Consider the following 110,681-nt stretch of genomic DNA (forward strand, 5'->3'; position numbering starts at 1 on the left):
AGAAAATAGCGCAGGAGTAAAACTGGGGTCGTGTTGTCGAAACCTGGCAACATTAGTTGACATCTGGCTAAAATGGGACCTGATAGGAACTGATCTGTTCTGTTTAAGTGTAAAGTCTTAGGGTTTTGAAGAAAAATGTGAAAACACACACCACAGTGGCTATTATCATGACTTTCCATTTACAATCTGCAGTGTGGAAGGCCTCTGTATTCCAGTCTCTTGTGGATCTTTCCCATTTCAGGATGAAGAGCGTCTTTGTTTGTCTTGCAGCTGATTTTCCACAGGAAAAAGGAAAAGCAGAAAATGGAAATGACTCTTGCGGTGATGAACTGACTCTTGGACGGAGCTGGCTTTGGATGCACTTTTCCAAGCACTAGGTCAAATTCATTGTTGTGTTCAGTTCATAACTAACTTTAATTGTAATTCTTAATCTGCAATGCTGCTTTACTGCTGCATCTCCTGTTTCTCTGTTGCAGAAACTTAAATTTTGGCATCTTCCCGACCTCATCCACCACCATATAAATAACTAACTCTACGTTAGTATTTTGAATTCTTTTGGCAGGAGCGATATAATCAGAGAGCAAAGGCAAAAGAAAAGCTCTAAAAAGTTAGCCAAGGCCCCGAATGGCTGCGTTCACACACCTGAGGCATAGCGGTATGTCTAAGGAAGCAATGGTGAACAATCAATGAAGTAAAATAATACGATGGTGGATTAGGAAACTAATTCAAAACTCAAGAATATTGACGGTCGCCTAATCATATTGAGAAGCTATGACGGATGTCAGAAGTGTTGGACGGTAGTGGAGTTTGATTGTTTTCCAGAGTTGCCTTTGTCACCATAGCCATGAGTTTCACTTGGTCTAATTTGTCAGTGGACGGATCACACCCAGTATTTACAAAATTTGGATGTAGCTAGATTAGAATCCAAACACATCTTCTCCCTCCTGACATGATTGTTGGTTTGATCAAATCGTGGACTTTGCCTGAATGCGACAAGTTATGCCACTGTGTCATAAGCAGGGTGTCAGTCCTTATGATTGATTTATTGATCCTTACGATTGCAGAAATAGTAAACCGCAAACAAAATGGAGAAAAATCGCTAATATTTTCAGCAATGCTACTAAAAAATTACAATGATGAGTTCATAAAACTAGAGTTAGAAAAAACATGTTTCGTATTGAAAGTAGAAGAATTTGTATCACATGCTTAAGTTGAAAGTAGATGCATTTTTAGTGACAATATAATTGTGCAAATTGGATTTACAAAAGTAAATTTGCTTCCCAAAAACATGGCAATTTAAAAAACAAACAAACCCCCACCCCCAGGTTTTTCAATAAAAAGATTTTGCACTAAGATGCGACATTTTGTTGGCCAGATCAAAATTGGTTTATTTCGCAAAACTGCAATGGAAACACTTTTTTCACATCACACCAGTCACATGATCTACTGGACGAAAAAGACGACAGGAAGTGCTGGGAGGACGATGGCGCAGAAGGTTTTGTAACAACTTAGTCATGTGTGACTAAGTTGCATTTCTTATTTAATGGAAAAATCACAATTCCTAAATTGTGTTTTGGAATAATGACAAAGGAAACACAGCTTCTGATAGTTGGTTTGATCCTTGAGGTTGGTTCTGAAGTGGCTGAAGTCACAACAAAGTAGTGATGCCTGCTCCTCTGAGACAGAAATTCGGCACCCTCCGGCCCAGGCACAGCGACACCCCACTGCCACAACAAGCAGGCTGCACAATGGGCCGCTTTCTTCCAACCTGTCAGGACCGGAGGGTTAGGCGTGGGTTTTAAGGGTTACGGCTGAGAGTGAGACAAGGGGATGACAGTGCTGCTCTCAGTGTGTCGCTGTTTGGAGTGGAGCAGAAGGGCACCGCTGTGGGACAGAGCAGACCTCTGTATGTCCCATACTTTGAATCCAGATTATGTTCCACTGTACATGACTCCCCGGGAGTTCAGAGAGAGCGTCTTGTTTATTTAGGAAGAAATTATGAATGATGTGTTTGTGTCTGGGGGTCGTACAGAAGCGGATGTTTTTGCTTATATCTCCTAAAGCGGCCGAGGGACAGAGCATTATTTTTGCTTGTGTGGAGAACACAGGATCTATCGGATGACAGAGCGGGGGATTAGACGTTCTGTGTGAAAGACAGATTGACGTTCTTGAAGTGCTGAGAAAAAAAACGTAAAAAAAAAACGTTAAAAGTTTCAGATTATCAAAGAAATGTTGATATTAGTCAATGATAAGCTGAGTGAAAACAAGAAGCTTTCAACTTATGTAATTTATTAAAAGATAAAGGCCTGGCTTTATGTGAAAATGCCTCTGCCCAGGTAGTTAAAAAATGATTTTCAATTTCACTATACCCAAGTACTACTTATTAATGCATGATTTACAGTATATAATCAAAAGATAACTTAAACAGAATGTGAAAAAATGGAGTACCTCTGTTCCCATCTAGCCCCAGTGCTAAATGGGAACAACCAATCAGAGCCAAGAGGAGGGATACCGATGACGGTGGATAAACAGTTTTCCTGGAACTTCTCACACGAGGGTGATTGACAGCACTAAGACCCTCCTCCTGGCTCTTCTGTACTAAAAAAAACCCAAACAAACAAAAAAAAAACAAGTTATATACTGCAGCTTTAGGACAACATTCTAGTAGTAACGGTCATATATGCCAGTGGTATTATAAAGCTTTGCATAAAAGCATATTTTAAAAGACATCTTTGAAGAATGCTTGCTGTAAAATAATTTTAAAAAATTAGCAATGATAAACTAATACTATGAATTTTTTTTTTTTAACCCTGAATACTGAAAAAGTCACAATGGGCTTATCTCAAGTGAGATGTGTTGCATGTAATTAATTACCAGAACAGAAATTCAAATTAATCCCTTAAATACACAACTTTGTACGTTATAAATGGTACCCAGGTTCTCACCATTCTGTGCTCCCAACTCTATCGCTGTGAGTGCTGTCTTGTCAGCCATGACAGTCCTGATCATCAGAATCTGAATCGTTATCCCTCAATTCTGGACATTCTGCTGTCTATTCAGGTTCATACTGGTTTGTTTGTTTGTATATCATTGACTCCCATAAAGTCTTCCGGCATTTCTTCACACACAAAAACTTTGTCTGGATGAAGACTGGACCGTAGCGTCGCTTCAGTGGCTGCCTGAGGCGCACTGCACATCATGAACCAAGGACTGTAGCGGACGGTGACTCCGCCCCCCAAAATCACCATACTTTGACATTTTTTGTCAAAACCGCTAAAAACGAATTATTTACGTCATAAGTTAGAGAAGTTGGTCCATATTGTGTAGAAGTGAATATTGACATTGCACTTATGCAATGTCAATATTTTGAGATTGGATTCCAGTTCTTCTTTAAGCCCAAGCACACTAGAATTATGTAGCAGCACAATGATCCAAACCATACCAGTAAGTAAACCTTTGATTGCCTCAAAGAAAAAATGTTTTGTAGTGGCCTAGCTAAAGTCTAGACTTAAACTTGCCCAAGATATTGTAGTTTGACCTTGAATTTTCCAGTTCAGCTGGATTAGAACAATTTTGCACATCAGAGTGAGTCAGTTTCTCTTGTAGACTGTACTGTTAACCCAACCAGTTAACCCAAACTGGGACTAGATGGCAAAATCAGTTTAACTGTTAGATTCTTTTCTGTTTTTCCTTTAGTAAATAAATCATCATCATTTGAAAACCAAGTTTTGGATTCACTCGGATCACGTTTGCCAGATTATTAAATTAGCTTAACTTGGAACATGAGGACAAAAAGAAGAAGAAATGTTTCTCATAGCAAAGCTTAACCCAGCATCAACTAGTCTTTGTGCACAGTCACATCATGATGGAAATTACTGAAGGGTTAAATACTTTTTATCTCTGCTGGCAAAGAGGACCAGCAGGTCAGCAGTAATAACCCAAAGCAGACTTTCCCCGATGAGAGGAGAAGATAAAGCCTCACATGGAAAAAGTAAGACCTGGGCCAGCACAACGGCAACATTATTGGCCCCTTTCTTCCTCCCTCTAACCCCCCAAACCAGCTTAACAATGTCTGTATTCATTTTCGGGGTTTTTTAAAGCAATATCGCTCACATATGAGTGAAGCAAACACTGAGAGAAGGGGGAATTTCTGCTCAAAAGGCGTCACCAGAAAAAAAAAAATCAAAAGTGGGGATTTATCATGCAGATATGGTCACATTCCACACGTCTGAGTGTGTTGTTTTAAAGCGCCGCCAGTGAGGGAGGCGGAGAGGCAACTTGTTGCTCTTTGTGCCTTTGCTGTATATTGAATATTTTTAGAGTGGGTGAAAGAATTTAAGGGGGGCCCCCCGACCGCGTTTTAGCGCGGCGGCTATTTGAACATAAACGCAGCCTTCTTGTGGAAATGCTGAAGTTGCAAAAACGGTTAATGGAGCAGCAATATTATATCCATCCTAGGCACAAAATGCCATTTTATAGCACAATCAAGTAACTACGTCAACTTCAGTTGTTAAAAAATGCTGTGTATCAAATTTTACCTTGTATTTTAACACTTTGAAATTGGGCCTCTGTCTCTTTAAGAAACTCCTGCTCTATCTGAAACTCTGCCTTCAGGAAGTCATCACAACATGGTTCCTCGTTGCAGTGTTTTTATCAAGGGGGAACTAGATCCACCCACAGCTGAATGGGAAATTAAAGGATTTCTCAAACATGCATAAAAGAATCAAGGAAACATTCCAGGTCTGTTTCTGATGAGGGAAGAACATTAAAACATGATGTGAAGCCCAAGATTTTACATAACACTACCCCTTTAATAATAGCAATCCGTTTGGGTGTGAGTGTTTCTGTGAGAAAGTCGCATCCCTAAAAAAGGCACACTTTGTTTTTAGCCCTAATTCATAACATTTGCTTATGCTGCCATTTTTTATTATAATTATAATCCTATTTTCCAGCCCAGCGTGACTTCCTCTCTCTTCTTAATTAAACCGCTCCTGAGTTGGAGGAATTAGAAACATATCACTTTTTAAAAGCCATCGACAGAATGAATGGCTGCAGTTAACCTGTTCTCTCCGCCTCAGCAAGTTCCCTCTTGCTCCTCGGGTCGCCGTTTTCACTTTTCAGCGCGCTAATAACCCCGACGGCTCGCGGCCCTGACGACTGTTTCTGCTGTTTAATCACAGGTAGGAATTTGAAAAGGTCACCGTTCCCCCCGTGAACGTGATGGATGTGTTACGACTAATAAAGCAGTGCAGGTTCAGAAAGCGCCCCCGGAGGTCCCGTACGGGCCAGAGGGAGCCGCGTCTGGGTTTGCGTGTAAAGACAAGCGGCGGCGCAGTGGAGGTTGTGCTTTAGTTTCAGGTCACTTCCAGCTCGTATGATTCATCACAGGTAGACTTCATGAGCTTAAGAGCTGAACTGTCCAAATACTCTTAGCACTTTGTATTGTTTTTGATCCTCGTCTCCACTAAGGGGCCCCTGCTGCCCCGTCTCTTTTTGACACCTAGAGACAGAACTTATTAAAGAGCCAGGAGGGCTGACAGAGAAGAAGGGGAACCGCTCTCCACCCCCCATACCACGCCACCCCAGCAGTCAGCCTGGGAAGGTGTTTTTTCCTCGTGAGACCAGACCAGCTGACCCCATCACTCAGAAGCGTGACTTTGTGAAGGAGCTGTACATGTTTGTGTGTGTGAGGGGGAAACTGGCAGAGATGGAGTGTAAGCTGTCCACAATGAGACTGAGAGCACTTTTTGGAGGGACTAGATGGTTAGTAATCATCTGGACCTCCAAGCTGTGGCGTCCAGCAAACAAAACAAAATAAATAAAAAAATTGTTTAGATTAGACTCCAGAAATAATTACATAACCATCAACTAAATCAGTAATTAATAGTGCTGTCAATTGATTAAAAAATGTAATGTAAATGTAAATGTAATCACACTCTGGCCCTGTGATCAATCACAAATAATCACTAATCACGAATAATCGTGATGCCTACCTTTGCGAGATTGAAAAATAAATGCACATGCAGTTGTGGTTGTTGCCGTGGGAAAGCCCCTCCTTCTGCCGCACTTCAATCAATCAAAATGCAAGCAATTTTTTTTCTCTCTCCTAACACCAACTAAGGGAAACTTACCCCACAACACATTCACACAAGTAGTGGCAAATTTGTGAGCGACTGATAAAATATGTTATTTTCTAGTTCTTGAGTGCCCCACCACTGTCTGATGGCGCTCTGGGCTACTGCCGATTTCAGAAACCCCCACTATATGCACGTGTTTTAAAAAAGTGTTTAATTATTTCAAACCAGCCATGTCGGAATATTTGCAGTTTTTCAGGTTTTTATATTCAGGAAGGGTTAAAGGAAGTCATTTTGTTTTACGTGTTAATTTAGAAACGTCCCTCTCCATTTATTTCCTATGGAAGTCGTGCAATAAGGCGACAGTTGCTCCTCCTCATCCAGCCGAGTTTGTCACTGATGCCACAAAAAATAATAAATAAAGCTAATAAAAATACAGTAGTTAAAATGTCACCATGCACTCAAATGATAATGAAAAAGAAATCAATTTCCACAATCCTGTCATGGCAGTGATTCAGCCGCAAGTTTCTTTTCAATCATTAGCATTTGTTTGAAATAAGGAGTACGTAATCTAACTCCACCCATAGGATTTGATATTGTAAGAACAGGTTTAGAGTGTCTGCAGACTGTGCAGCAGCTGAGGACAGAGGGTAAGTCCCTAAGCAGACCCACATGACCCTCAACAAGCGGAAAATCGGCTCTGATCTGCGTTCACCGGTGAGACACTGATTCTTATTGTGCTTCTCACCGTAACCGAGAGGTTTCACTGGTCCAGCCCGCATAAATCTTCCCTTTGCCAGTGTTTTATGTGCAAACAGGTCAATCAATTATGGGAGCAGAGATTTATCAGCTGTCACTCGACAACAACTGGAGGTGTCAAAACTCCAGGACTGTTGATGTGTTTTATTGCTCGTCATCAAAGGGAAGCTTACCTGTGTTAAAGCGGCACTCGTGATTCAGATTCGACAGCTTTGCCCAACAAACAACTCAAAGAGAACAACTCAAAACCACTCGTATCCTTCATTTGTTTTCGCTCTCTGTGTTGGCAACTCATTGCCGTAGCAACTGACTGACGACAGCTCCTCTAATGTATTAGGATTCACCGAAAAACATGCAAACATTTCCCAAAGAGCAGGACAGTTTTATGTTTTTCAGGCTTGATGTTTATATTGCAATTATTAATAAGTGATAGTCTGAGCACAGTGGTGGTGGATTGGCTAACTTAAACCCCTGTTCTACTGACAATCTGACAGAGTTGACATGTGGGTCGACTCTTTTTTTAATGAACCGACACACCAAATTCTGCAGCACATCTACATGTTAATTTTGTCAAGGTCAAGCTAGCATAACTGACCTAACTTCTCTCTCCTTTTGCCATTTTGTTTAATTAAAACGTTTTCCTGACATTATCTAGATGTCATAGTGTTGACAATTACAAGCAAAACACCAAGTCCCTTTTTCTTTTATATTTCACACAAACATTTAAGATTTAGTGTGCTACATTGACAACTTGACTAGGGCTGAAACGATTTCTCAAACAATTTGAGTACCTCGATTATTACAATTCCATGAGGAAAATTTAAATGCCTCGAAGCTTCGCTAATTTACGTTTTATTATTTAGCGCACCGTGTTCCAGCCAGAACATTATTTGCGTTGCGCGTAGCTCTGACTTCCGCCTCTGAGTTGTTGACGAAAGCTAAGTGTTGGCGGCATAACGTCCAATTTTCAAGTTTGGCCCATGGGGATTTTATTGATTGATGATAATGCCTAGGTTTACATGGCTTACATGGCTGGTCACCGGACTTAGGTTTGTCTGTCCCCTGGTCTATTGCCTCCCCTCCACCCCATCTTACGTTCGTTCGTTCGCCTGCCCCCCACCACCACCACTCCAGGCGACATTTCCCGTATTCTCAAACCCAAAGCTTGAGAGGTATGGGGCAAGGTGAGAATTCATCTATTGAACTCACTGAAGATGAATACATAAACTTAAAGCTGGATTATAGACATTTTTTATAAGCGTATTTGTGAGCCTGCCTCTTTATTATTAAATTGAATATAATTTCAGATTTTTGTATAACTTTTCTTCTGGTTAAATTAGAACATGAGCTATTATTGTTACAGGTTAGATTTCTAAACTACAAAAAACTAACTATTAGGGATGCTATAAAATGAAAAATTGAACTGATATTGATATCCGATAGTAACACCGGTGTTACTATCGGTTTATTTATAATTTATTTATTCAAATACTTGATTAATCGTAAGAATAATCAATAGATTACTCAATTACTAAAATATTCATTTACAACAGCCCTAAGCTTGACAGCTAAAACCAATGGTAATCATCGTTGCTAAGCAGTTTTTTTGTCCTACAGCTGAGAGCTTAGTGGTGGGGTTATTGCAAGTGTTATGTCTGTCATCTTGGCATTTACACTACGAACCCACATGCAGAACACAACTCGGGACGCGAAAGATCAGTTAAAGTGATTTATTTACAAAAGATTTCCAGGGTAGGCTCTCAATCATCGAAGGGACGGCGACAGACAGGTAAGCCAGGACTTCTGGGAACAACAACAGATCGGGAGGTGAGTTCAGGGACCGTTGGGATTTTCCAGAGCTCTAAAGTTGTATGCTTCCTCGGAGAGGAGAAAAAACAACGGCGTGGCCAGGTGTGGGGGCGCTGGAGGTGGAGGTTGTGCTGCAGTGGAGGGCGGACAGGTAATAGGATCCTGACGTCGTCAAGGAGAGCGAGCGGACTGCCTGCTTGGATTCCCAGACACTTCTTCTTGTTTCACGGAGGAAAAGGTGAGTGGTGGCCTTGGGCACCAATGGGTAACGTGCCCATGGCGTCGCAAGGGAAACTCGGGACTACAGCCAGACTTGAAGTTGCAGGAACAACTGAAAAAATCCAAACAACAGATGGCGTTAGATCAGAATCAACAGGAAGCTCGACTAGGTCGCTGGAGAGGGCTCTGGGTTACCATTACTGGCTAACACTCAAGCGTTGGTATGCTGGCAGTCGCCGTCTCTTGAAGTCCCACTGACGAGTGGATTGGGAACCGGTGTGACGGTGACATCAGCCCTTCAGTCCTCCTATCCTAGCCTCCACGGTGCCATCTGGTGGTGATGGCAAGCCATAGGAACGGAAAAAACAAAAAAGGCAAAACAAAAACCCCAACTCCTGACAATGTCATGATGCAACATGTAACCAAATCCTCTGAATTAAATGGAGGCAAAATATGGTAGTGTTACATTACATTTAATGATACTAACAAAAAAAACGTTGGTTAGCATCATTAACCAATTCGGTGATGACTAAATGTTGGTCTTAATTTGATGACAACATTTACTGCTGTTTTATAACCTTCACCAACTCAGTTATTGTGCAACAGCCTCACTTCGGGACTTTAAGCATCTTTGCTTCCACATTTCTAAATAAGCAGTGTTTATGATGGCTTCCAGAGAAAGAGATTTTATCTTGGAATACTGATGCAGCCCACTCTTTTGGATTTAAGCAGGTTTCCCCAGAGCCCTAAGTCGTTTCCTTCCTAGCGTTAATAAAGTCCGATACTTTGCCAAAGTTCCTCCACAAATCACAAACCCACGCCCAAATCACACACAGACCTGGGCTTCAATACCCTTTGGTTGAGACAAAACAGGAAGGAAGGGGATGCAGGGAAGGGATGGGACAGCTCCCTTGTCTGTTGACTGTGTTTTGATTGGATCCTTGTTAAGACCTGGCCTCTCTAAAATGGAGTTACACTCACTTTCCTAAACAGATTAACTGGAGCCCGATTCTTCAAATGATTACCAGAATGAAGAAATTACAAAAACACAATGCAGTGATTCAGCCGTTGGGATAGGAGTGAGTGAGTTAGTGTGGAGCCATTCTGCCGTCCGGATGTAATCTTACTCCCTCTTTTACGACTCACGATGAAAGGCTCGACCTGATTGTATGCATCCCCAAGGCTTTCTGAACTGGGCTTGTCAAAAATAATATTAACACATTCAATTTATAACGCTCTTTAAAATTTACAAAATTCTCAAAGTTCTACAGCCAAATAGCAACAACCAAATCTACAATCTGCATGCCTTTATTTCACAGGAGTTGGCTGAAATATTCAATGTGATAAAAAAAAAAAAAAAAACGTTAAAAACAAGGCCTTCTTGTACTGCAGATATCTGTGAATTTTCTACATAAGGCAGCCATATTGGACTTTGAGGAGAGGCTTGATGAGAATGTTCCAAGACGTTCAGGAATTTTCATTTCAGCTCAACTGTTATTCTAAGTTCTCAGACTTTGAATTTCTGCATAAAACTGAAACGCCTGATGAAGCTGCATGTTTCTTTTAATCATAGAGATTTTTCCCAAATTCTGTTGTACTAAAGTCAACACATTGGTGCTTGGAAAACCTGTCTGCGCTGTAAACAACCATCCTCCACTGCGTAGAGCAGGGGTGGGCAACTCCAGGCCTCGAGGGCCGGTCTCCTGCAAATTTTAGATGTGTCTCTACTTCAACACACCTGAGTCAAATAATGAGGTCATTAGCAGGACTCTGGAGAACTTGACTGCACTTAGGAGGTGATTCAGCTATTGGATTCAAGTGTGTTGGATCAGGGAGACATCTAAGAGTTGCAGGACACCGGCCCTCGAGGACCAGGAATGCCCACCCCTGGCGTAGAGGGAACATCTGATCTGAACGAGGCGGCTTAAGTCACGATCGTGGCCAACGCAGACTGAACGGCTTTGTTGATTAAACTACAGGCAGATTGCTATTCTAAAGAAGCGCAGAAAATTAACATCATCCTTCACGACTTCTTCTTCTGTTCGCTGATTGTCCGAGATGAAAATCTGCCGAAGGGAATCCATGTGAGTTGGAGAAAATCCAGACAGAGTTGGAAGTGAGATATGAATTGAGCGAAATTGCGTAGGATGGCAACAGCCAGGCTAATGTTTTACACAACAGAATAAAAACAAGTGATGCTTCTGTTTTTTGTTGGGAAAACACGCACTATAAATCCGATGTGACTGCGATAAAGAAGGATGAGCCTCCCCACAGAGAACCCAGTTGTTTGCAGGTTAAAACGAGACAAATGGCTCTGTGTGTGTTTTGACGTGCGTGTGTGCACACTGTGTCTCCAAAGAGCCTGAATGGAAGACGGCCGTCCCTGTCGGAGCATCATCGCCCTCCTCGCGCCCAAAGAAAAGGCAGAGCGCCGCATTGTTGGGAAAGGTCAGGACCCCGGTGAGGAGAAAAAGCAGAGAACTGAAAGCGCCTCACTGTGAGCTAAAGCCTGAGTGTGTAAAGACCCTGGAAGAAAAGGAGAGGGTGTAGGGGACGCTGACGAAGAGAGGGAGAATGGAGGAAACGGAGGACCAGGGAATATCTGTGGTCTCATTGAGCCGCATGCCAAGCCTTACTCCGGATACCAACCCGCTCTGGGATGCTGTGTTTCGCCTCCTTTTTTTTCCTCCCCCAGAGTAAATGACCTATAGAGAACAACATGAATTAATTAAAAACGTCTACAAGCAGGTGGGCGAGAGGTCAGCCAAAGTTTCCCCCGATTTGAAAAGAGCTGGATTAGAAGCCAGCTCCTTAATGAACTCTGGCTTTCATGTTGTGTGGTTTTTGGGCTGCAGCAGAAGGAAAACAAAGATGGATTAAAAAGAAACAGAGGAGAGTTAGAAGAATAATTGTACTTAATATTTTGCTTTCAGTTCTTTCAGTCAAACTGAGAATGACAGCTCCGGTCCACAGATGTGAACTTAAAAAGCAGTGTGTCTGATTTACGCCGAATTCGTCATACAGGGCGATTGTTGCATGTGTTTGTCATTTCCTTCTGAAATGTCATTATTCCCCAGCGATGACAAAGGTTGGAAACACAGTCCAGTTTCTCCCTCTGTCTGCTGAAGTTATTGTTTCTGTTTTCAAGAGCCGCCGGGTCGTTTTCTGTCGCAGTTAAACAGACTCGCCCATCCCCGAGCGAGACGCAGGCAAAGCTCTGTGAAGGTTCAGTTTACCAAAGGGAATCGTTCTGTGTCAGGTCTAAGGTTTTGCAAGTGAGGCAACTTTTACTGGGGTAAAATTTACAACGTCTCCTTCAACCTTAAAAGATAAATTACTTTATAAAAATTGGATAGTTTAACGAAAGAGCACCTATAATGCATTCCAGGAGGCCATTTGTGGCCCCTGAACTGATTTTCTATAATAGACTAAAACAATTTTGGCTTAGATGGTAATTATTTTTTCTAGGAAAAAATTATAAGAGACAAAAAAAAGTTAGACACAACACATTTTTATTACCAAGGCTTTTACAACTTTTTGATTGCATGGTAAACCTGACTATATTTATCTGGTGGCTTTTACTATCAGGCAGACTTGAATGCACCCAAAACCGAGTTTAATTACGTTATTAAATTGACCAAATACAGCAGGTGTTTTTAGAGAAAGAGTAACCCAAATCCAGTTCTTGTGCTCAGAATGAATACAACAGGATACCTTCCTTTTAAAGGGGCAGTAGTATTTTCCAGGCACATAATACCATTTTATAGCACTATCAAGTAACTATGTTTGTTACCTTCAATTAATATAGATAACAAATATACAGTATATTAAGTATGACTTACAAAGAATTTGACTTTGTAATTTAATCCTTTGAAATTGGGCCTCTGTCACTTTAAAAACTTCTTCTCTTTCTGAAACTCCGCCTTCAGGAAGTCATCACAACATGGCTCCTCTATTAACCCTTTAACAAAGTTTTTACCAACGTTTCCCTGAGAAGTAGCTCGCATAATGAAATCAAGCAGATGCACAGTTGCATCAGGCATTTTGCACAGCTGAATGGTTGCCATGGAGATTAAAGGATTTCTCAAGAATGCATGAGAGAATCAAGGCAACATGATAGTTGTTTTTGATGAGGGAATGACATTATAGTATGATGTAAAGAGCAAATTTTACGAAAAGCTAAAATCTGACGACTGTCTTTCGTAAAATATCATCAGTCATTTCTCCAGCTATCGCTAGACTTGAGCACTTGTTTAAGTTGGATTTACCCAGAATGCCCTGTGCTATAGTCCACTTCCTGCTTTCGGAGCACTCTTCCATCCACTTGCCTTTCACATCAGCATTTGAGCCACACCAAAGTTCACTTCAATCCAACAAAGTCCTGCAGCCAGACCAGAATTCGAATACACATTCACACCTCTGCAAATAAACCAGACTGTCTAGAGAGACAAACTAGTTGGATTAAGACAGACTAAACAGAGCTAGTGTGAATAGACCCTTAGATGCACATTTTTATTTTACTTAGGCCTTGTGATATTTATATCATGTACAGCCCTTCTGACTATGTGGAAAGCACTTTATAAATAAATCCATCTTCTAATCATGCATTACTTTTCCATTACACCATCAAGTCTGAGGAAGATTTGTAAATAACGTGCTAAATTTTGGTGGAAAAATAAGAGAGGGTGAAGCTTCATCAATGGTAACATCATTGGTCACCCGGTGAAAACTCTGCATCTGTGATTTAGAACATACTTTCCTCAGCACAACTGAGTAAATTACACATTTCTTGTGTACTTAAAGTAAGGCCCAATCCTTCAAAAAGATGTATTAATTTCTAGCAGCAGGGTTGTGGAAAAGCATCAGCCGTGTTTATACGTTTCAGCTAAAGGAATAACATAAATCCTTAAGTAAACCCAATCTGTCAGCGATGGTAAACAGTCTGTCACAGTAATGGCCTCTGGAACAAATGAGGACCTCATGGCGGGGGGCTTCAAGAAGAAGCCCTCACACAGCGAGCTTTTCTCTGTCTTCTATCTTCCCCCCTGCCCCCTTTCCCATTAAAACCCTTCATACGTCCCCAGTGGGGTCTCGAGACAGGAAGGAGCTGGTAGGAACTTCCTGCCTTGCTCTAAACTCTCAGGGAGCTGAAAATGAAAAAAGAGAACGGGGGCAATGCCAAACACTCCTCCCCACCAACCCGCTCTTAACTATCTCCACAGAGGGGGAGCAGGCTGAGGCCCGACACCAAAGCAGGTCAAGTCGGGATCTGTGGGCGAGATAAGACAGGCAACAGGATGGAGACTACCCAGAAGCCCCTAACTCCCCAACGTGACAGAGCCACTATTCATTTTGCAGGAAGAAAGAAAGAAAGAAAAACATCAACAATATCAGATGCAGCATGGAAGATGGAGAAGGGGGTACCAAAAGGAGAGCAGGCAGTGGAGCAACTTGACTTCATTACAGGATAGTGCCTGTCCTTTTCTAATAGTTAGCTAAAAACTGCAAAAAATAACTAATTTGCTTAAAGGGGCAGTATTATGTGTTTTCCAGGCATATAGTGCCATTTTATAGAACAATCAAGTAACTATGTTTCCTTCAGTTGTTACAACAACATTGTATATGTCAAATATGACTTAAAAGAAATTTGATTTTCTAATTTAATGCTTTGAAATTGGGCTCCTGTCCCAATTTCAAGGCTCCTCTTCTTTCTGAAACTCCGCATTCAGAAAGTCATCATAACATCACTTCTCTATTAACCCTTTAATAATGTCTTTACCATTGTTGCAATGAGAAGTAGCTGCTGTAATGAGCTCTGCGTATGCCCAGTTCCACCAGTTGTTTGCTAATTGCTGCTGGCTAGTCTGAAGGAGCTGAGCGGTGGAGTCAATGGGGGTTGAGGGGTACTTTGAAACTGCAGCTTCAAGGAGGAGTTTCATCCCAGGTGTTTTTCACAGCTGAATGGTTGCCATGGGAGAATAAAGGATTTCTCAAACACGCATGAAAGAATCAAGGCAACACTCCAGGTATGTTGTTGATGAGGGAATGACATCACAACATGATGTAAAGCTCAAAAAAAGTCGATTTTACATAACACTTCCCCTTTAAAGCGCCCCTTGTTTGTGATTGTAGTTAAATAATCCTACAACTAGTCTTGCGGAAAGTGTGTCTTAGATTTTCACTCAGCCATTTCTGGTAAGAGTTTCCACAAAGTAACAGACCCTCTGGGTTTCAGACGATTCCACGGGACAAAGAAGAGCATCGGCGCCACCGCAGCCAAAACACTTGTCGTTGTCACTGCACACATAAATCACTCCTTTCTCTTCATCTCCACGCCAAAGCTGAAGAACAATGGCAGGTAAACAGAGGTGACCCTGGAAGAAGAGCCAGTTGGCCCAGCGCTGTCCACTCCCACACGTTCCCGGCAGCCCGTGTGTCTGGTGAGAGCGCAGATAAACGGCGGTGGCACCATGTGTCAGGGCCAAAGCAAACACACCAGATAGACGAGAGCAGGGGAGGCGATTACAATCACTCGCATGCAAGTGCATTGTTATGAGCAAACTCACTGGAAAAAAACCCCAAAAAACAAGGATTTCCCAGCAGCTTCATTTCAATATTGAGTCAGGCTTAAAAAAAAAATAAACAGAAGAGAAAGTATCACATTATAATGTGTTTGACAGGGAACCGTTTTCCGAACATTTATAAGACTTAGAATATTTGATCCATCAGAGCGCTGAGCAGAATCATAGAGCAAATCAATGTGTGGGTGTGCCATGACTTTCTTCATCTGAACAGAAACTAAACTGAAGAAATTAATTTTAAAGAGAAATGATCAAGAGTCAACGCACATCTTCAGCTGAAGTTTGAAACTACAGTTACAGTTTCAAACGCCATGAGAAATCAGACCTGAACCTAAACAACACATAAAGACAGTTAGCAAGTCGGCCTTCTGTCACCTGAAGAACAATTCCAGGATTAAAGCACGAGAGTCCCAGAAAGCTCTAGAGAATTAGGCTTTAAAATACTGTTGTTAGTTCTTATACTCTTCTAATCTGGAACAAATTTCCAGAAATTAAGATGGAAAACCCAGAGCTGTCTTTGATTAATTACAACAGCAGCATCGTAAACCGTAGTCTGTTTTTCAACCCATCGTAGCTTCTCTTTACTTCAGCCCTCTCATGTTTTTGCCTGTTTGTTGTTTTATTTTCCTTCTAATCATGTAAAGCATTTTGAATTGGCCTGTTGCTGAAAATTTGTTATTCGAATAAAATTGCCTTAACTTGCCTAAACCAACTTAGTCATATGTTAAAAATCAGTTGTTCTTGGAGCTTTTAGCAGCAGCAGCTGTCATCAGTCATTTGCAATAACTGGTAATGAGTCTTTGACATCACTGTGAACACACACAGGGGCGGTTTAAATCTTGACTGGTCAACTCCAAAACTTTTATTGTTTTGTCGTTTTTGGAACCATTCAGGGGCAAACTGGATGGTGTTCTTCAGATCATTTTCCAGTCTCAGATTAAGACCACAAACTGGTTGAACAGTCATTTAAAGGATTTTTAATGGAGTGCAAAATTCATAATTCCATCAGTTACAGCAATTTCTTCAAGTCCTGAATCAACAAAGCTGCTCCGGACCATCAAACAATCACTGTTACTTTGATTTTAGATGCAACACTTGTTGTAGATCATGCTGTGAAGTTGGACACGAGATGTAACAGAACACACAATTTACTTTTGTCTCAACAGTTCACAGAATATTTTCCCCCAAACTCTCAAGAAAATGTCTTTGGCAAATGTTGAACAACTCTCTATATTCTGTGCTGTCTGTGGTCAGCTGATGGGTTTTTACATCAGAAGTCTCTAATGAGTGCACTTGTTGCCCAGTCTCAGTGGCATTCGCTGTGGTCTACTGGAGTCCCAAAGCCCTAAAAAAGGCATTGTACCCACTTGCAGACAGGTGGATGTCAATTCATTTGTTTCTTACCTGTTCTTCAGTTTCTTTAGTTTAGGGCATGGTGTGTTGCTTTTGGAGCTCTTTAAGAATCTATAAGGAAAGTACTCAAAGTAGCAGAGGCCTGCTAGCCATGTGAGTCTTGCCAACCATGTGTTCATCAGCGTGTACCACCTACCTAAGAATTGTTGGGAGCCATGTAAACACTTTCACATCGAGTAGTATTCACTGACTGCTGTGGCCTCTTCCAGGAGGATCGTACCAAAGAAAGGTTCAAGAATGGTTTGAGGTTGTGGTCATCTGAATTCTCTAGATCTCATTCAAACTGAAGGTTTGTGAAATGTCCTGGACAAATAAGTTTAAGCATTGGAGGCACCACTATGTAATTTGCATGATTTGTTGATACAAACTTAGGGCCATAGAGACCCAAATTCAGGGTCTAGTGGAGTCCAAGCCTCAAAGGTCAGGGGCCTTTTTGGCAGTAAATAGTACATCTAAGTGCTATTAGGCAGGTAGTGTGTCAGTGTTTATTTTATGTAAGCAGCGCTTCTGACAAAAGCAATTCTAACTCTATGATACATTAGAATATATCAGATAAGATGGCAATTTTGTTGTTGGGGAAAGATATTTTAGCAGAGAAAGGTTATTTTATATCATATTTTGGAAAAATTTACAAAACATAATGTTTGCTGTAATTGGTTACCTTAACAATGTACAGTAGATGACTGTAATATGTAATGCATCAAAGGTTTTGGATCAAAATGTGGCATTGTGAAAGCTATCCCTGATATAAAAGCAAGGATTCAAGGATTTAAAGTCATTGTATTCCTAAAATGAAAATTTGTTGGCACTCAAAATAATAAAACACCAAACTCAGCATTGTTTGAATGATTTATTGATTGTTGGCACGATGCCCAAGAGAAGCACGGCAGATGTCAAAGTCAGACAGTAGGAACACGGGGGGAGTATCCCATCAGACTGTCAGTTTCCGAAACCACACACACACACACACAAAAATCTTGTAAGCACGCAGGCTCAATGCGACCCCACCGGACCGCACACAGGATAAAAAGCTTGGAGGGTCCAATTCACTCTGTCTCTTAAGACCATGGAAAGGTTAAAGCCACAACTTTTATTTCCTTTAGTCTTTCATTTATAGTTGGTTTGATTAGTCACAGGGTTAGAATCAAAGACAAACATCCCCAAAAAAAAGTGTTCCATGAGACCAGGCAATTACATTGCATTCCTAACGCACTACAGTTTATCACTTCATTTACTTGACAGAAGGATGTCCTTTCATATTGAATTTTTTGAAGTCCACCACCGTCACCATCACCTCAGCCTGAACATATTTTACTACTCAGTTTTTGAGGCATAAATAAATGAAAACCAAATTTTTGTTGACCCAAAAAACACACCCAGGGAAATGGTCCCAAACTAGCGACTTTTGAAGTCATGCTTAGCCGGCGTGTACTATCCGGGTGGTGGCCCCTGGAGGAGAACGCCTCTGGCTTATACAGCCCTCAAACAGGGAACAGAGGATGGCAGGAAGGCACGCAGCAAGACAGAGAGCCACAGTTTGAACCAAGTCTGAGGAGGAGGAGGAAGTTTGAATGGGAGTGGCAGCAGCAGGGTGCCCACAGAACAATGAGGGCTCCATAATGTGCCGGTTCTCTTGAGTCAGTGGAGAATGGAAAGAAACATCCTTGCGGGGAGGTCAGAGGTCAGTGTTGGCCTGAGTGCTCGTATATCTCAAATAAGGAAGTGGCAAAGGTGAAAAACCCTTCTGTCATAGAAATGTAATACAAAAGTTGACGGGTGGTAACCAGATGAAAATGAGAACAAAAGTAACTGGATGTGTGAGTAATTTTACTCCCAACGTAGCAGCATCATTCTTCATAGCAATCCAAGTTGATCACAAAATATTTACCTAATTTATATACCCAAAAATTTAAGTAACATATTTAAAAAAATTTTTGGCCCATGTGTACAATTAATTTTACTTATTCCTTCAGTTATCTCAACACTTATCCTTGCACCAGTTATGGTAGGTAAGTAAGAAAAGTCTGAAAAGTGATTTCAGACTGGAATGTTAGCTGAATCACCAAACAGGAACTTACCATGACTTTTGATTTAGGCATCAGCCAACAATTTATTTAAAAACACTATTATTTATATAGATATTTTAGAAAAACAGCACCTAAAGTGCAATGGTATTAAATAAACTCACACCAAGACGTCTTTTTATAATTCTGTCGCCTGTACTGGCCCACTAGGGACCTCTAAGTCTCTCCACATGCACCACAGATTTGTGACAGTAAACTCATCATACTTGCCGAGACAGATGCAAAAACTGTTACTCACATGGCGGCACCGTTCCTACATCAGATGAAGAAAACACTCGAGTCAAACCACAAGTAAAAGAAGAAGAACAAAATAACAACAATGTTGTGGTTCTCTTAAATGCACTGTGGAGTGGTTTACTGTTGTCTTCCGGATATGTTAAATGTCAGGGACAACATTAGACACCAAATAATTTGGTTTTATGGTGAGAAATCAACAGCAGGTTTCCATACTGTTTTTATAGCTTTGACCTTTCACAATGACTTGTCGTTAACATCCTACATGAGCCAACAGTGCAGTTAGCTTTGCTAAGTGTAAGCTAGATCTTTGCAAATTTAAAGTTCAAGAGGATAAAACAGAGGAACTTTGCAGTACCCGGTCCAGCCATCCGATAGTCTTGCTCTCTCTCTTGCTCTTTCACAGTTTGGTTAAACAGCAGAAAAGACTCAATATGTAGAAACTACAGTTTCCTTGTAAATAGCTTCTTCCATCTTGGAGCTTCTTCTCACTTCCATTTGACACCATCATTTTGCACATCACACACTGTGACGAACAACAGCAGGCGGGTTTCTACCGCCTAGGGTGAAATCCAACACACAGTATCTTGCTATCTTGGACTTGAGAGAAACGGAAGCAACAAAAGTTTAATATTTTTCAACTTTGTTGTCACAAGTACCAAGCTTGATTGTCACCTAATTGTGTAAGTTCTACCAAAAGTTTTTTTTTTTGTATTTATTGACAATATTTATGCAATTAAGTCATTTTAACCTTCTTTGTAGAGCCTTTGTTTAGTTTTAGCAAGACAAATTTGTCTGGGACAACAGAAAAAGAAAAATAGTCTTTAGGCTAATTCTGGCACATTTACAGAAATGTGAATGTGTGTTGTCTCTACCAAATCCATTAAATTACAAACTTAAATAAGTAGGGAGTGACGTTTCCTCCTGCGTATCCAGAACTTTATGCTGTAAATGGCTAACCAATTTTTTTTGTGCACTTCTAGAAGAATCAGTTCCATCCATCCATTTTCTAACACCCTTGTCCCTAGTGGGGTCAGGACGGGTGCTGGTGCCTAACTCCAGCAAACTTTTCAGGCAAGAGGCGGGGTACACCCTGGACAGGTCAATAGTCTGTCGCAGGGCAACACAGAGACAGACAGGATTTGAAAAACGGGAATCAAACCCTGGACCTTCTTGCTGCAAGGCAACAGTGCTACCAACTGTGCCACTGTGCAGCCTGAAGAATCAGTTCATTTGTCTTAAATGTCCTTTCTTCTTCTCTTCTGTGAAAGGAGTTGTTAAAGCAGCACATTAATACCCCATGAGGGTGGAGCGAAAATTGCTTTTACGAGGTGCAGCCAGAATGCGTTTGTGAACACGAAGAGGTAAGCTTTAAAAGATAAATCATATGATTTTATATGTGTGAATTCCATGCTCAAGTGTGTTAAAATAGAAATCTCCTATAATCGGTCTCTCCTGATTACCCCAAGGAAGATCCTCCTGTCCTTCCATGACTCTAACTGAGATTTAGTGCTTAAATTAAAATCAATTGTGCAATGTTTGACAGCAAATATGTGCCAAGTTATCTTGAGTCAGGATTAGAGTGAATGAGATGGTAAAATAGCTACAGTATGACCTGTTGAGTCCAAACTACACCCCTGAGTCCCTGGGGCAATATCACTTATTTCTCCTGTATTTACACAGACAAGCTTCACACACTGTTTCAAATAGTAGAGAATAAATACTGAGCTGGCTTCTTGAGTAGATTTTCATGGGAGAGGAAAAGTAGGAGGAGGGTGTGGAGGTTTTTATTTCAGAGAAGGACACAGAGGAAGTCATAAACTTAACTCGCTTCAATTCGAGACGGTGGAGGATTAAAGCTAAATGAACTGTGTTTTAAAAAGTTACAGGAGAAGAGCGGTTGGATGTTTGACCAAAGTGAAACAGCTGTCTGTTTACGCACGCATTAACATTTTTATCAAGCCACCTAAGGAAAGCATAGAGTCATCTTTTAGTTTCACTTGAGCCATAACAGCTGAATTTAAAGAGGTCAAAAAGCATCATCTTCTGTCCAACTTTGGAGATTTTTCTTGAACATACTCCATTGATCTCGTCTTCAACGGGAGATCTCAGATGGCTTTAATTAACAAGGCAGTCGCCTTCCTACGCAATTCTGCTAGATTCTCATCTCCCGTCTGGGGTTTCTCCCACAGAGCTCGATTTCCCTGGATGAATTTCAACAGGGCAATTCAACGAACAGAACAGAAGTTGGCAATGATGATAATTTGATCATTTTATTTGCATTGTTTTAGAACTGCAGTTTGCCTATGGTTGGTAATGGCAGCGAAGGAAGTGAACAAAGCCGTCCGGCCCTGTTAGCCACGCTTCCAAATATTGAGCAATAAAAGTCAGAGCAAGAACAACGTTAAGATGGCCATGACATCTTTACTACTGGCAAAGATGTCATGGCCATACTTACCATGGAGTTCAGCATAAGTCCTATTTTCCAGTTGGCTCTGTTAATAGCAAAGGATGTGGATGGGCTAAATAATAGAAGCTAAAAACTAGAAGCTAAACACGAAAGGCTAGGGGCTAACTATTAGATATTAAACACTAGAGAATCAACACTAATAGCTAAATGCTAGAAGCTAATCGCTAGAAGCTAAGTGCTAGAGGCTAAATGTTAAGGGCTCATCGCCAGAGCCTAAATACTAGAGGCTAAATGCTAGATCCTAAACGCTAGAGGCTAAATGTTAAGAGATGCAAGCAAATAATCAAGCAGATGCATCACATACATCATGGCCAAACTTTAGCAATTGGGTGAAATCAGATCCAATCGTTTAAAACTTCAAAAATTCATGCCTCCAGCTAGCAATCGGTTCTCGAAAGTTGACTCTTTTGAAGAAGCAAAGCATATAACAAGGGACTGTTTTTTCTCTAGTTTAAAAGAAAAGGGTACAAACTACTTTATCAATATCAAACCCTGTGGTCTTCAAGGAACATATGTATTTCAAGATTCTGGAACAGTTTACAATGAATGGATCATGGATGGATTAATGTTTAGCGGCAAATTGATGAAACTTTAAGATTAAATAGAGAATAAATTCTGTAAATACAAGAAGTTAGCAAACTGGACACAGTTGCTAAGTTGCACAGTTTTCCTCTGGACACAGCAAATAGTCATAGCAAATCAAACACAATAATGTATAACCTACAGCATCATCTGGAGTAGGGCTGAAACGATTCCTCGAGTGATTATTAAATTTCCTCAAGGAAAATTTATCTGCCTCGAAGCTTTGTTAAATTATATTTTATTATTTAGCGCACCGTTTTCCGGCCAGGTTATTTGCGTTGCGCGGAGCTCTCACTTTCGGCTGAGTTGTTGATGGAATCTAAGTGTTAGCAGCATAACGTCCAGTTTTCAAGCTCTGGCTGGGAAGATTTTATTGATTGATGACAATGTCTGGGTCTTTGTCATTTTTCGGGGGACCAATAAGCATCTTTAAAATGACTGGCGCGATGCCTGGAGTACGGCAGCTTTTCTCCTCCCGGAGCTGCTGCCTGGTGGCGGTTCAGAGCGAACAGCGGGGAAGAGCGCTGCAGGTGTATTTATACAGGTGAGCGGATAGACTGTATACTGCGGGCGGCTGCGCATCAGATAATTAACGTAAGTGTAGCTTTACGGACGAAATGGAAAATTTATTTCATATCATCCCGGTCTCAACAAATGGGTGGCAGAGCTCATCGTGGCGCCACGTAGCTGGTAGATGAGTTTTTGTGTGTGACGAACGAAGGTGTTAAATCCTGTCGCTAACATAAACACAAAAGCTATAAATGTCTGAGCAAGGTGAGAATTCATCTATTAAATTGACTGAAGGTGAATGCATAAAGTAAAAGCTGGAGTACAGACATTTTTATAAGCGTATTTGTGAGTCTGCCTTTTTATTATTGAATTGAATATAATTTCTGATTTTTGTATAACTTTTATTCAGGTTAACTTGTAATGTGAGCTATTATTGTTACGAGTTAATTTTCGGAACTACAGAAAAGTTATTGTTAGAGAAGCTCAACTGTGAAAAATTGGACTGATGTTGACATGCGATAGTAATACTGCTGTTATGTTAGATTTACCAATGTTTTACTTCATCTTTTTTTTAAATCCGATTACTTGATTAATCGTAAGAATAATCGATAGATTACTTGATTACTAAAATATTTGTTTACAACAGCCCTAATCTGGAGAAGCTGGGCATTTGCCAATATCAAACATAAATGTGGTATTTGTATGGTATGTAAATGTTTACTGGACTCGCTTAGTGTCAGGAACCCCAATCATTTAGCTCTTTTCAAACTCACAGAGGAACCTCTGTCAGCCTCATGTCAGGATTTCTGCTACTGGGGCCCTACAGAAGCCAGCTGTGATAGTTCTCCTGCTTTGTGTCTGCAGCTAATGTCAAGTGTTATCCATCTTAGAGGGGGTTCCACTGGGATCAGCAGAAGGGCTGGGGATGTTCATGTTTACAGCTCTGACATCTATAGGAAAAGGAAGGTGCCTAGATTACAGAGCAGAGAGGGGCAAACTGTGTGAATGATGCTAATGTTGCTAAAATCTAGATAGCAAGAAAACAGATGTTAATTCTGAGATATTTGTCAACTGAATTGTGTTGTTTTTAAGAAAGGCTTCAAGGTGGTCAGTGTGACAAAGTGATTAAGTTTGTGTTTATTTACCACTAATCTCTTAAATGTATTTCTGATTTGTTTCATCTTTGCTTAACTCGCTATCCCAGGTTTGTTTGTGGTAACATTATGTTGCAGTTTCCATCCATGCATATGGATAACACTACCACACCATTAGATAAATATGAATGTTTCCTTTGTTAAATTACTTTTTTGTTTCTTTTATGCTCACCATTGTTTGTCGCTTTAGCTCCTACTGACGCTGCTTTATTGACCCTCTGAAAACATTCTGGTTGAAGTGTTTGAAAAAGGGTGTCTTTGAGTAGGTGCAGTAGGTATGAGTTACAATGTCACAGTTTCAAGATGTAAGGATGTTCACACAAAAATTTATCTACTTCCAAACAGCCAAATTTAACTTTCTTTTGCACACCAGGAAATCATATTAGTAGCCGTTCACCAGCTGGCTGACCAGCAGTAACCAGCAACGAATTGGGAAGGGATGGGTAAGTACTGTGTGCCACATGAGGCCTTCCAGCTCATCCAGTTTGCATGGAAAGGAGTTTGAATTGTACAAACGACAAAATAAGACTATTTTAAAGGGGCGGTATTATGTATTTTCAGGCATATCATGCCATTTTACAGCACAATCAAGTGACTATATTACCCTCAGTTGTTTTACTCAGGAATTACCACCTTGAAATTGGGCCTCTGTCTCTTTAAAACCTCCTGCTCTTTCTGGATCTCCACTTCCAGGAAGTCATCACAACATGGCTCCTCTATTAACCCTTTAACGTTTTTACCAGCGTTTCATTGAGAAGTAGCTCATATAATAAACTTAGCAGATATGCAGTTCAACCAGGTGTTTGCAAATAACCCTCTGGCTAGTCTGAAAGGCAGGGCTCGGTTCATCCAAGCATTTTTCACACCTGAATGGTTGCCAAGGGAGATTAAAGGATTTCTTAAACATGCATGAAAGAATCAAAACAACACTCCGGGTATGTTTTTGATGAGGGAATAACATTATAACACAAAATAAAGCTCAAAAAGCAGATTTTGCACAACACTGACTCTTTGACATCCTGATACCACTGACTGGACCATGTCGGTATCTGGAGAAATGCAACGCAGCAAAAACCACCTAAGGAGTGTAATCTGGGTAATAAATACATCTTGAAACCCAAAAAGAATTCATTTTCTGATGTTTATTGACAATGAAAAGAATCCAGTTTATTGGTTTGTAAATGTAGTAGTTACCCCTGGCGTGACTAGATCATACTGCCAGTGACAACATACAAGCTTCCACACTGCGGCCTTCAGAGCTGGGAAAGTCCTCAGAAATGTTTAGCATCAGAGCTGTTTGTGTGACAGAAAAATGGTGGTGAAGTTAGTTTTTCTTTCATTTAAAAGTTGGTCCTGTGCCTCTAGTGAGTTTCTCAATGCGAAAGGGCAGACAGAGAGTGCGGGGAGGCTCGGGGGGTGGGGGGGTTTGAAGTTCCCCTGGGTGAGCAGCCGCACCAGCGTTGCCTCACATGAAAACAAGCAGCATTTCTGCGGTAAGGGCATGAAATCAGGGTTGTTTCAATTTTCCTGCATGTTGTCCATCGCCTTCTCCTTAAAGGGCCAGTATTACATGATATCTGCTTTTTTGAGCTTTACATCATGTTATAATATTATTTCCTCATCAAAAACATAAATGGAGTGTTGCCTCCAAAATCCTTTACTCTCCCGTGGCAACCATTAAGCTGTGCAAAACGCTTGGAGAGAACTAGCCCCGCCTTCGAGGCACAGCTCCTCCTCTGAGCTACAGTTTCTAGACTCGACTCCTTCAGACTAGCCAATAGCAATTAGCAAACACCTGGTGGAACTGCGCATCTGCTGAGCTCATTATACCGAATACTACTCAGTGTAACACTGGTAAAAACTTTGTAAAAGAGTTAATAAAGGAAAAATGTTGTGATGACTACCTGAAGGTGGGGTTTAGCAAGAGCAGAAGTTTTTAAAGAGAGAGAGGCCCAACTTCAAGGCTATAGATTAGAAAGTCAATTTTCTTTTATGTCATATTTCATTTATATCACATTTTTATATATAAATAAAAAAATGAAGGTAACAGTTACCTGATTGTACTATAAAATTGCACTATGTGACTGGAAAATACATAATACCACCCCTTTAAATCTCAAATGATTAAGAGATAACTGCTAAGAAAGGCCTGAAAGACAATTATAAATGTTTGTGTTGTATGAATTTGGGTGAAAGATTCAGACTTGACTTAGACTTGAAAAAAATGACTTGTAAAAAGAAGGTAATATCTTTGGTACAGAAGTTGGTAGTACCCCAAAAGATTTTATGGTTTTAAGAATTGTCAACAATTTTTAAACCATGTACCATTTTCCTTCTACTTCACAAATATGCGCTCCTTTATGTCGGTCAAACTCATAAAAGTCATAACGTAGTTTGTTGCTCTGACACGACAACATTTGAACGAGTTCAATAGGTACAAATATGTTTGCAGGGCATTTGACGGGGAAGAGTGAACCTCGTTCATTAGGAGCACTGCTGCAGATCTCCATTCAGCTGCCTGAACTCCCTGCCAGGCTTCCAATCCTGCCCCCGACGCCAAGACGCATCGGGGTAAGTCACCTCAGAGAATATGTGTCACATCCGCCTGAGTCACTCCTGCTGCGCCGCAGCGTCGGAGACGGAGGGTAACACAAACAGGCGAGCTGCAGCCAAGTCAAACAAAACTTGCAGCATTCATGCACGCTGGTCCTGCGCACGCAGACGAATGCGAAAGGCCGGTGCTGCCTGCACACACCTCGGTCCAAAGCACACAGCTTTCAGTGTACACAAGCAATTATCCGTCAAACACCTTTCTTAGTTAAAGCAAACAGCGCAAATAAACAAGCCTATGCGGGCAGGTTTGCCTGTGGAACCGCTGATAAAACCCCACTGATTCCTTGATGGGTCTTTTTAAAGGAGGCCACAGGCAGGAAAATGAGCCACTTAAAGGAGCACCAGATCCCCCGCGGCCATCGGGTCCGCTGTAAGCACAGGCAGCTGTTCGCTTCATTGATGGAAAAGTGTCTTTATGGCGGCTGTTGAAATGTCGGTGGCTGAATGTGGTGCTCTCATGCCAAGGCTGTCGTGTTTCACAGGCGCAGCTTTGTACGGCAGCAGAGGAGACCTGGCCCCGCTCCTGGATTTGGACGTGATGACGGACGGTCCGAGAAATGCCCCGAAACAACGTGGCATCTCTCTGTGGGTTAGGTTTATTTCAGTTCATTTAAATTTTTTAATTATCACCATTTCGCTCTGATCCATTTCCAAGTATTTCAAGGGATAGTATTATGTAGTACCAACTTTTTGAGTTTCAATTTAAAAACGTAACTGGAGCATTGCTTTGATTCTTTCGTGCATGTTTGAGAAATTCTTTAATCTCCCATGGCAACCATTCAGCCGTGGACCTACCTCCGCCTACGGGGCACAGCTCTTCCTCAGAACTGCAGATTCCAAACTTCCAACCTCACAGAGCAGCCCTTCCCCACAGTATCCCCAGTCAGCTCCTTCAGACTAGTCAGCAGCAATTAGCAAACACCAGGTAGAACTGCAAATCTGTGGTGGCACAGGGGTTAAGAACAATCCACATAAGAATGCCGACATCGCAGGTTCAATTCCTGGCCTGGTGACCTTTGCCACACATCTTCCCCCTCTCTCTCCGTCTACTTTCCTGTCTTAATACTTTCAAATAAAGGCCACTAGAGCCAAAAAAACCTTTATAAACCTTTAAACAAGCTACTTCCCAGTGAAACGCTGGTAAAAACATAGTTAAAGGGTTAATAGAGGAGCGATGTTGTGATGACTTCCTGAAGGTGGAGTTTCAGAAAAGGCAGGAATTATTTAGAGAGACAAAGGCAAAATTTGAAGGTGTTGAATCAGGAAGTAAATTTTACTTTACGTCATATATGATACATGTATAGCATTTTTATAGCTGAAGCTAACATAGTTAGTTGGGGTTGTTCTATCAAATCCCTTTTAATGATGCGTGTGCTGAAACACACTACTACTTGTCTGCTTAAAGAATGGTTGGTTAGTAATAAGCAGAGTGATCATTGAATCTTGAGGTATTTTATGTCTTAGTTAATATTTTTGAGACTTGGTTTTGTAAACATTTTTTAAAAATAAAAATGGGTTTACTCTAACATTATATATATATAGTTCTTATTTGTAGTTATTGTATTTCTTATTTATATGAATGAAATTGAATGAATGTTTCTATCTTGTGTTGGTTTCACGGAACTATGGATGGGAAATAGCATTTTGCTAAATCCGGTATATATACGACAGCATACGTTCATTAATACGCACTGTCCCATCAAACTGATTGATTTTATAAAATCTATCAATGAATGAATCGATCCGACAAGAAGAAAACGTGTTATTTCTCTCAAGCCGAAGCAGCTGCGCTTCACTTCAGGCGCAGCGATCCAAGACGAGTTTAAAGATCTATTAATCCTATAAAATCCAAACATCGCTAAGCTTTGCTTTGCGTGCGCTCTCCTGTGCAAATAAGCTCAACGCGTCGTCAGATGCACAGCCACTGGAGCGTGTAGCGCTCCGTGTCGAGTTTGGACATAAATCTGTGCAGATAAGCCAATGGTTTGCACACTGCTCCACCTTTACATCACATTCTTTCTCTGAGGTCTGAGGCTGAGCCTTCACCTGCCGGCTGTAGCTCCACACAAAGCCCTCATTGTGACCAGCTGGATTCCACTGGCTGAGATTAATACTCACACAGGCACAATGTCACAGATATATATACAAACACTCCGCTTTGACTAACAGGCTGTCACACCAATAGCGTTGGTTTAAGCTGCTTAACCTGCTGCTATATTGTTGTTTTAAGTTATTCATTTATTGGTTATTAGTTAATTAAATGGCTGAAAGACTGTGAATATCTGTAGTAAAAAAGTACAGAAGTAAAAATTGAAATAATAGCCACCTTATTAAAATATAAATTAAAGAAGGCACGTTTTAAAATTCGACTGTCTACAAAGTATGGGCAAATGCCGCCATCTGCTGGACAAAGGTAACATCAGCAATACTGACAGGCGCTTGTGTTGAAAGTTGTTTGGTCATTTGAACGCTTCATAAAATATTATATCCACGAAATGAAATATAGTGAAAAAATCCCCTCATGTAATAACTTTAAAGGAACTGATGTCGCCTCTCTGATGAAAAACTTAATTTAACTAGTCAGAAACTCGTAAAAACAATTCTTAACAAGTTTAACTTTATCTCATAAGCAGGCACGCTAATTAAATATATTCTTGAATGTACTTTTGCACATCTGTTTAGAAATAATAACAATATTATCTGTATACAATAAAATGTATACATGACTGTATTGTACCTATTTATGTATACATTTATTTCATTTGTTTTTGCTTTATTTTACATAGTAGATTTCAGGATGTTTGAATAATACCAATAATAACGATGTTTGTGGTTATTTCATATTACTTAGATATCATTAGTCCTGTTTATTACTTTTTGTTTCATGTAATCTGTTATTACTTATTATGTTGAAGATATTTCTTTACGATGTTATTTGTTCAAAATAAAGTACGTTTTGGAAAAACAAAAACTGAACGCTTCATGGTAGCAAACCAGTTCATCTCCAAAAAATGTGAATATTGAGCTGAAGTGTAAGATTTATTGTAGATCATCTCAGAAAGCGAATGGTTTGTTTTATACAACGTCATTACATACAGAGTAAAATATTTCAAGCGTTTAGTTTTTTGCAATTTTAATGATTGTGGTTCACTGGTAAAGAGAACACGAAATTCACTGTTTAAGAAAATTTCAATATCATAATAGACCAAACAAAAACAGATGTTTTAAGTACAAATGTGAGGCTTCTGAAATGTGTGCACATTCAATATTTGGTTGGGCTCCTTTTACATGGATTACATTATCAATCCTCCACGCTATCGCAGCATGTGACCGTCAGGCGGTTTGGCTTAATTAGTTGATTAGGGTGTGGCACAATGAGTTTTCAATAATGACCTTTTTCACAGTATTCAAATTTTCTGACACTCCATTTTGGGTTTTCATAATAATCATCAAAATTTTAAAAATCAAAGACTTGTATAATATCACTTTGCATAATTATTATATATATATAATATGAGCTTCACATTTTGAGATGACTGGCAAGAAATATTGCACTTTTACACAATCTAAGTGACACACTACCTGGTATATAAGACGAGACTGATGACGTCACTGACATCTTGTGTTGTGGCGCACCCGCTGCCGACTGGCCGTCAATCCAGTTCCTAACAAATTTCTAACATTCCTAACAAATTCCTAACAGTCCTAACAAAGTCCTAACAAGTTCCTAACAAAGTCCTAACAATTCCTAACAAAGTCCTAACCAATCCGAACAAACTCCTAGGATTTTGCGTGTTACGTCATCACGTATGACATGCGCAGTGACCTGCGCGGAAAGAAACGAATGTTGTTGCTCCTCCGTCTCCTACTTTTTGACTGTTTAATCGAGGTAAAATGAGTATTTATGGTTAATAGTTTATTTATATGGTGGATAGTTACTGTCCACCATAAAAGGAAACTGTTGCTTGGAATATTATTCTAACATCTGCTGTGATTTGTACAGTTTTAAAGATGACGAAGACAGGAAAACCGGACTCTTACTGGGCTGGTGTTATGCAGCTGTATGCTCAGGGCAAGTTCCGATTTACCACCGGGAAGAGACCTGGAGCCAGAAGATGGAAATCTGTCATCCAGCGGATAGACACATGCCCACTGACTCCTGCCTTCAACCAAAAAGTCAGGACAATCGACATATTTGGGAAAAAAATTCCCTGCAACTGTGGTTATCATACGGTAAGTTAATTTCTTTTATTGTATACAATAGATTAAAAAAGGCTATGTTGCATATCAGTGACTGTTGACATTTTTAAGTGTTTCACTTAAGTTTTTGTTATTATTTTGTTACCTATCTTAATATGTAAGACAAAAACAGACAATAATTCGAAATGGCTATAGAACACTGGAAAGAATTTAATGATTTATTACACAAGTTTATTCAATGTTGTTTTTCCACAGTCAGCTGAGCAGGCAAATACAACAGGGATTGAAGCAGAAAGCATGCCAGGTGCAGGGAGCAGCACAGATGTACCTAGGGCTGCGGCAGATTCAAGCCCACAAATCAGTTCAGCTTTAAAAACAGTTAATCCTGCTATGCACAGGAGCTCAAGCATAGTTGAAGCTGCAGCAGATCCAGCCACACAAAACATTTCAGGTGTAGGCACAGTTCCAGCTGACCAGACAGCGCAGAGGAGCTCAAGTTCAGGGAGCTGCCAACTTCCCACTATGTCAGTCAGTCAAACTCCAAATCAGATAAAGTGTGCATTATGTAGTGAAGATGTCAATGTGGAACTTTTCTCTGAACATTTGTCTGACTTTCATGCAGAGCAATGTTGTGAACATTGTGGGAAAAAGGTCATGGGTGCAGTTGGTTTGCTTCATCATATTGAAGAAGGTCATGAGCCACCAGGCAAAACATCACCATCTATGCCAGACCAACATCAAGCATTTAAACTACATGGGATACCAGCAACTTCACCCCATAAACCAGCAGCATCTCCCCAGAAACCAGCAATACTTCCCCATAAACCAGCAGCATCTTCCCAGAAACCAGCAATACTTCCCCAGAAACCAGCAGCATCTTCCCAGAAACCAGCAATACTTCCCCAGAAACCAGCAGCATCTTCCCAGAAACCAGCAATACTTCCCCAGAAACCAGCAGCATCTCCCCAGAAACCAGCACTTCAGCCACAACAGTGCCTTGCAACAGTGCAACACCCCCAGCCAACTCCTTCAGTTGCTTCATCTATTCCCCACCTTAGGCCTCCGGAGGTGAATTGGGTCAGCTTTCTTCCCAAGCAGTTTTTGCGGGTCATCAAGCCAGCAGACCAGCAATGGATTGCACAGTGCCTTTATAATTCTACTGGACAGTTTAAACAACACTTCTCACAAAACTGGTTTCATCCACCCTCTCTACCAAAGATAATGAATGCACCTCCAGATCCCCTGGTCTACTTCAGGCAGAGGATGTTTTTATGGGCACCTATGCGGATGTGGGGTATTTCTCTTAAGTGTCATCAATGTAACACCAAGATGCATCACTCTGGGATCTACACAAAGGTCAGAGAAGTTATAGATCTTGATTCAAGATATTATTTGATTGGGGGAGATTATCCACGGTGCAGTAAATGCATGATTCCTGTTTGTCCATGGAGCACAGAGGTGCTAAATCAGTTAGATCCTGCCCATAGAAACAGGTTTCCAGCCATTCTCACCACACAACTGGCTCTGGACAAAAGGTGTGTGACTTTGCTGAAACCACGCACTGTTGGAAATAGCTCCAGTTACGTGCAGCAAGCATTAGAAGAACTGCACAGTGAGGAGTGGGCAAAACGCACCATCGATTATCTGACTGACTGTGAGCTTCACAAGAAGAAGACCGCGTTAAGTAGGATCCATGAAGTGGTCTATCAGAATCCACCAGAGTTTAGCCCCCTTCCTCTTGCACAGTGGTTTGAGACTGTGCATGCCAATGAAATACTCTGTCACTTGTCCGAGATGAAGGGTGTCATCACGTCAACATATGGAAGGATTTTAAAGCTTGATTCAACCAAAAAGGTACAGTAAAACACCTCTAAAATATGTTGTTATTCTGATTATAATTTGCATTCCAAATTCTAATCAGATTATAATTACCTTTTTTTTTTTTTTTTACCAAACAGATCACCAAGAAACTTGCTGGTGGAATTTCTGAGACCGCTACATGGATGACAAACATCACCAATGAATATGGCCAGGTTCTGAACTGTGTGCTGACCACAGGTGAAGGAGCAGGGTTAGAGGAACTGTGCCAAGGAATTGTCATGCGCTTCCGGAATGCTGGGGAACCAGAGCCACAAATCCTTTATGTTGACAGAGACTGCTGTAGTGAATCAGGTTTGTGATTTTTAGACCTCGTTGCACTTCACTGTAACATTTGTTTACAGTTCAAAGTTTAAAATATTTTAGGGTCACTTTAATTATTTTATTAAGAAATGTATTTTGAACAAGGTATTGTGATCTATGTAGCAGTTATGTTTTATGTAGCAACATTAATACAATCAGCTGTGAGTCATAAGGTAAATTAACTGCTGTAGAATTGATTAATTTGTGTTTTATTTATATATTTATTTTTGCTTAAACAGGTGTGCCTCCAGTGCTTGAGTGGTTTCGACCATGGAAAACTAAAGTGAGGCTTGACATCTTTCATTACATGAGACGATTCACAACCGGTCTCACCACAGAACATCATCCTCTTTATGGAACTTTCTGCTCCAAGCTGTCCTGCTGCATTTTTGAATGGGATCAAGATGATGTCAGCTGCCTTAAAGAAGCAAAGAGGTCAGAGCTGAAGAAAAAATATACTGGTCATCCTCCCACTGACGCCCAAGTTTTGGCCAACATTAATTCGAGTGAGCTTGCTAAACATTGCAGAAGAAGGACAAGAGGGGTAGAAGAAACCCGGAACCTCATTCAGGAATTATTAAACTCCATGTGGGAACTGACTGACACCTCAGGTCTCCGCCTGATCAACCCTGAGAGCATGACTCATGTGTGGCAAGTGCAGCAGAAGCACCTGCCATGCATCCAAGATCCACCTGGTGTTGAACTGTACACCAAGCTTCGCTCAACACAAAAGGGAGACAAAGAAGTTCAAACCTTCAGATGTAGCAGGGGCTCGTCTTCAGTTGAAAGCTTTCATCGACACCAGTGCTCCTTCATACCAGGTAAACTGTGAATTGGTATATTTGATGTCATTCATTTTTGTAACACCAGAATTGTAACCTTACATCTAAAAATGAGAGTAAGCATAATTTCTGAAAAAAATTCCATAGAAGTTATCATTTCATAAATGCTGCCAATCTTTGCAACTCTGTTTTTTAAGGATGGAGAAGCAATGCCATGCACACTCAAATGTATATGCTTGAGGGTGGATCCAGATGGAACATGAAAAGAACCCAAGAAGCTTTAGATATGAGTCGCAGATCGCACAGTAAACTCTATGATGTTCGTCTGATGTCCAACCTCAACACTCTGAGCAACAAAGTGCTGGGTCATGCCCTCTTGCCAGAGTTTGTTCCCCCAGGCTGTCCGACAGGTATTGGACATTTACCTAACAAATTCCACAAAAATGCTGATTTTTGTACAGCAAATTTGCCACTTTCAAATACAATTGTCAAATGTCCTTTATGTTCCTTGAAGGTGAGCGGATTGCTGTGGAGTATCTTCTTGCACAGTCAGACAGAGGAGACCTCTTAGGTCCCCAGCAGGACAGCGAACTGGGAGTTATTTTGCCAGAGATGCCAGCTAACGCTCAGGAGGACAGTCCTGATGTCACCATCAGTGACGTCACTGACATTCTCTCAGAGAGCCCCCACGACATGCTACAGTGTGAAAGCCAGTTGGAAATGCCATCCCCTAACATTCTTTTTCTCCAGGAAGAATCTTCTCCCATGTCATCTCAGGTAATGTTTTAATTACATTACACTTGTATTTAGTGAGTAATTTGTCTTATTAACAGAGCAAATTACCCTCATGTGTTCCATGCTTCTACATTGGCATTTACAATCTATTGTTATAATTTATGAGATTATCATCAGTAACTGAAGATGGTTGTTATTGAATAGTTTGGTGATGATCATGTAAATGAGATGAACAAAAGCAAAAAAAAAAACATTTCAAACTTTTATGTTATAAATACTGTAAGAGCCAAAAATGTCAGTTTGTAACATTGTTTATTATTGTGTACGCCATTTTCATATTTAGATATTTTCTTAAAAATAAGATTCCATTGTCACGTTAATATAGTGGTTTACACTGAAACAAATAAGCAGCCACTATAAATACCTTGCCATCATGAGTGCAGAGAAAAAGGTTTTTTTTTTTGGGCGATATAAGGAACATTTGCTGTCGCTTCTGTGTGTTTACAGGAAACCAGTATCGACTCAACCCCTGCCTCTCCCACTCATGCTGCTGCTTCAGTCGGAGGTCAGCTTACTGATGACCACTCCTTTAGTGGACCAAGTAGCTGTTCCCAGGTGGACCAAGTATCCCAGGTAGAGTGAGACCTATGTGGGTTCATTTTGTTTCATTACAGCATGCAACACTTTGTTTGGTTGCTGGATTATGTTCAATAGACAATTTTGGGATGTAGTTGTTGTTATAAAATCATATTTCCAGATTAGGCTTTGGCTTAGCTTGATTTACTTTCCCTTTTCCATCTTTCTCAGCATCTAAACATTTTTTCTTAATAAATCTGAAACAGTACTTGATTTTATGCTTTAATCTACTTTATTTAAACCAGTAGTTCCCTTACCTGGTCCTCATGTACCCCTTCCCTGCATGTTTTTGGTGTCTTGCTTGCAAACAGCTTACTTAAATGATTAAAAGGCTTCTGCAGCACTTGTTTGGAACCACTGTTTTAGACTAAATTATTTCTCTCTTTTTCTTTTGTGGCATGTTGGCCTTTTTCTTTGGTAGAAATACGGATTATCCAGTCCGGTCAACCATCAGTTCCAGGAAATTGTTTCAGATAACATAAAGAAATGACTGTGTGCATATCTGTATCTATGTATTTTTCTTTTAAGGAGACCCGGTGTGACTACAGAGGTTTTCCTGGATGGGAGGCAGTTGACAGCTTGGCAGAGTACCTTTTGAGCCTCAACAGAACAATAACTGCATTGTCAACAACAGAGGTAGAAAATGTCTTGCAGCTGTATTCTAACCTGCATGCTATGGACAAGCAGCCTGCCAAATACACCTTAAAAACCAAGAAGAGCACGTTACCAGGACCTTGGAGGGCTTCCCGGAAACGAAGTGGCTCTGCACCTGGTCAGCAAGCAGCTGAAAGGTAACCTGTCTAATATTTGACACAATGGATAACTTGATTGCATATTCACTGATGGAAGCCAAGTCATGAATTGCAAATACAATATTTTTTTCTCTTAGCATTAAGCTTAGGAGATTAATATGGGTTTGCTGAACTCATCAAAATGAGAAGAACTTTTCTACTGCATTTCATTACTGCTCCAATCAAATCAGTGTTAATGAGCTTGTGTTTTTCTGCTATTTGAATGACCTGTTTGTTACACAGACTCTTCATGACCCATGGCCAGGCTGCCCAGAGACCTGACGCAAACAGAGTGTCTGAGTGCGTTTGCCTCAAGCTGTTGAAAGAATATCAGCAAGCAAGAAACCGACCAAAAGACAGCAAGGGGAAGGTTTTACCCATCCCACAATCTATTGTTCAAACGTACTGCCACTTTAAACAACTACTTGAGGACTCCAGGCCCATACAGGACCAGACCAACTTGTTGTTGGTCACCATCAACAATACCACTGTGTGTGCTTGGTAAGATGTCCTTTATTTTCAACAGATATTGCACTTTAAAGATGGCTTGATTTTGAAAGGAAACAATTTATGTTGTATTATCTTTCAGGCTACATGAGCGGCAGAAGAGAACAGACAGGGACACTCTTCTCCAAGGTGTGAATCTTCCTCCGAAGGTGTCCGTGGCTGACGCCTCCTTTCCACAAGCGAGACAGCTCCCCTCCCTTCCTGTGGAACATGGACATAAAAGCATGGAGTTTAAGGAACCTGAAAACAGAGAAGGCGAGGCACTGATCCGTCAACGGGTTGGTGGTAAAGCTGGCTCCGCCCAGCAATGTCCTCCTTCATACCAGCCAGGACTCTTTTCACAGGCCCCAGTTCCTGCCAGCTTCCTGTGTCCACAGACTAACCAGCCACCATCATCTGCTTGGTCCTACTGTGAGCAGAATCAGATGCCACAAGCGCCATCCACTTCTTTGGGTTTCTGCTACGGTCCACCAGCTCCAGTTTTGACCTCATTTGGACAAGGACAGTTCCCACCCCTGCCATCTCCTCTGGGTCCATTATATCAGTACTATAGACCACCACTTCACTCATCAATCCCAGCAGCTGCTGCTGGTTCAGCATCATCATCACCATCAGATCAGGCTCCAGCCAACATGAATCGCTACAGGAAGTGGAGACAGAATAGGGCAGAATTAGAAGACCAGGAACGCCTGGCAAGAGGGGAGCCTCCCAAAAAGCGCCAATGGAAGCAGGACTACCACTATCAGTGTTCAGTTTGTGGCCAGGCGAAAAACAAAAGCACTGGCCATACACAGATTAAGGGAAAATGGTACTGTCCAGCCTCTGGACAGACCATTTTGGAATGGAAAGAGTCTCTTGGGAAGCAGTGACTGTTTGAAAGATTTTCTTTTTAGTTTTCATCTTTTAATATCTCATCATTTTTGTTCTAGGTGTTGCTATCTGTATGTTTTTAGTGAGCCTTTAGGTGCTGCTTTATACATGTTGAGGTATATTGTTAGTCCTCTGTGAATGTAGTTGTGTAAGAGTGAATAAATGTCACTGATCATTTATTTGTGTTCTATAATTTTGTTGGCCCTCTCAAAAGTGATACTATCAACAGTATAGTAATTCAGTAATTCAGAATTAACAGTAATGTGGATGTTATGCTATATTGAACTTGAAATTAGTGTAAAAAATGCTTTGTGGAGCATAAAACAGGTATTATTACTACAATAATACAATAATATCTGAAGCATGAACTTAAGAAGAAGCTTCAGATATTTCCTCTCTCTTTTTTCTTTTCCCCCCCCTTTCTTTCCCCTCTCCTTTCTTTTTCCCCCACCTCTAGCAGTCCCTTTTGCCCCATTTTGTGGCGAGTGGTTAAGGCGATGGACTAGAAATCCATTGGGGTCTCCCCGCGCAGGTTCAAATCCTGCCGACAACGAAATGAATTTTTTTTTTTTTTTTTACCAATCGTGTTGAACCTACACACCCGTATGACACCATCTTATCCATTTTCTATTTTTAATCAATCAACAAATGTAATTTTCATGACATCACTGACAAACAATGTTAATATTTCAAAAGCTAAAAACCATGTATGTCTAAGGTAAATGCACCACCCTCTCTTCAGTCAACATGAGGGAAAATATGGCAACCCGATGACGCGAATGAATAAAATACCTCCTAGTACTTAAGGTTATGGGTATCTTAGAGCTTAACTAGCATATTTATAAAAATTAAAAATGAATGGCTTTGTCTCTACCTTACCACTTGTTGCATGGCAGCACTTTTCTCTTCTGACAAAACAAATTACGGTAGGTGTGTTTTTCTGGCTTTCCTTAAGAAACAAAGAAAATCAGATATTAGAATGTGATCACTTTTATACATCATTTTACCCACCAGCCGTCATTAAGAGACGTTTACAGTCAGGCTCCACTAGATGGAGCTGTAGCAGCAGTATTTATTGCCAACTTTTCCAAGTATTTTGGGAGCAATGTGTCATATGGCAAAATGAAGCGAACCGAAAACACACTAATTAAACAACATACGGCTTTTTATTAAAAACTGAAAACTTTATATACATTTTTAGCTTTGTCTTGTTTTTATTTTTTTATGGGGCACCAAAGGTGTTCTAGTGGTCTAAACCTGCCTTTAAGTGAACAGGAGCCAGCCCATACACAGGTTTGTGAACATTCAGTAAAATCCTACAAATCCAAAGGCCAATTGTGTTTAAGAAACTCGTGTTCCTGTTTTCACACTCCTGTTATCAGGTGGCCATGATTAGTGTTTCATACCAACTTCAATAGCAAAGACCCAAAATGAATCTGTGTCGTTTTTCAGCCTTTAGTCTTGACTAAAATTCTTTTAAGCTAAGTTACAAGTTCCATCTTAATCCATAATAGCTGCAATGAAGTGTTTAACAAAAGTATCAAATTTTTAATGAAAAATACTCTTGATATCGTCTAAATAGCAATGAAAACTAAATCTTGGACAGAACATGCAAAGAATTCCAAAAAGAAATGATAAAATAATGTTTTTTGTAGTGTCACAAACTGGGCTGCTGTTGATAATGCCGTGCCGAGACCTTAAACTAGCAGTTTGTGCTTGGAAACCTTCCAATTTATCCAAAATAAAACGTTTCAGAAGAGGCTCTACTACTTCTTAGTGTGCTTCGTGTTCTGGATTATGAGGACAAGGCAGGAATCCGGCTCAAGTGTTTAGTAAAAATGTGTTGCATGTGGCTTTGGAGCTATCACACCATTTATGCCTCTTGTCATCTCCAAAAATCTCCATCTTTCTACTCTAGTTTACAAAACAAAATATTAATACCACGGCTTCCATTAGTGAGAAACACAAACATCGACTTTCCAGAAAGCCACCATGTGGGATTATCCTAAAAACCACAATTTGATGGATTAGGAATTAGTAGAAGTATTTCATACTGAGATTACAGTATGAAATACATTACTGATAACCTTCATTCTCTCTGTTATATAATGTAAAATGTCACTATGCCAAATGCCTAAATATTATTCTACCATAGAAATTTGATTGCACTTAAATTTATATAAATATTATATATTATTGCGCACCATTTAGGTGTGGGCGATACTGCCAAAAAATGACATCACCATGTATATTTTTAAATACCACGATAACGATATCACAGAAGATACTCCAGAAAAAACAATTACATTTGGTCAAAAAATATGTAACATCGAAACCGTTTTTGTTGTTGTTGGGTTTTTTTTTTTTTAATTTTCCTTTGCAAACAGTCCCCAGAATTAAAAAATATATATTTATATGAAGCAGCAGGGACCAATACAGCGCGCAGCAGCAACTTAAAATAAGAAAGGGGTTCTTTATTATCCAAAAGAACTATTTTCTTTTGCAAAAATAAAAAAAAATAAATTTCAAGAGCAAAAATACACTCTCTTGTTACGTAAAGAGTCCGTAAGATATTAATTTAAAGCTCCTAACCAACAACAGCTTCAACAAAATGGCGCATTAAGAGCGTTGCTACAATACAGCTTCACGGAAAACTGAAATAAGACCGTGTAAAAACGGCTGCGGCACCTCGACAGAACAGAGTCACATTATGTCAGCAGCGTTATTACTTTAGCTTTTAAATGGAAAGTAAAACATTAATTACCGAAAATCCTTCATCTTACCTTTAATGGCCGTAAACGTCGTCTTTCCCAACCAGTCCCGGTACAAACCCGTCCTTCTCTTCCGTTTTCCCAGGCCAGAGTTCGCTAAACAAGAGCTTTTTTTCAACTGTCCGTATTTTCAGACCTCTCTCTGTTTAGACCTCAGTTTAGACGCCCCTGTTTTTAGACAGATGATTTTTATTGTTTTCCTTTAAGAAAAAATATTTAAAAAATACTTATTTAGCAAAAAAGATACAGTACGTCTGGACAGCTGTACAGAACTGCTCAGTAATTTGGAGACAGAAACATTTTACTTTAAAACGTTTCAATTTTTGCCACAAATTGAAACTTTCTTGTTACAAATGAACTATCGGAGTTCCTCCAGACATTCCGTCTCATTCTGCACCCTCCCTCTTTTCTCCCTCGACCGAAAAAAATGGGCTATTCCATCTTATTGTCGAGGATTACAGTTTCTTTCATGCGATGGTGGTATAGTGGTGAGCATAGCTGCCTTCCAAGCAGTTGACCCGGGTTCGATTCCCGGCCATCGCAGCTTGTATTTTGTCCATTTCTTCTTTTTAATGTAATTACTAGTGCGTCATATCCGTTTTTACATTAGTCAGACTTTGATGCGGGTTTTGTCCTGGCATTAGAAAACGTTATTTTTCAATCGATGAGCTCTTCTAAACAAAGTTGAAATACTCGTTGTCTCCAGCAGATGGCGCAACCCAACAGAAAATATCAGCAGTAATCTTCAAATAAACTGCAATGACTTGACAGAGTGCTTGGCGTTATCTAGCCTGAGGCAATCTAGTGTGTGAGCAATAAAACACACGTTTAATTTGAGACAATAGCACATTTTTTAAAATATTTGTTTAAAAACATACCTATTTTAAAGCTTACAGAGTGATTAATCTTGATTAATCACAGCGCCAGAACGTGATTAATCTGGTAATTAAAAAAGAAAATCAAATGACAGCACTAATTTAAGAAAATATGGATACTGCTAAGTGAGTGCGCATACTTCTCTTATTCTGTAAGGGAAACACCTTTTTTTTTTTTATTACAGGAGTCACGTGATCGACAACCGGCTTTTACTTCTGGCGGAAAAGACGGAGAAGACGACAGGAAGTGGTAGAAAGAGGGGTTTTTTAACGACTTGTCACGTGAACAAACTTATCCACGTGTGGCTTTAACTCATATTTAATAAAAACATGGCAATTGTGAAATTGTGTATTTTCAATATTAGCGGAATATAGACAAAGTTTTGCGCACAATTGTTATGGAAACGGAGCTAATGCGGCCAAGTTTGAAAGGGAGAGGAAGGAGACTTTCAATAAATACATTTGGAAGGACTCCTATAATATTTAATAGTGAATATTGGATCACACTCCTGCTTGATCTACTGTGCTTCATATTACCATGGAAGATTGAATCCCTCAGGTATGATGCAGAATGCCGTATGATTGGCAGCGGAGTCATGTTGAAACATTTCTCTGTTGCTTCAATCATGTGAAATAAAAGGCAATAAAGTTTTAACCTCCAAATAAAAGAATAAAACTAGACTACACTGCAATATTTAGATATACTGGGGGAAAAACACAAAAAGCTGAAAAGCCAAAAGTCATTTTTCAAAGCTGCTGTATTCAGTTTACTTGCCTCATGCATAAAAGCGCATAAAAGATGTCGCATTTAAAGACCGTCCTTCCACATTAACAGCTTCATCAGAAATAATAAATCATGTGGCATATAGGCTGCAACGCTTTGATGTGAACGGAGAGGAATCAAAGCTCCACCTACATGTTTTCTGAAAGTGTTCAAAGCAGCGATTCAGCTTTTTGATGCTCTTTTAAATACGGGGCTGCAGCCAGTGGGGGAGGAGCGGCGCTGTCAGCCGTATTCTTAATTGGAATTTTATCATGTTTACGCTTCTTTTATCCCGTTTTTGATTGAAACCAAACACACTCCAGGCTTCTGTGACGTGCAGCATTCAAAGCTCGCTCTTTTTGTAATGCTCATATTTAGACAGAGATGCTGTCAGTCCAGGTTCGTCTTATCTAACAGGCTTTTAGACTGTATTTGTTAAGAAAACACCTCACACTGTTGCAGTCTGCGCTTCTCTGCACGGACGCAAGTGCATTTATTGGACATCAAAAAGAATGTCATGTTTTGCTATTTTTCAGACTTCATCTCTGCAAAATGTCATTAAGCCAACGCTGCATTCCAATTCCCTTGGGAGTCAGAACTCCGATCTTGGTTTGACGTCAAAAATGTGGTCGGAGACGTCAGGTTTCTAACATGGCGACCCCCATAGACATTGTTCTCAATACTCCTTACAAGCATTATTTTAAGCTTTACTTCTCATAAACAAACGCCACTTTGAATCACTCTGATTTGACAGTTCCAGTCAAGAATATGCATGACAGTAAGGCCATTTACAATAATCATTTTAAACTGTCATGCATATTCTTAGAATATCAAAGTTGCATATAAAAAACTGTCAGGCATAGATAACTATGACAGTGAGAAAGTGAAAACACGTCTACGTGAACTTAAAAACTATAATTATCTCTTCTAACTTTGGGCAGTTCGAGTCAATTTTAAAAGACAGACATCAACTCATTTGGCTCCTTTAACTGCCATAATGTTTAACACTGTGTCTCTCGTTTGCGTGATCGTGTGCGGCTGGTCTTATGCTGCTGTTTGGCCATGTCACTTTTGGAAAATAGGTCTTAATCTCCATTGTGTTTTTTTAAAGGATACAAAAATACATTTGTGAGCAGAGCAGCAAAGTTGAGTCAAATACTTACCGATACCAATGAGCATATTCTGCCATTGACTCTTGTTTGGTGACACTCATTGGATCGGAAGATGAATTAGTGATTTTTAACTCCATTCATGTAACAAGCAGTGAGGTCACCGGCTTGGTCACATGCTACAGTGAGATGGAGTCCCTTTCTTCAAACAGCACATTTCTTGCAAGTGAGACTGGCACAACCGGTGCGCCCAAGCTGATGCTACGAGTCTTCAAAGAGGTCGAAGTCAGGAGTGCAGACAGCCAATTCCAGCATCTTCCCCCAAATGCAGAAGCAATCGCTGATCAACTTCGCTCGGTGGGGGAAGAGAACAGAGAAGAGAGTTTTCTCCCTAAGAGTGGAGATATTGCTCCTGACTTTAGAATCTCATCTGGACGTCTCCGAGACTGCACTGATGTCACTTTTAATGACAGCAAGCCTTGCTCTTCCAATTAGAGGTTGAGACCTTCACACTGCTTCCACCCAAGTTGTTTAAGGATTTGGCAACCCGCATCCAACTCTGCTGCTCAACTAATAAATTCATTTCCCTTACAAATATAAATAGACCTTTCAACGGTGAAAGACTTATTGCAAAGAGGCAACAAAGAAATAACCAACTGAACCCATCTGTCCTTACCTTGTCTACTATTTATAGATATATTTTTGGTCGGGTTGCAACATTCTTTCAAAAGTCATTACACTAAACTAAGTTCTTAAGTGTGTCATTGTTAAAAAGTGTTTTTGAGAGTTCAAACTCTTTGTAAAAGACATGAAACTGACACACTGACAAAACATTTCATGCAAAGACTTTTATTTATGAACAGTCTGTAGCACGGGTACAACAGCACAGATTTGTCTCGATTTCTGATCAGCCTCAATAATCATACCAAGTACGGACAAATACTGTGCCTCCGAAAACACCTCCGCCTTCACAATAATCTAAAAATACCTTGTTCTGTTTTAAATATGTAGCTTAACATTTTGTAAAATAAAATATACATTGTATGAAATATAACAGTTGTTTATTGGATAGACTATATTGTACCAAATGCAATTATTATATTCAAATACACCTCCTCTGTGGCTTGTTGCGTTGTTACATGCACCGAAATAAAGAGGGGAGGGAAGGAGAAATGCGGCACTTACAAAAAAAAGCTGTACATACTTCTGTATGAAAATAGAAAATATCAAAGCAGGATGTGCACCAGTTGTCTAGATTATGTTACAAAGACGTCGCGGTACAAAAAGACCTAACGGGGATGAACCGGATAACGCCTCACCTGGAGCACGGAGGTGCAGGAATACTGAGCTGGAGCCCGGACCGACCGGCACGGAACCTGGTTGTGAACCACCGACAGAGCTGCTTCCAAGCAAGCCTCACGCCGGTCCAAACAGGCTTTTACCACACAGTTTAATACAGCTGGATCACAGAGTGATATGGTTGCACAAGCAAAGTGGATAATAGCATTTTAGCCTTGAACTTTGCTAGTTTAAAAAAAATAAAAATAAAAAAAATAAAATTCAATGCATAGCATAAAGTTCGGTTTGGCATGTTTGTCAATTTTTTTTTCTATTGCTAACCAACTGCCAGGTCTACCCGCAACTTTTACAATACTGATATGTCAGCATCAACTTATGATACCGTGACTAGTATTCCAACAGCAAGATTCTGTACAGCATCGTTACTAAGCGTCTTTAGCTTAATACTATTATTGCCTAAACAACTTCACGTGTCTTATCTGTTGAGATGAAATGGAGTTGCTGCTGCCCAAACTGGACAGGGGACACACAGACGAACATCTCCACTGAGACAGTGTGTACAAGGCACACTGCGATCTGCAGCGCTACATCTCTGTCTTTCTGCAAAAAACAACACAAACGCAACAAACTGGCGAGGAAATCTCAACGGTTCCAGTCGGACGTTTGCATAAACCCATCCCGGGCTTTGCATATCAGAGCACTTTTTTGGGCGTTTAATGATTTATTGTAGTCACTCTGTGGAATATTTATGCAACATACAGGTTCAATAATTTTTTTAAAAGTAAGAAAATAAGGTGCATAAGTTCTATGCTGTCTTCGTTTGGCAGCACTCAACGGAAAACCAATACTAAGAACAATGGAAACGTCCAAGGGAACAACCAAGAATTTCAAAGTTTTCGGAGTCATTTCTACACAACTAGGGCTGCTGTGGTGGTGCAGGGGTTTAGCACAACCCACATATGGAGGTCTTAGTCTTTGTTGTGGCCGTTGCAGGTTCGATGCAGGTTGCAGGCCTGATGACCTTTACCGCTTTGTCTTCCCCCTTCTCTTGTTACCCACTTTCCTGTCAGTTCACTATCAAATAAAGGCCTGTAGAGCCAATGCAACCTTTAAAAAAAGAAATTCACAACTGGACATTCTAAGACTATTTGTTCCAACAAATATATTTAATTTGTGTGTAAGTTATTCAGATACGACTCCAAATCAGTTTGCCGGGTCACTGTACCCCTCGGATCAACGAAAACTGGTCAGGAACAACCCAGACACCAACAAAACTCAAACCCACCATAAACTGGATATTGCTCTATTACCAGTGTAACTGTTCATAATTGAAAGATTTTTACATTACCACTGATTAACAGGTTACCAACCAAGAATTATACCAGTCTGCATATTCAACACCTTCAAAACATGGCTGTTTTTTCCCTTCTAGTTTCTCACATGAACAAACCAAATAAATTCTGGAGAATTTTAGGGTCAGACGAAACAAAAACTGAGCTGCGCTTCTATTGCAAACGTGGGCAAAACTTTGTCAATATCGCTAAATATTGACAAATATTGTGAAATTGTGTTGAAAAGACACAACTTTTGAAATTGAAATGTTTTCATTGACTAAAAAACACAAAATCACACGTGAATATGTTTATTCACACAATATTCATAAAACATGTTACCCCATCATCCTCCTACCACTTCCTGCCGTTTTCTTCTTCATGGTTTGTGCCAGCGGCTACATCTGCTTGTTGATCATGTGATGCGAGAAAAGTCTTTCCATTGCAGTTTCGCTACTGCCAAATAAAAACACCTCATCCTAGCACCAAAACCTTTCATCAAAAATTAGTTGTTTTTTTTAACTTGCCGCGTTTCCATTAAGTGAAAATGTCAAATTGCGCAATTATATGATACTGAACATAGAAGGGGCAGCAACACGATGCGGTCGCTCTGCTGCCAGTGGTTCTGGTGTGTGAAGAAAGAGAGGTAGTTCCAAATTCTACAAATGTATCTCAAATAACAACTAGACAACTGAAACTTGCTGACAGTAGCTTGATGCGCCAACACTGATTTTGAAATGGAAGAAAGATGGCTACCAATAAACGCCTTTAATGTCCTAACATCAATTAGAAAACAACCATTGCTGGTAAGAGGCCAAAGTTATGCCAAAAACGTGGTGTTGGCCATGACAAGTTTCTGCTTGAGGTAAATTTAACCAAAGATTAGTCAAAGTATGTGGATACATATGAGCCTGCAAACATATAATTTGACCCTTTTACTCAAACCCAGGCACCTAAATCCCTTTCTAAAGTTATTTGCTCTGGTGGAAAACCTGGTTGAAATAAATCATTAAAAGCCCAAAGTTAAGATGTAAACTTCTCGGCGGAACTGCATGTACAGATCTCTTAATGCCACACATTACGCATGGAATGACTTTTTTATTTTTATTTTGGAACAGTATGCGGTTTAACTAAAGACATTTCTAACACAGTGAGGCTGCTGATACTGAGAGCGAACAAAGGGGGATCGCTCTGAGCGTAATCTCCGAGTACGTGAGGAGATTACCAGGTGTTTGGGAATAACACGGAGCCAATAATCTCCGCAGTGCAAATCTAACACTTGTACCTAAAGGTAGAGCTTCAAAGCAAATGAGATTAGCTCCTTGAAATAGACTTTACTACTGGTATTATGCCCTGTATATGACGACTATATTGCTCTTGAGTGAAACTATTCAAGGACCACAGTGTTTCTCTTTGCAACCCAAACTCTTTTAGTACATTCTCGATCACACACGTATAGGAGGGGGGAACAAAAACGGTTAGGAGTTTCATTACTGCTCATACACGTAAGGATTACACTTTGAAAAACAAATCTAATCTCTCAACATACATAAGAAAATATACATTTCAATTTATTGTCTTAGATTGATTTTTTTTCTTTATAATCTTAATAAAATCTTATAACTCTTTTATTTACATTTGGTGTAGGTTAATACTGATTGTAATGCAATACTGTCACCTTGTGGGCGTGTGTGTTTTTTTTTTCTGTTACATTTCTTTTGCTCGCTCGATAAACAGAAGCACTCTTACATTCAGGTTTCAACAAGGAAGCTCCCAAGAAGTGCGGACGGGAATCAACGACACACATTCTTCTGAAACGGAAAGACAACTTCTGAGAGGAGGAAGTCCACTTGCTTGAGTTCTTGCCTCTTGTTTTAGAGGCGAAGACGACGGGGTGACATGTCTGATACGACCTAAAGAAGCAGCACCCAGCTGTAGCTTTTATTGGCTGTAAAAATGCTCTTTCAGCACCAGGACAGTCGGTTCTTGGAGACGTTGGAAGGAGGTGGGAGGGAGAGCCGACTGAGCTACGAGGCGAGATGGAAGTCTTTGTCGGTGGTTAAAATGCTGCTAATGGGAGAAAAAACAGATTTCCACAGTGGTGAAGGCAGTGGTTGGAGGTCACACCCTTTCTACTCGACTGGGGTCGTATGAGTCTGATGAGAAAAGGAGAGGAAAGAAGAGATGAGAGGGCATTCCTGAAAACGAGGGCAGACTTTCAGCAAATGGGACCTGAAAGGACGAGTTCAACAGTGTTTGCTTTGTTACAAAAAGAAAGAAAGAGAGAGAGAGAGCTGGAGTCACAGCCTGGTCAGATTGGGTCCAATAGTCATCTAAAAAGATCAGATTTGTTTTTATTTCATTTCATCTACAGAAAAGTGTGTTTCCATTTCATGCCGAGGCTAACTCAGTAAAACGTCGGAGAAAAAATAAAACAGACACTGTCAACTATGATTCTCTTTTCATGGTAGCAAATATTAGCAGGATTCAGGGCCTGTCCACACTGACCTGGATATTAATACTCCACTAGCTTCTGGGTTTAGGTATACACAGATCATCAGGCTTTCCAAAGTAAACGTTTGCTATGATGACCTCAATGATGCAATGTCACAGGGGCCAACATAGAACATGCCCACTAGTTTTTCTGTTTACCTTTTCACATTTTCCTACTTTAGCCAAGCAGTGGTTTAGCTAGGCTCAGCATCTTTGTTTGAATTTTAACATATGGTGAACCTCTGGTACTCGCAATGACTAAGGACTAGTCATTGAACTCCCAAAATACTCGAGATTACCTCTAGACACACTCTGAACTGCCTATTTTACAGTCTTCCTCATCTTTGCTCTTGGGGATACAACCAATCCGCATTAAGGAGAGTGAATGGCGCTTTCAGATTGGCTGCTTTGCAAATGCCGGCCAACAGAATGCTAATCTTTTAGTTACAGGTTCCCGTAACTAAAAGATTAGTGTAGTGCAAAATGAACCAGGTGCAAAATTAACCCAATTTTCAGACAAAAAACATCACACAAACAGTCAAACATGGTGGTGTTGTGTGATGCTCCGGATGTTTTGCTGCTTTGAGACCTGGACGACTTGCTGTAACGAATGGAACAATGAATTGTGCTCCCTTGCAAAAACCCCTTATAGGAGCCAAATATGTGTATTTTTGGGTGTGGTCACTAGATGGGGCTGTGGTCTCCAGTATATAAGCCAAGGGGTGACAGGAAGTAGACAGGTGTTGAAACCGGAAGGGCATACAAGTTTTTGACAGCTGTGGTGGAGTCATTTTTAATGCTGTTGCCATGCGGAGTAACTGGATTTGTGCACAACTGGTTTCATCTGAACAGAATAAATTCTGAATTTGCTCTTTGAAAAAAGACCCCTGGGATTGACTTTACACACCCGGAACAACGTACGGTACGCACGCTCAGCATGTCATAACAAATCAGCAACGGATCAACACTTAACTAGTACAGCATTAAACTGGCTAGTATACCCCTAATTGTCGAGCCACCATGCAGCAGGACAATATTCTGAAGTACAGAAGCAAAACCACCTCTAAATAGCTTACCACAATGCAATGGGAAGACTTTGGACTGGCCTAGTCAAAGGTTGGACTTGAATATGACTTAGAAGCTATGGGATAACCTCAATCAAATAAGTTCATGCTTTTTATTGAATAAAACAATTCTGCAAAAAGGAGTGGGCCAATAATCCTCCACAGTGATATAAAAGGTTCCCTGTCAACTGTCTACTTTTTCACAAAGGGCCAGGTTGGGTTGGGATAGCATGTTTCTCTTAACATTTTTGCAGCACTGGATAACAGTGACTGCATGCAAAAAACAAGCACATTTCCACAGCCACTAATAATACAAGACTTCATGTCAGACAACGGAGTAGGACAGATGGCAGTCATTACTTCTGCAGGAAGGGCATTGAACCTTTGGACACTTTACTAAGTCAATTAATCTAAAGTAGGTCTGGTGATGATGAAGCTATTTTTCAAGATGACAATGCATCCACCCAAGCTGCTGGAGCACCGACGTTATTCTTCAGATATAACTTAAAGAGAATGGGTAATATCATATACATGTAAAAAGTAACAAACATGACATATTTATGTTTTTATAATGGATGACTCACTATGATGGGGACATGTATGTATGAAAAGTCATAATCCTCTAATGATTTTCACACCCACCTGAGACAGAGAGCATTTCTTCATCCTCCACATCGGAGGTGCCACAGGTTCCGGTACTGAAGCTCAGTGGCAGAGTGATTTCTCTCTTGGGAACGCTGCGAGGTTTAGGAAGCAGAGGAGGCTTCTGGAGCTTGGTGCGCTGCTTTGGTATTGGTAACTTTCCTTCCTCTGCATGTTTGGTAGTCTCAGCTGTACAGACCAATGCTTCTGGCACGTTCTCCGAGGTGTTTTCAACATCTTCTACAATTCTCAATTCCATCATTCTTTCCTCAGCTTCATGTTTAAAATGCTCTTCATTTATCTTGATGCTTGCCTTTTGTCCAGTTTCATCTGTCATGTCATGTACCACCTCTAAATGTCTTTGCTCTTCCCTACAGATTTCATCAGCCACTTCTTTTGGTTCTTCAAACTTCTTTAAGCTGACACATTCATCCTGGCTTTCCTCTTCTTGACTTATTTTTCGATTCTCTTCCTGCTCCTCCTTGTCAATGCCTTGCTGCACAACATTCTCCCTTGTCTCGTTACAAACTTTCATTGTTAGATCTTCTACTACTTTAGATTCTGGTTCCTGTACAGGCTCTGGGGTTTTCAGGCTAAGGCGTCTTATTCTAGACACCGAGTCCAGTTCTTTAAGACGGGCCATTCTGTCTGTAGTCAACCCAGTCGAAGCAGCAGCAGATGAAGCTGCAGAACAGTTCAGCTTATCTTGCAGCGATTCAATAAGTTTGCATGTTCCGCCTCTCCCTTTCTTCTCCCCACTACATATGCTCAGTGATAAGGTCTTGTCTGGTGTGACGGGTAGGGACAGAGGGAGCTTACTTGGTGGGAACTCGGGGATGTCTAGAACTGATGGAGTTTCTGTATCCTGATTCTGCTGGCCATCATTGTGGTCATTTGTGTGCTTTAGTCTGTCTTCTTCCTCTTGCACCACTCTAGACCCTGTCTCCTTGATCTCCTCCATATCTGGTCCCTGGACTATCAGGGATCCCTCTTGGACTTGCACAATCGCTCTTGTTACTTGCTGTGTTTCTTCATTGGAACTTAGCTGTTTGTCAACCAAAGCAGTGTCTATTTCAGGCTCGTCGTCATCAGACTGTTTGTCTTCAACACATAAAGCCTCAACTGGAACAGTAATACCCAAGATCCTTGCAGCCCTCTCCTCTATAGACTCATTTTCAGGGATTCCTTTTGCAAATTTCACCTCATACAGGTTGCTGAGGTCTTCCGTAGGCAAAGTGTTAGCTTTTTCCTGAATAAGTAGGCTTTCTAAGTGCTTATCTGCTATTGTTGAGTCATTTTTATATGTTAGAGGTTCAGAGAGCGCATATCTTTCATCATTATCATCATCTCTAAACGCATAAGACACCTCCATTGTCCGTCTTGTAGTATGTAGCAAGTTGCCTTTTTCAGGCGATATGCAACTTTCCCTGTCTATTCCGCAGACCTTTGACTCACCACCGTATGGTGAGAGGTCTGATTTAGAGTGTCCTTTCAAGTTACGATCAAGTTCTTCTCTTGAATTGTGCTCAAAGCTGCCACTACTTCTCACAAGAGCTGTCATGGACTGACTATGATCTTTATGATTGAGTGGAGATGGGACTGAAAGTGAGCGCTGCATTGGCTCTCCAGGACCACCAGGAGTTTCTGTATAGACAGTAAGCCCCACATCCCTCAACAAGGACTCTTGAGGAACTGGGATGTCCTGCCTGTAGAGATGGTTTGAATCACTGCAAGGGGGGACAAAAGACAAGAGAAAATTGTTGCTTCGGGTTGGTTTGGGAAGAGGGGACTGCTTCCTTGTTAGTGGGATGTTATTGACTTGTTGCTTGGAGAAAGTTTCACGCATTTCCATCGATTCTAGATCAGCACTAGAGGCAAAGGACTTTGATCGCTTTTTTATATTATTGGGTCTTTCGATGTGCATTGGTGGGAGACTAATTGCTTCCCGGCCTGGTTCTGGTCCACCAGTGAAATGTTCTCCTGATTTAAAACAAGCCAGTCTTTCATCCACACTTTCATTTTTAAATCGACTCACATTTGGTCTTTTGCTAATCGTATCTTCCATCTCTTTGTTAATAGTCTCCAATTCACCAATTGCGTCACAGGGTCGTCGGTTCACTGGCTTCAAGAGAAATTGCCCAAAGACCAGTTGTTCTTCACTTTCAGGTGGACTGCTCTTCTTAGGAGAAGATAACTGATGTTCTCCCTGATTATGTGTCTTGGTAGGAGATGATGAGTCCTGTTGTGTGTGCTGAAGTGATTCTGTTTGTGTTGGGCTTAGGCTAAGACGGGAGAAGGCGCTGTTACTGGAAAGATGAAGGTTCTTTTGACCCGTCATTGGGTATCCATAAGAGGAGGCACTATCCATAGTTGTATCTGAGGCTGAATGAAGAGCCTCCTGTCTCTTGGTAGGGCTTTGGGTTTCTGGACTTTTAAAACCTGTCACAGGTGAGCCTGTTTGGGTTTCCTGGTTACGGTATTGATTTCCAGGCCAAGATCCACCATAGCCTAACTCTTTGTCCTCATTTGCTTGAAGTACCCAGGCGTCTATGACCTCCTTTCTTAAAGGAGCTCTTTTGTAATTCCTCATTGAGGACGTGCTGGTAGTGCGGTAGTGAGAGTAGTGTGACTTGATAGGTATCTCATTCACAGACTTGCTACGGATGTTGGGGCTTTCTTTGAGACCTACAGCAAAAGTGTCAGTGTTCGTAACGGTCAGGTTTGGCATTGCCTCATTATTGTTCTGATCAGCTGCTAAGCCTTTATTAATGTTTGTCGGTGTGTGAACGGGGACGGACACGAGGCAGAAAATGGTTTCACTCACTCTTCTTTTGGTGTTCCTTTGGATTTCTTGTCCTGACTCTGGAACAATTGTCTTTACTTGTGTGATGGTTTCTGCAAAGACCTGGTCCGAACTGGACCCCTGACGAGAAAAGGTCCTTGTTAATGGGAGCTGAAAAGCTGAAGAGGGGGACGACGGCGATGGTAGAGTGTTGAGATGTCTGTTGTTGCAGTTTTGGTCAGGTGCTCGGAAGTTACTTATAGAGTCTTTGTGCAAATCACTTCGCCACCTTTTATTTTCATTGTCCACATTGCTAGAAGACGTCTGGTTATTTTCACCTGCCAGTTTGGCAGAGACGAAAGGCCCCAGTGGCGGGGGCAAAAAGGCACTGTCGTCGGGTGCAGGCTCTGATACGGTGACGCTGGGAAGCTCATTACGGATGTGGCGGATTTTGTCAGCGTCCGTCAGAGAGTTACCACCCAGAGCTGAGGAAATGTGACGAATGCGAGGATCATCAAAGGAGATATACTGAACTCCTCCTCCTGAATGCTCCTGGGTCAAATACACAGGGTAAAGCTGCTTCTGGCTGGATGAACTTCTGTCTCTGTGGGGACCAGGCCAGGAACAAGCTGGATGCCTGATGAACCAATGAGATCCATCAGGAGCCACTTGTACCTGTGGATACATATCCCCTCTGTACCTAAAAGTTAAAGGAACAAAGAAAACATGAAAATCAATACAACGGTTTTATGAACAGATACACTTGAATAAATATGTAGCACTATTCTGCTGCACATTTAGACATATAAAGCATCAATAATGAAAGATTATTAATAAAAAAATGTTTCCGTCTCAAATATCTGATTGGACTACTGTATTTTTTTATCTTTATGCAATAAGCCCACACCTTGTTACAACTGACAATGTTTTCATCTGAATTAGTCGATTGAAATGACTGACAATTTGGCTCTTAAGATAGTTTAATGCAGTTTTCGTCAGTTGGACAAATAGAACAAGTTGCTTGCCTGCTTTTTAATCTTAGCATTTTGAAATTTTATTGGCTTATGTTTAAATTGTCTGATAATTCACTTACATCACTTTGATACATGCATGTATTATGAGAAATGCACTAGGAACTGGTCCAAAATGTTTCAAATCGGATGTGGATTTTTGAAACCCATTTGTTGCTGCTATAGCTAATACCACAGTGTTAGCTAGCATGATCTTTTGCTAACCAACACTATGGGTGCAGCAGATTACAAAATTACTTATAGCAGACTAACAACAGTCAATAGGATTTGCATTTCATGGGGACTCTCATGTCAATCTATTAAAATACCCTGAATTGGACCATCTTAGCTTTACTTCAAGTTTTATATTGAGATCTTTTCCTTTTGTTCTTCTCTGAGAAGATAATGTAGAACCCGCTGCACTGGTTAGGCTGTAGAGAAAACATCCTGTCTGTAAGTGAAAGGCAGAGGTTAACACACATGAATGATGTTCATGTGTGTTAGACACAGACTGAGGCTGAAGGGGCAAAAACATATGTTTGAAATTATTACTAAGCTGATTCAAATATCTTGAATGAGAAAGGACTATGCTGAGATGTTATATAATAAAACTAAACTATGATCCTTGTTTCTGCTTAATAAATGAATTTTCATGAGAATGAGACCAAATTTAAATAAAACAGATGACAGACAATTAAGTCAGGTCCTAAAGTTTTAACCAAATACCTGATAAAAACATCATTGTAAACAGTGTCTGTTGTTATTTTTGTGATTATTTTCAGACATTTAAATCCAACAGTGGCTCTTTAAAACTTAGCTCTCCCATGTTTAAGTTTAATATTAGAATGCAAATGTCTTATGAAAAAAGGCGATAATAACCTGTACTCAAAAGGAACATCTCCATATCCTCGGAACGCCCCTCCCATTATTGGAGCTCTTTTATAAGACGGAGGAGGGATATACCCCGGAGGCCCAGAATCCTGTGCAAAATAGTCCAACTGAGGGTCTTTACTTCTCGATGTGGGGATGGGAGTTCTGTCTCTTGCCATGGGGGTCACTGACTCTCTGCCGGACAGAATCTCGCAGCTTCCCCTGATCTGCTGGTGCATCTCGTAAGAAGGAGGTCTGGGGGGTCGGGTGAAGCGGGCCTTTGGTGTGATTGAGAGTTGGTTGGCACTGGCCGGCCTCCCGTTTTCTGGCCAGCGAGGTGCTCGGTAAAAGTCTTGGTGGGTCAGCGGGTGGCCGTTGACCCGCCTGAACATTTCCTTACCAGACAATGCTATGTCCACGTATTGCAGGCTCTCGGGCTGCAACACTCTGGGCAGAGACTGGGACTTAGCTTTGGTCCTGGGGTGGACTACCATGCCGTCCGGCGTTCTGGCATGGAGTCGCTGCTGCTCCTGTCCCCAACGCTCCGCCTCGCTCTGAGACATCTGACGGCCGAAGCTCACAGCTGGGTGCCACTCCTCCGTCCCCAGGCTCTGGCATTTCCTCTCAGTTGCCATCCTCCATTGCTGGAGGGCGGCCTCCCTTTCTCTAGAGCGGCCCTGTGTCTGGGCCAGGGCTTGGGCTTGGGCGTGGGCTGCCCAGCGCTGCCTTTCCTGAGCTGCTCTCTGACGGTCCTCCACAGAGAGCTCTTGACCTCTGGCCTGCTGAGGCCCTTCTGGCCTGCTGTACCCTCCCTGTCCCTTTCCATGGGGTTCCCTGATGTCAGCGTAGTCCAGCAGCACGCTGAAATCCTGTCCTCTCCTCCTCCAGTATGAAACATCCTTGGATTGTGGCTGTGGGCCTCTGTTGCCATCACAAAACCTTGAAGGAAAGCCAAATAAATGAAAATGTCAGAATGCCTTCTGCGAACTGATCAAAAAGTGGACAAGATTCAAGAGGTTTCATACGCCAGTTATACACACTCTGTAGGACTTTTTGGTGAGAATCTTTAGTCAGTGCTGATAGTAGTCATTATAAAATGAATACCTAGAAAACAACAATAATGCAAAAGAAAAAAGAAATAATAAAGCTATACTACGGCTGGACAATAAATCAATAACAATTTGTATTGCAATAGATCAGTATCAATATTCTGATAGAATATTAATTAATTTCACTGAACTCTGATCCAGAACTGCACAGCATTCTGATACAGGAAAGCTCAAATCAATTTGGCATTTCAGATATTTAAAACAAAAAATGTATAAATAATTACTGATATTGATATGAAATGCTAGTATCGTGGTAAGTTTTTTCAGCCATATCTTTTAGCCCTAAGTTATACTGAACAAACTTTTGTCATTATCACAATAGAACCACAAAATATCTTGATAGAACTGTAAATCCAAATCGCCCACTCCTATTTGGACAGCTAATTTCCTTTAAAGGGGCAATATTATGTACTTTCCTGGCATAAGGTGCCATTTTATAGCACAATTGCTTTCAGTTGTTAAACAAATGCTTTATATACCAAATATGATTTTTGTATTCACTCAAGTTGACTATTAGATTACATATGTATTAGATTTGTTTGATGACCTGAAACATTTAAATGTGACAAATAAAAAAGAAAGTCCATAAGAGAACAACAAATTTTCACAGCAATCCAGGTACCATCATATTGACAAAATACTCAGAAACATAAACAGATGGGAAAAAAACAAAATAAAAATAAAAAACAGAAATCCTGTCCCACTAGATGGAGACAGATGCCTATAAATAGCCGTGTAATGTTAGGTAATTGAGCTTTCCTACGAGCACAGTGAACACATTACACAATGACACACTGTGTCTGTTACTCCTACACCGCCGTCCTGAACTCATCAGGGCTTCAGACGCCGTTTCACTGACGGCCTTTCTGTCGCGATTTCATTTTTTCGCTCCCCGCCTCAAACAGTGAGCCAAATTTCACTCCGATGACGCTCGACCGCGGGCCGCATGGGCAACAACGCGACACAGTCGTTTCAGACCGTTCCTGTTGATCCAGACTGACTGGAAATGTAAACAAGACGCAAGCGCACATGTGCACATCCTCCAGAGGCCTCGGCTGCCGAGCGTCCTTGACATTTCCATCTGCGATCATTACCGGCCAATGAATGTTTACTGGAAGAGATTGGGGAGGGAAGAGGAGGATAGAGGAGGGTAGGGGCGGAATGGGGCCACAACAGTCTGGTAAATCTGAGGACATTTAATGATGAGTTGCCATCATCATCAGTCTAATTGGGTTAAACAGAACTGGTCTGGAGGGAGTGTAAAGATAGGTCTGGTCCTTATCTAAACCAAAGCTGCCAGGCTAAACACGTTGGGGCCGAAGATGGATGAACAAACAACAGATTGAAATTGCGGAACATATGTCTGTAATTCCCACATTCCCAACAGCAACGGCATCCCAGCTACACGATACAACAAAACAGCTGAGAAAACGCACAACCACCGAGGCTAATTATGGGTTACATGACACATTTCAGGAGTCTGCCTCGGTAGCAGTTTGTTGAGGAAAAACTCAAATTTGCCCTAACAACACATTTTGGGGGGGAAATAAATCCAGCAGCCCGGACTAATTATCTAGACAAGAAAACAGCTGTATTGACTTTAGTCTTATTTACAGTGAACAGTTGTAAATATACAAGATCAACAGCTTTGCTATAAAGTCCCAGACTGGCTAAAGTGGGGCAACATCCCTGGAAAATATCCCACACTCCAGCGTCTCCCTATCAGAGAGGCTAAATATAGCCAATCCTCCATCTGCATGTTTAAATATTCCCTATATAACTGCTGTTTAATTCATGACGTATCCATTATGGAGGCAGGTGCATTACGTGTGAAACACCGGGAGCCAGTTAGGCATATTGGTTTATGTGAGTGGAAAACACGGAAGCGGGGAGGAATCCTGACAAACCTGGCAACCTGTGTAAACGTGGGGCGCGCTGAAATGGGGGGTTGAGGGGAGCAGCGCGGGTTTGCCCAAAAGCTGTGATTACAATTCCAAGAGGTCCCACAAGGGAGATTAACACACGAGCATACATTATTCCTCTCCTGCTTAAAAAATAAAAAAACGGCCTTACAAGAAGAGGAGAGATGAGAAGAGAAAAGTAATGAGAGGAGTTTACACACAAGGGTGAATTTTAGAAGTGAGCGACGGATCAAGCTGGGGTGTTAAGAAGTTTCGCATCATGATGTGAAGTACCCACACGCCTCTATTATCTGTAATATTACAACCACCAGACCAAACAGAAGGAATATTGTCAATTATCAAAGTTTTTAAAGACATGTCCTCTTTACTCTGATACTCCTAAATACAATTCCGACCAATCAATTACCATAAGAAGCCACCTAATTAGTAAATGTCTTCCGCCTGCGTTGCGCAACACAAATAATCGTTCGACCATAGCACACAGTGCTAAGTAGTGAAACATACTTTAACAAAGTTTCGAGGCAGATGATTTGCCTGGAGGAATTTTAATAATAGAGGCTCTCAAATCATTCAATGAATCACTGCAGAACTGGTCTGATTAGTTGCAGTGGAGTGGCTGTGAAGAAGCGGTGGACGGGTCTGTCAGTCAAACCTCTGTCATGGCAGAGCAACAGAGGATGGTGAGTGCTGCCATTATTACTTTATGTTCTGTCTCAGATTTGTTTCTCTTTTAGAAGTGTAGCTGTGGTGCAGTCAAAGACAAGGCCAACAGCTGAGCTATTGCTGCCAATCACGTTATGCTCTCTTAGAAGTCTGAGGAACTCATCAATCAGGTCAGATACAGTTGTGGTGAAGTTTAAAAGCAATTTTCCAAGGTTTTAACATCCAACAGAGCCCTGTTCAATCCATCACTCAAAAATGGAAAAACCGCAGTACATCTGCACTTGGCCTTCCATGTACACCGGCTGGCCAGGCAAAAACAGAACTAATTAGGGAAGCAGCCAAGGGGTCCAGGTTATTCTGGAGGAGGAGCCGATATCCACAGCTCAGCTGGGACAATCTGCAATTATTAGATGTGCACTCTGCTAATTTGTTTTTTATGTAAAAATTGGGGAGATGAAAGCATTTGTGGAAAGAAAGCCATTACAATTTTTGCCACAAGCAATGGAAGAAAGCGTTCTGGTTAGATGAGACCAAAATTAAATTTTCTGGCTACATATGGAGGGAAGCTGACAAAGCACATCACCTGAAACACAGCATCCCTACTGTGAAATCATCACCATGGTGTGGAGATGTTTTTTTTTTGTTTTTTTTTTTTAATAACAGATCAGAGTTAAACATGGAGCTAAAGTTAATCCTGTGGTGGAGGTTTACCTTCCACCAGGAGAGCAATTCAGAACACAGAGCTACAGTGGACAGGTTTAGATCAGAATGTATGCATGAGTCAATCTAAATCCACTTCAGAGTCAGTACCAAGGATTTTAAATTGATATTCTGGCGCCCTGCATCCTGTCGGACTGAGCTTGACCTATTTAGGAGGACGAATGGATAAAAAGTCTTCAGACATGCGAAGCAAATACAGACTGCAGCAAAAGTGGTTCTAGAAAACAGAGTTGGGTCAATAAATGAATGCCACAATTGTTAACTTTTAATAAAAAAAGTTAAATACTTTTGCTAAAGTTAAATAAAAGTTATGCCCTACTTTGTGTTGGTCTGTCATACAAAATTAGTGTTCAGTAATTAAAACTATATATGTAATTTTTATAAACAATTTTTTTTCTAGATATTTATAAAAACTGTCCGTATGTCATGACATTTAATGTCAGACAGATCATCTGAAAAACATCAAGCTCCGCCTCCTTCCTGTGGTCCTACAGCCATCTGCAGAAATACACAGCCAATCAGAGCTGTTTGGCTCTGAAACAGCCAATCGGAGCTGGTGAATCTATTGTCACAACAATAGATTCTATAATCTATTGTTATTGTCCCAATAACTATTGAAATAAATGTTGTTTGGAGATCATTTTCAAGTAACATGTCGACAGACCTTCCAGCTAATGACAGCATTTCTTCAAGATCAATAATTAATTCTGTAACAAAAACTCCACACTGGACCTGGAAGGTTTTTTAAGCATCCAAAATAAAACACAACAACAAAAACAATAAGTAAAACACACACGCACAACCCAAACCATAAAGATAAAATAGATTAATTTTGTCTCTGTGAACATAACTACCCTTCATAAAATATAAATCATCAGTATAGTAGTTATCAAGCTCATTTTAATTTATTAGGTGATTAATTGAATAATTGCTTATTACGAAACTCAGATCATAGTCTCCGCCTTGCTCAATTATGCTACAATTTTCCATAACATAGGAATGCTAAAGCTGGTTAGCTTGGCTGCTGATGACGACGGTATAAACAGTTTTCCTGAAACAGTACATTGTTTCTCCACCATTAGCACACTGAGCAACGCGTGCATGAGCATGACTAACAATGCTAAGACCCTCCTCTTTTCTATGATTGGCTGTTTCTATCCAAGTGGTGCATCCCTGCAGATGGCAATAGGATCACAGGGAGGAGGCAGAGGAGCTCTAATTTTTCACAGATATCTATCTCATGTTGCACTGTCAGGATACGGTGGACAGTTTTAACAAATATGTAAATAAAGAAAACCACACCGTTTATGAAAATCACATACAGAAATATGTTTTTACAGTACAGGAAGCCATCGTAACATCAGGTCTTACCCGCTGTCCGACGTCAGCGACTCCCCCAAGGAGTGGGTATCGGTTTGGCCCCGGTTCTCACCGTCTCGTTTCGGCTGGCTCCCCTCCCTGGGTTCATTGTTGTTGCTGGGGCAGCCGCCGACGTACACCTGGGGCTGCCTTGTTCCGCCGCTGTTCCCCATGGCCGACGCGGGCCCCCGCTCGTAGCCGTTCACTGTCCTGGGGCCGGACCTGTTCTCCAGGATTTCGTGGTGTTTGCTGTAGGACGGTGGCGAGGAAGAGGGTGGTTGACGGGCAGATGACGATGCGGGGACTGGCGTAGGGGTGGAGGAGGCGGCATGTCTGGGCAGTTTGTATCCATGAGAGATGAGGAGGTCCTCCACGCTGTACATGGTGGCATTTGCTTCTGCTGGTGCTGGTGTTTCCTCCCACCCCCTCTCTGCCTTTAGGAAGGTTGCTTTTCAAGGCGTCTCCTCTTCTTCCCTTACACACACCGGCAGGATTACCGGCACAGCTGCACAGTGGAGGCCATCACTGGGAGAGAGACAGACAGAAAAGAGGTTAGTGTGAACACACTTGAAGAGAGACAAAAGGGGAAAAAAAGGTGAGGGTAAAACTATTATCCTCGAAATCCGTGTCCGAATGTTGTCAAGACCTTTATGGAAATTTGAGACAACGGCGGGGAAAAAGAAGGCGCCAGGACATAAGTGAACCCCCGCCAGCTTCCCAACTGTTCCCTCGTCTCCTCCTGTGCGGCATCATCAACAGCTGCAAGAGGAGTTTCAGATCCTGTGCTGCTGCGTTAAAAAGCAAGGCCACTGTTTGCGTTTGGATTCCCACAGACTTCCAGCTGGTACCAGCATTCCCAAGCCCATGTTTTGCATCACCAAAACTGCTGGAGGACAGTATCCCTCTTGTGTTCACCTCAGCATCACTAAAGTGTGTCCGCAAGCAAGAGCCTGTGCCCAACTCCCGGGACAAAGTGGAGCTTGTTCAAAGCACTGGTTGGACTCCGTCAGGGCTGCCCCCTTGTCCCTGATCCTGTTTGCGAGGTTCACGGGTGGAAAATTAGTCGCAGAGAGTACGCGGGCCTGGTTTGAGACTTTAGGGGTTTCATTTTTGTCCTTTTCAGATGATATGGTTCTTTTGGTGCCTTCAAGCTATGACCCTCAGCACCCTTCCACTGCAGCTGAATGTGAAGGGTTGAGGTAGCGTAAAATCATGACCTGACCTTCAGTCATGATTTTAGCATGACTTTCAGTCTCACATCATTGGAGACATCTCTTAGATCAGGTAAAGACTTTGACAGGAACGTTGCACCCAGTGATTGTTTATCAGTCTTTCCATTGTAGATTTGCTGCTGTGCTTGGGATCATTGATGTGAAGTTTGCTGCTGGTAGAAATTTCTTCACACGCTTGGTGACGATCACTTAAGTGAATAAATTAGCAGCACCTAACTACTACTTTCCCTTACAAATTCTACAGAAAGAGCCAAGGACTATTTCGTATTTTCACAAATAGCTTTTTCCATTTTGGGGTTCCATTTTTGGTCAGGGAATAATAACTGTGCGGAATCTGGTGTGTCAAGCTACGACCAGATCTTTTTTTTTTTTTTTAAATTAAATACGTCTTCATATGTAAAACAGTAGAAATGAAGGGTGTGTTAGAAGAACAGCTACTGGAACATTTTCTTTTTCAATTCTAATTCATTCGCTAGCAGCAAATACTAAAACAACTGCCTTATTAAACAGGAGAATGTTGTAAAGGATTCAACTACAAAAATCTCTTCCTACCCATTAAGTAAAGCCAAACAATAAATGTTTTACAAAGTCATAACTTATACATACTCTCTGTGCCCCCCCCCACAAAAATTACAATGACTCTTATCTTGAAGGACTAATGAATGATTGCATTAGGGATACCCAGTGTGCATCCTCTCATGATGTAATGCCCTTGATGAAGTCATGCTTGATGCCTTGTCAGAGGCAGAGATGCTGCTGCAGCCCACTCATTCATGCAAACAACCTGGCTGTCCTCAAAAAGAAACGGCATAAAAGAAAAACGGCGTGTGACTCGCTGCCAGAATCAAACGCCGCGCAGACGGTTTTAAAGCCAATCACACTGGGATTGTTAAAAGGCAGAGCCAAATCGCTTGTTCCCCCCCATCCCTCCTCCATCCCCCATCTTTTGAAAAAACAGACGGCTGACGCAGCCTCGACAAAATGTATTCAGCTGCAAACTGATTAGCATTTGTTTTGCTCGTCTGTGTTTGTTTAGCCATCATAGTTCCATACAGGCAGAATGAAACAGAGCTATAAAAAGCCATCTGAGAGGGCAGCATGGCTTCCTCGTACCTGAACCCCGGGACAGCCCGCTAGGTGATTAGGTGATTAACGGGATCCGGCACCGTGAAAACGCCGCTCCCTTTGTGCGTCTGGCTCTCTAATACGATTATCTCTTCTTTTTTTTTCATTTAAAACCTTAAACCTGTTAGTTTTGGAGGATTGACTCTTGGCGCTTAGCCAGTTAATACTTTTGTTGAGTTTAACTCTTCCCGTTTGTGATTTGAGTAATCCCCTCAAGAAGAGGCCGGTTCGGAGTTTCTAAGGACCTTCCTGTTGAAGCAATGTCAATGCTAAAGAAACAAAGGGGAGGGGCTGCAATTAATTTGCTTACGGATGAGTGCGCAGACATAGGATGCGCAGCATTTTACTCATCATTATTTCCTGAACTTCAGCTGAACTTGTGTTGGGCAAAAAAAAAAAAAACATGGTCATGATTCCTTTGATCTGACATTATCTCATGGAAACGCTACAAATGGCAGTAAAAGATCATGAAAGATAATGATAGTGGGAAAAATAAACACTGAACTTGACACTTTGACTGGAGACAGAGACTCGTTACACCTTAAACTGGCCATGACCAGGTTCTTCTCACAAGAATTTTGACAGGGGAGCCAAAAGAATGATTAGAAGAGCCAATGACAACTTCCAGTGAGCTTTAAAAACATCTGGAATTAGCAGGGACAGTTTCTCAACCCAATCACTGCACAAAACTCCACTGCCAAAGGAAAACTGAGGAGAACTTGGTTTCAAGATAGCTTTAGAACATGCAAATAAGCAAATGAGATACTAAAACTAGTTATGCCACAATGAGACCAATTGTAACTTTTTTGGACACGTTTGGAGGATGAAGCATGACCCCAAAAACACCATAGCAACAGTTAAGGTTGGAGGTGGAGAAAAATATCATGGTGTGGGCTGTTTTTCCAACATGGAAAGGAGAAGAAACCAAATCTGGTTTGGTGAAAGGAAATAAAGCTAATGGCCCAGTCAAACTCCCGACTAAATCACAACTCAAAATGTTCAAAAGACCTGAAGATCAGCAGGTCTTTTGCTGATCTTCATTTCAGCAAAAGATCTGAAGGTTCAATTGTGTGCATTCAGGTCTCCAGTCATTGCACACAATTTGAAAGTGCATTCACAGAAGCACCAGAAGCATTTAGACTAAAATGACTCTTTGTGTGGAAGAAAGGGTCAAAATGACACAGTAGTATTTCATCCAATGTGTCTCTCCAAACAGGAAATGTAATGAGGTTCTCATGACCAAAGAAACATTTGCCTAAGTATTGAATACATTTCAGTGAGTATGTTCAATACTTGCACCATTCCATTGTTATTGCACATTGGACTAAATTCAGTTGATTTCTTATATCATTCTGTCTTTGACTGAGCCATATTATTAAAAACACGGTTTGGGTTGTTACTTAAATCTGATGCGACTTTCATGTCAACAATCCCATTAAGATCATATTTCTTGAAGAAAGTTGACGTATTCAATATGTATTTTCCTATCCCTAGCTGTTGAAAACTTTCTTCAGTTGAAATTTAATTTCAGAACAATCTGCAGGTTTGCCAGCAGTAGATGAGGACTATCATTCCAAACAGGCAAAGGCTTAATAAAGAGAGTTGTAGGTCACCTGTCCTTAATGTTACCAGATATCAACCTGCTTTAACCAAGGTCAAACAGAAGGTCACAACAAAATAAATCTAATCTACAATAAAAACTATTATAACCCTGGTTCTAGCTCACAGCCCCTGGGTTTCCCTCTAGCCGAAACCCAAATCTGAGCCACTTACCCCCGGAGTCATCACTAAATGAGGATTATCTCCAATATCGGTGAAAAGTTGAGTATGTCTTCCTCTAAAAGTTGAGCTGTTGTCGTACGTCCCGTCCACCTTCCCTCTTCCTTTCCTCCTCCCCCCTCTGCCAGAATACCGTTAATGCCATTACACAATGGAATTACCCGTTTTATATCACATAAAAATCGTGATTCATGCAACAGTCCACAACAATGGCCAGCTTTCATTCCCCAAAACACAACAACATTGTGTTCCTCTACAATGCCCGCTTGTGTGAAAAGACACCACAGCCATCCGGATTTGGCATCGGGGAGACAAAAAAAAAAGGAAAAGAAAAGAGGGGAAGATGGATTGGCAGTGTCTTTAATGATATGGCTCAGTCAAAGACAGACTGATATAAGCATATGGATAACACATGCAGCTATGTAAACTAAAAATACATCTAACCATATGTGGGGCAGCAGCGTCCTTACAGGATTCAGTAGGAATGGGTCAAACGAAGGGTTGTCAGGGGTTGTTAGGTTGATAAAAAACCAGGGAAGCGGCGAGGTTTTGGCTGAACGTTTGAAATGTTTTGCCCAGGCTGCAGGGGTATGACAGGTTGCAGGTTGACAGTTTGGTGTCAGCTCCTTATTCCTGGCCCCGGCAGAGACGAGGGGCATGGTGAGGAGCCCGAGGGGTGCGGGGGGCAGCCTGGGTAGGACAATGCAGCACAGATGCCTAAATCAGGCCCTCGGGGGGAGGAGCTAACTACAGAGCAGAGTCGGCGTGTTTAAGCAAACATCCGAGAATAGACTGATAAGGCGCATAATGTGGCGAAGGATGGCTGAATGATTTAACTCACTGACGCTTATGTTGTCATATTGCATAAACTACATGAAACAGTCAAGAAATCCTGACTGAAACTGAAGGAGACCGAGCAATGGATCTCAAAGGAATCTCATGTGATAGACCAACACAGACTTAAGTGAGAAATCGAAGGAGAATGATGCATAGTTTGAATAGTTTCAATTAACAATCAGGTGTAGAAGGCATAAATTTGTATTAGCTAGGAAGAGTATGGCAAAACTCTTCCCAGAAAGGGAAGGGGGAGTATATGAAAAAACTCTCAACTCAGACAATCAGTCAACAGGAAAACTGTTGGCTGATTTAAGATAAATCTTTTTTTTTTTTTGTAAATAATCCAGAACTTCTCAAGTGGCACAGATTTAGCTTAAAACATTTTTGGTTCAAGTTCTGACAAAAAAAAAAAAAATCTATTAAGCACCTTTTTCTGTCCAGTTATTACTCATTTAGTCCAAAAAATAACCAACAGATCAGCCCTATGCTGTATTGATGTTCGGTAAAACAGATAGGGCCGAGCTTTTCACATGTTGATGTTAGCAGCATTTTTATCGGCAGATGCATTCTTTGCCACACTACAAGAATTCAATGTTATTGCGTATTAGGAATTTTTTTTTTTTTAGTGAACTGTTTTCTCACTTTCTTTTCTAAAAAGGACATACTTTAAAATATTTATAATATTGCGTAAAATAAGCTTAAGTGGTTCAATGATACATCTGCAATTTTTTGTTAGAATAATCAGTAAAATAATAATAGTTACTATTATTATTATTTAAAAAGTCATTGATTGCAACTGAGGGTGTCACGGTACAACTTTTTCACTTCCGATACGATACAGATATTGCAATTTTGAGCACTGGCCAATATCGATGTTGACCCGATGCAATATCAATGCAAATCATACATACGTTTGTCACTTATTTTGTACTGTGGAATGTCACAAAAGGCTTGGTCTAGCGATATTCAAAGAGAGAACAATAGTCAACAACAGATCATTTTTTTGTCATGACAAGCGTTTTGATTTATCGTTGACACACTAATTTTCAAATAATGCTTCAAACCTCCCAAAACTGTCTATCCTGTTAGTTTTGCTATTTCTTGAAAAAAAAAAAACAACAACTACGTGCTTAAACACTGTTGCCTGGAACCAAAAGAAAAGACAACTAGCCCTCGTTCTAAAATAACCTCAGAGAGCCGCGCCTCTTCAGCACATTGTTCCTGGTCTCCTTGGATCTCTAAGCGACCCGAATGGGTGTGCACTTGGCAGGACTCTTGTGCTGCATCTGCTCAGAGTGTACAGGCGTTTCTGAGGCATGACAAGCCCATCGCACTCTGCGAGCAGCGCCGCTTGGAAGACTGTTTATCTACGTGACATCACTGTGTCCAGCGGATGGGCCGCCTCGCTTCCTGAGGAAGCGCGTCTGTTTTCAACTGGAGGGTTGTCGCAAGTGTTTCCAATCAGGGACTTGTTTGTCCCGAGGGGAAGAGGTCGGAGGCATGTTTTTTTTTTCTGTTTTCTGAAGAATAAAGCGCCTGAAGTGGTTCGAGTCATATTTTACTAAGAGTGACCCTGCATTTTTTTCCCCCTCTATAGGTACGGCAGTGACTCAGCAGCAAAACGTGTGGTTTACCCAAAGATTCATGTGCCCTCTGGACACTTGCCATCCATCAAGAGAGTCCTATTGATCTCGGCAGACATTACAGTTTGGCACAGATACAGCATGACCTACTGAAGCAATGAAAATTTACCATCACATCAATCCAAGAAAAGTTAAATATAAAGCAGAGCTCACCACCACGTTGCAACCCCATGTGCTTTCTCAATAAGGCACGCCCTCCTAGACAGAGCAGCACTAACGGCACCATGAGCTAATGAATAAAGGTTTAGCCAAAAAAATAAATAAAAAGACACACCCACTGGCATAATTTTGCTAAACATACTCCGTGGCACCAGTTGTTTTGCTTTCATGAACGGCAGACAATAGTGTGTGGCCCGCTGAGATATTCCCTCTGCATCGTTTCGGGCCAAAACTTATTACAGTCAGACTCTACTGGCACAGAAATCAAAGGCAAGATGGGTTAGAGAAGAAAAAAAGGGGGGTTGGAGTCGGGGTGTGTTTTAGTGAGGCGGTGGGTGGGGTAGATTTATCCCACCGTATTCCAAAAGATCACAAGTCTGCAAGATTCATTTTAGGCTTTGGAGAAGCAGCCCAGTCTTGGATTTGTCTTCCAGGCTCAAGGCAGAGTAAAAAACAGAAGGATACTGATGATGTGACGAGAATTGTGTCAGTGGAATTCTCTTCCATTGTGCAACGAGGCTTAGCTCGGTCCAGCTCTTACGCAGCGATTTGACGTCAAGAGATTTTCTCCGTCTGTGTGCATCCTAAAGGGGTGTGAAAGGCATACTGCATCTTAAAAGTGTGCAGCTCATGGTGTGAAATACATTTTTTCTTACCCTTACTGTGAAATCTAGCTTGCATAAAAATAACTGAGAAAAACCAAACAAATATAAGGGAAACATGACAGAACAATAAAGCTGCCATAATCTAGCTCAATTAGTACACCCTTAATCTAACTCTTTGTTCATGCACTTCTTCAGGTGATTTGAGCATTAGATTTTCTTTAGCACAAAATTATCAGCATACATAGTCACTAATAAGGTTCTCCAAATCAAATAGATTTTGAGGACATCTCTTGTCCACAGCTAACCATGTAGACTTGCTGTAAGATTTAGTTCTGGACTCGACTACAACATTCCAAAAACTTTAAACATTCTCTTACATTATATTTTTTTTATTTGGTTGTATGATTCAACTCAAACTGGTTCTAAAGAATCCTTCTTCATCTTTGGCTTTCTGGTAGACACCTGAAGGTTTTGTATCTAAAGTGACTGATATTCGGAGCTGCTCGTAATTTTATTGACCTATAAAAATATTAAAGGATGGGGAATTATGCATTTTCCAGTCACATAGTGCCATTTTATACTATAATCAAGTAGTGTGAATATTACATTCATTTGTTATGAAAATACTATTAAAAGAAAGTCAAAAGAAATTTCATTTGCATCTGATGCCTTAAAATTGGCTTCTGTCTCTTTAAGAACCTTCCGACACTGCTGCTTTTAGCACGCCATCACAATAACGCTTCTTCATGCCATCCAATGATGTTTTCAACCGTTTTTCGGAGAGTGGTAGTTTGCATGAGCTCAGCAGACGTGCAGTTCCTCTAGGTGTTGGCTGATTGCTGCTGCTAGTTTAGAGGAGCTGTGTGAGAGATGCCTGACAAAGGGGTGCTGTGTGGGGCAGGAGTTTGGCTGTGAACTGAAGTTCCAAATAGGCAGTGCATTGTAGGAACAAGTGCTAAGGCACCACGTAATGGCTGCCACGGAAGATTCGAGAATTCCTCCAACATACATGAATGAGTGAAAGTGATACTCTGAGCATGTGTTTGATTCTGTACCCACCGTTCACCCCCATGATTTACAGTGGGCATGGAATGTCTAATGAAGCCCAGTGGTATTTTGGTCCAGAAATTTCAAAATGCCAAATGACCTGTACTTGCATCGCGTTCTATGTAGTCCAAGGGACTCTACAGCCCTTTACCCTACAATCATTCACACACTGATCACATAGTAAGCTATGTCGGAGCCACAGCTTCCCTGGGACTGATTGATAGAGGTGAAGCTGTCAATGCCATTTAATTGACACCACGGATCCCTCTGACTACCTTCTTTGCTTGCTGATGATGAAGTGTCTTGCCCAATGACACAACAGCAAAGTGACTGAGATGGACTGTTCAAATTGGTGACCCAAAAGTTAAAGGAAGAAGCCCTACTTCCTGGTGTAAGTCTGATTTCATCTGACCATAGCACAATTGGCCAAAAGGTTTTGGGAGGTTTAAGGCAGACCTGGGTCTTTTCTTTGAAAGAAAGGCCTGTTTTGGACTCCAAAGAGCAAAAGATTGCCGTCACCTGTAGAACACAACCAGCGCTTGGCTCGTGCAGTTTTGAAGTCTTGGATGCTTCCCGTGGCTTATATGCTGTGGAATTGTTTTGTGTTCTTCTCCTGACTGAGACATTTGTACAATGAGATCATTTCAATGCTTTGTAAGCTCTCTGGAAAGAAATGGCTGAGGGATATCTTTCACAGGAAAACTGGTAAAAGTTCTAAAATGACTTAGGGTTAAATAAGAAAAACGTTTTTTTTTTTCCAGCATAAACTTTTTGAGAGCTGCTTTAACTCTTAAGTATAGATTATTAAGCATGCTAATCTCCACCACCACACATGGCCCGTAGGCTCCACCTGCCCTGAACTACTCCGAGCCCTGCGCCTGCTCCAGAGCCTGCCAAATGGGCTTCATGGTAATTAGTGTCTGTCAAGGTCTGGGGCTCTGCTAGAGATGACAGTGGCATGGTTTATCAGCCAGAAACAGTATGATCAAAGGGGCAGCACGCTCTGCCTTTCTGCTAATCAGATGTGGACTCGGCATGCCTCCTGCTCAGCACCACGAACGGGAAGGCAGCAAACAATCCGGCAAAAATATGTCCTCCCCAACACAGAATTGCACTCATGCCTCATCAGCAGCAACTTTCACAAATCGGGAGTCGACATGCTGCAAAAACAAGCATGTTTCACCTGAGGAAACGAGAAAAAAAGGCCACATGAGCGCATAATAACAAACAGGCTGGACCATGTCGTGGAACACTGTTCCAACGTTGGAGGACGAGCAGGAATCAGAAACAAACACCGCCTTGGTCCCCCCCCCCTTCAACCAGCAGCCGGGATCCAACAGAATTTACGCCGAGCTGTAATTTTATACCACTGATTCTGCCTCCTCCCACAGTCAAACGTCAGGAGCTTTCACACGTTTCTGGCTGGCTTCATCCGCCAGAAGCCCGGCTGCGTCACCTCTGCTCTGACATCACCATGCGACATCAGGCAAGACCTCGGAGGGGGGATTCCAGTAGCCGGGAAAAACATTGCATGACTTTCAAAGGCTACGGCAACCCGGTGGCAGACATGCTTGTTCTACCGATGTGACACTACGGATTGGAAAAGAAAGGACAAAGCTGTTTGCCGCTGTAGAAACCATGCACACGTATCATTAAAGAACTTATCTGGCTACTAGGAGCATTAGTGGAAACTGAACCCATGCCATTCATTTCATAGTCATGGAGGGCCCCTCCACTTTTTGCTGACCAGGCCTTTTCCTCTCACTGCTGGAAGGAATTAATGAGCTTCTTCCCCTCCTAATACGCTCCCCATCCCAGCAGGCTCCACGCCCTTCTTCCTCAGGGCAACTCGCAGGGTCTCTTGTTCCCACAAGATCCCAGGTTTAAGAGGTGTGCAAAACATCCCTCCAGCAGCACCTCTGTACAAGCCCGTACTTCAATCACAATTTAATATTCAAGATGCCAACCCAGGAGTGCTGACGTGGGCTACATTTCTGTAACGGTTTAGCTGTTTCACTCCCCACTTTCTACAGCTCACTATGGAGATCAGAAAATAATGTCTGTGCTGACATTTCCTAACAGCTTTTGATGTTGGCTCTCTGAGCTGTGAAAAGTCCCAGTGAGCAGGAACGGATCACTTCTGGCCGATGTTAAGAGTCATACTGTAAAAACAGAACCAAAAAGCCTCCTGTAAGTATCGGCTCTTTTGTGAAAGCACATGTACGAGTGATCAAGTGAGAGAATGTGAGGAATGTTCCCAGTTACAGAAGCAGTACTGGAATAACCAAATAATAGAACAGACTAAAATGGATGTAATGGAACAGACTAAAATTATGAAAATCTGTCCTCTAGAGGTCCCCAAGGTTCCTGCACACCTTCCATTTGAAAATGTCACTTTTCCAGATTTAAATTGACAAGACGCCGCAATCACTTTTAGGTCCACTTAGAAAGTGTATACTAAAAACAAAACAAAAAGAAGGTTTGTTAAAACCTTCAGTTGATCAGGCATTCATTGTGAAACCACAGACTAAGGATAGATGGATGGATAGATGGGTAAACAGTTATAAACAATTAAATGGCCAGATAGATGAATGAAAGGGTGGACAGACGGATGGATGAAATAATCAGTTTGATGATAGATGGACAGATGGATGGATAAACAGACAACTGGATGATGGAAGGACTGATGGATGAATGGATGGTTGGATGGAGAGATGGATATAAACAGTTTGATGGGTGGACAGATGAACGGATGGTTGTATGAATGAGCTGACACTTGAACGGATGGATAGACGGATTGATAGATAAATCGCTGAATAGCTATACAGATATAAGGAAACATACAGATGGCTGAACGGATAGATTGATGGATATATGAACTGATGGAGAGATGCAGATGGATGAATGGATGAATGTATAGAAGGAGAAGCAGAAAGGTCACATTGACAGACACACATATGGATAGATATGACACTTCCAAGAATTTATGTGTTTTCTCTAAAAATTAACGCCTGTTATCAACTGTTCTTCTGACCTTCAGAGGTGCTTGAGCGTATAAAGGTGAGTTTTCAGTAACAACCTTAGAAACTGAAGATGCTTTACCTAAAACTCAAGACCTAATGTTGTAGATATAGATAGAAGCTAACATTATACTCATTGACAATACAAGGATCAAAGTCTAAAAATAAAGATACTTTTCCACGCTCCCATTTTTCTTCTTCTACCCTCATCCCCATCTGAAAAATATCCGAATCACATTCCAAGTTTTAATTGACTTCTTCCACGCCTGGCTCCTGAATTACTGAGCCATTGTAAACACAGACACAGAAGGAAGATCAGAGCCAAGTGTTTTAGGTCATCCACCCTTGAGTGATATTTAAATCAGCAGCTAAATTCAGGGCCGAATTCCGGAGAACCAATCACATCTTTTAGCCGTTTCTCCACACCAGACAGCAGGGCGGCTGCTTTAACTCGCCCCGCGTGCAAGCGAATGCGTGTGGAGGAAGGAGAGGAGAGGTCAAGCATCATTATCACGCAAACATGCTGCAGGTGTGACAAAGTGACAACATGCAAACATCAAAGCAGCCTAAACTTGGCACACCGTTTGCCAGAGGCGGCTATTCAGCAGCTCATTTCCATCGCCATTTGGTCGCTCCCCCGCATCCGGCCAGAACCGCACGCGCAGCCGGGGCCGAAGGGGATGGTCGCCGCGTCATTAAGGGAATGATTGATGGGTTCCGGAGAGATGCTAACCTCGCGCTCTGGTTCCGTGGCAGGTCGGTGTCTGACTGCGGGCCACCCCGAACAAGCGCGCTGTGAGCAGATGTGGAGAGAAGGCGAAAGTCCCTCTGAATATCCGTCTGAATAAGGTTTCACCGAGTAAACGACATCCCGATCAGATCGACCAAAGTCATGAGTGCATCAGCGTATCGGAGAGGGTCCCTGGTTGAATTCGGCGTGTTGGTGCTCCAGCACACATGCAGTGTTTTGATGACAGCGGTGGTTTTTTTAGAACTCTGCCTCCATCACAGAAACAGTGAGAGCAGGATACAAGGCAGAGCTGTTCCACAAGTTAAAGCTGGATGTCACTAACTGTAGTTTGGAGTAATTAAACATTAAGCTCAATGAAGTAGCGTTTTAATTCCACTCTCCAATCAGTGTTCAGTTTGATTTTGGTCTTTAAGCGTGAGCAGGGGGGAAATAAAACCGCGTAATTTTTGGAGAAATTAAGTGTTTCTCCGACATATTCGGGCTAAGGCTAGCCCGGTTAGCTCCATCGGCAATCTTTAACCTTCAGCTGATGGGAGCGCGTCCGCAAACAGCAGCTGCAAGTTTCAGCTGAGAGAGAAACGGAGAGAGAGAGAGGAAGAGACGGGAGGGGGAACAGACCGCCATCCTCTCCAGCTGGCGTCGCCTCCTGACGCCGCGTCTGTCCGGGGTTAGAGACGGTTTCATTCTCCGGAGGATCAGGAAAGGACAGCGAGTAAGGGCACGCGCTCAGTCCGAGACAGCTGGCTTTAACTTGTGGAAAAAACCTCTGGAAGGTTGTTGAAAGCAGAGCGACTATCTGCTTCCACACAGCAGCGGCAGCAGCAGCAGCAGCAGCTTCCCTCTTCAGTCGCTGCATGTGTCGTGACACGAGGACAAAAAAAAAAAACAACAACAACATAACACACAAACACGCGCGCGTGCAAACCCCCTACAAATAAATGTCAGGATATAGAGCGTGGCTCGACTTGGAGCCACTTTTACCTGTGAAATGCGTCGCTGCGTCGCCGCCTAGTCCCCAGCTTTCAACCCAGCCGCTGGTCTGGACGGACTGAGCTGAGCTGGGATCTGCTGAGGGAACAGCCCCTCTTTACTACAGCACAGCTCTGTGGAAACATCCCTCTTCTCTAAACCGGTAGGCAGCTGGATTCTGCCCAGCAATAAGGTCACTTTACTTCCCGCACTTCAGGACAAAACCTTAAACGTATTTCAACGCACGCACGCGCAGCGCGGAAAATCAAATCTTGCACACTTTGCATGCCTGACATGACATTGATTGATGTTGGCCCTTACTGAGGTCGGAATTGCTTGATATGAAAAAAATAATAATAATAAAAAAGTCACCTTCACTGAATGTTTATCATCAGGGCCGATCCAAGATTGTGTGAGACCTGGGAGAATTTTACTAGAGGCCACCTTTAGTTAATGGTGCGGCATTTTCTGAAGTCAGGATTAGAAAGGTAAAAATCAAAAGGCAGGTTGTAACATGCTAAATGAGAAGGTTTTTGGCATGTTGGTACTTGAAAACATGAATTTAGAGACTTTTAAAATGTTTTAATATGTTATTAAAAATCCTTAGTAGGCTCCTAAATTTCAACTTCTGTCATAGCAACAAGCCAAATGTAAAAAAAACCAAATCTGATATTCTGTTGCCAGTTTTGGTTGTGTTGTGGCACCACAAGAGTATTAATGGGCCCCCATCTGACCCACTCTTGCAAAATTTTCTGGAAGCCCGACCAACATCCAGTTGCATTTTGTAAGTATTCTGATTAACTAACTAAGAAACCTCAAGTCATTGTATGATAAGCAATTCCTTTGTCACATCTTTAACAATTTAATGTTTAGTTTAGTTGTCTCTTGGACACTTGACATTGATTGGGCCAGAGTTCTGAAGGAACATCCTACTTGGCGAACCATGCGCCTTTGTGGTGCAGAATATGCGCAGACCAAAATTACATGACTTATTGCTGTCATAGGAAACATTCCATCATGTGGAAGGTTCATTTAATCAAATTATGCTGAGTTTTGAAACCCTAATTTATGCTTATGGTTGATAATTTTTCTTTTGACAAGTAGCTATATGTTTGTCTCCTTACAGATTTCTTCTATTGTTTTTTTGTCACACTTAAATGTTTCACATAATCAAACAAATTTCATTATTAAAGTCAGGGTGATTACAAAAAAAAACCCCTCTCCAAATAATAATTTCTTTTATTAGGGAAAATCTTATTTAAACCAATCGTTTTCCCCTTCTTTTGATTTCTGCAATCTTGTAGAATAGATAACTTAAATTGGACGTGTCTGACAATTTAAGCTGTCGTGACACACTTGTCGTGTCTGACAACTTGAAGCACTCTAAGTACACCTTAGAGTGAAAAACATTCGAAAAACAAGTTAGAAACAAAGTCACTAACATCTATTAGTCTGGAAACGGTTGCAAAGATAGTTGGAAAGTTTTGGGACTCCAGCAAACTGCAATAAGAACCATTATCCACAACAGGACTGTTCACGCTGCAGATTAAAACTCACCTTGGATAATGATTGCGGAGGAAGCTGGTACCACTGAGCGAGCCGTCAGTCTATCTGCCAATCATTCATGGATAATGCAGTTTTTCTACAGCTGCCTGGAAGGGAAATATTTAGTACTTTAACATAAAGTTAGCCAATTTCAGTGGGGCCCTCAATGTGAAACTACAAACAGTTGTTTGTACAGACTAATTTATTATAGTCTGTGGTGGAGAAGAACAACTAATATGACGTCTCAAGCTTACACGCATGAAACTGATTTGTTGTAAAGGTAAATTTGATCACTAACTCCTCATTTAGAACAAACTAGCAAAATAAACTAACACCCCCCCCATAAAAGACAGCTGCTGTTTGTTTAATTTTCACTCCTAATTAGCTAATGCTAATTAGCTAATTGCTTAATTGTTTAAGCACTTTAGCAATGTAGCTAAATAGTTAAAACACTCCATAGTTACAGGAGTGCTTAAACTAGCATAGTTTAGGCACCGTTTGAGCATAGGAGTGCTTAAACAATTGTTTGTTAAAAAGCTAACAATTAGCTTACTTAGCATTAGCTTAATTTATGAGAAAAAAAAAGCAACAATCTGGTGTTTTGAATTTTTCAGTGGGGTTTCTCATTTTTTCAATTTTCAAAACTCATCACTACTGATCGTCAGCTATTGTTTTACTAATTTAAAAGAATCCTGAGTTCTAACATTACCTTGTGGCCTTCTCATAATAAGCAACAAGTGTTCGCGTGCTCCACTGTTATTACAAAAAGTTATTTGCAACAGTTAATCAAGCCTGTCTTATTTGTTGGTTCTCCGCGCAACTTTGCCAAAACCTACTTCACGCCCATCTGGCTCCGAGCTCTTCAGAGCTGGAGACCCAGAGGACCTGTAACCCCCCCTATAATATTGACACAGGTGCTCCATATCACTGAATTCCTCCAAATGTAGGAGGGTGGGCTTCAGTTGTCCCCGGCTGACCGCTGGGGTTTGCTTTGACCTCCCGTTTGGACTGATCGCAGCTGTTACTGGGCTTGTCCTTAACAATAAGAGTTGTGTTTACATAAACGGTGGTTCGCTTTGAATTGCCTGCTACTTGATTATGTTGCTTCCTGTAAAGCGAGCCATTGTTGCAGTTGTTGGCTTTTACAGGTCCTGCAATAGAGGAAGAAAAACATCCATAATTACCTCATAGAAGCAAAGAGCAACACGTTGGTAATTTCTTAAAATAGAAGCTCTAATTGCTTTATTAGCGCCGTTTTGGAAAGGGGTTTTTATTGGAGTCAGTCACAGGGGTACGTCTCTCTGCGCTTGTTCGTACAGTAGAAGCCTTTCCTGCTACGCCGCCCGGCGCCCGACACCCCAACACCACAAGCCATGTCTGTTTTCTATTGTGCCACACATATGCAGCTCATGTGCTGCGCAGAGAGAAACGTGGTGCAGAGAGACGCTGATGTCATCTCTCTTTTAGCCAGCTGTGGCTTTTGAGGCTGAGCATTTCTGGGCTCCGGGAGCAACTTTGCCCACAGCAGGCTGTTGCCTCTCCCCAGGTTCCTGGAACCCCCGGTCTAACATCTTGACTCCATGGAGGTGGGAGGAGGGGCTTAAATAGATATCACCCTACTCCTCCAGTCATCCAGCAGCACCTTAAAGGAATTTATGGATTTATGTAGCTGCGTTTACATTACTGATGTGCGCAAATCTTTGTAGATATTCTGCTAATGTTGAAAATACTTGTATTTCCATTGAATACGAAATAAAATAAAAATCACAAGCGGCTTATTGTTCACATGATAAGCCATTAAAAATCATGGTGGTGATGGATGTAAACAGAGATATATTCATAATTCATGCAATGCGTTAGTGTTCTTCATCTATCAGCCATGTGAGGAGACGTTGCCGTGTTATTGACCAAATATTATTCAAGCGTTGGAGCGACAAGCCCCACCTAGTTGCACCTACTTATGCTGCGTTTTGTGGAAATTGCAGTCTGTGATTTTACAGAAGGGTTATGGATCCAACGCGTTCAAAAAACACGCAACTTTTTATGAACTATGCGATGATATGAGAGCTCTGGTGGAACCAGCTACACATTGTCTGTAAAAAGCAAAACCAAACCATCATCCTCGTACTACTTCCTGTCGTCATCTGCTTTGTCATTTTCGCCAGTAGTAACATCCGACTGTTTCCTTTGCAGTTTTGCGAAATGTACCCATTTCAATAAGACCGAAGGACCACCTCATTCTAGTGCCAAAACTTTTTATTTAGAAAAAAGTATTTTTTTTGTTTTTTCAAAATTGCCATGTTTTCATTAAGCAAATTTATTTTTGAGATGTCAAATTGTGCAATTATATGGTCAATAGATACACAGCTACTGTTGCAGTAAGAAAACTTAGCAAAATTAGCATTGCGTCCTTTCCCAGGAATCATCTCAAGTCCTCGAGGGTTTACAACTTTAGATTTTTGTCTGCTCCAACAAACTTGAATCAGTTCATCAGATCCTTAGACTCTGAAGAACTTGACCACATGCTGAAGCCATTTGATCCAAAGGTGTTGGACTCTGGACACCCTCGAGAAGGTGCAGGGCGTCGGCCTAGGAGCACTGCGGTTTGACACCCAACACCAATCTCTTTTACAGCAGAGATGGAAAGGCCGAGCTTATTGAGGAATAGCTTTATGGCCAACTGCGTCTGTCGTGGGTTTACAAATCAGAGGTTTTCAGACTTCTTCTCTTTGGGCATAACCGACCTCTAAATCAAAGAAAGCATTTCACGGAGCCGAGGCTGGAGAGCTGCTGCTGCTGCTTCACAGTCGACTGCAAATCACAGCGAGGCACGCTGCGCCGCCGAGTCCTGTCTGCTTTTTATTGTCCATGTTGTGCAAGGGAGACGCTAGTGCAAACATATTCACATTCTTAGAAATTCATTACAGTTTATCTCATTACATCCACAAGCTTCAATATATTTGATTCTGTTTGTATGTGATAGACCAACTCAAACTAGTGCAAATTGTGAAGTGGAAGGAAAAGAATAGCTGGTTTTCCTGGAGTTGTGCAAATGAAAGTCTCTCAAGGTTGGTATGTATTTGTAACTCACCTAACGTGCAAATGTCTTCATGTGTACATTAACATAAACAGCATAAGACCAGCTGCTCTGGGAAGGTCTCCACGGTTTGTTGGAGAACAATGTTGAGCAAACAGAGCACCAAGGAACACATCAAACAGGTCAGAGAGAAACTTGTGGAGGAGTTTGAAGTAGGGTTGGGCCATAGAACAACATGTCAAGTTTTGAATTTCTCCCAGTTTAAATCATCATGTCAAAACGAGAAGAGCATGGTAAAACTTTACACCTGAATGAAAGGCGTTACAGACGTATCAGTAGGTGATGGTCCAGGGCTCAAAGCCTGCATTGCAGATATGCTGGATTTACAAAATATTTATTACAGCATTTTGACCCCAGTTGGATCTTTGTCAGACATTGACAAACATTTCTCTACCGTTAAAACCGGAAACATACAAACACATGGTTTATGTGACTGACGGGGCAAGGAGATCATTAGGCAAAGATGAAGATAAGAGACCCATGGTAATATTGGAGGAGCTGCAGAGTTATAGTTCACCAATCTGATGGTTGAATAATCCAAATAACAGATTAAAAACCAATAAATATATTTATTTTGAGCTCATATGTCTATTTATTCAGTGATTTAGCTGCAAAAAGGGTTTCTAAATAGAAAATGTTGCTTATTTTGTTCATATAGGTTTTGATTAAAAAACTAACTTGATTAAAAATCGTCTCCTACCACACGTTAAAAGCATGTTCATGATTTAGAATGGCACAGTCAAAGTCCAGACGCCAATTTAATTGACAATATGTGCTGACCCTGATTATCAAACATTATGACTGAAGAAAGGGTCAAAATGTCCATTCCTCCATGTGCTACGACCTGCAACTATAATGTTGACTGAATATAAATGCATGCCACACTTTTCAAGTTTTTGTTAGTTTGTCAGTATTATGTACAGTCAACTTTTTTTGAGCTTCACATTATGTTACAATGATTTTCCCTCATCAAAAACATGCCCTAGAGTGTTGCCTTCATTCTTCCATGCATGTGTGAGAAATCATTTCATCTCCATGGCAACCATTTAGGTGTGCAAAACATCTGGGTAGACCTAGTACCGCCTTCAAGATGCTGCTCCTCTTTGGATCCTTCCAAACTACCATCTCATTCCCTGCAACTCCCTCACTCAGCTCCTTCAGACTAGCCAGCAGCAATTAGCAAACACCCAGAGGAACTGTGCATCTGCTGAGCTCATTATAGGAGCTACTCCTCAGTGAAAAGCTGGTGAAAACGTCAAAGGGTTAATAGAGGAGCCATGTTGTGATGACTTTCTGAAGGTGGAGTTTTAAAATTAGCAGGAGTTTCTAAAGAGAAAAAGGCCCAATTTCAAGGTGTTAAATTACAAAGTCAGATTTCTTTTAAGTAATATTTGATTTATATCACATTTTTATAACAACTTAAGGTAACACAGTTTCTTGATTGTGCTATGAAATGACCCTCTGTGCCTGGAAAACACATAATACTGTCCCTTTAAATCCCACTGATATACTCTTGCAGTACATACTGTGGATTTTTGTACGTAGAACTTCTGACGCTATCGAATTTAGTTGAGAAGCATCGCATGTCATGCCCATAATTTCAGTCTGAATGTCCCTGTTATTATCTCCAATCAGTGAGCGGGGGTCACTGTGTTAGTCAGCTGCGCTCATATCCAAGACAGCATGTGGAGCAAGGCTTGCTACAGTGGCTTTAAATAGCTCTGCAGGTAATGAGCTTTAGAAAGCTGTAACAGTAGCAGTCCCAAAGTCAGGAGTCCAGCCACCTTTAAAAAGCTCAACGCAAGCCAGACTGATTACTGTCATGGGGGTTACCATGCCACCTGGCAAACACCGACGCTCTCTGTGATCAGCTTAATTTACGACCAGAGCTGCCGTTTGTCTCTCCATTTGTTCTGAGTCCTGTCAAATACTTGATCACCGGCGGCACCAAAATAGCTCTGCTGGGCAGCAGAAAGCAGCAGGGCAAGCACAACTTTCTTTTTAACCTCATCCTGATGGTTCTCTATCAAAGCGAAGGCCAAACAATGAGTTCCCGCCGCTGCAGGCCTGCGCAGAATTTATAAGCCGGACATTTTTTCATGCAGAAAGAATGCGCTAAACTTGGCCGAGCCATAATAACTGCGCGTTTGTGAGGGCCTCTTGGACCAAAATTGTCCATTTCCCATCAGAATCCGTCAGCAGACCTATAATTAGGATTATTTTAGGAACGTCGGCATACGGAGCGGTCACTCCGCCTGCTGAATGGATCTGGCACAACCACAGGAGCTGACCTGTGAACCCAAACAATTGTGCCACAAACACAAAACTGATTCCGTGTTACATTCCTAAATCCGTCCACTGCCAAACAGGATGAATCATGAGCACAAAAAAAAAAAACGTTTGCAAAGTTTTGGGCTGTGGCTGTTGATTATGAGCATGTGTTCCACGTTTGCGTCCCTGTTACACTGTTGCCCTTTGTCTGCTGGGAGAACGTCTAAATCCAACCGCGCCAGTGACCCGTCATAAGATGCGACTTTGTGTTGGGAGGAATGGCAACAAGTGAGCTCACTGCGTTTGCAACCCCTAAGCCGGTTATCTAATCTATTCAGCGTCTTCCTCCAGAGAGCTTTTATTTTTTCTGGGCTGCCAGCCCAAAGTCCGCAACTGTTCAGCTACTAGCTAAAACTGTGGAACGCTGTTCGGGGACAAAACAGTGATATCCGAGCAGGAGCAACCACGGATACACACAGAAACCGAACCTGGAGGCCTCTACCTGCTGAACACGGCGGCCAGCAAAGCGAATCCCCCAAACAGCTGGGCTCTGACGGGGTCAAGTGCCTACCGTAACTCAGGCCAGATGTGAGGAGGACCTCGCCGTATGAGGTCTGAACCCTGGTACCGCACCGCCCAGAGAGGGTTCTGCTGAGCAGATCTGAGGAGGCTTGTGTGCATAATGTGTGCCTCGGTTCGGCGGTGGGTTCTGGTTATTGTTGTAAGGTTGGAGATCAGCAGGCGAGAGGGCACTCTGGCCACTTTCAACACATGAGGATCATGTAAAGCCCCCCTCACCTCTGAACCACCGGTGTGAACAGCTGGATGGTGTTGATGCAGAGATTCGCTTTGATCCACCTGGATCCGGATCCGGGCAGACATCTGTGCCCGTACGGTGCAGGAGAGCCGCTCTGGGAGAAGGCCAAGCTGTTCGCCGAACCTGTTTTTATTACCTTCAAGTGGATGTGAAGTACTCTCCCACCAGGACTGGCTTAACCTGCTGATAGGCCCACAGAACAATAAGTTAGCAAAGGGGCCGCCTCCTGATCTCACTGGCTGCCATTGGCCACAAGTGTTATTAAATAATCTTTAAGGATTCTGGGTTTTATCCTGTAGAAATGTCTTCAGATGTGGGAACAAGTAGCTTCCAGTGTACTGTACTGCATGATACATTACAGTCCTAAAGCGCTTTATGAAAGACAGATTAGGGCTATCAAAATCAAGTTATTTGTTATGGCGAAGGAAGAAAATAACAACAGAAAGAAAATAACAACAGATTGACTCACAATCATCTCAATTTCAGGAAGTGCAGTATCGCAGTTGCAAAGGACCACTTGGACTCAGTTATTAAATGTACATCATATTTCAAGTGTTGACATTCATGCCCTGTCCATCAATCATATTATTTGGCGTTTTGGATTCACCCCAACGGCCCTGGATACACACACCTTTAAAAGGTTTTACATGTCATTACACGATGTACAAACAGGTTGGCTGGACGGCCTTGGCTACTCATGGACTCTGTCATTGGCATACTTTTATTTGTAAGGCCGTACTAGGATTTATTCTTCATATTTGTTAGAAATATTGTCTTTGTTGTCAGAACTTGTTTTTGCTTTTGGTGCTGAGAAGGTCCCAGCTGAACTTTTAAAGAAATCACTTCAGCTTTCTGCTCCATCTTCTTGGAACCAGTTTTTGATCTCAATGGGATGCTCCTGGTGAAATAAAAGTAAAGTAAACAACAATAACAACAACAACAAAAGTCCATCTCATATATGTTGGTATGTATGGTTGAGATGCTAAAGTTCATGGGAATCAGTGGGGATGATTTGGTCATTTCTATTAACCATAACCACTGCCTATCTTTACCAGTCTACACGTCAATAACTTCAGCGAATAAAGTGACAAGTCACAGAAAAAGGGTCCAAAATCTTGGACACTTTAATTAGGATGATATAACTGAAGTTCAAAAACTGTATATTTTAATTGTATTTTTTTTAATATAGTTTTTTTTTAATAGTTGGGGTTCAGGTAAATAACACATAATTACCTTGTCATATTTTTCAAATTTCCTGTCAACTTTAAACATTTTTTAACTCAAAAACATGGCAGGCCGCTGCCCTAGCATCCCTACCACCAAACTTATCAATTTTTCCAGTGGGAACCCTGGACTCAAATGCATACAGTGGTTATTGTCAATTAAGCTAAATATCTTGCCATTTCTAATTGCTGTGAAGCGTCCTGACACTTGACTTTTTCTAGCAGAGCAGTTGTCAGTTATTGCTGGGAAAAAGTGGGATGTGGAGTTTCAGCTGCAGTGAAGTCGTGTCTGTTTTTTGTGCCTGGAATGTATTGCATGACGGATACAATGTTAGATTGCGTTGCCAGTATCGGTTCGCTTCCTGTTGACGAAAATGTGTGTTTTGTGAAACACTTCCGTCCATCAGCTCTCAGTCGACAAGGACATTAAAGCGCCGTGGGGGCTGGAAAAAAAAGGCCGCAGAGCACTGGGAAGGAGTCTACATCAGTAAAATCCTTGTAGTTAATTGCTTCTTTCAGTGGATCTCAGATATTTAGCCAAGGACTGCAAAACAGTGAGCCATCTGGCTGTGGACCTCATCAGCTTTTCTCCCTTGCTTTTGCTAAGATTTCATTTAATCTGCTTTAATCTGCTTGTTTAAAACTGGTCGCAATAATTGGTGGAAGTGGAGCCAATAGAGTAATAATAATAATACAACAAATCCGCTCCTCCGTCAGGCTAGCCGGAGATCTTCTTAAGGAGGCTGTGAGGTCAGAGGACACTCTTGGTTTAAACTTCTCATTATTATGTCACCATCAACACAATCCAGAACTCCTGGACTCCTCACCAACTCGGAGTCTTTGCTCTGAGGATCTGACACATCGGATGAGCCTTTGCTACACTCAGTGAACTGATAAAGCAAAGGGTAATCGCCCGCTGTTTTCTCCGGCCTCCTATACGTTGGGGGAAGAGATGCTTGGCGAACGCGGGGCCGAAGACCCCGAGGGCGAGATGTGTGACCTCTGTTTGCTCGTGAGTCACGCTGATAAGTGCTTTCATGCAGAGATTGTGGCTAATTTAGTATGTCCACACTGAGACTCCTCATACCAGAAGTGACATTGTGACATTTCACCAGGGGTTGGTCGTTGGTCGTCCAGCTGAGCGAATGAAACTGGCCTCATCTTAGTACAAAAAAAAAGGGAAAAGGATCACGAGGGTGAAAAAGTGACATGCGTTCTTTTTTTCTTCATATTTTTCTTGTTTTATGTTTGGGGCATTTGAATTAGTAGTAAAAACAGTGCTGTTAAAGCTGCAGCATGTACCTTTTATAAAACAACAACAAAAAAAAGGGTTTTGACATATTTGTTAAAACTGTCACCATGTCGTAACAGTTTATGAGACAAATAATTTGTGAAAAATCAGTTTCCTAATCCCTGAACTACTATTGCCATTTGAAGAAATGCTCCGCTTTAGACCAAAAACAACCAATCAGAGCGAGGAGGAGGGTCTTAGCGCTGTCAAACAAACTCATGTACTCGCTGCTAAATACGACAATGCCAGAAAAACAACTCAACATCACAGGAAAACCATTTATCTGTAGTCATCGGTGGCTATGCTAACTAGCCTGAGCATTCACAGGCTATGATAACTGTAGCATAGCAGAGAGAAAGGGGGGGTGGAAGACAGTTGGCAGGGTGATTGACAGCACTAAGACCTTCCTCTTGACTCTGATTGGTTGTTACTAGTTAGCACTGGGAGAAGGCAGAGTAGTTAAATTTTTTTCACAGATTATCTGTCTTATGCCAAACTCTCAGGACATGGTGACAGTTTTAACAAATATGAAAAAACATACATACTGCAGCTTTAATAATGGCCTTTTTCACCACATACATACAGTCATATTTCATTAAATTAGCAAATGTGATGCAGTGAGGCTCATTTCATGTGATAAAGTCTTATTTAATTAATGGCTGTTGCATTTTGCCAATTGAAAATCAAAACACCCAGCAATTCCTAACTTGGGATTCAGTTCACTGCACATATTAGGATGACGGATTCGGTCGAGGCTGGTGACTCCAAAAACTCCCTCATTGAGAAAATGCTTGGACAGTCTTGGCAGAAAATGCAATGAAATTGTGTGTGTTTTTCCACCCCAGTGTCTTGTTTGTCCTTTCAGTATTGGTAGACTGTTAAATGGCGAAACACACAGTCCCAGAAACTCAAACACGTGGTCAGGGTAATATAGCCTGTCTCCTTTTACCCATGGGACCAGTCTGGAGCGCAAACAGCTCCAGACAGGCAGAGTAGAGAGGAAAGGAGGATTGTAACAAGCCTGAGGAAAAATATAGTCCTATTGTTTAGACAGATCAGGGTTTCCAGTCAGCAGGAAGTTTTATACATTTGCAGTAACGTGTAATTACACCACAGCAAGCCTAATTAGCAGGGTGATTATGTAGAGAAAGTGCATTATTTCGGGGCCACGTTGTGGAGGTCGCGAGGGTAACAAGCAGAGAGCTGCAGAGGAGAGTTTCTTCATTTAGGAAAACGCGCATGTGTTTAATGATGAATCAGATCCAGCCAAACATACAATTATGTAACTATATCAGGGAAACTGAATTGTAAGAAACAGTCATTTAAATGCAAGTTTGTAAGTGGTCCGCAAACCATAAAAAACAATTCCAAGATTGTGGATGATTAACCAGCAGAGTGTTTTTGTAAGATGATTTTTTAAATTATTTAAATATTGTAATTGAGTGTTAAGGCCTGCGGTGTGAACCTAGCCTTAGACACAATCACTTGAATGAATGTTGCATGACACATATTCCTTTCAGTCTTTTTGACATCTCTGCATGTTTTCTGAAAGGCGAGGTGGGTTGAAGTCAACCTTCTTTTCTCTTCCGTTAGCCACCAAGAAAGCAACAGCCCTGTGACTGATGAGCATGTTGGGCAAACTGATGTTAACACATCAGGAGCCACATCTCTACATGTGACAAAGCCACTAATCAAGACAACACTTCTCAACTTCAATCGCATGTAGAACGTCTTTTGATTAAACCTCAGTTATGTGAGAGTTTATTTTCCTCCTTTCCTGATCAGTAAGAAAGCCGTGGTTTATTTAACCAAGAGGCGAGAATTGGAGGACAATGAAATGTTTGTGTATTTCCTACCAAAACCAGCGGAACAATTCAAAATGGCCGAAAGGTGACGATGGTGTGTTTGTCAAACAAAAAAAAACGGCAAACACGAGGGTATCCGAGGCGTTTTCACAGATGGTTTAGACATCCAAAAGTTAGGATTCACTCTCCTGTGTATTCTTTACAGTCTCCATTATCGCTCAGAGAAACTACACAAGAGCACAAGCACACATAATGACATCCATCCTTCCCTGAGGAGGCATTAGGGATATGATTTGCTCCGGAGGGGCCAACAGGCATGAAAGATGAATGAGAGACAGGGCTTGATGGAGAGTGCATGCACGCAGGTACACGCACGCATACACACAAGCACACACTCGTTCACTTACAGAAACACAAGATGAGCAGAGATGGTTGAGATTCCTCAGCAGGTGCTCTCCCTTCTTGACATGTTTGTTCTTTCCCCCAGCCTGAGTGCTTACAGAGCCGGGGAAAAAAGTATTTTGCGGATTACAGATTTCTTCTGGGTTTCTTTCTAAGCTTTACACAAATCAACAGACTTTGAAATCAGGCAAAGATACCAAGTTGTAGTTTTCAAGTAATTGTTTCATTTCTTAAGGGACAAACAGCCAAAAAAAGAACAAAAAACTAGTTTGTTAGAGAATTAACTTTGGCTCACTTTTCTTTGCAGAGTCCCTTCATTTCAGACACTTTTGAGACTTTTCAGACATGATTGGTATGGTAAAGATTATGCCAAAGCATTTCAAGCAGCTTCATGTTCAGACTTTGACTGGGCCACTCTAGTCATACATTTGCTTGTTGCCTTCTTAGCTTTTGAGAGGTGGACTTGATCATAGTCGTGTTGCACGAAAACGTGTGTGAATTTCAGATCAATAACCTGACAACATTCTCCCTCGGGGTTTTCTGGTAGATAGCAGAATTTATGGTTTTGTCAATTGCGACCAATCGTTCAGGTCCTGAAGCAGCAAAACAGCCTCGGGTCATCCCACCACCACGACCTCCACTGGACAGCAAATACAGGAAAACTGTATTGGTTTAACGGTAGATGTGCACCTTTCACCTTTGTCTCTTCAGTTTGCAGAACATTTTCCTTAAAAGTCTCAGGGATCCTGAAGACGATTCTGCCAACTGTTTGTCGGGTCTTTGTTTTCTTATTTGGGGGATGATTATGGCCTTAAATTCTCAAGTGTGTCTTTGCTTGTACAATTAATATGTTTACTGTAAAAAAGTAGCTTTATCACAAAGGACGTCTTGGGTAAACATCTATTTCAAGACATGGAAAATTGGAAATTTTTTCCATGCTATAAGTAAAATAATCTGTTTTTAATTGACTTAAAACAAGCCTCTATATCTTGCCGAAAAGTAACTTGTAAGTTAGTTTTGTCTTATTTCAGGTGTATTAAGATATTTTCATGAGAAACTATGAAAAAATTCTTAATGAGGTTTTGTATTTTTGCAGAGTATCTGAACTACGCTCTCAAATGTTCCATAATCGCCCCATCCTGCCCATCCAAGGAGCAATTCAAACCAACTTTCATTTCAACATTAGCAGCAGAATCAGACCTGGCAGCATGGAAAGCACTTCCCATAATGCAACACAAGGCCCATTCCTCCTAAAGTCTACCTTTCATGTTTGTCTTCCTCTAAGGAGATAGAGAGGAAACGACCACAAAGCATGGAAGAGAACGACAAGTGCCAGGAAAAAAAAAACTCCCCACCAAAAGCGAGAGATTTCTGAGCACATATCTCTCTGAAGTAAGAGAAATATATCGTGATGTATTCCGGAAGAGCTCCAAAGAACCCTGGGGAGGTAAAAATGAATGGAAGAAGCTGAGTGGAGAGGACTAAAAAGCATTTGTTGGGTTTTAGAATGTGTTCCTGAGAGGAATTTAACCTCTGTGTGCCGTCGATGCAGCACAGCACCGGAGCATTAAATATTAAGCAAAAGGTTAAGTTTGTAACCTAGCCCATTCCTGAATCATTGTTGGCTCTCTAACCCAGGGGTAGGAGAGGCTATGGTCTGAGTCAGACTGTACCATCTCTCCGTCTGCCTGCTAGCGCCTAGCAGGGTTTGTCGGTGCAGATGGGACGACACAGCGGGGAGCTCCGCCGCTGTTTCTGGATGCTCCATTTTGGTTTTGGTTTATGCGCCGAGCCCAACCCGGTTTAGTCTGTTTTCAAGTCTGCGGTCCTTCCGCAACGGCGCTCAACACATTCGCAGCGACTCGCCCGTTAGCGTCGTCAGCCGTTGTCCGGGTCAGCGAGGGTCCGTGGCCATGGACAGGAGGCAGCCTGCAGGGTCAGACACGGCGCAACACCGCTGAATCATCCATCCAGCCATTACTCAGAGAGACACGACCAAGGCTGTGGAATACAGATCAAAGTGTTAGAACAATGCAGCATGTCTGCTCTTAACCCCAGTAGTAATCCCTTCAGTACTCTACCACTAAAGTGTTCACACATCTTGAACTTTTGCACATTTGATCACTTGGCAACCATGAACTTGGATGAGCCTAGCTCAACACCAAGTACTCTGTTTGGGGCATGTATGTCACACTTTTCAGATTTTTACATATGTTTATATATAAAACATTGACGTCTACAATTATCTGCTATTTGTGTTGGCCTCTCACATAAAATTCCAATAAAATATATGACAGTATGTTAAGTATGTATGAATATGAATATTCCTGCAAGGAAATGCATGCTTTTGCAAACTGGTAGACGTACCGTTTGTAGAGAATAATAATACACTTACTCAACTCTAGAACATTTCTGCTGCTTACCTGAAATTACTCCGATGTATCAAACACCAGCTGTTATGTCAGAGGTTATTATTCTACAAAATTAAAGCAATAATTACCTCAAGTCCAAGTCATAATTCACTTGACCGCTGCAAATGCAAATGAATTTTGTTGCTTGATGAGGAAACGCTGCTCTTTAGTATGGAAATTTATGCAGTAGGTGATTATTATGCAATCAGATCATCTGCCCAGTAGGGACAGCATCGAGTGGTTAGGCCTATTGTAACTCACACAACAAGCACAAAATGTTTCCACTCTTTATTCGTTGAGTTTAACCCTGTGATTGAAGCCAGATGTTCTGCCTTCATCCCGGAGCTACACATGTAATAGATACGATCTGATCTTCATACATCTACAGAACACATACTAGCTTTTGTGCCTCGAAGTCAACATGCCGAGTCGTCCATTCCTGGGAAGATTGGGAACTCTCTTTAACATTTTTTTTTTCTGATCATGAATAATTTTGGTCATTGTAGAACAATAGACTCCCTATTGTTTAGAAGAAGCTTTATAACCCTTAACAGAATGAGTGGCAACAGCAGTTGCTTTTCTTCGATCTTCTGGCTGATGCGTTTCCTGCCTCGGATTGTTTGGACTGTCGGTCACTTTCCTGACGGCCAGTCTGTGACTCTCTGGCAGTTGACTGCTGTCTGTCTTCATAAACATTTTAACAGCTGGTGATTTAAATGAACATACCAAGGTGACATCAATAAAAAAATATCTGGAGGTTACTCACACTTTGGTCGTCTCAGGAGACATTTAAAAAAAAAAAAAAAACCCACACACATAAAATGAATTTAAAAGTCATGCTAACATCCCAGCAAGTAATAATTACAAAAGGATTGCTGGTGTGGTAAAGATTAATGTTTCATATCTGATACATCTAGGTAATATAAAGTAAATTAATATCTAATGGCGGAAGTACAATGTGGAATAGTTTGTTTACAGGTAGAAAATGAAAGTAGGAAGAGTCAAAATGGGTGTGTGAGAACTGACCTGATTACAGGTTTGGAATTAAATATTATAAAATGAACTTTTATGTTATTTGTTTGTTAAAGATTACTTATCCTGCTTTAGGTTATGGTATTGGCTTCTTCTAATTCCTTACTTTTAAAATGATCAATTTCCTGATCTTTTTGTCATAAGGTCACACAGTTATACTGCACCATATAAAATTGACCACACAGTTCATTTTACTGCGAGTTTTTAGCTCATATTTCCAACAGCTGAGGTCTCCTAATCATGTCTTTACTTCTTTTACTGCTGATGTAGCAGCTGTGGATGCAGTGGGACTCAGGGTTGGGGTAAACGGGTGTTGAGTCAAGCCAATGATGATTCTAACAGGCTCCTCACTAACAAACCAAAACTAAATCCTGACTGTTAAGGAAACTACTTGGTATTCATACTGTTTATTGTAGAGCTAAATGTGTCTGCATTTAACTTGGCCTTGGCTGATTTGATCCGTGTTATTTTACAAACATACAGATTAGAATTAGATTTCTTATCCGTCTGTGTTTATCATTTTCACCGAGTCTGGGATTAGATTCCATTATGTCAGAAAGACGCTGTCTGATTGGCCAAATGTTCAGAATCATTGGAATTCTGAACATTTGGCCAAATGCTACGACAGGCCTGTCGGTCCTGTCGTAGCTTCAGGTTGACGGGCCTAATTATAACTCCGGCTCCTGGCCAGCTGGGAAAGCAAGGACTTTAACGCAACTTAATTGTAGAAATGACGCTATCTGGTGTCCCAAAGAGCTCACAAAGAGGTAACGGCCGCGCCTGGAGATGGAATGACTCTTGAGAGCTCGTGTTTCAGTCCTAGCAGAAGCACTCCTCCGTTCCAAACAGATTTACACCCAGGCGTGATTGTAAAGAGATAATCACATCCATTCCTCTCTTATGGGACGCGTTCGGCACGTGGCTGCAATAGAAAGCCACGCTAGAGTCATTTTTATAAACAATCAAAATGGCTGCTGCGGATGAGGAAGCTGTCTGACGACTTTCCAGTTAGTTAACGTTTGACGGTTCATGAGTCTGAACCTTCATGTGCGTTTACATGAACGTCAAAAACACTCATTAAAGAGAGAGTTTAAAAATTCAGGAATTAGTTTGTTTGACGTGCAAATGCACTCAATTGTTCTTTTATTATGAAAAACAAGACAGAGATGTCATGGAAAAGTGGCGGACCAGGTCATGATGCAGCAGGACCCTGGAAATACCACTCCATGGATGTGAAGGTAAAGTAAGGTCATTTTATTTATATAGCACATTTTCAGCATCAAGGCGATTCAAAGTGTGAATTAGAAGGAAATACAACAAAACAACAAATCAAAGGAAAGTGCGGAAGAAAAAAAAAGAAAACAAAAAGCATAACCCCATGTTTAAGAATAAGTAGTTTGTGATTTATAAATTAGCAGGGATTTCTCTGGATTCTTGTCCTAAGGTAATGAGTAGTTTATCTAGATGAACTAATAGGAGTTTCAATGGATTCTAAGTTTGTTCTAATTCTTGTTGTGGGTTTAGTGAAGTATACTAAATGTTCTAAAAACATTTAGTATATAGAACATTAAAGATGTATTAAAATTAAAGAGAATTTTTTACAGAATTATTGACTTAAAACAAGCTCCAATATCTCGTTGGAAAGTTGTAAGTCAGTTTGGCCTCATTATCAGTGCACTGAGATGGTACCTGATGACATTTTGTGTTTTTGCGGTGCTGCTGCAAAATTCCTTGTTTAAAGTTGCAGGAGTGGAGTTGCTGATTCTCCACTGGTGCATGCGCTGGTCATGTGTGTTGTTGCACATTTCAAGATTTAAACGTTGGAGGGCAGATCTGGGTTTGCCTGGCTGGCACAGTCTATTTTTTTGCTCTGAGGCTAGCAGGCCAGCAGGCCAGCAGGCCAGCAGGCGCTCAACCTGTGATCTGAAGCCAGCGTCAAACTATCCAAACAAGCCACCTCCAACATCTCCCGCCCCACCGCGATGAGCAGCCGTTTATCTGCAGTCCAGCTGCTGCCCAGGGACAGAGGCGGGAATTCTGGTCACACCATGTTTAATTTGTCATCCTGGTGTTACTTTATTTCCCCCAAAACAAGCCCTCCAAACAAAAAAAAAACCCCTGACTTCTCCGAGAGCCAGCTAGAGCAAAGTCATATCAATACCCCACCTGCAAGAAATTACAACATTCCACTTTTACTTGCCTTTCTCTGAACGCCCCAGCCTAGAAAGCCCAGAGAGCTCTAACTAAAGCGTTGCCATAAAATGCGAGGACCACCAACGTGGCAAGGCCCTTTTGGAGTGTCGGTTTAGTGGTTGCTTTGTACCCCGCCCTCCTCCTCCTCCTCCTCCTCCTCCTCCTCCTCTTCCTCCTTCTCCTCACTCTCCCCCTCCCCTGGGCCGGTTCGGGTGCATTACAGGGTTTTACTGTCCGGCGGCTGCAATTTTTTGCTGATGTTTGGGGAAAACGGGACCAAGAACAAAAAAAAAAAAAAAAAGAAAAAGAGACAACTATGAAAATATTGATCCATGTGGTTTGTAGAAGTGGGTGGCAGTCAGGTCGATTTTGTGATAACGCCGCTTCCTGAGCGGCTGTTTATTCAGGCTGCTTTTTGACTTAGCACTGCGATGAAAATATGAGATGAAGTAACATATTATTTATCAATAGGAGCAGCTTTATAAACACAGGAACACTGAATTTTTTATTTAAGATTTTCAATTAAAAATGACCAGAAACTGTTCTAAGGTCTGGATTCAGTTTGGGCGATTGGATGAATTTATCGCCTATCAACCTTCAACGGTCTTCTTTTCTTTTGGCTTACTTTTACTTACTTTTTAATTAATAACGATGTTGACTGAAGCCAAAAGACGCAGCTCATGGAAAAAATAACTAATGCCGTTTTTAATGGAGCACACATACTTCTTCCAGCTGCAAGAAAAACCTTTTATTTATTCCCAGAGAGCCTCCAAATGCTATATACTCAGATTTATAACAGAATGGCAGCACCTACCTACGGCTAGGTAGGTGCTGCTTCCAAAAATGAAGTAAATTTCTGCCACAAAAAAACGCTCAAATTTTGAGATTAATCTCAGAAATTTACTATTAAAAAAAACTTGGAAATTTTCAACTTTTGAAACTCAGAAATTTCCACGTTTTCTTTCTAGAAATTTTCTAAAATTGATCTCAAATTTTCTGAGTTTTTCTTGAATTTCTGTTCTACTTTTCAAACCCTGAAATGTCCTTGTTTTTTCTAATCGCTACATTTCTGAGTTTTTTTGGTGAAAATCTACTCAATCTTTCTGTGCACAGTGGCCCTAATTTGGCCTGTCTTAGTGTCCTGTGTCCAGAAAATACATTTATCTAAACTTTAAACGCAATGTTTGGACCGAGGCAAACGCACATAGACCAGCTTTCCCCCAGCTTAATCGTGCTCACGAGACGTTCCAACATTTATACGTCTTATGGACCAAGAATGAAACAAGCACAAGATTAAACAAAAATTAAAATAAAAATGGTCTCCTCCAGCAAAGGCGTGCACTATCATTAAAAAAAATGTAAATAAAAATCTCTGCCACAGTGTTAAGTCTTTTCAGGCAATTTGGTACATTCAAAATCAACACGACGGAAAAATCCAAAAGCTTCCTTTGACACGGAAAACAAGAAAACGAACAAGAAACTAAAATTGGTAGTGTACTGTACAAGTGGTCCAGTGTCACCATTTTAATCGCATAAACTGAGAAATGCATCTCTACACAAAACAATCTGTTGGCTGCTTCATTCGAGCCAACAGAGCAGGGCCATACAGAGTTTCCAGTAGGAATTTACCTTTCGGTACATCCGTCTGCATGTGACCTGTCAGGTCTATTCCACAAATGGAAATCTGGCGTGAGAGAAGCAGCGTTTGCGAGGGAGTGACGCTGGCTGAAAAGAGAAACAACACACACACACACGCGTACACACACATCCTACAGAAAGGAGAAAGGAGGATGTGATTCCAGCTGGATTTCGTTAATATGTCAGCTGTCCTTAATGTGAACGCTACCTTGGAGTGATGATTTAAGCTACTCTCTGCTGTTCCCTGCAGCTTAGGAAACTATTTTATATGTCACTGCCCCCCCACAGACACACACACTCCCACAGACACACACACCCCCACACACGCCAACTACACCAGCCTTTATTTGCAAAGCAGAACATTCTCATTTAGTTCAGATTTGCAATCAGGCGTAAAATACAGATGTGGATAGATTTGTTGTCACCCCTGGTAAAGATGTAGAAGTCTTAAAAGGACAGTATTATGTATTTCCAAGGCACATAGTGCCATCTCATAGCATAATCAAGTAACTATGTTGCCTTCAGTTTCTATAAAAATGCATTATATATATATATATATATATATAAATATGACTTGAAAAGAAATTTGACTTCGTAATTTAACGCCTTGAAATTGGGCCTCTGTCTCTTTAAACCACCCAGCTCTATCTGAAACTCCGCCTTCAGGAAGTCATCCTAACATGGCTCCTCTATTAATTCTTTAACAGCGTTTTTTCCAGCGTTGCACTGAGAAGTAGCTCGTTCCACCAGGTGTTTGCTTATTGCTGCCGGTTAGTCTGAAGGAGCTGAGTGTGGGAGTAACGGGGGGAGGGCTGATCTGTGAGGCGGAAGCTCGGACGCTGGGAAACTGCAGCTCAGAAGAGGAGCTTCGTCATCAAAAGTGGGGCTAGGTCCAGCTAGGTGTTTTGCACAGCTAAATGATCGCCATGAGAGATTAAAGGATTTCTCAAACATGCATGAAAGAATCAAGGCAACACTCCAGGTCTGCTTTTGAAGGGGGGATAACGTTATAACATGATGTAAAGCCCTGAGTAATAGATATTACATATTTCTACTAATTGAAATGAATCTTTTTACAGCAGCACCAGATTAAGAGGTAAATGCTTTTACAAAAACTAAACCAGAGGTTCCACAATTGTCAATTCCCGTCTTGCTAAGCTTTGCACCGTCCCCACCTGCCAACAGGATGGCGACTGGTCTTCTCCTCTAGCATTTTAAAGGTTGGGGAGAGGGATCTTTGACCATTCCTCTTTGCACAATCTCTCGAGATCATCATCATCATCATCATTCTCTTTAGGTCAATAGAGGTTTTCCATGACATTTAGTTCTGAGAACTGAGATTGTCATAGTGGAAGGTTATTATTGTGCCTGGTGAGCCATTTCCGCGTTGATACGGTCGGCAGTCTGGGATCATTACTCCGTCGAAAGACCAACGTTTATCTAAACTCTCCTGGTATTTCAACGACTTCATAGTGGTATACAATCTAACAAGGTTCACAGAACAATTTAGGCCTATAGCATTTCCTCATTTCCAGACATCGTTTGTTTTACACAGATGCAGCGTCTGTGGCTAAAAAGCTCCACCACTGTCTCATCTAACCAAAGGAAACTGTTCCCGTGCCTTAAGAGTTAAGCAAACGCTACACCTTTATAATTGTGATGGTAGGACAGAAAAGGATTCTGCTGACATCTGAAGGTGGAAGATTTCCATTACGTTATGAAAATGACACGATGGTAGAGCTGCAGTACAAAAACAGAAGAACAAATAACTCAGCTCTTGTGAATATCAAATCACAATATAGCAGCTACATGTAAGAAACGCTCGACATCAACTTCAGTTTGTGTCAAGTCATGGCATAATGTGGAAAAGTTAAGGAATGTGAAGACTTGCACATCCCTACATCCTTAATGAAAATTAAGGCTGTTTTCACACCTGATAGTGTGGCAGACTTGGATCGATTCACCCCCTCACTTGTGGTGGCCCTGCACCAAGATCTCAAGAAAACATGAAAACCTCCGAAGAAGAAACTGAGTGCATCTTCCTTCTTAACAAAATGTGAACAAAAATGGAGTTGTGTCAGATTTTAGGGGTTGTAAGATTTCTCATTGGTCTTTAGTAAATGACTATCAATAATTTCTTCAGCCAGCGGTAGACTTGCAGGTTTGCTTTGGTTGTATTTACCCAGAATACCCTGCGCTATAGTTCACTTCTTGCTTTGGAGCAGTACCAGGTCCGGATGGCGTTCACATATGCATTCGAACTGCAGAGTTCTCTTTTTTGGTCCACATCAGAGTTAGATTATGTATTCACACCTCCCCAAGCGAACCAGACTTTCTACACAAACGAGAATTTGATTAAAGCAGATTTAACAGAACTGTTGTGAATGCACACCGAGACAAATGAAACCATAAAAAAAGACAAACAGATTCAACTGAAGGAGATTCACCTCTCCTCCACCCATCTTTATCCGGCTTCCCTGCTTCTGGACTTCCTGGCAAACTGTGAACTCTGTTGCGTCCCTGCTGACTGGTCAGCCTCAGTGGTGAGGGAAACATGTTCCTGTTGTCTCCGTGGGAACCCCGCTTGTAGAAAGCCGCATTCCAGGAGATAACGCCATGGGAACATTTTCGATAGGTCTTTGTGCTAAAACCAACCTGGCACCGTGCTTTAAACTGCCGGACAGCTTGATTCTGTCACTACGCGCTTTTTAGGCTGACAGCTACTCTGAAGAAGTACAGTAACCAAAAAAGGCACCCATCATAATTACGGCGCAGGCTTTTAAGTTTCACACCCACATGCCGGTTGTTTATAAAGCAAAGGCATTCCATTTGTCATGTGAGTTGAATAAGCTACCATGTAGGTCAGAGGAGGGAGCATGTTGCTTCTTGGCTGTTGTGGTTATCACCTTTCTTGGAATAAACGTACACTCATTACTCACACTGAGACTGGTTTCAGGAGCTTATGCTGAGTGCCAAGTCTGAGTTGGCAAATGTTTGACAGGAAAACAAACATAAAAAATACATTTCCATAAACAATGTATTAGAGCCGCCGTCGCTCTCTTCCCCTTCCCAAAAAACAACTGGTTGGAGTGCTCTTTTGTTCTTTTTTTTAATCTGGAAAACTGAATCCGCTTCAATCTGCTGCTCTGGTAGGGTATGAAACCGCAGAGAGTTTGTTGTTCCAGAGGTGGGGAGGACATTATACTAATAAACTCCTCTGGGACAAACAAAGGGGAGTCAAGTCTGAAAGGCTGCATGCTGGAATAAACGCTAAAGTTCATCTCGTGGTAGCAATCTGAACCGCAGTGTTTGGTCTAACCATAACGTGAAACCCACGCCGCCCTGAATGTGGCTCTGGCCAATACGCAGTCAGGAAGTCTATAATCTAACAGGGGCTCTGTTATGTCTCTGAGAGGGCTGAGTGGAGGTTAGATGTTTAGTGGAGGTAGAGGTCAGGGGTTACTCTCAGAGGGCAGGGTGTCCACGTTTGGAGGTTAATGCGAACAGCCTTTTTTTGGCCTTGGGGGTTCCAGCGTTTAAGGATCCAAAGGGTTCAGAGAACTCCTTTCAAGCATTTCTCTTCTTTCAACAAATGACAGAAAGCTACACCTTCAGCTGAAAACTCTGGCGAGGAAACCTCTGAGGATCATGCGTAGGAGGCCAGAGGCAGAGAGGGTATCATTATGGCTTAATTATAGCAAACGAGCAGGTACGGGAACCCTTCTTCATCCTGCAGACAACAAAAGGGCATCTGCAACCTCAAGCACCCACACCTTCTACACACTAGTCTGACTCTGCAGATTGCTCACACATGTTCCTGGCTGACCGCCACACACCAACTCACTAACCCTCAGAAGGCAAGCAGGAGCGGCGAGCGTCACGGAGGACGTATAGGCCGAACCGAACTGGAGTTGACCGTAGAAGCGCACAGTGTGTAACTCTGGCCTCCAAAAACAACAAAGACAGACTGCTCCTCATCAGCAGGAGGAGAGCACAGCCTCCCCAGAGAGCGGCAAACGTTTAACTGAAAGAAACGCAAAGACGACTTTGCCTTCCGTCTGCACACTGGTGGGGTGGGAGGGGGAGGTTGAAAAACTGAAATGAAGCTGTAATCTTTGGATCTAAGGAGGAATGATCTACAGTCAGAAACCAGCGATCAGGCCCAAAATTGGAGTGTGGTGATGGACTCAGACCGGAACCTTCAGAGACACGTAAACACAGTTACCAAGTCGGTCTTCTATCACCTGAAGAACAAGTCCTTCCACTGACAGAATATACTTTAAAATACTGTTGTTAGTTTATAAATCACCACAATACGATACAGTAAAGACCTGCTGTTGTTGTATCAACCTTCAACCTTCAGATCTTCTGGTTCCCCATCCACCCATCCACAGAACCAGAACCAAACATGGAGAAGCAGCATTCACCTTCTATGCCCCATAAATCTGGAACAAACGTCCAGAAAACTGCAAAACAGCCGAAACACTGAGTTCCTTTAAATTAAGACTACAAACTCACCTGTTTAGCGTTGCCTTTAATTAGTTGCAAGTGGAACATTGCTCAACATATGTGGTGTGTATTAATGATTTTGATGGTGGCATTTGACGAAATGAAATGTTTGTTGCATGTTTGTCGATTGGTGACTTTGAACTGCCTTCCTGCTGAAGTGTGAAACGAATATATAGTACGCTATAATAATAAGTAAATTGACTTGACTTTTAAACTGCGAGGCGAGACGTTGCGTACAAGAATTCATCTGTTTTTGTCATAATGTGGTTAAAAACCTTTCGCAGCTGATCGAACAAGCCAACCAGGCTTCAGTTGAACAGGAGATAGACAAGGACACCAACCGGCTGAGCTGAAATAACCAGAAAAAAGAGAAGCACATCCATGTAGACTTTTCTCAGTCGGGGGATCTTCAAACAGGATGGTTTCCACATGGCACAGTGAATATTGAGATACAGAGAGCTGGAGTTTTGGATTTGGGATATATTAGTTTAAAAAAAGCCAGGCGATATTTGAGAGTTAAAATCCTTCTCTTCCCAAACCGCATCCTTCTGCTAATACTGGTATTTCTTGTAACACTCACTGCACACATTCATTCCAGTTTGAATAACCTCCTGGCTGGGTTGACATTTTTTCTAACAGACATGGAGTAACCGTTCATACCACAGTCATATGCTAGAGAAGAAGGTGTTTTCTGTGTACTTAAAGAAAACATAGCTTAGTATATTCATTAGACAACATGTGCTCATGAGGCCAAATATGGAGAGAATTGTTATGTGCAAAGCCATGACCGAACTATACCTCGACATATCTTGTGATCTTTTTGTTAATACCACTAATATGGTAATCCATTTGTAACATTCCAGAGAAACATCAACGTTCAGACCTACTTACCCAGTGTCATTCATTTATAATGTTCTTGCTTTGACTTTTTGATGACAGTCCGTCAACTTTGATGCATTTGCTCCTTTGTGAAAATGACTTGTTCTGAGTGATGTCAGAAAGACCTTTTTATGGATTATAATGTCAGCAATACTACTATTCATTGTTGGCAGCCTCTTCAGACAATGACAGTGATGTCATTTCTGAATTCAAACACAGCAAGTCAGCACTCATAAAAAATACTCTGATACTAATAGCTAACGACCTGATTATTTAGGCGTTGCCAGCCCTATCAATATGCTGAAGACTGGACTTTTACAGGCATACAAATATTCCATTCGATCAGTTTTAAGAAAATTGTAGTTGGTGATTTTACAGAAGAGAAACGGATTCAACACTCTGGAGTGACACATAACTTTTTATTAAGTGTGTGAGCTCTGGGGAGCCAGCTGCACATGGTCCAAAAAAACAAAAGCAAACCATCATCCTGCTGCTACATCCTGTTGTCTTCTTCAGCATTTCCACCTGTAGTAAATGTTGACCATGTGACTCGTGTGATGCAAAAAAAAAAAGTGTTTCCGATGCAGTTTTGGAAAATTTAAATACAGCTGAAAAACCACATCATCCTAGCATAAGAACTTTTAATAAAACAACAACTGAACATTAGAAGACGAAAAGGATGATGCTGTGGTATGTTTTTCTTTATCAACTTTATCACGTGAAAAAGTAATTCTTGTGTGATTTTAATTGCGTTTCTCATTTAATGGAAACACTGCAATTTTGAAATTGCGAACGTTTCTTCGGCATTAGCGGAATAACGGACAACATTTAGCACACATTTGTAAAGGAAACACAGCTGGTCTTCCACATCCATTTCACAGTCACATGGACTATTGGAAGGTCATCTACCGTCACCAAAACTGCCTTTGGCAAACTTGGTACAGCAGGAACAACATACTTTAAAATTAAATTCATAAGTCAGTCAAGTCATGTTTCTATGCATCTAATGCATTTTGTTATTAAATTGGCTCTGATCTAATCAATATTTTAAAAACCACCAATATATGAAATTAGAACAAACAGTTGGCAGACAGCAGCCCATGTTTTAGCTTCTTTTAGCTAATTATTCTGGTTTACAGTCCTTCAGCTTTATTGGTTCTGTTTGCCGTTCCCTATAGGCCATAAACCAAGAGCTGAGAGCCACTGTACAGCACTTATGGAGCATCAATATTGAATGCACCTCCTGCAGCAACAACGCAGTGAGAAAGTAAAACAAATGTGTAATATTTTTTTAAAATGGCAGCACAGAGTTTCCTGTTTTGAATCGGCGTTATTACGCAGTGAATATCTTACCTATAGAAGACAATGCAGTCAGCGTCTTCACCTTAATGAAACAGCGATCAGTCCTGGGCTTCATATGGAGCTGTCAGATTGGGAGTGAAGCCTGGAGCGGGACGGGTGCAGAAGGAAAAAATGGTGTAATCAGTGCTTTGTGGTTGACTTTAACAGACTGACATACCGCTGTTAAAGTGCAGAACTTTATTTGCTCTCAGAGCTTGGCAGCCTTCCCGGGATGCCTCCTGGTCCAACACCGTTAATAAAGAACTGGGTTGCCACACATGCGGACGACGCCGTTCTTAAATATTGATTTGTAAATGAAGTGATTTGTGGATTCCTGATAGAATTTACCTTTGATGCTGAGAGAGAGGAAACTCACCCTAAATCAACGCGTCCCACGTAAAATTCTAGAGCAGCAGCACTGATTCGTACGGAGAGTGACCCTACAAAGACTGCGAGCATCTGCAGAGCAATCAGAAACTCGTAGAGAGCTATCTGAGTGAAACGAGCAGCAGTAATGGAAACGTGTCATGCTCTCGGAGTGCAGGAACTTTCCTTATTTAGAGTGAGATTAATGTAGGCAGAGCAAGAGAGTGAGAAATAGAGTCTCACATCAAACGAGTGAGTTAGCAACCCAGGCTAACAGCTAGTTAGGGTTTTCTACAACTGGTAAGAAAAGTTAAGTTTGGTCAGGAGGAGTGACTGGACACTTTGGAACATCCATAGTTTACACCTATACTTTATACTCACAACATGGCGCTGAGTTAAATGACATCACCGGTCGATATCGCCATATGCATTTTTTCACCAGTGTCAAAAAAATCCAGGTGAGACGATATGGCACCAAAACAAACGCTCGAATCTATATCGCTAGCAGGAGAAATTACTTACGGCCTTTTGCCAAAGACAAAAGAGAAATTCTACGATGCTAAAATTCTGCTAAAATTTCACATTTCACAAAAAAGGGACTTGCGCTCAGAGTCTTCTTCAGAGGTTTTTTTGTAATTTCTCGGTTATTCTTGGTGCAGCGCCGCCACAGGTGAGGAGGCAAACCGGTTGTCAAAGGGTGTATTTTGTTTGGCACAGTGCAGTGTGACAGCGAACCGCAGCAGCTGAAAATGGAACAAATGTTGCAACTTTGGTCTCTAATCAAACCAAGTCTACAGGACTATCAGGTGTGAAAACACCCTTAAAATGTGAAAAAAGGAGCAAAGTGTGTAAATACTTCCAGTGACTGTAGCGGAAAGGACAGATTTTATAAGGTAAGCTATTTTCCGTTCACAACTTCTTAACAGATTTCCCCTTAATTGTCCCCTTTACCAACTAAAACAGTTATAATCAGTCAGTTGTAATCCCAGCTTAAATAAACCAGACTTCCAACATCCAGAATAACCAGCAGCTTTCGGGAAGATGCCAAATATGCCGCCTTCAGCTGTTTGCTGACAGTGATGTATGAAAATGCGACACCATGTATATTTAATCAGCTTCAGCTTGACAAAAGCTGTAATTCAGGTGAAGATTCAAGGTCACATCCAGCATGTTTTCTGGGTTTTTCTAACGTCTCACACATGTTTCACATTCACACATGAATGGTATCGAAGTGACATTTTCCACCAGCTTTAGAAAATATCTAATGAGGGAAAATAACCCATCAGCGACAGAAGGACTATTCTGGAGTTTTGCGTTGGTGGTATATTTTTAGAGGGCCCCAGCCTTTAGCAATAAACCTCCTGTTTTATCAATTGTTAAGAATAGAAAGAAGAACAAAACGGCTGCCCCTCCCACAAACACCACCCGCTCCCTCCCTCTTCCATCGCTTACTTCTGATGTGGTTATTGATATTGGCTGTTGTGAGACGAAGAGTTGTGTCACCTGCCTGAGTCTAAGTTCAGGGAGAGGACAGACTCTGGGCTGAGTCGACAGCCGGACCCGACGGCCCATAAGCGCCACCGCTCACTGGGTCTCTCTCTCAACTCATCCAGGGACTGACCTCCGTTTCATCCCTCGCCATCCATCTCGCACTTTGTCAGAACTGGCCTATCGACATTGTTCTATGAGCCTTTTTTATTTTTTTGTGCTCAACAACCAGCATGAAAGATTTCAATTTCTTCCTCCCTTTCCTTTAACTTTGGACCACATCCTTGTTTTCATTTGCAGCACAGGGTGGGGAGAGGGAGTCGGTCAAACAGCAGGGGTGGGTTTCATGTAACAGAAAGGGGCGCCAAAGGGTAAGAGTCACTCTTTCTTCACTTCCTGTGAGTACATCATTGAGGCACAGCCGTGGATTTTCCGAAACATAGATGGCAGAGGAGATGTCTACGACGGTGTATTAGTTCCATGGTAGGGAGCAAGAAAGAAAAAGGAAGAGTACATTTCTGCCAAAAAACAAATTTTCTGAGTTCATAAAGTCTGAAATTTTTGACTGTCAAACGTCGAACATTTTTGACTTTTGGATTTCTGATTGGATTTTATAATTGAAAGAGGTTGAAAACAAGCAACACAATTTTCAGAATTGATTTATATGTACTTTTCTTGTTCTGTTTGTTGTATAAAATCTGAACAAAAACCATTGAAGTTGACAAAAATGTGAAAAATGTCAATAAACGAGATCACTTTTGCAAGGCCCTGTACATCAAGAGCTTTTCTGAGATTAAATTCTGAACGAATCTATGATCGTTATGGGAGTGAAACCTTTATGCTTTGGTTTATGGCGTTGTGCCATCAGTGGAGTGGAAAAAAAGAAGGAGAAGAAGAAGCTGGTCAGTAGGCTCAATATCAATTAGTGCTTCATGTTGGGATTTGCAAGGGAAAGGGGGAAAAAAAGCTCCTCAGAAGTCACTTTGGAATAAAGCTTTTTCCGTGCATCAGTGCGGTTATTATCCAAGAGATTTCTTTTCCTCTCTGTTCCTGCACTGAGAATAGGAGACTCGAACGTTCTCTCCCAGTATCCAAAATATCAAAGCGTTAGCATAATTACTATTTCAAGCAGAAGAGACCCAACTGTCTCCCCTATCCTCTCCGCCGTTTGCCGGAGAAAACTTCAAAGGCCTTTTATTCAGGGTCCCTTTAATAACCCATCTTTTTCTCTGGTTAGACAAAGGCAGGCAGATGCCAAGCTGAGGACGTGGAGCACAAAAACAGGCCGAGTGGTCAAATGCGCATGGAGCGCGACTGTAAGATCCATCGCACGGCGAGTGGTTGGGTTACGGGAGACCCCAGAAGAGAACCGCTGAAACAGAAGAGCTCTTTTTTTTTTTTGGCGGGGGAAGCAGAATATGTTGTCCTTTTTGGTGTTTTTACGTAACAGCCGTCATTACTCTGTTGGGGGCTGAAAGCCCATTAAGAGCCGTGACTCAGCTGAGATTTGTCTCATAATGTCAGGGGTAATGGGCGAACGTTTTCTGAATGTGTGTTTGGGAGTGGGTGGGTGGGGAGGATAACGAGCAGGGGTCATTCAGGTCAAGATAAATATTCTTTTTCTCCTCCTTTCTGCCGGCCAGATTCATCCCTCTCTCACCTCTCACCTCCGACTCGTTATCTCGCCCTCCCCAGCCCCGATGCTACGCCGCAAATAAAGGCTTTGAGCAAACAGCAACGGGTTTTGCGTTGCTTTTTCGTTCCCACTAGCCCCTCCGCCCGTCGATAGCAAACTCTGCATCTCCTTTGGTCTAACGTCGGAGGCGAGGGTGGAAAATTCCACAACCGTGAGACAGCTTTGCTTCTGAACAGCCTCATTCCAAATGAAAGGCATGTGTGGAATTTCATACCAAATGGGAAAAAAGTAGGTGATGAGGAAGAGGAGGAATGTGAACATCTAAATGAATAATGTCAAGGAGTCTCAGAAAGCAGCAATCCACAGGCACTTCTTCTTGATTCACTCTCACCTCTTCCTTACTCGCATCCCCCCTCCCTCTGCCAGTTTTTTGGAGAATAAAGGCATTATAGAGAGGTGGGCTGGGCTGCACATGCCCCAAATGCCTATTTAATCAAAAGAAAATAAACCCGGGCCAAATCCACATTTGGTGTCTGCTTAAGATGACCTGCCTCGCTAACGGAGAAATGAAAACCTGCTGTTGGAGTGTGGAGTGTTTTGGCCCGCGCCTCTACCCCCGCGCCTGCTACCTAAGCACAGCCGAGGGAGGCACGCCCTGCAGTCACAGCATAAAAAAATGAACACTATTACTCTCGTTTTTACGTTCTTACTTGTTGTCCTCATGCACACATGGAAGGATTGGGAAATGGATCTGCTTTGCGTCGTACATGACGAGCAAATCCAAAGTGTAGTCTCTTTCCGGAATCCCCCGGCTGCGTCCTCATCAGCTGGATCTGCATTCACCCTCCGTTCCCGGCAGCTTTCTGAGGAAAAGTCCTCCGTCCATAAGAAAAGCATCAACACCATGCTGTTACCCTGTCTTTGCCTGCATGGCCTCTTCCTCCCACATCCCAAACAGTGCTATCCTGTTACCTTAATGATTCCCCTTGGAGGAAAGGCCAGTCTCTCTTGGTTCCCCCCAGTAAGGTTTCTGTCTTCAAAATGCTTTCATTCTCTCGACTTTCTTTCTGACCTACTTGCCATCCATTGCTGCCCAAAGGGCAAAGTAATGAACTCCACTCTGTCAGTAGCAGAAACACACAGTACAATGCCAACACTGGCCTATATGGAACTCCCAGTTGGATGTTGGGATGCTCTGAGGTAAAGGGATCCTGATTAGCTACTATAGGCCCCAAACCCCAGAGTCTCAACTTGATGAATAACCTTCAGACGTTGTTTGCTATTGCAAGGTTTCATCTCTCTGCAGAAGCAGTTAGAGATGATACAGTTTCCTAAAGTGGGGTTCTACAGAGTATATTTTTCATACTCCAATCCAATTCTTGCGTTTCAATGGCTGGCATAGAAACGTGATGTTTTTGTGCATCGGCTGAGCTTATCATAGGAACTAATTCTCAGTCCAACGCTGGTAAGAATGGTGTTAAAAAGCTTTATGGAGAAGATGTTGTTGTGATGACATACTGAAGGCGGAGTGTCGGAAAGAGTAGAAGCTTCTTAAAGAGACAGAGGCCCAATGTTATGGTGTTAAATTGTGAGGTCAAATATATTTTTTAGTCTTGTTTGATATATATGGCATTTTTATAACAAGTGAAGATAACAGTTTCTTGATTGTGATATAAGATGGAACTATGTGTCTGGAAAATACATACTACTGCCCCTTTAAACAGCAAGTAATATGGCTGATGAACTTATAAGTGTTTCATATCGGTCGATATCAATAATTATGGGTGTCAATAATTATTGATTTAAATATTTGAAATACTGCCAAGCTAGTGTTGTGACCTTTCCTGTTTTTTCCCAGTTTATACTTCATGTCACTGTTTATTTTGAAGCAGTTGAGGCACGGTGGTGAAACCTGAAACTGCTGCTGCTCAAGCTACTCAACAGGTGGTTGCTAGGTAACTAAAGAGTGAGTGAGTTAGTTGAGCCCACCAACCATGCTCAGCTTGATGTGAAAGGTTGAGCAGTTCATCTGCCTACATCTCCCATAATGCTGTGCGGTTCTAGATCAGATTTCAGTGACTATTCTATATGTTGAATATGGAATATTCCATCAGGTAGCCTATTGCGATATATATTGTTATTGATTTCTCATCTAGCCATAGTTTCTTCCTTTTTGTTTTTAGGAGAGAATCTAACACTGTTTGCATAAGATCCCAGGGTAGGAAAGACACAAAAAATAAATAAATCTGAAAGGGAAAAGAAGGCGAGGAAAAGGGGGGAAAAAAGATTCGGTTGTGCTGTGGTTCTTGAGTGGGATGTCAGTCTGATAAGGCCATTAGTATGACCCGACCCTAAACAAGGCGCGGGATGACAGAGCGAATAAGCACAAAAACGACAACAAACAAACGGACGAGTAGGTCAATCACAGTGGTCAGCCAGGCAGCCAGGACATCATCCAATCAGCCGGCCGGGCTCCAGATGATCTCTAATGAGCTGGCAGCAGCCTGGGATCCACGGGGGCCCCGCCGCATTCCTCTGGCTCTAATAAGACCCCCATCCTGCTCTGGGAGCTGATAGCGGCTTCATTAACCACACCGTGAACCTGCACAGGAAGCCGATGCAGGGCTTTAGAGGGACTTTATTATGCAACAGGAAGCAGATCCAGTTTAATGGGAGCACACAGGGAAGGTGGGAGACGGTGAGACGCGATGGGAGGAGGAGGGGGGTGCGGGCGGGGGGAGCAGAAGAAGCAGTTTGCATTTGATCTCTCTCCTTTTTCCCCCCCCCTCTGTTCTCCACACTGTGGAGGTGGAGGAAGAGATTACTAGGAATGTGTTGTAGGAGCAGGGCAAAACTCCCGGGGACGTGTTTACGTTTGCTCTCTTTTTCTCGGATTTGTACGCAGTGGCTGTAACCTCCTTTCTGTTGTGTGGAGGGCGTCTGATGCATGCAAGCAGATGTGGTAAGAAAGAAAAAGAAAAAGAACACACAACACAAAGTGTTTTCACACGTTTAGGGAATTTGGGTTAACTCTTAAGTGCCGATACCTCCACCAGTCGGTTGGGCGGTCTATATTTATCCGACCTTTCTGAGCAGCCTTCTCACATCAGAGAGCAAGAGGTGGCGCAGGATCTGTGCTCCCAATTACAGCAGCGAGAGATAAAACGTGCAGGTTCTGCGACAAAAAAAAGAAAAAGGAAGTCGCTGCGACGCCGCGATCAAAGCCACGCAGAATCCGTGCTCCATTTTCTGCGAGTGAAAGCCACCTCTCTGTGCTGCACACATCTGGATGGCTTCATGGGACACTGTGGGGGGTGACCTAATGCGAGGTCCCACAGGAGATCCACACACACACAGTGCAGGTCTGTGTACATCTGCCAGCTTACACACACTGCTGTCTTTGTCCCTCCCACTCTCACACCCAATATTGTTCTCCAGAACTACATGTCCTCACTGCATTTTCCACCCAACATGTAGGAGTGCTGTTTAGCACTTTGATTAATACCAAAACATCTGTTAAATTTTGGCTAAATGCTCTAAAAATACATGAGTTGAACTATGTCAGGCTGAACACTTCATCCAAAATACGTTGCCGGTCAGTTTGGATGACTTCAGTTAGTCCTACTCGCTAATGCTGTAATAATAAGAGAAAACATTTGCTACGATTTTTGTAAGAATGTTCTTCTGATTCTGAGAATTATGAAGTGTTACTGCTGCAGATTGGTTGGACCCAAGATGGAGGCAAAGTGAGAGGCAAGAAATAAAACAAGGATATTAAAACTTGAGGGGGCAGCTTTATGCAGACACATAGTTGCATTTTATAGCATAAAATCACTATATTACCTTCAGTTGTTATAAAAATGATCTATGTATCAAAGAAATTTGACTTAGTAAATTAACGCCTTTTGTCTCTTTAAGAAGCTCCTGCTCTTTCTGAGACTCCGCCTCCAGGAAGTCATTACAACATGGTTCCTCTGTTAGCCCTTTAACAACGCTGAAGAAGATTGGAAGCTTGGAAGCTGCAGCTCAAAAGAGGAGCTTCGTCCTCAAAGGCGGGACTAGGTCCACCCAGGTGGTTTGCACAGCTAAAAGGTTGCCATGGAGATGAAAGGATTCCTCATACATGCATTAAAGAATCAGAGGAACATTCCAGGTATGTTTTTGATGACGGAATAACATTATAACATGATGTAAGGCTAAAAAAAAAGTACATTTTTACATAATACTCCCTCTTTAAAATGTCATCATGATCTTGGTTTAAAGTGGACTTATTGTTGATTCAAATGCAACTTCAAACATTCATTGACTTTAATTGGGTTTGGCATAAAACCTCTAACATGCTTCTCTGTAGCTCAGCTATTAGCAGCAGCTTGAAGCTCAGTTCTTGTCTGTAGGTCCATGGAAACCCAGATTCTTTTTTTTCTGTCAGTCTTGGTTCATTTCTGTCACTCCTACTCATGTACTGATTTCCAATTTGCACTTCCTCAGGAACAATGAGGGGGCAGAGGGGAAAAAACATCTTCAAGGTTAAAAGTTTTCTACAAAGAACACATGAAATAAATTGTGCACAGCCCTGGAACTTTTAAAAGGAATTTTGTAGTTGTTGTACAGGTGGAAGTCTCAATTTATACAGCAAGAAAAAAAATAAATAAATAAAACTGTAGATGAATATCAGAGGGAATAAAGTCGTTTTGTTTTGGATGAAAAAAATAATTGGAGAAAAAAAATGAGCCAAAAGTTTCTGACCAGAAATACAGAGATACTGAATTTGAATTGAATCAGCAATGAATGCCATTATGTCTGCAAGGCGGCGCAGGGAATAAAAAACCCAGGTGCATCTGAATAAATTAGAATATCATCCGAAGGTCAATCCATTTCAGACGTGAAACTCTTATATCATAAAGAGTCACTCATTTTTAGGGTTAGAAAATAAAAGATCCCAAACCCTGCTTTTCAAAAAGTCTATTGCATAATTCCAATACAAAATATTTATTTTTAGTACATAAATGTTAAGCCCCTGTTGTGTGGCCCTCCCACACAGGGGTCAGTTCTTGGTCCTCTGTACAAAAACTAATTGCCTGAAACCATTCTTGGGTCAGGTTTTCAAATGTATGCCAATTATGCTCTTGTATAGACACACTGCGTGTTATTGTTTATATCCAGAAATTTTGCCCACGCACACAACGCTGGAGGGCAAAGAGACGATTCTTTAGCTCGCCATCCATGACGAAGCAGAGCAATTCGGTTCACAAAGTGAAACCTGGAGATTTAGGTTTTATTAATTTAGTGCAGTGTGCCACAGTAAAGAGGAAAATAACGCAGAAACGTCACTGAAGAAGAACTCCAAACCGCTTGTATTTCTTTTGTTTCTTATTGGTCAGTTTCCATAGCAATTGACAAACAACAGCGCCACTAATGTATCAGGACTCAACACCAAAAAACGCGCAAACATTTCCCACACAGAGAACAGAACATTCGGTCCAATACAGTGTAATATTAGCAGGTTTGATGTTTATTTTGTGATTATTAGTAAGTGATCATGTGACACAGCTATGTTTGATAAGCTAATGTAAACATCTGCTGATAATCTGTCAGAAGAGCCGATGTGTGGGTCGCCTTTTTTACTTTTAACTGAACCGAAACACACACCGAATTCTGCAGCACGTCTACGGGTTGACGTTGTCAAAGTTAAGCTAGCATAACTGACTTCCTTCCTTCTCCCCTGCTATTGTTTTTCTTAAAACGTTTTTTCTAACCTTGTTCTAGTTGTCATAGTATTAACAATTAGCATCAAAGCACTGCATCCCTTTTTCTTTCATATGTCACCCACAGATTTAAGATTTAATTTGTTATGTTGTCAATGTGACAGATCTTGGGTGTGTGATGTCACGCTCAAAGAACAAATAGACACTTTGGAAAAGAATACCTTGTTTTTTATCTCCCATCTGAAAACAAGGGCCATGATTTTAAGCATGGCCAAAATATTAGGTACTTTGTAATAAGTCTGTCTTTATAAAAGAAAAGACAAATCTCAGTTTTGAATGAAATTTTAGCCAATACGTTGGCTAAAATGATAGAAAAAGTCTTCTGCAACAAAAATAAACAAAACAGAGTAGCTGTTGATTCTGAATGAAATGTGTCAACTGTTCAGCCACCGCGAAGCAATATTGATTTCGATTTAAAACCTCACAGTTATTAAGCACACGTTAAACTGTTCTCTCCAATCCGAGTTTGAACTTGAACTGACTTTGTGACGGGAGTCCAAACGCGGGTACGTGTGTCTGCTCAGGCAAGAAGACCGGCGAAGAGAGCCAAGGCCGGAGCAGACATGCAGCCTCTGACGCAGCTGATAAGGTTCTCTCTGGCCGTGGCGCAGACTGTAGATTAGGCTCTAATGGAAAAGAGGGGAGACAAATCAGCCTTACGGAGGCTGTGCCGGGGGGCGTGGGGATACGGCCAACGTTATTATCACCACCACCCCGACGGCGAATCCTTCACCTCTTCTTCACTCGCACTCTCCTTGGAACAGGCTTGATAATGGAGTCTTCCTGGTCACAGATGGCCCAAACGGCCCGGACCGCCCCGACGCTGGCTCACCGAGCCAAATCTGAAGGGCCCCTATAATTTAGTGACGTTGTAATTAAAACTTCTAGCAAGCTGCTGTTACACATTAGTTATTTTTGGCAAAGTTGTTGAGGGTTTTTAAATACTTGAGTTGTGATACAATCTGGTACTGGAATGCTTCAAGATGGTTTTGCCTAAAAGGAAAATCTGAAGTTGGTTTTAAAACAGACCTCACTCCGCGCCGCCAAGCAGATTGTCGGCATCTAAACATGGACATGTTCCGTCACACAGACATTCTCTAATTGTGGCATGAAGACGCTCACGAGGGCTTGATGGACCACGGCGGGACAGCAGTTTCCATGGATACCCATGACTCACAGCAGGGCTACAAAGATGATGTATGTCTGAGTGCAGTGCTGTGGTAAAGGAACGTCACAGCAAAAGAAATAAAAACTTCAATGGGATTTTATCTAATAAATCAACATAAAATAGTGTATGATTGTAAATTGAAAGCAAAATATCACTTTTTTTTCTTTTTAAAGAAACTTTGTTTAAAATTAAATACCTGAAAAGTGTGATGTATATTATTTTCATCCCCCTGTTTACTCTGATACCCTTAAAAAAGTCCAACACAGATATTCACGTCTTGGTCTCGGTCAGGTAGGATCAAAACGTAACTTTTTGACCTACATGAAAAATTCTATGCGTTTTGAAAACTACGCTCTTCTACCACAGAACTACCACTGTAAAACCTGGAGAAGATGGATGGAGAAAATGTGAAGTAATCACAGAAGAAAATGTGTTAGGGACTTTAAAAGACTTGAAAGTTCACCTTTCCTTTCCGTCACAACAACCCTAAACACAGCCCGAGGTAATGATTAAGATCAACTGATATTCAATTGTTTTTGGGTCTTTTTTGGTTCTACAAAGAAATCACTTCTAGGTATAATGCTCTCCTGATGTGTTTTCTTCCTTTCGCTTCCCAATTAGGGGAAGACTTTTTGTTGGTCTACCATAATT

General features: G+C 41.5%; 2 protein-coding genes, 1 long non-coding RNA gene and 1 other non-coding gene across 6 annotated transcripts; 2 read left to right on the top strand and 2 right to left on the bottom strand.

Moving 5' to 3' along the window:
* The first annotated feature begins 30,323 nt into the window (after nucleotides 1-30,323).
* LOC111606164 lies at nucleotides 30,324-37,373 on the top strand. The gene is made up of 11 exons (XM_023325930.1): nucleotides 30,324-30,391; nucleotides 30,506-30,735; nucleotides 31,325-32,556; nucleotides 32,661-32,874; nucleotides 33,123-33,704; nucleotides 33,863-34,075; nucleotides 34,180-34,442; nucleotides 34,908-35,033; nucleotides 35,565-35,827; nucleotides 36,071-36,328; nucleotides 36,417-37,373. Exons 2-11 carry the CDS (start codon nucleotides 30,618-30,620, stop codon nucleotides 37,201-37,203), a joined length of 4,056 nt encoding a protein of 1,351 aa, XP_023181698.1. The 5' UTR covers nucleotides 30,324-30,391; nucleotides 30,506-30,617; the 3' UTR covers nucleotides 37,204-37,373.
* On the bottom strand, nucleotides 36,466-40,366 carry LOC111606165. 2 transcript variants are annotated; one of them, XR_002751934.1, is made up of 3 exons: nucleotides 39,988-40,366; nucleotides 38,084-38,153; nucleotides 36,466-36,535 (listed from the first exon to the last, which is right to left on the bottom strand). It is a non-coding gene; the product is annotated as an uncharacterized LOC111606165 (long non-coding RNA). The 2 variants fall into 2 exon arrangements; XR_002751933.1 differs by lacking the exon at nucleotides 36,466-36,535 and adding an exon at nucleotides 36,892-36,974 and having other exon boundaries at nucleotides 38,079-38,153.
* Nucleotides 40,367-40,446: 80 nt separating this feature from the next.
* On the top strand, nucleotides 40,447-40,518 carry trnag-ucc. The gene has a single exon. It is a non-coding gene; the product is annotated as a tRNA-Gly (tRNA).
* Nucleotides 40,519-43,555: 3,037 nt separating this feature from the next.
* Nucleotides 43,556-73,283, bottom strand: jcad (junctional cadherin 5 associated). 2 transcript variants are annotated; one of them, XM_014474523.2, is made up of 5 exons: nucleotides 73,166-73,283; nucleotides 59,999-60,511; nucleotides 54,223-55,152; nucleotides 49,552-53,033; nucleotides 43,556-47,508 (listed from the first exon to the last, which is right to left on the bottom strand). In XM_014474523.2, exons 2-5 carry the CDS (start codon nucleotides 60,367-60,369, stop codon nucleotides 47,474-47,476), a joined length of 4,818 nt encoding a protein of 1,605 aa, XP_014330009.1. In that variant the 5' UTR covers nucleotides 60,370-60,511; nucleotides 73,166-73,283; the 3' UTR covers nucleotides 43,556-47,473. The 2 variants fall into 2 exon arrangements, with proteins under 2 accessions (XP_014330009.1, XP_023182011.1); XM_023326243.1 differs by lacking the exon at nucleotides 73,166-73,283 and adding an exon at nucleotides 64,117-64,223.
* Between the last annotated feature and the right edge of the window lie 37,398 nt (nucleotides 73,284-110,681).

The sequence above is a fragment of the Xiphophorus maculatus genome, chromosome 21 (genome assembly GCF_002775205.1).
Source record: "Xiphophorus maculatus strain JP 163 A chromosome 21, X_maculatus-5.0-male, whole genome shotgun sequence".
Lineage (NCBI taxonomy): Eukaryota > Metazoa > Chordata > Actinopteri > Cyprinodontiformes > Poeciliidae > Xiphophorus > Xiphophorus maculatus.

What these genes read in the sequence shown, in the direction of transcription:
- LOC111606164 (XM_023325930.1), top strand. Translation starts at nt 30,618, where the DNA reads ATGGAAATCTGTCATCCAGCGGATAGACACATGCCCACTGACTCCTGC. An exon ending in GCAACTGTGGTTATCATACG is followed by an intron (nt 30,736 to 31,324) that starts GTAAGTTAATTT and finishes ACTTTCATGCAG; the next exon opens with AGCAATGTTGTGAACATTGT. An exon ending in AGACTGCTGTAGTGAATCAG is followed by an intron (nt 32,875 to 33,122) that starts GTTTGTGATTTT and finishes TTGCTTAAACAG; the next exon opens with GTGTGCCTCCAGTGCTTGAG.
- jcad (XM_014474523.2), bottom strand. Translation starts at nt 60,369, where the DNA reads ATGTACAGCGTGGAGGACCTCCTCATCTCTCATGGATACAAACTGCCC. An exon ending in GATGTTCCTTTTGAGTACAG is followed by an intron (nt 53,034 to 54,222) that starts GTTATTATCGCC and finishes TTTAACTTTTAG; the next exon opens with GTACAGAGGGGATATGTATC. An exon ending in AGAAATGCTCTCTGTCTCAG is followed by an intron (nt 47,509 to 49,551) that starts GTGGGTGTGAAA and finishes TTTTCTCATCAG; the next exon opens with ACTCATACGACCCCAGTCGA.